Source organism: Lutra lutra, chromosome 6 (assembly GCF_902655055.1).
Source record: "Lutra lutra chromosome 6, mLutLut1.2, whole genome shotgun sequence".
NCBI lineage: Eukaryota > Metazoa > Chordata > Mammalia > Carnivora > Mustelidae > Lutra > Lutra lutra.
In genome coordinates, this window is record NC_062283.1 from 32,897,802 (window position 1) to 33,036,586 (window position 138,785).

A 138,785-nucleotide genomic window follows, 5' to 3' on the forward strand; every position below is an offset into this window, starting at 1 on the left:
AACCCCAGCCAACTGACTCCAGAGCCTACACTCTCACCCCCGCCATCAGGATGCCCTTTCAGTATTATCACAGGAGCTGCATGCATGGTGTCTTTCGGGATGCATTATAGTTTCCTAAGGGGCTCTAGGGTCCTCTCCAGTCTTGTGTTACCTGTGCCCCCCCGCCTTCTCATGTGTGTGGGTGTTTGGAGCCAGAGTCCGGGCCCACTGGCTTGTCAGTCACCCAGCGCCCTTCTGGACACATTAATAGGCACCGCCTGGAATATGACTTGGCAGGGCCAGTCCCCAGGGAGTTGATGACCATTTAACACCCACCTGCTGACTGTCACTCATTCTACACTGAATGCAAGCTCCCCCGGCTTCTTGAAAACCCCCACTAGGGCTGTACCTCCGGATCCATTTGGAACGGGGCGGGTATTTCAGCTCTGCGGAGTCCTCTGGTAGCTCTTTATAGAAACAGGCACCTCGGGGAGGGAGCACGGCTTCAGTGTTTCAAGTTCTAATGATCCCAGTAATTGAGACACTGAATTGCACATTTAAATCATTGCACATTGAAAGTAAAAATACCGTTTTGTAATGCTGGTGTTAATAATGTAAACATTCAAAACGAATTAAATACTTAGCTGTATTGTGGGGCACGACTGCCTGATTTTTCTTCTTTCAACGTATTCAACTGGAGGAAATGATCGGCTGCCCATCCCAGCTATGTTACCATAAAAAGTGGGCCTGGACTTGCAAGGGAGAAGTTAGGTTCATGCCCCCGCATAAAGTTGAACTGGAAGGAGCAGGCCAGTGGGAGATAGCTGCCTTTGTCTGGAGGGGAGCTGTTTTTCAAGACTTACAGGTGTTCACGGTATCCCAGGGTAGGCTCACAGTGGCCTAAAGCTTAGCCCAGCGTACCCAAAGCCCCGACACTTGTTGGGAGACATCTGTCATCTGCCTTAGGCCCTGCCTCGCTCCTTTCACTCTAGTGGATGTCCCTTCAGAGAGGCCTTCCCTGTCACCCATTTCAAGGAGTGGCCCTGCCACTCTGGGTCCCTGTAGAACACTAGCCACTCTCTGACAACAGGCCCTGACAGAGGCTCTCCCACTAAATGCCTCTGAAGAGAACAGGTCATGTTAGAGTCTGGACCCGGGTCTCCCCACTTGCCCCTGTGAGACACTCCTCTCTAGAGGTCTGAGGGAGAAAGGTGAAGGGCCATCAGGAGCAGGTAGATATCTGGATTTGGTCCCAGGATTAGCTCTCGAAGCTCCTGTCCCATTTTACGGCAGCCTAGTAACAGAAGGGAGACATTCTGAGCGATGCATAATGAAAAGGACCCAACCTGGCTGCAAGTCAGCCCGCCTGGCTGGCACTCAACTTGGTATTGTCCCAGGGCTGTCTATGCCTCCCTCCCTCCCCTCTAGTTCTTGGCACCCAAGCCTTCATTCTAGTTCTTTCTCTCATCTTCTCTTTTATGTTTTTGGCCACAGTGGATGCAGATTTAAATCAAAAGTCAGAAGTTTAGATCATTTTGAAGAGCTGCTGATGAGTGGTCCTGCCTTGCCATTTGTTTTATGAGTCCGCTTCCTGCCCTTTCCAGCATGGGCTACAAGGCTCCGTGCAGCTGGGAAGAGTGATGGGACCTGCCAGGGTGCTGCCCAGAGGCCCAGGGCTTCCTGATGACATTGCGTCATGGAAAAGCTGTAATAACATTCTGCTCTTCAGCCTCCTCTTCCATCGCACTGGGAGCACCAGAGGGAGGAGGCAGACCTGGGTGACTATCTCCCTGGCTGTCCTTGGCCTCCCTGCTGGGGAGGTCAGGAGCGGTTGCCACTCTTCAGCACCTGTCTTAGGGACCAAGTGAGAGTTCCTGGGGGGCAGATGGGGCAACTGAGGTGGGGAGACGGGAAGAAGTCTGTCAGCTCTCTGGACTCACACGGACCATCGGAGGACACAGCTGAAGGGGAAGGATCTGCCTCAGAGCCCACAGCCCTGGCACTGGCAGGCCCCTGCTTCTGCCCCTCCACGTCCCCACTCACTCTTTATGTCTCTCCTTCTCCCTCCTTAAATCAGGTATCGATTCGACTTGAGGATTTAGGAGGTTATAACAGACTGGCTAGCTTCTCATCAAACCCATTTCCTTTTCCAGGCATATGGTTAAACGACATCTCAGCATGCTGGCATCTGGGCAGGGCCCATGGCTGGTTCTTGCCTCTGGAATGGGGGTGTGCCTCCTGAGTGCCGTCTGACTTTCAGGCCTCGTGGTCGACTGGAGGTGCTGGAGTCACAAGATGGAAGGTCCGTGGGTGACCGTGCAGAGTTGAGGCTCTTTCTCTGCTGACCAAACCCGACTGGAATGCAAAGCTACTGTTGCTTGGGGATTGTTTGTTGTAACAGTTAGCCCATCCTGACTAACACCCTTGTGTTTCTTAGTTCAGAAGAGAGCTCCCCAGTTTGGGGGAGGGAAGGCCAGGCGGGAGGAGGCCCTTCCAGGCTTCCAGACAAGAGGGAGTGGTAGAAGCGGAAGGTTCGGAGGTCCCTGACAGTCCTCAGTGCTGGGCGTTCTCCATTTTCATCTTAATCTCTCCTGGTGCCTCTTCACATCAACCCCTGAGGCCAGTCCCGACCCCGCTGTTCCCTGAGCAAAATACTTGATTCCTTTTGCTGTGCTTGTCCCTAATGCTCGCCTTCTTGATCACCTCTCAGTCTTGCTTCCCTTTCAAGGCACAGCTCAGACACCGCCTCTGTGATCTCCCCATGTGACACTGAGCCCTCACTGTCTCTCCTGGCCAGCACTCTGGATGGCTGAGCAAATGGCCCCCAGGCCTTGTAGACGCACCTCTGATATATTTTCACATGAGGGTCTTCATCTTCTCATTAAGTCATAAGGTTTTTTCAGGATAATGACCTGACCCTCACCCTTCCTTGTTTCTTGCCTAGGTCCCAGCACTGGGCCATATGTACCACGCGGTCGGAGAATATTCCTTGGTTGGATGAATGGAGGGAAGGAAGGACAGATTAATGTAATCACAAACACATGAGCTCCTCGGCCAGATTTTCAAGTGTCTCCACCCTCTGGGCTCACTCCGTTTCTCTCTTCTTTGCTCTACTACTCCCAGCCACCAAACCCCCGTTCTGGATGGGTTGGTCTGTCTACAGACTCCTGAGCAGGCTGGGCTTCTCCTTCCCTCCACTCAGCCAGCCCCTTCTCCATTCTTGTCACTGTTCAGGGCCTAAGTGAAGTCTCACCTCCTCCGACAGTTTCTGTGATGAGGGTTGGCTGTCAGGCGATGTGCATTTCTCTGTTGGCTGTGGGCCGACCTCTTCTGCGTGTAGGACTGATCCTCTGTACCACACAGATGAGTCCTCTGTATCCCAGGGTACTGTCTCTGTGTGGTTTGTTATCAGATCATGTGTGGAACCTTTGCCTCCTTGCCTAGAATCTTCACTCCCAAGTGCTGGATCTTCGCCAGTGCTTGGCAAAAAGATCAGCAGGGGAGAGCTGCCTAGTTCGGTGTATACTTGCCGGGTACTGGATATTTAGGGCCCCCTCACCTCTTTTGCCATTTGAACCTGAACTCTCTCTGAAGATCAAATACACCCATGCCTGCCATCTTCTCTTCTTCTCGTACCTCTCTGTTCTTCCCCCTCGGCCTGGGTTTGCAGTGCTTGGGTGGACTCATTCAGCTGAGTCAGGAAAACCTTGAACACATTTCCAGACAGCAGCAACCCCTCTGAGCCTGGAGGTCTAGGAAGCACAGCCTGGAACTAGCTTTGCGCCTTGTAGCAAACTGCACTTTTGTTGGCAACATCCTCTGGGGCATGTGGGGGTTTGGTCTGGGCCTGGAGGGATTAGAAGAGTGGGGAGAAGGGCTCCTGTGAAGGGCGTTGTTGGATAAAGGAGGGGCTGAGCGAAGATGGGTCACATGGATGGGGCCAGGAGAGTGAGTGTGGCACAGTTAGGGACATGGGCCAGCCAGCCCTAAAAGACTTCCATTCTAGCTGAAGCTCGTCCCTGCTCCCCGCTGCCCCCCACCCCCATCCTCAGGTAGGTCCCACAGCGCACAGGGCTGAGAACGGGGCCAGGAAGCAGAAGCTTTGGACTTAGTTGAAGCAGATTTTCAAGCAAGGAAGTGGCCTAGTAAAAGCAATATTTAGGGCTCCATTTTGTCATTAGCAAATATTTAGTTTTCGGCTGACTTCCTTTTTGCCACCCAATGTACTTTGACTCAATTCTCCCATCATGGGTGCAGAACATACAAATTAATCATGTCGTTACCTCAGCCAAACATAATTAGGGAAGTTAACTTGCTTCGAAATCCATATAATGTATCCTACAATTAAACAAAAAAAAATTTTTTTTTAAATTCAGGACTCTTTCCTTCTGTAAGTGTGGCTTTTTCGAAGGTTGATTGTAATTAGCCAGGAGAATATAAAAATTATTTGACTTTGCATTGTAGAAAGTTCAGATAAAAAGACAACTTATGAGGTCTGGTACCTGCCTTGTAGATACATGGAAATATTGGATTAGCTCCCATTTCCCCCCGGGATCCCCAAAGGATTGCAGGAGATTGGTGAACTGTTTTAGTCACCCATAAAGTGGAAATGCCATACAGTGTGATGATTAGAATAAACAAACAGAAAGGGTAATAAGGTACACCAAATAATCACTGGTGACCTCAGCAATTTTATTAACAAATTTATTTCCCTAATTGGGTAACGTATCTTTGTGCTCGACTCAAGGGCATTGTAATAGGTTTCCACGCTGCAGAAGAAGGAATTAATTAGAACTGTTTGCTCTTTGTTCCATATTTAAACTTGTCCACCAGTCTTGTAAACATTGTGCCTGGATTGCTTGGCCCTTCAGGCTTCTCTCTCCCGACTCCCCACCCCGCCCCCAAAATAAATAAATAGAAAGCGGACAGTGTGGATTTAACAGCATGGCTCATCCTTTCGGCAGCCCCCCCCCCGCCCACCAGAACTGCGGTTTATGGTTAGAGCCGGTTTGTGGCCAGAATTGGACAGAGGCATCACTTCCAGTAGGTACCTGGAAGTCTAGAAAGAGACCCTCATCTCCTTGGGCAGAAATGGAGAACCCAGGGGCTTGATTTGCCAGGACTGTGTGTGGTTTGCCCTTGCCCATTCAGACCCTGGGTAGGAAGCTGGCGAGACGGGCAGATCAGTCCCATGTGTTCCTGCCCCACCAAAATGCCTCCTAGGAAGATAAGAAACAGTCATTCATGAGCTCTGTCTGCTCTTGGGGTGGGCTGCCTGTTTGAGCAGAAAAAACCATACACTTGTGACCTCACTCTTCTGGTCTTCTTTAAGTAGAGTTTTTTGCCTCACGGCTTGCCAAGACGTCAGTGCAACAACAAAAAAGCATTTTTCAACACAAATTCTCTAGAATCTTACTGTAACGCTGGCTTCTCCCTCATGCCACAGCCCTCCAGTGTACTCCACGATGGTGCCATTTCACTCAGGCTGTCCAGCCTTGGATGACCGACATTAGCAGAAGATGCCAGAGGATGTGAAATTACCTCCAGAGCTGGTTTCTGTAGCAGCCATTAATATCCTCTGCCCTGTGTGGCTCTTGAATGTGGCTAGCATTATCACAAAAAGACATCTGACTGTGTCTGGAGTACCCTGGCTACCAGTAGGTCCCTTGTGAGAACTATACTCTAGAAAAATCCAGATAGGCCCAACAAGCCTCATTCTCCCTCTTGAATATCCTGCAGGATCTGGATGAGGTTCTCTAGGCCAAAAATATAGCCTGGATCTGGTCCGTCGTAAGAGGTGTGCTCGTCCCAGGAGCCTTTGTATGTTGTGTGGGCAAAGTCGATCATCCGGATGTCAACTTTGCTGACACCTCCAGAAGAGCTGCCATGGGCCGTCCTTTCTGGCGGCTCCTGCCCATCATAGATGATGAGGAGAGAGCTGGAGTAGAACCGGTAGGAACTCTGGCTCCTAATGACCGAGAGGAGGGCACGGAGCTGGCACTGGATGGGCTCCAGGAGCTCCGTCCGGAGGCGGGTTCCATCATGCAGGAACTGATGGAGGGCCTGTCGGAAGCCCTCGACAGAGAGTTTTCTTCCGTAGTACTTGTCTTTGCAGAGAAAGTGCTTCTTATCAACTTGATAAACCTGATAATAAAAAAAGAAAGAAAACGTGAAGAATTGCCAACTCAAAAGAAAGCTTGCCACTGCTGTGGTTGCAGAGTTACAAGCTAGCGTGATATATAAACAGATTTCCGGGAGATGCAGGGCAGGAATGGCTGAAATGAATGGAAGGATGATCTTCCATCAAGCGCCAGGGGAACTTTCACATTTTAAAATGCTTTCTCTGCAAGCCCTTAATAGGAATCCAAGGTCTACATATCCTTCACCCCATGAAGGTGACCCTCCACCCGTAACGAAAAGCTCTGGATCGCCTTTGCTGTGAATTTCCAGTGTCATCCTCCAAATCGTGATTTAAACCCTGGCTCCTGGCCTTCTTCAATTCAAATATTAGCAAACCCAAGCTAGAACGCTTTAGCAGGAATCTGAGATCGCAGCCAGTGGCCTTGGAAAGCCAACTAGATTCAGTTTTCCCCACTAAAGTTTGTAAAGTCCATTCTCTGCAAATTCTAAGGAAACCGTCATGGCTTTTGGGGTAGAGCAGGGTTGACTGAAGATAAAACAATAAGAAGATAGGCTGGATGAGGAAGGGATGGGGTTTTCCAGCAGCCAGTGCCACTGAGGGGAGCCTGGATGGAACGGGGAGGAGGTTCGCAGCAGCTCTGTGGGGCTGGTGGCTCCTACTTGACACCAGCTCCTCTCCCCCCCACTCCCCTGTCATGTCTTGGCCACCAGAAAGAAGCAGATGGAGAAGATGCTGATGGGGGGACAGTGGCAGCTGCTCCCATTCATTCAGAGGCTGTACTGAGGCCAGTGGCTGGCGTGGCCATGACTTGGCTTACTTCTGTCTGGCACACCTGGGAAGGGCAGCCCATACGTGGCCAAGACAGTTTCTCAAGTCTTTCCCCCCTTCAGATTACGTGGTATGTGTATGGAAAACCAGTGCAGGAAAAAAAAATCAGAAAGCTATGATAGACTTGCTTTGTAGGGCGGGAGATGGGCTGTTAAATTAGCCATCATAAACACATGACAGTTGTCACTGTCTAAATAAATCAGATCGTTTTCAGAAGATTGGAGGTCCGGAGAGAGATTCCGTTTACACCCCGAATCATCACACTCCATTCTCTTGAGGACTGCATTCCAAGCCTTCCGAGGGACATCTGTGCAACAAATTTATAGACTCCACTTCCAGCTTCAAGGGGTGGCAGTTTCAATTAAGGAAAGCCTCAACGTGTACCATCAAATCAGTGTCTGGTTTTGCTTTGAGGAGATAGACGGTAAGAGTGAACGAGTGGGGGAAAGTTGATTTCTTCCGGTTCTGCAGCCCCTGCCATGAGCCACGTCAGCTGCAAAAATGGGGTAGAGTCTGGGCAATAAAAAAAATTAACTGTTCCTTTGCCTCAGCTGAGCAGGCTACGACCTTCCCACTTCTTTAACCAGAACAGACAGCAAAAAAACCCCAGAAGACATGGAGTAGGAATTCGAAGAGCAGAGTGCCTTATGGCCCCTGAGAAGGAGAGTGTTCAGCTCTACCCTTCCAGAGACCAAGGAAGCCACGGAGTGCACAGAGAAGCTCTTTTTCTGTTCTCTCCCCAGCCCCCTGCTCACACACTGTCACTAGAGGTCTGCTCTACACGTGGACAGGCCCCACGTGGCCCCTGGGAAATTCCACCTACCGCAAACCCTCCTGTGTGGCTGGCTTTGTGGGCGGCGGTGTCCGCAGTGGACACGCCAGGACCCCCAGCCCCACGACGGGCCCTCTGCCGCCTACCTGCATCCCACAGATGCGCACACCCAGGCAGGCCGAGGTGCTCTGTGCACACTTGTGCATGTGACGGGCCTTCTTCTCCTCGGATGCGTCATCTCCATGCTGCCGGGTCCCCATCTTTAGGTCCAGGATACAGGGATGCTTGTACTGTGACACGACATTTTCCAGCAGCAGAAACCCTGGTCAGGCTAAGTTCAGGAAGGCTCTGTGGACTGGGAGGCTGCGGCCCCCATGGAGGCAGATTGCACGGCCCCATGACTGCCCGGGACCCCCTTTCCGGAGTGCCGTTCCTTCTACCCTGCTCTGCACGGACAAGCCCATCTCCCCTCTTAAGAATGCAAAGTATTAGCCTAGCAGGCTGCTTTAAGAAGTCCATTTATTTAGGGGGTTTATGACTCTGGGAGCTTCTTTTCCTTTCTGCTCCGAGGTTGAAATTTAAATGCAGGCGTGAAATCCCTGGCAGGCCATGCCCAATTTACATTTTACGGCAGAAAATCATAAGGCTAAAACCTCGAGTCACTGAATGGGCCAATACCTTTTGGGAGAAGTGGGTTGATGTTAGCTTTGGAGATGAGTTGCAGGAATATTAATTTCAGCGGAGTAATTATCCTGCAAAAGCTTCTTAGGGATTAGGGTTGCAGATGTGTCTTAGTAAATACTGTGGAACCAGTCACCCGTTTGCAGGAAGGAGCCCAGCATTGACAAAGGGGTATTTCAAGCCTAAATGTACTCACTGAGAACATGGCAGCCTGAGGTGGTAGGGGGGAGTGCCTCCCCTAAGAGTCTCCCTCTCGGGCACTGCCCTGAGGGAGCACTGCACCCCCGCACCCCTTCAGCTCCACAGGGAGACATCTGCGGGGAGAATTTGGAGGGCTAGAAGGGAGGCTGGGGTGTAGGGAACCCACCCGGCCCTCTGAGCCCCCTGCCACCCCCACCCAGCATGGCTGTCATCATTCCTGTCTGCCAACAGACACCCTCAGCCCAGCCCCTCTGCCCAGGTGGGAGCAGCGACATAGCCAGCGGCCTGGCCATGGGCACTGTGTTCAGCTTAATTCCCAGTCCGACTTCCCCCATAATCTCTGATTTTCTTTTTCTTTTTTCTTTCTTTTTTTATTTTTTGGAGGGATCAGATGTCTTCTAGGTCCCAGATTTGAGGGCTTGTGCCTTGACGTCTCCCTTGCACTGGTCTCTCCCTGCCCACCCCTGTCCTGGCACCCATGTCTGTGTCTCCCCCTCCCGCCCCTGCTCCCCTGTCTGCCTGTCTTTGTCACCCCTTTCCCCCCGCTGCCCTGGCCTCTGACAGGCAGCAGGGAGTGCCAGCAAGGATACGGTGCCGCTGGTTCTCCGGGTATTCGGTGCATAGGCGGGTCAGGTGGGCCTGATGGCACTGCAGTCCCCACGGGTTAAAGCTCCTCCTCTCGGCCTGGTTCCCTTTAGCGTCTTCCACGAGCGTGGAGACTGGGGCATTGAGATGGAACTCGGACCTAGAGAGCGACGTGGCCAGGCAGTGGGAGAGGGAAGCACACGGCAGTCAGAGCAGCCATGGCCAGCAGCCGTGGCCGGAGGGCTGGGGGTAGGTGCCCGTCCCTCAGACAGGGCTCTCCTGGACTGGGCTCTGATGGGGACAGCCCCTGGCTGCTCTCCACGCTGCCTACAGGGCCTCAGAGTGCCCTTGCTGCCCCATTCAGGCCTTGGGCACCAGATCGGGCCACACTGCAGCCCTGGCAGGGTGTCTCTCCAAACCCCAGAAGAATTCATTAGAGCCTGGCGCCTCCTCAGAGGGCTGAGGTGGTTTAAGTTCACTTGTAAGTGATCTGGATTCCTCTTGCACTCTCGAGGCGATGCAGTGTGGGGACCGCAACCCTGTCTGGAATCAGAAGGCTGGGGTTTTAGGCTGTGAGTGTGTTGTGGCACTATTTCCTTGAGACCTCAAAATGCCCTTAGGGCCGGGAATCCTGGATCTTTGGTCTGCCCTCTCTCCAGTCCTCTGCATCTCGGCTTCCCCATCTGTGAAACAGAGATAATACGTACCTGCTTCCTGATGCAGAACCAAGAGACGTAGTTAGATCTGCTGTGCTCCTTGGGGAAAGGAGGCACTTTCATTGTATTAGCTCCCTTTTGTTTCCTATAAATGTTTTATAAGTCCCCAGGGGTCCTTTTCATCTGAGGAAGGTCAGCTAACATTATCAGAGAGGTTCTGGAGACCTCTTTGGGAACTTGGGTGCCCTGAGCTGCCTGGTCTCTGAGATCCCACGGTGGGGGTGGGGGGTGCAGGGGGATTGTGTTGACCTCTCTCCTCGTCCCTTCCTGACTGCTGGGGAAAGGTGACTTCGGACTGCCATTAGCCATTTCTCCCTTGTGTCAACTTTTCTGGGTTTCTGTATTCCCCCACCCCCACCCAGAGACACTGCACTGTCTCCATAAAATAAGTATTTAATTAAACAAGTATGTGCTGAAATGCCTGTTCGCTATAGGACCCTGCATATGTTTCAGCTTCTGAGACATTGTGGAATCCTCCCTCTGAAACCGCATAAAGGAAAACTCATGCCTTCCTTTGGTCACCTGGATGTTTCTAGAAGGAGACTTCCTGGGAATGTGTCACGTCCTCGGCCCTGTCGGGAAGCTGTGGGCCTTGGCGCAGGTGGAAGCAGAGCTGGTCCCTGCTAGGTTAGCTGTCATCTTACCATGCGGCCCTCACCTCTCCTCGAGCGAGTGAGCCAGCTGCCACTGGACGAGGGGGTGGACGCCACCACTGCTGCCGGTGGTCTGCTGGAGCGTCTGCCATATTGCCACCGCCGCCGATTCCGTGGAGACCTTGAAGGGCCCCCGGTTCTCCTTCAGCGGGGTGGCCACCAGGCTGAGATGGCCTCGGCTGTCTTTTTGGAGGTGCACTGTGATGGTGCCTGCAGAGCACACGGGGGGAGTGTAAGGGGGAAAACCAGATGGAATTTACCTGGTGGACATGTTGCAAGGGGTGACATCCTTCTGAATTGCAGTTTAAGGGCACTGATCAACCCCCCCGCCTTCCCTAACTGCTCTCTCAAGGAAGAGCTACGGGGACTGTTCTAAAATGAGCCCAGGGCCGCGGAGCCTGCAGAAAATAGCCTTGGGCTGGTCAGGGCGTTAGCTCTCCTTCCCTGAATCTCTCTGCCCTTTTGAGCTTTGAACAAAGCCAGCCCCATACATTTTGTTCTCACCTTCTGGTTCCTTGGTGCACACTGGCACCTTCCCAGGCACAACAGAGCTGTTCCAGTGGGGCCCAACCTGGGGTCATCGGAGCCGGTCTTTCGCAGGGAGGCCGTGAGGGAAGTTGGGGTCCATCCCATAACTTCCCTGTGCCTCCTTCATCATCCTTTCTCTCCCTTCCCGTTCTGTCTGACCAGCTTCTTCCAGGAAGCCTGCCTCATACAGCCTTCCTGGGCTCGGCCTCTCTGTCCCCATCCTTTAGACCTCTCCCCTACCCACCATCCTGGCTTCAACACGGATGCCCGCCATCTCCTTCAGTTAGACCCACAGCCCATGAATATTACTGACGGAACATGGTTCTCTGATAGAAAACAGGAGGCTGGTGGGATTTCTCCAGCTATGGTAACTCCTGCCCATCGTGTTTGTAATCAAGGCACAGCAGCCTGCTCCGGTCGCTGCTTGTGAGCGTGGAGAGTGTGAGGAGACCCAGTGAACAAACATGCTAATTGGCTTCTCCGGGACAGGGGCCAGGTTGGGTAATTAGGTCTGGCACGCCTGTCAGCGGCTCCGTGGTCACCCCTGTTGGATTTCTTGCTCTGGCGGCACAGTCCGGGCCTTCCCCCATGGGGCTCAGCATCCGCCCTAAATGGGTGCCCGGCCTCACCCAAGTTCTGCTGGAGGTGGAGCTATGCTCTTGGCGGTGGCAGGGGAGATAGCCCCGCAGGTGGCTTTGGAGTCCTCGGTTCCCTGTTCTTCCTGCAGCTGATCCCTGACTGTTCCAGTGGCTCCTTCTCTCTCCAGGCCACCCTGCACCTGTCTCCACCCTGCTTTGTGCCTGCCAGGCTGACCCTGTGAAGTGCACCAGTGGCTTCTGCACCCCTGATTTCCCAGGGGCTGGGCCAACGAAGGATGTCGGCAGGAGATGGGCTGGGGCCAGAGAAAGATTGAGGTGTTTATCCCACTGGTTTCCTCCCTGCCACATCATGGTCCTGTCCCTCTGTGGCCTCGCTCTCACTGGGTCTGTGACCCCATTCCCTTCAGGCCTAGGAGTGGTCACAGCCTTTCAGGGGCACTGGTCCCTGCGTGCCTCATCGCCCCCATTTCCCTTAATCCCACGTGCCTGTCTACGAGCCGTCCTTTTGAAAACTCTCTTCATTTAAAGCCCGTTCGGCACACCGCTCATTGCCTGCTGGGACTCTGACCTGGGTGGGCTGCATGTGATCAGGTCCCCCTTAGGTATTTATTTTCTCCCCTGCCACTTGGTCACTTTCTCAGCGCGAGTGGTAATTTTTGCTGAACCCACGCTCAAGGCAGCTGATTTCCCTGCTTGCGTCCCTGCCCAGGCTGGTCAGTGCAGACGCTCATTTCCAGGGCTGCTCTCTAATTCAGCAAGTCGCTCTTCAGGGCCATCTGTGCCTAGCTCAGCGGCCTCTCTAGGCTAGTCCTGTCATCTCAGATTCCCGGTGCCCTAATTTCACAACCCGAGAGTGACATTCAGTTCTTTCCAGTTCCTTAAAAAAATTCTGCGTTGCCTCAGCTCATCTCAGGCCCCTGAATCTTGTGAATTAATAATGATACGACTAATAATACTATCCTTGAACCAGGCATTTTGTCGTTTACCTGAACCCAGGGGTTCCGCCTGGGAGAATGGGGGGCTGATGGCAGATCGGGGGAGGAACTGCAGTCGTGCTAATCAGTGTCATGTTCGTCTGTTACCACTGAGTGACAGCAAGCCTGCGAGGCCCTTGCCCATGGTCACGGGGACTTGGGGAGATGGAATGACTTGCCCAAGGTCCCACAGTAAGGGGCGGAGCTCTGAGAAAGGCCACAGCAGATATGGCTATGGAAGAGGGAACAAGCTGTAACACGGAGCCAGGGACTTAATGGGAAACTCCAGTGTTGTCGTGCTGTGTTTACTTGTGTGTGGATGAGGAACGCTCCTGCTGTGTCCTCATCACATTTGGTTCGGCCCTTCTGTTCCGTGGGAGTGAACAGAGAAACCTGTTTTGAGAGGGTCATTGGTTCAGAGGGGTGGGAGTGCCAAGAAGCCCAAGGACGCGGCGTTTCCCTTGCCGTTCCTCTTTCCTCAGGCAGGAGGGCCGCTCTGCTTGCTCCGGGGAGGGCCAACCTGGAAGCCGGCACTGGCCCCAGAGTCCACCCCTCCACCGTGGGGAAAGGAGAGCACACTAGCCTCTGTGCTTGTCCTTGGGGAGCTTGGAGCCTCGTGGCTGCTGGGGAGCCCAGGACGGTGCGCCAGCCAAGGGCATGACCCTTTTCGGTCTTTTGTAAAGTTCGGCTCACTCTCTGGCCTCTTCTGCTATGGGACTGTGGGATTGGGACACGCTCACCAGAAACCACTGTCTTGGGGAGCCCCGGCCCCAGGAGGCCTCCCTGGAAGGACAAGAAACGTGACCTTCTCCTGCTTCTCTAGGCTCCAGCTCTTGTCTGATCTCATCAGATCTGACTGTCTCAATAAATGGAGGCGAGGAGAGGTGCAAAATAACCAAAAACCAATAAAATCCAAAAATCATTTCTATTTCTCATATTGTCAGAGCTACCCAGCCAGACTTCGTGTCCCTGCCTCTTGTCTTCCTTCACGCCTCTGGTTCTGTGTCTCCACCTATCTGTCTTCCTCCCTCTCCCACATCTCTCTCCAGCTCAGCCCAGACTTTGCTCTGAAGCCCAAGACGCATAGCAGATCTCTGCCTTGCAGATGATCTCAGGTTGTCTTCTCTAAACCGAAGCAGCCGGTCAGTGGAATCCAGACGCCTTGGGGCTTGCTTGGCTTGGTTTTTAGTCAAGATTGTGTTGGCCCCAGCCTGGCTTCCGGCTTGCTTTGTGTGTCCATGGGAGCTAGGCCTGGAGGGACATGGGCCCCCCACACTCTGTCGCCTCTGCCTGGCTGGGGGTAGCGGGGGACAGCCAGAGCTTTGCCTGCAGTCACGCCAGCCGGGCAGACAAGAGTGCTTACTGCCACAATTGCCATGCCCAGAGCATCTCAGCAATTTCAGCTTGGCCAAGCAGCTTCCCCAGCCTCTGGGAATGTTCTGTCATGTATTTATTTTTAAGCTCATGAGAGCATTTATTTGCCGGCGTGTATAAGATGAATCTGGCTCTTCTGTTAACCAGCCAGACTTAGAAGTATGTCTTTGCTCACCCAAAGCTGACAGGTACACTGGGAGGCAGAGAGATGCAGGTCCAAAATGTTGTCCTGCCTGAGGAGCCCAGCAAAAGGTCCGGGCAAGCTCCTGGCATGGGGAAGCTAGCCTTGGGAGTGACGTCCCTGCCCAGCGCTCTCTGATTTCATCACAGTGCAGGGCAGTGAGAAGGGAGAGGCTGTGCTCCATGGCACACAGTGGCCACTACAGAAACAGCTCTTCTCTGGGGGAAAACCCCAGTGGCAGCCTTGTGGGCATTCAAGTCCCCCTGACCTGAGGTCACTCATTGAGTGACTCTGGGCAAGGCACATCCCCTCCTTATTGGGCTAGATGACCCCCTGACCTAGCCTGGGAGGCAGGCTAGAGTAGGGGTCCGGACAGTAGACTAGTGCCCAAGAGTGCCCAGGAGGGGTGCTGTTCTCCCCCTCCTCCCGCAGAGGAATGGGCACTTGTAGACCGGACCCAGGGAGGGCGTCGGGATGGGGTCCTGGAGACCAAGCAGCCTCTTTCACTTTCCTGCTCTGCCTGTGGCCGCCCCGGCCATCTGTCTCAGCTCCAGAGCCATGTCCAACAGGTGTGAAATGCTGCGGGCAAGAGGCCCCCCCATGCAGGGTCCTGCCACCCCTTTGCTAGGTTGAGTTCCATTGTGAAAGGACAGACATTCATTCCAGTGGGTGCTCTGACGACATGGACAGTGACCCACAACGGATGGGCAACCCCGGCCTGCGGCCCCAGAGGCCCCAGGGGAGGCCTGCACAGGCCGCACACCAGCTACCCGCCCCCCTCTCTCCCAGCGTGTGGTGCTCACAGTCCTCATCTCAGACTCTCAGAAGGTCTTGGCAAGCCGGCACTGAAGCGGTGCTTGGGGCTCAAGTCCTTGGCCCCCAGCAGTGGGTCTCAGTCTGAATGCTGGATACAGATTCTTGGGCCCTGCCCCCAGGGTTTCTGGTTCACAGGGATAGAAGGGAGCCTGGGAATCTGCATGTGAACCCCTACACCAGCCTTGGTCAGTCCCAGAGCACCCTCTAAGAAACACCCACAGAGCTAGGCCCCATTTTTCCTGGTTATTTTGATCACTGAAATGCGAGTAAGTTTTTGACTGACTTACTTGGATATTATCATTACTTTTACTGCAGATGCATATTCGAGGGCAGAAGCTTGTAGTCACAACATTTAAAAACCTTTAAAAGAGATCTTTTCTCTGGGGACTTGTCCCATTGAGGGATTCGCGGCCGGCAGTCTTGCCCTGAGCCCTGTGAGCCGCATTTACTGAAGGCTGGGTGTGGACAAAAGGCCTGCCTCATGGATGCTGGCCAGCTGCCCAGAGGGCCCCACAGATGGCGGCCCTCCCCAGCCAGCCTTCACCCCCCTGAACCCACCTTGTACTCAGATCTGGAACACACACGGCTCCGTGCCCCGCTTCCCCAGCTCTACCTGGAGGGCAGCCCATGGCCCTGGCTTGGCCATTAGGTGAGAATGAGGAATTCTCGTTTCCTAAACATGTCAGGTCCCTGCTCCTTCATGCCCTGACCCAGGCCTGAGGCTCCACTCATCCACCTGGGTCTCCAGATGGAGGGTCAAGAGGCCTTGGCCCGCCCTGTCTTCCCCAGCCCCAGTCACAGGACCCAGCCATGGCACCCCTGAAGCACAGAGCAGACTCCCTAGCAGAGCAGGGTGGGGCCGGCCTATCATTTCACTCCACGCTCAATTCCTCGAAGCCTAGTGGCTTGAGCTCGTTTTTAGGGATGCCAAATGGTATTAGACTCCAGGCCTGGAGGCTTGAAGAGTTCAGAGAAACTAGGACATTGAGGGCCAGCCAGGCTGTGGGGAGGGGGCCTGTCTCCATGGCAACCTGGGGAGGCGGTGGGGGATGTGGGGGGTGTCCAGGAGCCTGGCCTGCGACGGCGGCACGGTGGCGCACAGAGCCGCAGCTGGCCGCCGGGGACACTCACCTTTGTACTGCGGGGTGAAGCCCTTCATGGCCAGAGGCAGAGACTCGTAGAACCTCTGCTCCCGGGAGATGAGGGGCTTGCACACGGTGTGCTCATCGTACTTCATCAAGCTCAGGTGCCCCCCGACCTGGTGCAGGAAGGGCTCTAGCCGCACGCCCACTCTGGCCTCCCCAGCATCTGTGCTGTCCTGCACAACCATGTGTCCACGAGAGGAAGGCCTGGGCAGCTCCCGGACAGGGGGCGGGGCTGTCAGTGGGGCTCAGCTGTCTCCTTAGTGGCCTTGATCCCCGTCATAGCACAACTGTCCCTCTGTCTGTTGGCCTGGGAAGGGGGCCCTGGAAAGCAGAGGAGGAAGGTAGAAAATGGTGTGAGGGAGACAAGGTCCTGGGAGGAGTGGAAGGACCCGCAGTTCCCAGCCACGACCCACTGGTAGTTGAACAAGACTGTACAGACGCTTCCATCACTTCTAGAGTAATCCATTACAAGAAACTGGTACTGTGGTTGCTCTGGGGAGCCAGGTTGAGAGAGAGACTTCTCTGAATCCCGTCCTGTTTAACATTTTTGAAAAATCAACACACACAACTGTAGGCTTCCAGAGTGCCAAGATTGTGTTTAACTCCTCATATCGTGTTTCCTGCCTGCTTTTGGGAACGTTGGTCGCAGGCCCAAGGAGAGGTGTCAGGGTGTCAGGGTGTCAGGGTGCTTGGCCTCTCGCAGGGGCCTGGGGGGCACAGCAAAGCTTGGGTTTTGTCAGCATAGCTGTGCACACCTGTCTGCGTCACATCTTCACGACATAATTGCCATGTGACTCTGAGAAGTTACCAAACCTCTTTGGGCCTCAGTTTCCCCATCTGTAAAGTGAAATAGTAAGGATACTTTATGGACATAGGACAACATTGAGATAAAGCCCATGAAAAGGTTGGCTGAGGGCCCAGAGCTAAGTCCTCAATAAATGTGATTTGTCGTAATTATTTCTAGTCTTATTGCCTTGGTGGTCATATTTTCCCAACAGCTCTGGGTTGGAAGGAAGGCCGTGTTTCTCACTGCCACTTTGCACAAGAGGGAAGTGGGGCCTGCAGTGCCTTGACTGGGCTCTGGTGCAGGCCAGGGGCAAGGCAGGAGGAAAGTGGGGACTGCTGGTCTTGGGGCCTCATTCCTTATGACCTGCTGCTCCCTTTTCCTCCCTAAGGGCAGGCTTGCTGGAACTCTGGGTTGGGAATACATCCCCGAAAGACACCCTGACTTTGTCTCAGGAGAGTGCCCAAGGAGACACTGTGAGGGGAGGCTCTTCTGGCCACATTCGTCCTGTCCCGTCTGAGAGGACATTCCCACAGGGGTGCCCATCACCGCCAAGTTATTAATACTCTCTCCTCTGCTGGACTCCCGGTCAAAGATGCCTCCAAGCTAGGCAGCCCTGGACATGATTAACTCTCTAAACGACCTTCAGTGCAGACCATGAGCATGGCCAGCCGGCTCCATGCTTGGAGTGCCTATCAGTTTGTTCAGGACCCCAGCTCAGAGAGACCCTTTGCTGCCCCCCAGGGGTTTCTCTCTCTCTCTCACTGGCTACTGTTTTTCAGGCCACAGAGTGCCCCTCTAGGAAGGGGAGGTATTTTGCCTGGTGTGTGCATTTGCTCTGCTGGGTGCAGGATGAGGCTTCTGAGAGCTGCATGTGTGGCCAGAGCAGGACTGGGGAGGTTAGGGTGGCCGGGCCAGGCAGCCAGGGGGTGGGGAGCCTGAGGCCTAATGGCGAGGGGCTGTCCTGACGCAGTAGGCTCGGCCTCACCCCAAGTCTGCTCCCAGATAGCACGGAGGGAGCCCCACTTGGAGCCTGTTCCACGAGCTGAGAAGTCAGTAGGAGGCATCTAGATGCAGAGGCAAATCTGAAATCAGTACAGGGACAAGCTGATACAGGATAAGGTAGCCCAGTGGCTTGGCACACCAAGTCGTGCTTGGCAAACCAAGTCATACTTGGCAGATGTGGTGAAGGCAAGAAGGAAGGTAGGAGAGAAAAACCCAGGTGGCCCAGCACCAACCAACCAGGCGTGGCCTTGCCAGGACTGCCTAGCCGAGCTGACGCCTCCAGGCGGCGTCCCAGGCGAGCCCTCCTGCGTACCCTTCTTCCCCATGCTCCTGTCTCCCTAATGCAAACTTAGGGTGGGTCGGTAGTGATAGGATGTCTGCTGGGTAATTAGCCTGTACTTCTAAAAAAAAATCTAGATTTGGGGCACCTGGCTGGCTCATTCGGTAGAACATGTGACCCTTGATCTTGCGGTCGCGAGTCTAAGTCCCATGTTGCGCAAAGAACTTCCTTAAAAAAAAAAGTGTATACCCAGCTGGTCAGGAAACTGAGGCTATTTCTCTCAGGGCTCACCTTAGGGTACAGATGAGGTGATCTCTGAGGGTCGTCCTGCTCCTGAGCTCTGTGGTCTGTGGTTCTGACATGGGTCAGCGGGAAGGGGCAGGGGGAGCAGAAGCGTCAGTACCTGAGCTAGGCAGGTGGGCTCTGCTGCCGCTCACGTAGGCACTCTGTGGCTTCCCCTCGGCACTGATGCTGACCTTCTGTTCCCAAGGTTGTCTCTCTGTCACTGGGTACAGTCTTCTGCTCTATAGGAATGAGCTAGGGAAGACCTCCATTTTTCTCAGTCCTCCCCCTTAAGTTCCATATAAATAATTCAAGCTGACAGATCTTTCTCAACCCAGACCTTCCTTTTGCCACACACAGGTACATCTGTCATCGGTGTGGGCCTTGGCCTTTGGTCAGTGCCCTATTTCCTTAGAGCACTGAGCAGGGAGTCAGGAACCGATCTTTCCCAAGTGTTCCCACTAGCTTGCTCGAGGCCCCTGGGATGAACTTGGTAATGTTCGTCTGAGTCTTGGTTTCCCACCCACTGCCACAGCCTTGTCACGATGCTCAGATGACAGAACGCATAGCATTCCTTTGTGGAGTCCTTTTCCCAAGCATCCCCACCCCTTGAGGCTTGTCACTGCGTGGGTTATTCTCAGGACTGACTCAGCTCTGGTGCTGGGAAGGCAGGTGAGGCGCCTGCCTGAGACGGGACCTTACGCCCCCTCTGACACCCTCGCTAAATACACTGGTCTCCCTTCAGTGCGTCAGAGGGAGACAAATGTCCTCTCTCCAGCCCACACTTCCCTCCATAGCCCCACAGCTGGACCCTCACTCAGCATCCTGCCCTGGTGTTCCATGGGAGGGAGAAGAGGGAGAGAGCGAGGGAGGGAGGGGAGAGAGTGAGATGCCCCCAGCCAGAAGAGCTCAGCCAGAAGCCCCCTTCCCCAGGAGTCATGGACAAATGGCCCAGGTCCCCGCATCCTATCCTGTCACTGGCTTGTATCCTGAATGAAATAACTCTGGGCTCACTCCAGGAGACTCAAGTGCTGAAATTTCTGATGGGCCCCATTGTCCAGCTGGTGGTTGAATGAGGCCCCATGGGGCTGTCTGTGTCTGTGCAGCCCCACAGGGCCCGGGTGACAGCCAGCCTGCCCCCTGTCTGAAAGGAAGGTCGCGGACAGCAGGGCCTGCAGTTGTGTTTGGCTTCCAGAGTGGGGACAGATGATGGTATCAGTGATGCCAGACACAGGGACAGAGGCCACCAGGCCGAAGTGGATGAATGCCTCCAGCTTATCACTAGCAGCTGGCACCTTTTCTTCCCCGAGAATCTGTGTGTATGTCATCTTTTGCCCCAGGCTGAACCCGAGTTCATTAGAAATTACAGAAGATAAGCCCCTGTTCTAGCTTGCTGCTCGCATTTTAGGCAAGATGGCAGATGAGGCCACCAATCAGACTTCTACCAGCTCCACTTAGACTAAGTTCGTCATGAACCTGGTCTTACGAAATCCTGTCAGCTCCCTGTAATCTGGAAACAAGCTGGCTGACCGTGGTCCTTGTCGGGGCTGTTTATAAACACTGGGGTTTTCCTTAGGGGATGTGGTGTGATTGCATTTCCCTTGCCCTTGGAAGGTAGGCGCGGCCCCATGACTTGCTTCTGCTGACATAATGCGGATGGGAGCGCCCTGTGCCACTGCCGGTGGGAGCCTGGAGGGCAAGCCTGGAGGGCAAGCCGTTGCCGCGTCCTCTCTCCCTGGCCTGCCTTGGATCGTGCTGGATATGTATGTAGCCTGACAGAGAGGTACATCTCTGCTCTCAGAGGCCGCTGCGACTCGGGGCTGGTTTGTGAGGCTGGCAGCCTCGTGCCCATAGCCGGATGCCCAGCAGGGAGCCTGGAAGTTGCAAGGGACCCCACTGGAACCAGGCACTCAAAGACTTCCTGCAGAAATGGGCCGTATGACACGAGCTGCTCTTCTGAAGCATATCCTGGGGTCACAGGCTCTGCAGTCCCCATCTCCATTTCTGAAGTCCCCATCTCTGGTGGAGAAACTGAGGGGCTGAGATGGCAAAGGCCACGGGCACACTTGGGAGCTAGAGAACATTCTCTCTCCTCTAAAGGCCTCAGGGCCAGGGTCCCATCCCAGGCCTTCTCCACTCTTTGTGCCGCTGTGGCCTGCCTCCCTGGAGCTCACACCTGGTGGACAGGGTCCACAGGGCCACTCAGCAGTGTGGGTTCACAGAGCCAAGGGTGAAGGGCTCCCACCCGCGGGCCCCTCACGACCTTCCTAACGCTATACCACCACAAGCGTCATCCTCAGACCAGAGCAGTAGGACCCTCAGAGCGTGATAGCCTCTCACATGTACAGGAACACATCTGTGATTACCAAAATACAAATTCATTTCAAGGTGCTGTTGAGCTTCTAGTAGTTTTAATCTTCATCCATTTTCTCAATCAGCGGATACTAAAAGTATAATGAGTATCACAGGGGGATGCGTAGGGAACAAATTATGCTGAAATGGAGTCCTAGCTAAAAAGTTTAGCAGAGGTACTGCTGTCTCCTAAGGTGGGCGTAGTGTCACGGGTTCTGGATGGAGTCTTGGCCCGGGGGTAGGCCATTAGGGCCTGAGGAGGGGCTGTCTCCGGTGGGGGTGGAGCAGGAGAAAGTGGCCTGGGCCAGCCAGGAGACCAGAGGGAAGGCTGTGAGCGGGGGTAAGCCTGGCCTGCTTCACTCATGGGCCAAGAGGGGGCCTGGCCACATAGACCGGGGGTGCCTAGAGGGGGCCTGGCCACATAGACCCGGGGTGCCCAGCTTGTCTGGCTCCTGTTCAGGCCAGGGAGGAGAGGGTTGCCTGAGAGGGTGAGGTGTGGAAGGAAGCCTTCAGCATCGCATCCCAGTAAATCTGATGGGGTGAGGGGGGTGCTGGGAAGTGTTCTGGGGAAGAGATCATTAAGAAGCAACTTGTATCAAAGAAGACTGCCGTATAGGCAGGGTCAGCTGCGATTCAAAGGCCGCATGGTTTATAGCCTGCCCTCTCGCCTCTGAAGTCCTATCGTGCATTTTGCAGGCCTGCTGGAGCCAAGATGTTTGGAACAAGTACCATTCAATGTCTGCGATGCCCGAGGGAGCATTTTTTTAGATCTGTTCGAGAAGAGAGGACCCAAAAACCATTTAAAACTGCTTAGGTCGTAATGGGCAGGAGGATTTTGGAGTTTCTCATGTGGCAGAGGTCTGTGTATCATCTGGGGCAATCCAGGCTGGGAAAGCACGAGATTATTTCCTGGGGGGGCGGGGAGCCATGTTTTAAAATCCATTCTAAAAATGACTCAAGGGCCGTGGAATGGTGGGCCCTCTGTGTGTGTGGCCACTCCCCGCCCCCGCCCCCCCCCCCCCCCCCCCCCCGCAGCCCAACAGGATCAATACTGAGCCCTGGCGGACGTCACAGCTCACCTTCTCAGCCGTGGCTGAGATATGTGGCTTGGCAAAGTGTCTGTTCCCCAGGGAAGGCTTGATCCCCAACCCCAGAGCAATGCTTCATATTCCTCCATCACACAGACTTCTTTTGGGGCTGATTTTATCCTTTGAGAGATTTCTTTTGTCTCTCTCCTTTTCTCTTAACATTTAAAATCTCCCAATGTTCCTCCAGTTTGAGGACCAAATGCGATTTTAATACAGCGATTATTAGTTTAGAAGCCCTTCAGCCACTGACAAATGTCCTTAGCGGCGGCAGCAGCAGCAGCAGCAGCAATGTTCTGAGCTTGCTGTCAGGGCGGGAGACGCATGGGGCAAAGATGACTCCAGAATCCTAGCACCACTGGAAGGGCTGCTCCAGGTGAGGCAGAGGCTGGAGACTTCTCCCTCCCTGACCCTTACCTTGTCTTGACCTCATAACAGCACCCCAGGTCCTTGGGGACCTTGGGCATGGCTAATAATGGCTCCAGCAGCATTGCCCAACTCCCTCAGGACCTCACCCCCTTGAAGCAGCATCCAGGATCTTGGATACCGCTAACCATCCAGATGTGCACATTTCCCAACCTCTGACCCCCTTCCCCGCACCTCCCCACCTTTCTCTAAACACTGCGGTCAGCAGCCACCTGCCTTACGTAAGAGGTCTTTGAGCCAGAGACAGAAGGTTTTGGCAGTGGTTAGCATGGCAACTTCATGGCTGCAGGAAGAAACAGCCTTTTAAGGTCAAAATGCAGTCATGGGTGGAGCAGACGTGTGAGCATGCAGATGAGTGCGTGCGTGCGTGCGTGTGAGCGTGTGGTCCTGGTCCTTCACACCACGGGCTGCAACTGGCCAACTCCGAGGAGCCCGTCTGTTCAGGGAGAAGGCGAGCGGGCCTTCCCCCAGCAGAGGGCAGCAGCAGACGGGCCAGAACTGCCCTGAGCAGGAGTCCCTGGCCCAAACTCCACAGCCGGCCAGCCCTGGTCCGGACAGGGAACACATCCGGGACCTGGCTTGGCCAGGCCTGCCCTCATAGAGCCCAGGACGGTGGCTTGGGGGACGCTGCCTTTCCAAGGGGCAGTTTTTCAAGAGCTCAGAAGTTACCATTGCGAGGTGCCTGGGTGGCTTAGTGGCTTAAAGCCTCTGCCTTCGGCTCAGGTCATGATCCCAGGGTGCTGGGATCAAGCCCCGCATCGGGCTCTCTGCTCGGCAGGGAGCCTGTTTCCTCCTCTCTCTCTCTCTCTGCCTGCGTCTTGCCTACTTGTGATCTCTGTCTGTCAAATAAATAAATAAATAAATAAAATCTTTAAAAAAAAAAAAAGAAGTTACCGTCGAGGTTGATGTCCCTCTCTCTTCTCCTCTTACCACGCCCTACTTTTTCTGAGGAGTGTCTGGCTGGCGTCAAGGGGAGGCATGTTCTGAGGAGTGGGGTGCCTGGCTCCATTCACAGTGTGAGGGACCCCAAAGCCAGGGACAGGTCTTGCCAAAGAGGGGACAAGGCGTATGAGCTGGAGGGCACATCCGAGCTGAGGGGAACATGGTTTTCCACAACCCGACTCAATCACTCCCTCCCTGGGGCAGCTGGACCCCACAGTCCCAGCCCTGCTGGATAGGGAAGAGTAATGGCTTTCGGTGATGCCCTGCGTTCCCCATTCCTGGACTCCTCCCGGCCTCTCATCTCACTTCCCAGAACAACCCAATGCTCATAAAGGTGATTGCTGTTCCCTGTGGCTGCTGGTGAACAAGATAGCAACCATACATAAAGAATTTATTCAGGTGCCCTGCTCAGGGCAGAAGAACACAGGGGGAGACACGGGATGGCTCAGCCTGGCCTGCCACCCCAGAGCACACTGGCAGGGTCCCAGGGGCCATAGGCCCTTTGCAATGGACGAGCTTTTCAGATCCCTGATAAGGAACTGGCTCTGGGGGAGCACAGCACAGGAGGGGACCAGGAGACCTGGTTCTGCCTCAGATTCCCTGTCCCTTTCTCTCTGGGCCTCAGTTTCCCTTTCTGTACTGAGAGCTGTCTGACCCAGCCATATTCTCACCCTCCTGTGGGACAGCTGGCCCTTTAATTCAGGAAGTCAATGTGGTGGGCGGGGGTATGGAGAGAGGTGGTTGGAAGAGACCCTTTTGGATTGAAAGGGACTTAAAAGACATACTGACCCATATACCTTGATTGGATCCTGGTCTAAACAAAGCGATAAAAAACATCCAGGGGGCCACTGGGGAAATTTGAATATGAACTCCATGTGGCCATTCTTCAGGAGCTGTTAGTTTTGTTAGTGGGATAATGGCATTGGGGTTATGTAAGAGCTTCCTGAGGTACTTTGGGGGGGAAACGCTATGATGTCCCAAAATTACTTCAAATACTTTAGCATTAGAGCAGTCAATGAAGCATATGGCAGAGGTCAAACAACCATGTAAGTCCTGGGGTAGGATATTCAAGGGTTCGTGATATCACTCCCTCTACTTTTTCCTGTGGGCTTAACATTTTTCATAGTAAAAAAGGTTCAGATATAAACTGGTAGCTTTTAAAAAACGCAGAAGCCTGGGTCCTGGCCCACTGGATCTGAATCTCTGGGGAAGGAATCTGGCATGGAGGTTTTTAGATTCCCAGAGGTCCCAAGGACCATGCCAGGCTCAGACAGGTTTGGGTCTCAGGTTTACTGAGGGCCAAGAAGAGCCCAGAGAGAGGAGGCCCCCCAAAACTCTGCCGCTGCTCAGGGCACTTGGTAGTGACCGTGGTCTACCAGCCCTGCATGGGGGCGCCCTGTACCCAGGCCATGGACGGCTGGTCACAGGAGCTGACGTCACCCCAGCCTGGTGCACCCCTCCCCCTGGCGGAAGGGTGGGGCTGCTAGGACAGGACACTCTGTTCCTGGACCCCAGGGTTGCTGTCCACGTCTCCTGGGACAGCTGCCCCTATGAAGGGTTAAACAGTGCGAATCACTGGCTCCAGCCCCTGTACACAGCTTCCTCTGCAGTCCCAGCTCCCCAGAACCCGCCCTGCCTCCGTGCAGGAGCCGAGGTTAGAGACCCGGGGACGCCCTAGGAAGGGTTGGAATCACTCCAGGGGTAGGGGGTAGAGATGGGAGACAAGTGAATGACAGAATCTCTGTGTTCCTGAGCTAACCCAGCAGCACCCCCAGACACATAGGTGCACACAGAGGTACGGACACCCCCAGAAAGACTGGCCCCTCCGCAGGGTGTGCCCCTTGTTGAGGATTGGGGTCATCCCATCCTGGGTGGACCCTCACTCCAGCACCATGAAGGGCTCAGCAAGGCCCTCCCTGCCCTATGCCCCCTGGGGCAGCACTCACCAGGGTCTTCTTCCTGGAAGGATGGCAGGGAGCGTGTGGAAGGGAAGGTCCAGGGGGAAGTGATCTCCTTGTTCTGTGCCTGCTGATGGCAGGCTCTTCCCAGCGTCCCAGCACCGAGAACTCACTGTCTACTGCAGCGCCGCTGGAGAGGTCTGCCTAGACTCCGGTCTGCCCACGGGCCTGGATAGGGAGGTCACCTGACCCTGGGGAAGGGCTGGCAGGGGCTGGCACGTCCAGCTGTCAGCTGGTGTATGGCTGCCCTGAGCAGGGCCTGAGGGCCTAGGAGGGAGGGGAATGAAGAGGAGGCAGAGGAGGAGAGGTCTGAAGGGGAGAAGTGGTCAGCTCCGCTGCCTGGGTGGATGTCAGGCCCAGCGCACCCAGGGCCCAGTGTGTCAGGCCCCTGGTGGGTTTTTGATGCCTTGAGGTAAGGGTAGGCTAGGGAGTCTTGTTCTCCCTCCCCCCACCCTGTTCCCCCATAATTTTTTTTTTTTAAAGATTTTATTTATTTATTTGACAGAGAGAAATCACAAGTAGGCAGAGAGGCAGGCAGAGAGGAGGAAGCAGGCTCCCTGCTGAGCAGAAAGCCCGATGTGGGGCTCGAACCCAGGACCTGGGATCATGACCTGAGCCGAAGGCAGCGGCTTAACCCACTGAGCCACCCAGGTGCCCCAATTCCCCCATAATTTTACTGTCAGTTTGCCCCAAGCTGTTGTCGCCAGAGAGAAAGTCATGCAAGAAGACAGCCAGTCAACAATCAGCTTAAAGACAGTCAAGTAGTTTTTGAGACCCTTATGTGTTCTGGACTTGCTCCTTGCTCAGCTGAGCTGACCCAGGAACCTGTCTGACCAGTGATGGTTGTTAGGGAATTACGGTGAGGGCGGAGGAAGGGGTGTTTATCAAGTCAAAGGGCAATCCCAGTGTATTTCGTGGGCAAACATGGAGCTTGGGGCAGGGGACACCTTGCCCAGCCTGGGGGGAGCAGAGAAGGCATCCTGGAGGAAGCAGCCATCAGAGACCTGAAGGACAAACAGGATCATCCAGGTTGGGGTGGGGAGAGAGGGTGGTGGGAAGAGCATGCTAGCTAAGGGAAGAGCAGGTGCAAAGGCCCAGAGACAGCGGGGAAGAGGGTAGTCCAGGAGGTGGAGCCACTCAGAGTGCCCAGAGCATTCGAGAGGTGGGGAATGATGACAGAAGAGCCTGAGGTAGGAGATGCAGGCCTCAAAAGTCTCTTGGCTTCTCAGGAAAAACCGAAGGGCTTTATATCAGGAAGGGCCAGGCCCAGATTGGCATTTTGAGCACATCCACTCTGTTTTGGGGAGAGTAGATCAGGTCAAAGATGGGCAGGCAGGTTAGGAGGCTGCCAGGTGCTGTCCTCCAGGTGAGCCCAGCCTGGTGGCAGGGCTGAGGCAGTGGAGTGGAAGGGAATGGTGAGTTCCTGAGATGTTGAGACAGGCTCGACAAGGTCTGGGGACATGTAAATGGGGAGAGATGTGGTGTGGGCAAAAGATAGAGGCTCATTAATGCCAGGCTTCAGGTCTCAGCAACTCTGGACCAAGTATTAGGTCTGAAGTCTGCTGCCCCAGACTTCTGATTGTAGTTCCCTTGGGCCCTGGATGCCCCACTAGCCTGAGGCCCCAGCCTGCCCCTTCCCGGGCTTCTCCAAATGTGGGCACTCGGCCCCTGAGGCTACAGTTTGGCTCTGGGGCTCAGCCTTCTCTCTGGCCACAGGCTCTTCCCCGGGCCCCTTGGTCTGGTCCAGCCTTCTTCTGACTCTGGGCCACTTCCCCCAGATCCCTGCCTCCCTCAGGGTGCCCTCACCTGTCTCCTGGTTTTAACAGGGCTCCCCCAGATTTACTGCTGCAGCACTGAGAGCCACGATGGCTTTTCCATCCCCTCACCCCACCGTTTCTATGTGTCTGTGGAGAACTCCTTCCGCACAGACAGCCTGTCCGCCCTCACTGCTCACGCACAGAGCGCATGAGCCCGGGGCTTTGATAGGAGCCGAAGTGGGAGGTGAGACAGGACTGGAACGCAGGTCTCCTGGCCCTTGTCCCAGAGGTCCCATGGTCACTGTGTGCTCTGGGTGCTCTGCGCGCACTCTGGGGTCTGGCTTACCAGCTGCCCGACAGATGTGTTAGCAGCAGAAAACAGTGTCACGGCAAGGCCACGGCAGCCTTGGGGGCTGTCAGCAGCTGCCCTTCCTGTGGCCAGCCTCCTTTCCAGTCCCCACCCTGAGTCCTCCCCACACCCAGACAGAGTAGAGCCCTGCAGGCATGACAGGGATTCCTGGGCACCCTGAGGCTGTTGGTTTAATGGGCTGAGGATCCCATGCCCCTGCTTGCTCCCCAGGGCAGGGGATCGCATTTCACTGGGACAGGCGGATGCTCAGGCTGTTCCGGGAGCCTCCTGCGTCCTTGGTCTCTCATGCTGCCCAGCTATGTGCTGGGCTCTGGTTACCAGGCCATGGAAGAGAGGGTGTGACCTCCTTTCCCCCCAGCCCTCCCCCACCTCCTCATTCCCACCTGCTGGACTCAAAGCCTGGTTCTGGGAAACCTTGAATCAACACAGGGCTGAGCCCAGGCTCTTGAGGGCGGAGGAGAAGGGACCTCCCATCAGAGCCATTTGGCCTGTGAGTGGCTGAACCCAGGGCCTCAGGAGGGTGGAACCACATTCCAGTACTTGCTTTCTGGTGTCCTTTTGTTGTTGTAAAGAGCAAAGTTGCATACTGACTTCTGACACATCTATTTATTGAACGTCATTTTTGAGCCCCTACTATGTGATCCTTTCGAGACGCACAGCAGTAAACAAAACACGCAGGGCCCTGTGGTCACAGAGTCAGTGATCTGGTGCTTTCTATTATGCAATCACATGAGCCACTTTGTTTCCCCACTGTGGCCAAGTTCTCTTCCTGGTCATTTTTCCAAAGCTCAGCTTTCCCTGCCAGATACCTGCAGCTAAGCCTCCTTCTACAGCCATGGCTGGGACCAGCTCTGCCCCAACTCCCAACTCGCTCTCCCTCTGGACCTGATCCTGCCTCTCCTCTAGGCAATCAGCCCTGATCCATGAGTCTTGTCTATGGACATGCCATTCCGGGCCAGCTCCTGGATGCCACCATTTGGAGACAGAAAATGCCTGGGGCTCATAAGCACACAGCTACCTATTTGGGGGCCAGCCTGCTGGCTCAAGGCACAGGGGTGTTCCCCCTTCAGCCCTCCCCACCCAACTGAACTTTTAGGACCCCCCGACCTTCATTGCTGCATTCCCGGGCAATTTACCCATCACCACATCCTGTGAATTTCAAGTCCCAAACTGGACTCCTTTACTCCATCTCCACGGCCACCAGCCTGGCCCACCACCCTGCCATCTCCCACATGGATGGCTTCAGTGGGTCCTCATGGCATCTTCCCTTCTCATCACACCTCTGCTCCTACAGTCCAGCCTCCCCAGAGCAATGCTTTGAGACAATTCAGGTCATGTCACTTACCTGCTTAATTCTCTTCAGGGGCTCCCTGTCCTTAGAATAAAGTCCAAAGCCCTCCCTAGGGCCCAGCCCTGCCCACCTTCCCAGCCTGATCTCCAGGGGTGCCTCTTCACCTTCTGTGGTCTGCCACACCTTGTGGGGGGCCTTTGTACCTGCTGTTCCTTCTGCTTAGGACATCCTTACCTCACCTCTCTGCATGGCTAATTCCTCTTCACACTTCAAACACTAGCTCAAGTGTCACCTCCAAGAAGCCCTCCCTGACCTCTTGGACATGGTCTGCTACCCAAGACCTTTCTTTAGAAGCACTGATCTCAGACAGAGTTGAGTTTGTACTTGTATGACTATTTGCTCCCTGCCTGTTTTCCTTCCATGAGGGCGGTGACCTGGATCATTGTGCTTAACACTGGGTCCCTGGGCGCATAGCGTAGCGCCAACTGCCTGGTACCTGTTTGGTGGCTAAACGAAGGAATAAATGTATGAACTCATTCTGGGTCTACAGCTTCCCTTTCTAGCCTCTTGATGCCCCTGACTTTCACATCTGGGGGTGTGTGGGGTCATGAGCTGGTCTCCAGGGGTTCCTTTTCTCTTCCTGGCCTCAGGTGTGGAGGCCCTGCCTGGTCACTGTGACCTGGGACACCCTTCCCCCTCTGCCTCCCCCTCTACTGCTCCCATGACCCAGTTTTCCTGCTCTGGAGACAACAACATGTTCCAGGACATGTCGTCACCTCCTTCTCGAGGCATAAACATCGTGGCTGTCGTGGTTGCTACTGACCCACCTGGGCTCCCACAGAAATCCTGCCCTGTGCTGGGCCCCTCTTGCTGCACCCCAGCTTGGCATGCCGCCCTCCCCTCCCTTCCCCTCTTCTGCTCTCTGGCTGGGTGGGGCCCTCTAAGCCCAGTGTGTCCACCGCCCCCTTCACGGCCCTCCCGCATGTCCACTCTGTGTGAGGAGCCCCATTTTATAGGCCAGCATGTTGAGGCTCAGAGAGGGAAAGTACCTCAATCTTGCAATTCCCTCCACCATCTCCTTTCTTCCTCCTTTTGCCTTTCTGTGGGTTATTTCCTGTGCTGTCCTGGCCTTTTCTGTCTCTGGTTTTCCTTTTTTCTCTCACATTGTCTTGTCACCTTTTCTGTTTCTGCTGGTACTTCCTGTTCTACTCTGCTGTGTTCAGGCCTCATGTGGGTGCGTGAGGGTCTCGAGGTGGTAGAGCGCATTGGGCTGAACAAGTATGTCCTCGTTAGTGGGCTTTTGGGAATGGGAGCCCTGGGGAGGGCAGGGCTATGAGCTTCTGCCCAGAAACCTGGGCGCCGGGGGGCCTCACCCAGGCCCTGGGTGCCTTGAAGGGAATCCCAGAGCAAGGCGGCTGGCATGGAGGCCCTTAGCTTCTTTCGTGGTTGACACGTTGGTCTCACCTGCCCACCAGTCATCCAGAGCCTCCCCAGATGACGGTGAACTGGGCCCCCCACATCAGCGGCCACCCCATTCCCTGGAAAGCCCAGGATACAGCACACATAGAGCGAGGCCCCTTGGCATCGGTGGAGGGCTCAAGGCTGGCGTCTGGCCACTCGCAGAGGATTGCTTGCGAGCTGGCCCAACCCAGCGCCCAGCAAGTGGCCCCACCTGGGAACTTCTAGCCTGGGCATTAGGATCCCGTCCCAGAGCCTGCCTGGACCTGTGCTGGACTCCCAAATGGCTGATGCTCAGAGACCCCTCTGGGGGGGAGGGGCGCCGGCCATGGCAGCCACTTCCCCCTTACTGACCTCCTCCTGCCTCCTGGAAGCCCGGAATCTGAGGAGACAGTACACAGTTGGGCAGGCAGGACACCCTCTGTATGTCCAGTGGACTCCCTTGTCTAAGAAGCAGTGGGCGTGTCATCAACCAGCTCGGGAGAAGCATCAGGAGCCCCCAAGACGCCAGCCAGGACCTGGGGGGTCAGGGTGCTGGCTCAGCATCGTGGGGGGCTCCAAGGGAGCCGCCACAGATCCCCACAGCGTTATCATTCCATGGGGGCAGTTAATATTGACGTATTTTGTGGCCCCCTGTTCTTTATACACACACACACACACACACACACACACACACACACACACACACACACACAAGATTCTCACAAGAGCCCTGTGAGGGAGGGGCCTCTATTACTCTCTCTCTACAGGGGAGAAACGGAGGCTCAGAGAGGCCTCTGGTCACACAGCTATTCAGTGGCAGAGCAGAGACTTGAACCCAAGGTCCCCATTCCTAACGACTATTTCACTCCCCAGACAGCCCCCCAGACACATGCTGATGCAAGGACACAGCCCCACACCCTAGGGGAAAGCCGAAGGTGATCCCTCCACTTGCCCAGTCAAGCCCACGGGCCAGCCCTGGGCATGGGAGGTGGCAGAAGTGAGGTGTTGGCTCTTCTGGGCGCATGTGTGGACACATCTGGGGACCCCGGCCTGGGACTGGATTTCCCTGCGGCCTGGGCTTACTGGCCGAGTACCCCAGCTCATGTCTGGCTGAGGCGCGGAGAGGGCGCCTTCCCCAGACAGCTCCCAGGAGAAGCCGCCGACGTGTGTCACAGAGAGCCTGGTTCCAGCTGTCAGTACCACAGTGCGAGGCTCCTCTGTCCCCACACAGTCACGGTAACAGTAGCCACCATCAGAGGCCACCAGAGGAAGGACCCTGCCCTGCTCACAAATGCCCAGAAGACTTTGCTCCCACCACTAGACTCAGGAGCTGCCGTCCTTGACAGAACAGGCTGCCACCTGCCTTCCCGGCCCACGGGCAGGGCCACTGGCAGGGCTCTGCTCCAGAACATTCCCCAGGAGACGAACCCACCATTCCAGCTTTGTGGGTCCCGCTAGTCTGAGCCGTGCTTTACAGAAAGAAACAGAATTCCAGAACATCGGAGCTGGAGGGTCCCTCAGAAGCCACCTGTTACCATCTTTTCATTTCACAGCAGGGAAGAGTTAGAGGGAGGCCTGGAGCCGTGTGGAGGCCAGTGGAAGAGCCACACTTGAACCCACGTCCTGAGACTGCTAGTTCTCCCTCCCCCACCAGGGAGAGGCGGGCACAGAGCCTGGCTTGTGGGTGTGGAGTCCCCACCCTGCTGTTACGCGGTGATGTGATGTTGGACCAGCATCTTACCCTTACTGAGCCTCCATTTCCTCCTCTTTAAAGCCGGATTAATTTTCTTAGGGTGAATATAATACTGTAATGACAAAATGCCAGTGAAAACCATTTAGCACAGTGTGTGACCCCAGGCCTCCGCGATACTGGCTATTTGTGCCATTATAAGTGGCCAGCAAGGCCTCACGCAGATGGGACTGTCAGGGAGGGACACCACAGTGGCTACCCTTCCCAAATTAAGATTCATGCCCTGACATGGTTATGGGGACGGTGGCCCAGGATATTTGATCCTGGGACTGTCTCCCAAATGTAGAACCTATAGGAACCACAGAGGCACGTAGCATGCTGTGGGAGCCTGAGGAGGGAGACGTCAACACGCTAGCCGTGGGGGGACAGACCTCCGGCCCGCCGGGGATGTGGCATCTGAGCTGGACCTTAAAGGGGGCCGAGAGTCCCCAGGCCGGAAAGTGAAGGAAGGGAACAGCAAGGGCGGTAGCATCCACAAAGGCCTGCAGACTAGAAGAGCAGGGAATTTCTGGAAGCCTGGAGTGGAGGTGAGGGTGAGGCAGGTAGGGAAGACACCTTGTCTCACCCTCGACCCTGCCTTGACCCTGCACACGTTCTGACCGCGAAGCCAAGTCCACAGCTTTTTGCAAGGGCAACACTCCCAGCTCCCACAGAATGTTCTGTCATTTCACAGATGAGGAGCCAGAGGCCTGCCAGAGGATGCGGCCCCCCAGAGGTGCACAGCTGGGCAGCCAGAGCCACGAGGGACCAGATCTCCCAGCTCTGCGGCCAGGGCTCGCTTCCAGATGCGGGTGGGGCAGCTGAGGAGGACTGACTCAGGGGACAGGGCTGCGCACAGTGATGGCCCTGTGCTCCCAGGCAAGTCCGGCCCAGGCAGGTAACTGACGCGCAGGGATGACGGCCTGGGGGGGCAGCTGATGCGGGTTATTTACGGCTGTTTCTCTGTGAGTCCTTCAGGGCCGCGGAGGTAATTGAATAAGTGAGCGTGAGCAAACTCGAGCGATCATTTAATTGTGACAGAAAATGAAGTTGGTTGCAGCCGGGGGCCGCCAGCCCATTACCACCGGCCCGGCTTTCTGCTGAGTCGGGCAAGCAGGGCTGGAACGGCAATCTGTCCTTGGTCTGCCCCCGCCCCATCCCCTGGCAGCCGTCCCCAGGTCCCTATACAGGCAGGGCCCAGGGGCGTTGGCAGTCAGGGAGTTTGTCCTCTGGGCAGGCCACTCCCTGTGTCCCCTTCTCTGCCCCGGGAGAAAACCCCAGAAGCTGGTGCAGACATTGAGGGGGCCTGGAAGGACCTGGGAGCTCCGGGGGAGGCTGGTGGTCTGGTGGGGGAGGGAAGGGGCTCAAATCATGAGGTCTGGAACAGCAACTTCAGCGGGTACGTGGGAAGCCCTTGTTAGGTTCCAGGCACTGTTGTAGACACGAATTCTCTCAACTTAGTTAAGCCTCCAGTCACGCTGAGAAGGAAGCACCATTATATCCCCATTTCAGGGATGAGGAGACTGAGGCCCTGGCTCATGACTCAGGGCACTTCTCCTTGCTCCTGGGAGGCACTGGGGTTCTGGGGGTACAGCGATGATCCAGGTGAGATGCAGTGAGGACCTGGCCAGATGGCTCCTGCAGGGCCCAGCAAGCATTCTCTCTCACCTCCTTTTCAGCCGGTCGGCCCCCCACTGCCTGCCCCCTCTAGGGAAGACCAGGTTAGAAGCCTGGCCCTCAAGTTCTGGGGCTAAAGGAGGCCCTTGCAGCCCTGGACCAGCCTAGCCACCAGAGCTCTGGCCCTCTGGCCTTGCGTCCTCTGGCGCCTGGTCCGGCCCTTCTGAAGAAGCGGATAAAATTAGACCTGCAATGTGAGAAGCCAGTCCACCTTCCCAGGCTGGGCGGCCACAGGGGCCCTAGGGCAAGGCCGGGGAAGGCAGCCCCGGGCCCACTGGCAGCCAGAGCAGGGGTGGGCTTGGGTCTAGACCCAAACTGAATTGGACCTTAGGCAAATCCCCGGGGTGCTGCATTTTATCCAACAAGATTCAGGGCAGCCCGGGCCTCAGTTTCCTTCCCTGTGAAGCAAGATGTGACTGCTCCCTGCCACTTTCTCTGGGTGACCCTGTCATAAGGAGCTGGAGAGATATCAGGAGGGGCTCCTTATTCATTCATTCAATTCATTCATTCATTCATTCATTCATTTATTCATTCATGGGACACATGTTATGTACTATATCTGTGAAACACTATTTGACTTAAAAAATGATTCCCCTGGGTTATTTTTGTAAAAATTGAACTTACTTTAAAGGAAGGGGAGGATGTTTCACCACAATTAAAAAAGAAAAAAGAAGGAAAAGGAGTCCAGTATATTGGCCCAGTGCACTAAAGTTGGCCCTCCCCCTGCCCCACTCCCTTCCCTCCTCCCCACTTCCCTGCTGAAGCCCACAAAGAAATAGCCATGGGGCAGGAGTTTCAGTGCAGGGGAATCTGGCTGAGCTTGGAGAGGGCAGGGAGGACCGGAGGGGCACCGAGGGAGGTCCCAGGGCCCTGTGATTGTGGAAAACTCACCCTTGGTAATGGGTTCCTCGAATGGGTTCTTCGCTGCGCCTCTCAGATGTCACAAGCATATTTCCGCAGCTTCCTGCAAACTCTCCGTAAATATTCACTGGCTGAGAGCTTTGAGCCCAAACCAGAAAGTAACTCCAGGTGGGGATACAGCTCCCCGTGACCACCCTGGAGAGGTGCTGGGCAGGGAGTGGGGGTGGGTGGGGAGTGGTCTGGGCCCAGAGTCTTCTTGGTTTCTGGATTCCAAGTCAGGTACAGAACCTGGAGGGTGGGAGTGGTGATGGGAGTCGGGGTCATGTTTGCCTGTGGAGTCTCTCAGAAGTGCCCAAGTACACATGTTTCCACGTACCGGGGTGAGGGCGGGGTGCATGTGTGAATGGTGTCTTTGGTTGGCGTGTTGGGAGTCTGTTCTGTCCAGTCTCACTCCCTGAACACAGGAACAGCACCAGGAGACTCAGCTTCCTTCCCATGCAGGTGCCTTTAGAGCTGGCCCTTGGCCAAAGCTGTGTAGCAGGTGAAGTAAATCCTGAGAAATCTGCCCCGGCTGCTGCCATCTCCACTGACCTCCTCACAGTGTCCCCCACTGCTGCTCTCCCCGCTGGCCTCCTCACGGTGTTTCTTCATAGGGGATACTCTGCATTTTCCCTTTTCTTTCCTCTGACAAACCTGCTTGTAGGTGAGGCTCTGATAGGTCTGCATTTTTAAAAAAGACAAAGTGTTAAGCTAAAGGAATGAATCTTTAATGGTGGAATTTCAGACCTCTTCCTCTTAGGAGAGGTTTTATTTGTTTTAGCTTTGGTTTGATTTTGTCAGGGAAGCTTCCCTGTGTCCCCAGAACCACCCTGCTGCCCCAGGCTCCCTCCTAGACACCTTTGGTCAAGTCACTTTCTCCATCACTTGCCAGAGCATTTGGGGGTGGGGGTGGGGATTAGTAGCTCCCTCTGGCTCTGAATGGCCCCCACCAGGGGAAAATCCACTTTCTGCTCCTGCCTTCAGCCTGTCCCTTTCCCACGTGCCCTGGCACACCCTCCCTGCCACTCTGGGAGTCAGGAGTGGGAAGAGGGAGAAGTGCCATCTTTTTTTTTTTCTTTTAAAAGCTGTATTTACGCAGACCTGTACCCCTGGGGATAAAAATATATGTTTATAAAGCTGTAAAAAAAAAAAAAAAAAAAAAAAAAAAAAAGGATGAATACCCAAGTTTTGTAGCAACATGGACGGGACTGGAAGAGATTATGCTGAGTGAAATAAGTCAAACAGAGAGAGTCAATTATCATATGGTTTCACTTATTTGTGGAGCATAACAAATAGCATGGAGGACAAGGGGAGATGGAGAGGAGAAGGGAGTTGAGGGAAATTGGAAGGGGAGGTGAACCATGAGAGACTATGGACTCTGAAAAACGATCTGAGAATTTTGAAGGGGTGGGGGGTGGGAGGTTGGGGGCACCAGGTGGTGGGTATTGTAGAGGGCACGGATTGCATGGAGCACTGGGTGTGGTGCAAAAATAATGAATACTGTTATGCTGAAAAAAATAAAAAAATTTAAAAAAAAATAAAATAAAAGCTGTATTTATTTATTTATTTTGGGGAAGGGTTGGAGGAAGAGGGAGAATCCCAAGCAGACTCCCTGCTGAATGTAAGCCAGGGCTCCATCTCACAACCCCAAGATCGTGATATGAGCCAAAATCCAGAATTCAGACACTTAACCCACTGAGCCACCCAGGTGCCCCAAGCAGCACCATCTGTAGGGATCTCTGGCTGTACCAGTTGGGGCAGGGTCTGGGGACACGGCTGAGTCCCTGGCCCTCCCGGCCCATCTCCTCATCCTCAGTCTCCTGGTCCTGGGAGGCCCCTGGTGGAGCTAAGGGAGGGCTCAGTACGGACCCTGTCAGCCCTTGCTGTGGAGATCAGAAGGGAAGAAGGCCCCAGCTCTGACCACCCGAGGGACCCTTCTGAAGGCCTGTACTTAGAGTTTCAGATCCTGGGGTGCCAGCACTGTGTTCTGACCTCCCCAATCGGCTCAGACCTCAGCTGCAGGGCCCCTCACTGGCAGTCTCAGAGCTTGCCTTTCCCATCACCCCAGCCCAGCCCCGCTGGGTGTCAGGACTCTGGCCTGACCCTGCAGGACACGCCACAGCCTGGGCCAGGTCCTGTGGATCCTGTCTGCCTGGAAGCAAGGCAGCCTGAGCCAGTTGTCACTACTATCCCCAGAGAGCTGGGGGTGTGGGGGGGTAGGGAAGTTTACTGGCCATACCTCCCTCTGTCCTGCTGTGTTGCTGACCCCTGCTGGCCATCTCCACACACCCCTCCCTGCACAGGTATCCCTCCACAGAGCCCTAGTGTTTGAATGCTCCCAGAGACAGGGGGCTCACCACCTCATGCAGGAGCCTGTTCCAGGCAGAGGTGCTTTGTTTCTTAGGAAAGTTCTTTGTGTTAGCCGAAGTCTGAATACTTGGTGGCAGCCATCTGTTTACTTATAGTAACATGCCGTGGGTAAATTCTCATCATCATGCACTATCCGCATCCAGGCTCAGTGCAACATGTCATTTAACCCATCCAACACCTGTGAGGTTGGTACCTGTGTCATCCCCATTATATAGATAGGAAACCTGAGGTCCAGAGGAAGCATGTCTCCTAAGTGGGTCACAAAGCCAAGCAGTTACAGAACCTGGGTTTCAAATCCAGAGCCCATGCCCTTGCCAGCCAGGGATCTCCCCAGCTCACCCCACCTCCCACTTGGCTCCATCTTGTTGTTGTTTTTCCACAAAGCCCTGCTCTCCCACATAAGCTCCCTCCTTCCCCCAAGAACCTGAAGTAGATTCACTCCTCCTCCAGAAGCCCTCCTGGACAGCAAAGGAGTAAGGAAGGAGACTTCTTCCCTAGGCATCTTCTCACAGTGAGAGGAGGGGAGGGGAGGGAAGGAGATAGGGAGCCCGTGTCTATGATGTGGGTGAGTCTGTGGTGACATAGTCAGGGGTCTGTTCCTACAGCTCCTCTCCCCTCTAGGCCAGATTTAGTCAAGGACCTACTTGGTGCCTGGCCGGACCTCAGGAGTACACATTTGGGAGGCCTGCCTGGGCCTGGTCTCATATGGACCCTTGGCAGGACGGCAGGGTTGGTGGCAATGGGGATGGCCTCTCCCTGCCTGGTACATGAGGTTCTGTTGGGGTCAGTGCTTCAGGGCAGGGCTGGGGGTGCAGAATTCCTGGCCCCTCAAAGGACAAGGAGCTGGGAGGGGGCATGGAGAGGCTTCCTCAGTTTAGCCAGCCCTTGCAGGGTGAGAAGCTGCACAGGTGTGGGAGTGGGACACAGGACACTCTAGTTACCAAGGGTCTGGATTCTCCCCCTTCCTTTGACGACCTCTGGCCATCTTCCATGGCCTCAGTGCCCTCGATCATGCTCAGGCACTCTCCTCTCTGGCTGCTACCTTAAGCTCCTTCCATTTTCCAGTCTCACTGTTGAGACCACAAGGAACAGCCCTGCTTTCAGAAGGATTCCCATGGGTGAAAAACTCATCAAACTTTAACCAAAAGCATCTCAAGATAGGACAACACTTTCAGAATACTCTAGTTCCATCCATTCATTCCATGCTAGCATATCTGCTGAGTGCTAAGGCAGCCTCTGCTTACATACCTCCAGTGACATGAGGCTCACTACCTTTCCAGGCAGCCCAAGGCTCAAAATAGTGAGGACCTTCTTTCTCCTACAGAGCTGAGCTTTGTCTCTCTGAGGCTTCCACTCTCAAAGCCTCAGAATCCCCCTAACCCTTCCCCTGATGATGTTTGGAGTGAGACCATTTTATTTGCTGAAGAGTTTGAAGGAAGAGGCTGCCCTAGGGGTGTCCTGGCCATAGGAAAGGAAAGACAGGGGTGCCTGGGTGGCTCAGTCGGTTGAGTGTCTGCCTTCAGCTCAGATCATGATCCCCGGGTTTTGGGATCGAGCCCCATGTCAGGTTCCCTACTTCTCCTTCTCCCTCTGCCCCTCCCATCCACTCATGCTCTCTCTCAAATAAATTAAAAAAACTTTTTTTTTATTTTAAAGAGAGGTGGATGTGGGGACCTGATCCCAGGTGGATGGCGTGGAAGGAGGCTGGGTTTGAGCTGCCTGAAAGGCCCCTGCCCAACAGGACAGCCTGACCATCCCGGACTTCAGACTCAAGCTCCCCAGTCCTCACTACTCTCCTCAACCTGGATGCTATGCCTTTATTGATGCAGCCACAGACCCACGGCCCCCATTGCTGACTGTGGAACTGACCATCAATCCTGGACCCCCAAGCCCACACTGGAGTTCGGTCCCCACCCCCTTCCCCCGGGGCCCCCAGGTCTGTGCAGTCAGCTCTGTGGCCCTGCGTGCCATAGTTACACTTCCCTCCTCCCATGAGCCACTGTCCCTCCCCCATTCCTCTGCGCATGGAGGCAGGGCACAAATAGATAAATAAAACAAAATAAACACGTTCGTTCCTGTTAAGTTTCATCTTGTTAGATCCACCCCATCGCTCCGGCCTGTCAACTTCCCTTTAGATCCCAGCTCTGTCATCTGGTGTATTTGCCATCATCCCCCCCAGCTGTGTGGCATCTGCAGATTTGATAAAGTACATGGAGCGTGTTTGTCTCAGAGGAAGCCCCCTCCCCTGCATTGGGTGGCTGGAGCACAGGCGTGCGCAGGCACGTGTGTACACACACACACACACACACACACAGATGCGCTTTCCCCTTTCTTTTCTGGCTGAGGCTTGTCAGCCCTGTCCAGTCACCTGGATCCCGGTGGGGATCCTGGGCACCTGTATCCCATAGAGGGTTTGTCACTCGCAGCCACTTGCTATGCACGTGTCCCTGCGGTGGATGGGATGCTCTGGGGACGTCCACATGTCCTCGCCTCCATCAGCAGCTGTTTAAAGAGCCTTTGCCACGGCAAGACCCCACTGGCCCCTTCCTTCAAGCTTAAGGCGAGGCTGGTGAGCCAGCATGGACCTTGGCTCTCCCGGCCAGCTGTGCATCCCTCCCATTGCCGCTAGACACACCAGACGCAGCGTCTGGATGTGTAGCTCTTCCCCCTCTTGGCTGCGGCTGCTGATGGTGAAGTCAGCACGACTGCTTGGGGTGAGAGCTCTTTCTTGCCAGTGTACCTGCTGCGCGCTGTTTCTCTGATCCTTCTCTTCGGGGGACCCCAGACCTTCTCTTTGAGGAAATCGCATAGCAGGGATAGCCAGCTTGGAAATATCCAGATCTTCCCTGCAGAACCTGGCAGACATTGCCTAAATGGAATGAAAAAGATCGCAGGGCCTAGACAGACCTTCCAGAATCTTCTAGGCCATGCCCCAGCCTCCAGGCACTGCATGTTAGACCACGGAAGACTCAGGAATATTCCTCTAGCTCCCCTCCTGCGATGGGAGCTGTTCGTTCTTCCTGCATCGAAGGTGGTAGAAGATGGTTACCTGGGTCAGGGAGCTGAGGTTGGTAATAAACCAGCCCAGGTTCTTGGTAGCGGCTTCTACCAACGTGCATTGATTTCTTGCTCACATCGCTGCATTGCAGGTCAGCTGGGGATTCGGTCCAGGCCACCATGGCTTTGGGTCCCAGGCCTTGGGAGTGGGAGCACCACACTCCGGCAAAAGGAAAGAGATCACAGATCACGTGCTAGCTCGTAGGCTTTCCGCCTCCACGCGCCATTTGTCACTTCCATTCAACATATCACTGACCAAAGCAAGTCATGTGGCTGTGCCTCATTGCAAAGGGACTGAGGCAGTTCTGAGCTTTTCTAGTGCCAGGAATTCTGGCAAACGGCCTTCGTGATGTCTCTGCATACTGGCTGCTCCTATCCCACAGACCCGTCGTGAGTTCCTGTCATACCACTCGGATGCTCATTCTGAGTCTAGTGTGGGATGTTCTTCTACTTCCCACCTGAGGTACTGTGTCATACACACTCCTGGGAGGTTTTGTCCATGCCTGGATTAGTTATCCATTACTTTTCACATACCACCCCAAAACTTAGTGGTTCTGTGTGACAAAATTTCATAAACTACACACACACACACACACACACACACAGTGCCTAAATCAGGTCTGTGCATGAGTTAGTATTATGGGATCAAGGTCAACATCCTGGTTTTGACAATCGGGCACAATTATGTGGGACATTATCACTGGGGGGAGCTGGGTGAAGGGTACCCGAGAAGTCTCTGTACTCTTTTTGCATCTTCTTGTGGATCTTCAACTATTTCAAATTAAAAAGTTATAATGGTAATAATATGGACTTAGTGGCTTAACACAGCAACCATGTATGCATTCATGACTCTGCCATGTGGGCAGTGCTGGGTGGGAACAGCTTATCCCTGCTCTCGTGGGACACACTCACGCGTCCAGGGTGCCAGCCAGGGACGCTGGAACAGCTGGGGGCAGGCGGGCAGCTGTCCCCCACAAGCTCTGTCCAGCAGGACAGCTGGGCCACTTTATGTGGTGGCTCTGGGCCCCAGGGATGAAAGCGGAAGTGGTCAGGCCTTGGGCTGGCCCTGGCCAGTGTCCCCCTAACCATTTCCCTTCCGTTAAAGCCGTCGCAGACCCCACCTGGATTCAAGAAGAGGTAGATGCCCCCTCTTGATGATGGGAGGGGCGGCGTGTTCAGTTCATTGCCATCACCAGCTGGGTCAGAGGCTTCTCAATCACCCCACCACCACTCAGGCTCCAGTCTAGCTCCCTCACCTGTGATATGGGGGCTGGAGAAGGCAATGGCAGCAGCCACGCAGAGAGTGTCACCGATGCGGGGGTGGAGCTGGACTCACACCCCAGGACTTAGCCCACCTTACCGCTTGAAGCCCGGGCTGGTGGCAGGGCCCACCTCGCCAGCCTGCCACTGCTGGGGAGTCTGTTTTGCACATGCTGGTGTTTGCAATCAGAAAGTTCAGCGGCCCTTCCAGTGTGCTTAAATTAGTCCCCATGAAAACCAAATCATTTCATTTGCAGAGAAGGGCTTAATTGCAAGGGGAAGGAGGCAAAGGGAATTCTGTTGCCTGTTTTCATTGAAGAAAATTGCTGTACTTTCCCTTGTCTCCTTCCTAAACAGAAGTGGCTCAGAAATTGGGCTGTAATCACCAGCGATACCTCTGTTCCCCTCGCTTCTCAGAGCTTGTTCAGGTCCTCTGCTCCCAAGTCCCTGCTCTGGATTGTCCCCACCTGCAGCCTGGTACCTGCAGGAGGCAATCCCTCCACGGTAGCTAACAGTCTCAGCACACTGCTGCTGCCGGGTTGAGGGGTTCGCCCTTGAGGTTCTGAGGCCTCAGCCCTGGATGCCCCAACTCTTGGCAGGAGAAAACATCCTGTCACTTCCTTTAGAAATCTTGGCCCATCTGCTCCAAGCCCCCACTCCAGGAGAGGAGGAGAGAGCCGCCTGGCGCCCTGGAGGAAGAGCAGACTGGGTGGAACAGCAAATGTGGAGGCTTGGCGGCAGCCGTGGGCCCCCAGGCAGGGCCAGGGCAGCAAGCTGTGTGGCCAGAAAGCATAATGGGGGCAGGCATGTGGGCACGTCGGAGGAGCCTCCCAGAGCCTTTCTGAGGTACTAGCATAGTTTTACTGTTCTGGCAAACCCAGTACAGCTCAAAAAATTGTGAGTGGCTCCCATTGCTTTCTTTGGAGAAGGGAAGAGAGCAGGGCTGAGGACACAGGCTCTGGGCTGGTGTGCCTGGATTCAAACTGCAGCTCTGCTACTTGCCCGTCCAACCCGTGCCTCAGTTTCCCCCAGCCCCTATAAAGGGGATAATAATAGCAACTACCGTGTGGGGTGTCATGGCCCCACAGTGGGCTATGGCTCACTAGGAGCATGTCATGATGCTATCATGTATTGGCTAATTTTACCATTTCTTTCTCAATGACGTCCCTTGGTACAGGGATAAAGTGATTGATCTGCCTGAGGTCCCAGCCAATAAGGGACAGAGCCGTTCCTGAGGATGCTTAGTGCCAGCCTGCCCCCCACTGTTCAAGCCCCAGGTGGCATGCTCCCCCCCTCCCCCACTCATCCCCTCTGTCTCTTTTCCCTGGTGCACCACAAGCCCCTCTGTCCAGATTCTCTCCTTGTCTCTAGAGCTTTCTCTGGGGACAGGGTGGAGAAGCTGGCCTGACTGCCCCAGGAGGCCTGTTTGGAGCTGAGTTACTGTCTGACCACCCCTTCCCTTTGGTGGAGGCCAACAGGATAATAGATTTGAAGTCCATAGGCCTGCCTCAACGCAGGGATTTGTGTGTGTGTGTGTGTGTGTGTGAGAGAGAGAGAGAGAGAGAGAGAGAGACTCAAAGTCAATGGTGTATTAATTAAGGGGAACAGCTGCTACCGCAGTTCTTATGATAAGTCAGTGACAAATGGCCGTGTTTACCTTTCTTCTGAGCGGAGGCTCCGGAAGATGGCCTGAAGCTTCTGGGTGGATGTCCACGGCCGAGATTTGTGGGGTACAGCCTCTCCCTCCTTCACCACCCACAAGCTTCTTTATCCGTGCCACCAAGCCCAAGGGGGCTGTTTGTCACTGAGGAAAGACAGGTCTGCGGCCTGGGGAGGCTTAGAAGGGATTGGCAGAGCCAGGGAAGCTTCTCAGCAATGGTTCCCACTAAAAAAGAGGCCCCTGGACCCCATCCTCAGGCAAATCCCTCCACCCTGCCCTGTCCCTTGTGCAGTAAGAGCTACTTGAAAGAGATGCTTGGCCCTTCAAAGCAGAGGAGGGCTGCAGGGCCAGATCTGAGGCTGAGCGGCAGAGGACGCACCTCCAGGTCTTTGTGCCTGTGCGCAGTGCTCCAGAAAGCCAGGGGCCGGCTGGCGGGGGCCTTTTGTTATCTGGCTTATTTTGATCTCGCTGCCGCTCTCCAAACAACCTCACAGAAATAGAGCCGTGCATTAACTTCCTTCTCAGCTTAAGACGAAACAGGGCAGAGGGAAAAAAAATCTTTCCCTGAAAAACAGAAACGGGAAAGGTGGGCTTGTTTCTGTCTGGTTGTGTTTCTGGGTGCTTTGACAGTCAGTTTCTCCACCGAATTTCCCGCAGATGGTGCTCCCGCACCAGCCACCATCCAGAAGTGGAGCGGTGTGGAGGGTGCAGCAGGGCCGGCAGAGAAGGATGCCAACCCCCATGCCTGCAGCTCTTCCCCACACCCCACCCTGCCCTCTGGGTAGGGACTGTCCTGGCGGAGGGCGATGGGACCCCGGAAGCTCCGTGAACCCTTGCGCTGCAGACCCCCATAGGCCCTGTGCCCTCCCTCCCAGACTGCCCCTGGGGCTTCCAGAGCAATGGGGGCCCAGACACTGGTCTGTGGCAGACATTCATCTCTGCCTCCTCAGAGGACACTGTCAGCAGACAAGGAGCCCCATCCAGCCTCACTCTGCTTTCCTTCCTCCCTCTCCCAGGGATGAAAGGGGCTGAGCACCCCCTGGGAGCGTCTGGGGCCCTGCGGGGAGGCAGAAATGGGGCCGAGGATGAAAGGTTCTACTGACCCCTGCCCCTTGCTCACACTCACTGGGACCAGGTGGGCATGTTTTGAACCCACCCCGCTGAGTATGGAGGCCACACAGAGTGATAATGGGGAAACTGAGGCTCTGGAAGGTTTGGGGGCTTGCCGGAGAGCCTGTTGGTGGAAAGGCTGGGGCTCACAGCGGGGTGAAGTCAGCCAGCCGTAGGAGAAGGCTCAGGGCCCCTGGTCAGCCCGCCCTACCCTCCTCTTCTGCTGACCTCTCGACAAGCTGCCATCCTTTACAACATCACTCTAGGGGGAGAACCATGGACGAGAAACACATCCATTTTTAATAAATAGTTTATTTATCCAATAGTTTCAACCCTGATATTGAAGCAGGGTTATTTTTCTGGCTGGAGCCTGATTACGACCGTTTCTTTGTCATGGGGCTGGCACTCAGATTCCAGCCCCGCCGATCATCCAGATATCAGAGGAAATGAGAGAGTATTGCTCAAATGAGGGAGACTGGAGCTTTATTAGAGAAACAAAAAATACCAGAAAGACTGAAAGGGGGTGGTTGATGCCTTCTGGAGGCAGCTGTTTCGGCCCACTTGCCCCTCTCCCGCCTGCTGCGGCTGAGAACATATGGGAACGCGGCTCTGCCGGAGAGGCTCCCCGCACTTAACTAATAAGGCCCCCCGCCAGGGCGGTTCTGGAGCCGGGCTCCGCGCTGCAGGCTGGCGGGCTGTGATGGGGGGGCCGTGACGAAGGTCTGCAGGGGCGCACGCACGATCCCCGGCGGCCAGCAGGGGGCAGCTGTGCGGCCGCCGCGCCCTGCGCCCCCGGAGTCAGTGCCGCCAAGTTCTGGCTCCGCTGCCTCCCCGTGGGGTGGCTGCGGTCGCCCTAAGACAAGGTGACCGTCGCACACCGGAGGCGCGGCACTCCCAAAGTCCCGGAATGCGCATCGTGGACCCACACAGTGCCGTGGCTGCGGGCCTGGTCTAGAACCAACACTCCGTGAGAAGAACCGCTCAAGAGTCCCGGAGGCCCGGCCCTGGGAGGCTACCTCCCGCGGCCAGAGATGGTGGAGGCGGGCAGCCCTACCCTCCTGTCTGCTCTCAGGCCCCTGTGCCTGCTCCAGGTTCTCTCAGGAGGCCACCCTGGCAGCTCACTCCTCCTGACCTGAGGGTTCTGTGTGCCAGGACCTGGCATTTCTAGAGAGTTCTTCTACAGTACGTGTTCTAATTTCTAGCACCTTACCCCTTCGGGATAAAACAGGCCCCACCCAGCTAGAGGACAGGCTTTCTCCCCTCACCCTTGAGCTCCCAGGTAACACCCTCTGAAGGCACATGGACCCAACTGCTCCCCAACCCCTGCAGCCCCAGCCTGCTGTCCCGACCCGCCTCCCACAGGCACGATGCCCACCCTGCTGAGTGCTCCCCAGCGGTGGGAGAGCTGTAGCCCACCTAACTGCACACTTGCTCTGCAGGGTCTCACGGCTGCTCTTTCATCTTTTCCCTGCATCAAAAACAAACTCTTCTCCCTTTTTCTGCCAGCAATCAGGGCAGAGAGGATCGGACCAACACAGAGGACAAGCTAGGCGCTTGGCCTCTGGCTCTTCCCCACCGCTGCCCTTCAAGGAAGCCCATGCTTTCCTAAAAGCTGATCTCTGAAGAGTCTTATAGACAGACCTTTGGAACCAGAGTCGGGAGGAGGGTGAAAGTCAAGGCAAGTGTGAATTCAGCACTGGCAGGTCTGGTGGCCTTCTTGCGCCCCTGGAGGGGACTGGCCTGGGACAGGCCGACTGGGAACAAGCCCCCCTCCCCGCCCGGGATTTATCGCTCGGAGTCGGAGAAGGAAGAGGGCTTAGTCCATCTCCACACCAGCATATCTTCTCCAGCCACGCGGTGGGACTCTGTCTGGATCCGGGATTCGTTGGACGCCAGGAACTCCACAGCCCGGTCCCAGACCCGCTTCATGCGCCTCCTGCAAAGAGAGGAGCCAGGCTCAGCAGGCCAGCGCCCCGGGAGCTCCGTCTGGCACTGATCAGAGAAGTGAGTGAGCCTGTGCAAACCCTTTGTACAAACCAGGGCCAAAAATCCAGGAGCCCGGGTGGAATTTATCTGTGGGAGGAAAAGGCGTCAGGTACTAACAGAATTCCTGCAGAGGAGAGAAATTTCTTGAGCCACAGAGAAATGATTCCTCAACCTTCTCTGCTCTAAAAGCATTCAATTAAAGGGAGCTGAAGGGAGCCAGAGGTGGCCAGAGTACCCCCAGGTGTCCGAGTGGGAAGGGGCTGTGCTGGCCTTGGCCAGCTCTTGCTGGGGCCTGTTCCTGCAGCAGCCCCGGCCAGGCGGCCCCCCACCAGTGCTGGCTGCATTTTAATGCCCCATGTGGGCCAATTAAAGAGTGGCCACTGGGCTGCTGAGCCCAAACTCCACAGTACTTTGGAGCATGGGAATGAGCTCAGCATCTAACTGGGGAGGCCAAGAAGCCGGAGCTACTCCTGGAACCAGAGCTACCAGGCAGGGCCCCTTCTCTGTTGGCTCCCCGGGGCCTTGCAATCCCTTGGACAGCCCCCTATAAACTCTTTCCCCTCAAGGCTAGACAGGAAGTTTCCAAGGCGGTCAGGGAGGGTTGCTTTGACATCTTCTCTTTGAGGAGTCCCTGTGTTTTGTCAGTTCTGCACACTACCTCCTTGTGCCCCCCTGCGTGGAGAGGGGCTGGGGGTATGTCCGTGTGGGAGAAGGAGAGGTTCAGCCTGGGGGCGGACAAAGGAGCCCGAGGCGGCCTGTGGGTAGGGAGTTAGAGTGAGGGTGCCAGGGCTTTCTACCTCGGGGGGTTAGTCCTGCCACCAACGACTCCTCAGACAGTTCAGCAGTCCCCACTTGGCTGGTCTCACACCAGCCCTCCTTCTCAGGCTGCCCACGAACAGGTACTGATCAACGCCCTGCTAGCCAGCTGCTCTCAGCTCCCCTGCCTTCCTCGCCAGCCAGGCTCCCCAGCCCTCCTTCGGCCCCAAGGGCAGGCGCTCCTCTGCAGGGCAGACCTGCACGGGGCCGAGGACAGTGGAGGGCTTGGCTGTGATGGCAGTGAGGGCGTGGCTACACAAATCAGGGGCCCTGGGAGATAAATTGAGGGGCTGAGAGCCAACAATGGGTGAGTCTCCTGGGGTTCACTGCCAGGCTCAGTCCCCATGGACTGCCGTTGCACCTGCGGTCTCTGCATGGAGGCTGGGCACTCATGCCCAAGATGAGCAGCAGTGGTGCTCTTGCTCTTACTCCTGCTGGTGTGCAGGCCCCACCGAACCGAAGGAAGCCCGAGAGCGTCAGGGCTGCCCTCAGAGGAGCGCTCTTGCTAGGTGCTGACTTAATGAGCTGTGAGGCCCTCTCCTGACACCCCCGCTCCCCACTTCCCGAGGACCCATCGCTACCCCACAGCAGTTTCCTTATTCCCTCCCGGGAAGCAAGGCCAGGGACTTGGGCTTCTTCCTCTTCCCACCACCTCCTGGTGACCCAGAGGTGTGTGACCCACAGCAGGAGCTCAGTAAACAGTTGTTGAGTAAATAAGGGGCTTCCATGTAGCCCTTTGCAAGGCAGTGTTGTCATCTCCATTTCGGACGAGGAAACAGGCTCAGAGGGGCCACTACCCATGGCCACATGACGACACTGGGCAAGCCAGAAATTTGGTAGCAGCATGAAGGCACCAAGTGACATCGCCCCAGAGGGTCATGTGGCTACCTTGTGCTCACATCAACAGCAAGCACTGGCCACTGCCGGGATCCAGCTGCCCCCGCTCAGCTCCTGCCTGCACCTTCCCAAGGAGGATGGGGGGCCTGAAAGTTCTTAAGCATCTTCACCTTTAAAAGGGGTCTTCAATGTTTTACTCTACCAATTCCTCTTGGGTTGCACAGAAACACCACCAGCAGTGGACCTTGAGCAAGTTCTTAGACTCCGGGTGCCTCAGTTCCCTCCTCTGTAAGATGGGACACTCGCTGCCGTCACCTCCCATGGCTGTAGCGAGGACTGAGTGAGCAGGGTGGTGTCTCTGGAGGGCCCAGGGCAGTGCTGGCTCCCAGTGAGAGCTCAGCCAGTGAGGGCTCGGCACCCCCTGAGGGGATGGCGTCTGGTCCGACACCACAGCAAGCTTTGAGGAGGGCCCACAGTCTGGGCTAATGTCGTGGCAGGCGCTGGGACCCCATCCTCCAAAGCTACCCCCGCTGGGTTTTGTCAGGCTCCATCCAGCATCTGCAGCCCAGGCGTGACCGTGGCCTGCTCCCCTTTCCCGTGTAGCTGTGCATCCTGGAAACTGACCCCAGCCACCACTGCGGAACCCTGCTCTCCGCTACAGGCACGCACATGTATGTGTGCACGTGTCTGTGGGAAGCGCGCCACGGTATTTTAAGTAACGGGTCATGGTTCAAAATGTTTGCAAAACAATCTCCTCCTGGCTAGTGACTGATTCAAGAATATACAAGTCACCGGTTCTGGCCAGCAGGGCCTCAAGGAGCGTGTCACTGGCAGCTTCTGGGAATGTCTTCTGCCTGTGAGAGTGACCCGTCTCTCCCCTGCTGCCGTGACAAGGGAGATGCTGCTCCCCACTGCGGCAGGCTACCATCTTGTGGCCAGGGGGATCTCTACACCAGCTCACAGCATCTGCAGAGGCGGGGACCATAAGCATCACAGAGAAACGGAACCAGAGACCCGACTCTTCTGTGCCCAGTGTCCACAGGACTCTGGACCTCCGCTTGCAGAAATCCAGCTTGAGCCACCGCAGAGAGGAGGGTGCCAGCCACCCCGAGTCAGCCACCCAGAGTCAGTACAGACGCTCACAGGGGCTTGTTTCTTCCAGAAGCTTCTTTCAGAGCTGCGCTTGAGCAGTGGCCAGAGGCGGGCGCAGCCCCCTCCCCAGTGCCCCTCGGGGCTGCACCACCGCCCCCAATAATTGATGCTCTGGGCCTCCTCCCGTGGCACTCACCGGCTCTGTGGAGGGATGAGGGTGTCGCGCACGTGCAGGATGCCCACGTATGGGTAGCGCTCCATGTCCTGTTCCCAGTCCACATAATGGTCCTGGACCACATCTGCAGGGCAGGACAGAGGGCAGGACTAAGGGCAAGGACCTTCTGGCAGGTGCCAGGAGTCCTCTCCCTGGGGGCCACGCACCTATAATCTTCTTCACCATCTCATACATGGCTTGTTCCTCTTCTTCCAGCTTCCGCCACCGGTATTTCAGGAGGATCAGGAGCCCCCATAGGAAGGCCAAACCTATGAGGGAACATGGGCCCCATGACTCTGTCACATCCCTCTGGGCGGCTGGGCCATTGGCTGGGTCTCAGGGTGGGCCGGCCGCCATGCCAGTGGCGGTGGGGGAGCAGCACCAGGGTTCTGCCTGCCTGCCTGCGGCGTGTCAGGCCCAGGCCGGCCCGCAGCGGATGCGGGCTGTGGAGGTGCAGGGGGTAGGCAGGCTATGAAGTGATCATGCTCCTCCCGCCGGCTGTCACCACAGAGGCCTCCCCAGCTGTCCAGATTGCGGCTCCTCCCAACCTCATTCCGGGCCTTTCATTTCCTCCCTTGTGAACTGGAACATGGCATTTCATACATATATACATGCGGGGCCCTTTGTATTCGGAGACGCTGCTGCAGATAATGATGTCTGCACCCGGCAGCCTTGGGGAGGGAGCCGTGTGCACGCCCAGATAGCCTGTGACTGTACTCTGCCAGAGTCCTGTAACTCGGCCTTTGGCCTTCAGAGACGCCCCGAGGTCTCTGCTCAAAGGCAGCCCCTGATGTCAGGCAACAGGACCTGCGTTCGGCTTTGTAGCTCAGCCCCCTGGGCCCTTCCCGCTTTCATTGGGTACCTAGAGCTCCCAAGGAGATGTTTACATTGTTCAGGGAATAAAATTAGGCCAAGGTCCTGCTGCGCCTTCTCCTCCTTTGAGAGGCTAGCCCTCTGGGGCCCCGGGGGCTTGGGGGAGATGATGCTGGGCTCCCGCTCGGGGCCAGGCTTCCCCCCCACCACCCTGACCCCGGGGACACTGATCGTCCTGACCCTGATCAAGGATATTTTCCAGTTACCCTCATGCTCCTGCCACCAATCTCTAAAGATTACCTACGGCAGAGGCTGACTTGTTCATCTCCTCTGTTTTATTACACAGACCTCAGGTTCACTAGGTAGAAATGAACTCTCAGGGCTTGGGTTTTTAGAACTCATCACTCATGCCTGGGAGCGTCCCTGAGCTGGGTTCCGGGGAGGTGCTGTGAGCAGTCCCCACAGCAAGGATGGGCTGGGGTGGGGGAAGAAGGGCAGCCGAGGACTTACACCAGAAGAAGATGAGCACGTTGGTGACCGCGGTGAACAGGGCGCGGCTCAGGCGGCAGCCCACACCCATTCGGGGGCGGGCGGACTCCAGGCAGACCACTTTGTCCACAGTCGTCACCAACTCCGATGGGTCTTCCCCCTTCAACCTGAAATAGGACATGGGGCTGCAAAGCCGTTTCCAAGCACCCAAGAGCCGTGGGATCAGCCCCACTTTAGAGCAGAAAGAGAAGAAAGGAGGAGCTTCGAGGCCTCTACAAGCTTATAAAATTGACTTAGTATCCTGGTTGCATGCTTTCCAGAAATTTCCCACGTTGGCTACTTAGAAAGAATAAAGCTTTAAAAAAGGCAGCAGGCTTGAACCCCTACCGCTAAAGTGAAGTCCCCCTCTGTCGGGGTCTTTTGACAGCCCCTCTCAGCATGTGGAAGATTAAACTGTAAATTGGATTCCCACCTCCCAGCACAGAGAAATGGAAATGTTTACTGAATCGCTGGCTTTGCACTGCATGGCAGGAACTGAGAGTCTAGGAGGGTGTGCTTTTCCTCGGTGATGGGGACAAGGAGGCACGTAGTTTGTTTAAGAGTAAAGATCGGGGTGCTGTGAGGCTCAGGGAAGGACAAGCAATGGGCTCTCCAAGGCCAGGCCCCGGCCCCAGCACCTCCAGCCTTGGCCCCTAAGAGGTGGTGTCGGGACATGTGGGGATGCCCACACCTGCACCTTCTTCCAGCTAGGTGCCCATCCCGTGCTCTAGATCGCACAAGGGAATGCCCAGTCTCTGAAGCGGCCCAGTATCTCACGACCCACTCTGAGCACCGGTCATCTGAGCTGGGCTCGGCCACCCTCCCGACGGCCTTCCCCCAATGTGAAAGGGCGAGTGCCATCATTCTTCTGTGCTGGCGGCTTTGGTGAGTGCTGTGGAGGATAAAATCCATATTCTCTCCTCCCCTGTTCCTAACACACAGGAAAATCGCTCAGCCACTCAGGGAAGCTTTATTTTTTTTTTTTTAAGCCAACGAATTTTAATCGTGCCCTGCATCCAGTGAGCAAGCTTTAGGTTGAGCTGCCCAAGGGGCTTCTGGTGGAGGCGAGGCCGATGGAATTAGTAGTCCGGGTGGGTTAGAGCAGAAGGGAACAAAACCCTAGAGTGTATTTGAATATCAGGAGCTGTGGCCTGAACAGAGACTCCTACAAACCTTGGGAAGCGAGAGGGAGCCGGATGGGGGTAGTGTGGCTGGTGCGCCCCTCCCCCACAGGCTGACCAGCCAGCTGGGGCTTCTCAGGAGGAAGAGGGGGCTCACCATCTCTGCTAACAGAGCTCCCTAGAGACAGAAATGAGGTCGAACTGCCCAGTCAGAATAAAATTCAGTATTTCTTTTTGCAATGTCCATGCTGAGTAAAAACCAACAGACAGAAATGTTTCATCTAGGAAGGAAAACTAGCAGCGGACAAAAGGAAGTGCAGAAAAATGCCTTCTCCAGCAACCCTGTGGGACCGGTAAATACAAGGGGCGCAGGGTGAGTTACTTGAAACGCTTAGCTAGAACACTTGGCTCACGTCCCAACACCTGGATTTTGTGTCTTATCTTGAAACAGCTCCTTATGCTGCCTGCCTCTGCCCCCCTCCCCCGCCGCTGCCTGGGCCCCGAGTGCTGCTTCTTTCCATTGCCCGGCTGCAGGCTTAGCCCACAAGGACTCAGCAGGGAGACCTGCCTCCAACTTCAGCCCTGAGACACATCTGTGAGCGCTCAGCAGCCGGCCAATGGGTAAGGACCACGGCCTCAGGGGCCCGTGGCAGTGTCGCCACCCTGTGAGGCCCCGCCCACACTCACCAGATGCCCACGTCCTTGTTACTGCTCAGTATCCAGGTCAGTGCGGCTTCAAACTTGGCGGAGGAGTTGCCAGTCACATTCTGTGGGAGGGGACGGGAGATTAGTGCTGCGTCTGGGCGGACCAGCTGGAACATTGTTCTCCTGCTGGATTAAGGAGGCCTTCTCCCGTGTCCTCTGCAGGCCCCAAAGCCCCGTTCTGCTAAATGCACAATAAAGTGGCAGGTGGAAATCTTGGCTGATGAGAGCCAAGAAAGAGCTCTACTGGGAGGAGTTGATGCAGAAGCACACAAGAAAGCAATGCAGGCCTGAGGTAGCCAAGACCACAGCATCTTCTCAAGGACCAAAGCGTGAGGCCAGAGAATTGGCAGCTCATCTTGGGGAAAATGAAAAAAAGGGGAAGGGGGGTGGGGGCGGGGCAGGGTGGGAGGCCAGTGGCCAGTCCCTGCCCCTCTCTGGGCCTCAGTTTCCTCATCTGGGAAATGACAAGGAGCTAGGTGACCCCTAAAGTTTCTGCTGGCTCCCAAGTTCCAGAATTCTATCAAACTGGGGCTAGGCCAACAGTCCAACAGACCCTGAGCAAACTACACAGTGAACATAAAGGAAAGAGCGGACAGGCAGAGTGCAGCTCCGTAAAGCTGCTGGGAAGGAGAGAAAAGTGGGGAGCAAGTAACAGGGTCTCTGGAAAAAGAGGCAGCAGGCCGGGCTCCGGCTCATAGCCCACCTTGGACCAGCCACCCCTGCTGCTGCCTAAACTGAAAGTAGCCTAACACTCAGAACTAACTTTTAAGAAAAAAAAAAGGGAAAACAAAAAAGCCAAAAAGCAAACACAAAATGAAAAGGGGAAAAAAAAGCAGGGCTTGCAAGATCAGTACAAAAGCACCAGGACCTCTCGGGAATGGGTAAGCACCGCAGCCTACTTACTGCTAGGTACTCCTGGGCTTCCATTACAGGAATGCATTTGCTTTTTAGCTTCTCTGGATTTCCACATTCAAAATTACCTAGGAGGAAAAAACACACATTCAAACACAAAGAAGAGGTGGAAAAAAAATTACTCGGAAACGGTCTAAAAAAAACTGCAGTGAGAATCAAGCCATCAGCTCTGATGGGGAGCACGTGGCCCCGCGACTCCAGCTTCCGTGGGGCATCTTCACTCCGCAGCAAGATCAAAAGCCACTTAGCTTGGATCGATTCCAGATCATTAAAACCTGACCTGCAAAGCAGTGCAGTGATTTGCATTAAATGACTAAAAAGCTGCCCAATCCTAAGGTCTGTTTGCAACTGATCCCTAAAAGGATCAGACAGATAGCTTTGGAAGGTACCAGAATGGCACTATAAATAAACGCAACCTGGGAGAAAAGAAAGGCAGGGAAGCCGTAGGCACTGCAGGGATTCTGACCGTGACACAGGCAGGTGACCTGGTTGAGGGGTTCTGGGGACGTTATGTCCAAATCCCCCACAGAGAAAAAGGGCGTCTCTGTGCTGGGCAGCGGGGCCTCAGTGTGGAGCCCCATGGTACTATTCCCATCTGAGCACCCTGGATGACCAGCTCCTACCTAGGAGGAAGCCCACCCAGGGACATCTCCTTGGAAAAAATCTCTGGTCTGTAGGGGAATCCTGTTGAACCAAATTACTCTGGACTTGGGGGACTGCCACAGCCTTTGGCTCTCGATAACCCACTATGGCCCACCCACCACATGCTGCGTCCCGTGGGTCACCAGGCTCCTTGAGAGCAGGGACAGCACAGGGTGCACCTGCACAAGACCCTGAAGCCACAAATTCTAACCTGGTGCCGCCTAGGGGCCATGGAGGGCCAGTCTGTGTGCTGGGGGAGGGAGTGGCTGAGGATTCTCAAAAATCTTGAGAATGAACTACAGCTTATCCCTCTAATGCCGAAGTTGATCTTGACCTTAGGGGACCCCTAAGATCAAGTTGGCTTCTCCTACCCTGCCCTGATCGCCCTGCCCCACTTAAGCCTGCCTGGATCATGGCCATGGTCTCCTGATTGGTTTCCTCCTCTCCCCTTTCCCATCCACGTCTTATCAACAGAAGTTTAAAATGATTCTGCTTAAATGGCACTACTAAACCCGAGCTGCTGTTGCCTTGGCATTCCTGGCTCCTGGCCCCCAGCACCTCGCTCCCCTGCTTGAAGGCCTCCCTGGCGTTCACTGCCTACAGGGATCAAGCACCTGTGGCCTGCCGTCCACGACTGGGCCCAGCTGACCTTTCCAAACTCCATCCCTTCTGTTTCTCCTTCCCCTGTGAGGCCAGCTGCTTCCATCCCTGCCCCTGTCATTTCCTGCCTCTCTGGCTCTGCCTTGCCCCCCACATACATAGAATCAACCTTCCTTGGGCTTCAGGGCCTGGTACAGACACCACCTCCCCTGTGCTGCTTCCCTGACTGCTCTGACTAAAAGGCAACACGCCTCCTGGAACTTCTGGCCTCTCGGTTCTCATCCAGTCATGCCTCATAACAGCCAGTGGTCAGGGATGTAGGTGGTGTGTCTCTTCTACTAGACCAGAAGCAGCCTGTTAGCTGCAAAGGCCAGCACAAGGCTCTGCCTACAGGTGATCTGTGGGGGTGGTGGGGTGGGTATAGCCTGGTAGAGCCCTCATTCCCCAGCAATGAGACCCTAGGGTTGCCCCTGACTTGTCAGAGGACAGAGGGCTTGTCAGAGGACAGGAGGCACTAGGCCTCCTGACGGCATAAGCCAGGACCACAGTCGGAGGGCAGGAAGGAGAAATATCTACCAGCATCCACGGCTTAAGACAGAGCTTCTCTACTTTATACCCTGGAGGTCTTTTGAAAATGCAGACTTTGATTCATAGGTTTGGGATGGGTCCTCAGAGTCTGCATTTCCATCCAGTAACCTCCTGGGTGATTTGACTGGCCCCCGGACCACAACTGAGTCACAAAGGTCTACAACACCCTCTTGGGCCAGAATTTATACTCCAAGCACTTGGGCCGCAGAGAAAGGCCCCTGAGGCCCATGGTGCTGTGAGCTCCCACTCCTACTGCTCCTCCGAGGAGCTCCCAGATGCCTCTCTGCCCATCACCAGTCTCCTGCCGTTCAGGAGGGAGGTAGTGGCAGAGCTGGGGCCAATAAGACTGGCCCCAAGGGCTGAGGGCCCAGTACAGGCCCATCTAGCCTCGATTCCCTAGCAACAACTTTAGACAAGGCCCCACAGGTCAGAGGTGTCTCTGGAACATCTCATAAGACTGAATAGCTCCATCTGGTTCTTGTGCCAAATATATTTCACTGGGGGCATAAGCTTTGGTCATTACCTATGGTTTTAGCAAGTGATTCTGAGAGGTGTGGGGACAGGTTATCTCTGACCTCAGAGAACAGTTTTCTAAATAAAAAAGTAGGCGAGCCTTCCAGATAGATGACTATCTATCATGGGGGTGCTGAAAATGCCCTCTCCTAGAGTACAGGACTTCCTTTTCATTTTGTTTAAAAAAAAAAAAAAAAAGACCCAAGACCACTTGGTGGGATAGGGAGATGGTTTCTGAGACGATAAGGGACTTATCCAAGGTCCTCCAGCCAGATGGAGTAAATGGGACCAGAAGTGACCCCGGGGCCCTGGCAAGCTGGATGGACCTGAGTGTGACTAGCCTACCGTGCCGACCCCTGGCCCCTGCACAGGCCTCTCCTCCTGGCCTGGCCAGCCACCTGGTACAGGGAGGCCCTCCAAGTCAGAAGACCTGCACTGAGGAGACCTGGGGCCTGCCACACCCCCTCCAAGGCAACATGAATGCCCCAGACCTCAGGTGGCGGGCATCCGGAGAAAGCAGAATGGCTTGGGGCCAGGAGCCCTGGGACCCTTCCAAGGGATATGAGAACCAACTGTAGGCTGAAAGGAGATGTGACTGAGTGGAAAAGTGGGGAAGGCAAGGCATGGTTTTGCAGGATGTCTTCCGGGAGACATCTGGCATCTCAGCCGCCTGCCAGCCAGCCCCCGCTCAGCTGCTGAGGGTGAGAGCCCACCACCCTGGGGCCCCGAGAGAGGCACTCACCGGCTTGGATGGCCAGAAAATTGTAGAGCTCATGCAGCAGCTCCAGCAAGGCCGCCTTCTGCTTGGCCTGACAGAACTGGAAGAGCACAGGACAAGCAGTCAGCAGAGGGGCGGTGGCCGGGGGGCTCTGTCTATCTGGCTAGACCTCCTCGGCTGCACTGTCAAGGGCTGAGCAGCCCGGAACCCCTCAAAACCCACATTCTCCAAAGGATGGGTAAGTATCTGGTTAACCATAAAAGCTGAGGGAGAGCTAAAAGCAGCCCCGGTCACTGTCTAAGAGGCACCCCTCGGCCTCTGTCCCGTGACTCTCCTCAGAATGAAGGCCATGAGGTTGCGGGAAGATGTGGTCGGGCCTCCACGGTGGGCCAGGCAAATGCCACACTACCACTGTCTCGTCCCTCCTTGGGCCATTCCCGTCTGTGTTTGGAGAGCCAGGTGTCTTCATTCCGCCCATAAATTGTCTGCTGTGCGCATGAGCTGCAGCAAAGGCCTCATCCTAGACATCCAGATTCTAGACTGGAACTGCGATATCTCTAGGCATCTTGAAACAGGGGACGAAAGTCACCCGTATGAAGACATGGGCACGGGAATACAGGCACACCTAGCTCTCCTGCATCCGCAGCTGAACTGAACCCATTTTGCTAGGCTGCTAGCTTGAGAATATTTAAACGGAAGGCTGCTGTCCTCGAGAGTGAATGACAGGCCACGGGCTGTCAAGAGTCCGCACTGACTCCTCACCACAATCCTGACCTCACCCCAATTTCTCAGATGAAGAGCTCGAGGTTTAGAGACCTGCTAGGACCCCAAGATCCCACAGCTAACAAGTGCTGCAGCCAGTCCCCTCTAAGCCTGCCGCCCCCGGCAGACCTCCTCTGGGGTGTCATTGGGCAGGGCGCCCGACCGACACCGAGGGCCAGGGCTTGGGGCCTGGCATGACAACTGCCAGAGGAACCACAGTCCCCTTCCTTCTTGGGCTCACTTGCGGCCCTCATCTGCAATGTGTGGGACTTGGTTTCTCATATTCTCAGAGGCCAAGATATGTACCCTCGTGTTGCCTAAAGACCCAAAAGCCTTTACAGGGCACAAAATGGCAATACCAAGATTTACATGTATGACCATGAACATTCTGAGACAACTCCCAAGTCTGTAAGTAGAATCAGGTACCCAAACTACCTTTTAAAGACGAATGAGATGGGAAATGTTGATGATAGAAAATGTAACTGAATATACACGGAGATTCCAATTCTATAAACACACGTACGCAGACAGGTGAGAGGGGGAAGGAAACGCCCCCAAAATGTCAAAGGCGATTGATTATCTCTTGGTGGCAGATTCATGGCTGATTTTGTCACACTTTTCAAATTTTCTACACTAAACATCTCTTACTGTCACAACCAGAAAGAAAAAAAAAACCCACAAAAGGACAACAAACGTGGTCACAACGAGCTCTGTTCCAAACTCACCGACATTTAGGCAAAGCAGGGCTCACACCACCTAAAGGGAACAGAAGGACAGAAGGCACCAGACCACGAGACGGCCTGCCTGAGACAGCACACCCACTCCCAGCCTGTCCACACGTTTTCAGCAGCACAAAGGCAGAAAGAAAAACGCTAAGTGTCATCGTTGGCTGAGAAGGGAAAGAACATGTATATCTATAACTCCAGTGCCCATCTGGGTTCTGGGGGAGCCTGAGAGTCGCACAAAGAATGAAACTTTCAGCAAGAGCCTCACCAAAGCCAAGAAGCGCCTCCCAGCCTGCCTGTTCCTGTGTCTGCCCTTCACGAAGACCCAGAGCATCCTGTGAAATCTCAGCTCAGGGGCACCTGCCGACGATGCCAGACCCTGCCCTCGGACGCTCAGAGGTGTCTGCTCACCAGGCACGTTTTTAGCAAGGCCCCAGATTGTGCCTGTCGGGGCTCACTCAACTGGGGTGAAGAACCAAGAGATAGAAACCAGAGAAATCTTACAGACTTGTTGCCCATTTTTTGCTTTCGAGGTTCAGAATTCTAGTGTTCCCTCTGGCCACTACCTATTTTTCCAGGCCACTTCCTGTAATTGCCAACTGTGGTTTGCACAACAGGAGGCAGCTGAAACTTAAGACGAATATGTTTTCCCAAAACAATGGAGAGGAAAAGATACTTGGTGGACGAACACAATAAATGAATGTAACAAAACAACCCATAATACACAGCAGAAGCCAAAGAAGAGATGAAACCTATTATCTGCCCCAGGCCACCCCTTCAGTGACATGGGTAAGAGAGTGAACACGTGACCCTGTGTTGTTTCTTTCCCAGCTGCTGGGCAGCTAGACGTGGAGACTGAGGCCTCCAGAGAGGCCTGGCACTGCACACTTAATAATTAGACTACTAAGTCATGCCCTCTGGCAGCAAAAGGTTCCTCCTGGTAGGATTTATGACCTGAAAATTTACTGCCTCGTATCTTCCCTAGACTATCGCCGGTACCAGCATCCCAGCTCCCGGCTAATGCTATGGGCATGAGTCATAAATGGATGGGGCTGCTCGCCTTCCCCAAATATTATTCGTAGGGAACATTAAAGCTTCATAAAACAAATCTATAGACTGGGAGGGCTCATTCTACTTCAGATATATTTAAAACAACCTCCCCCCATCCCATGATGTTTCAAATCCGAACGGCACCCGTCAGCCACAGACGCACTACCAGAGGGCATGTGGACCTGAGAAGCCAGCCTCTGGGTGCTGAAAACCGTCAGCCCCTCCTGGGGAAGCCAGGGAGCTTGAGCAGTCCTTCAGCCCCCACCTTCTGCATCCCCCTAGATTGACTCAGGCAGAAGATCAAAGTCCCCAGCACCGTGATTGATGGGAGAGCTTCCATAACAAGCCCAGGGTTGGATCCTGGGAGTTCAATTCTCTCTGTTTCAAGTACTCCTTCGCCTGCCACAATTGAGTCTGACACAAACACCACAGAACACGATGTGATTCTGGTACATTACAGGAAGCACTCCTGAAAATGAGCCTATTATGATCTTTTTCGGGGCCAGCTTACCTCCTGGCGGAGGCTAACATCCTTGGGAGGAATAACAAAAGCTTAGAGGAATGCAGACTCACCTTATCTGTTTTGCTCTCACAGTCCACTGGCAATAATTTCACTGAGACCAAGAAAAGAAACACAGAGGAAATTAAACGTGTGGGTGGAGGAAAAGACTGCAAAAAAGGGACCAGTCTCAAAATTCAGGGGAAGTAAAACATTACCAACATAAGGGTGGGGTTCGGGAAGGTATCATCTAAGTGGTGGCATTTTTAAAACGCAGACAGTAACACATAAGAGTTTCCCAGTCCTGGATTAGGAATGAGGATGAAGGCAGCTGGGTCCAAGTCCTAGCCGGAAATGATTAGCCACGGGCTCTTGGGTAACTCAACCACTCTGAATCTCCGTTTCATTTGTAAAACGGGATCGATAAAGCTTCCCCTGCTTAACTCAGGGAGTTAACCTCCAACAAGTCAATATACATGATGGTTTTGTAAACTGCCAACAGTGATATGTTGAACAGGGATTAGTACCATCATGGGAGGGGCACTCCAGGTAAATCCCAGTATATATCCAAGAGCTGTGGTCTTAAAGCCTCTCCAGCAGTGAATATGACAGTAGACTGACTTGTGGTAACGGTACAGTCCCACGACACTCCCGGGTCTGCTTAATTTCTTTAGCAGGTGGATAAACTGCTCTCAGAGCCAAGAAATTATTTGGGTGTGTGCACAAGTCCGGGATCCGTGCACCCACAGACTCGTTCGTATACCCAAACACCCATCTGCTGCAAGAGCTAAGACACAATTTAGCTTCTCCCTCCATCTTGGCTGTTCCTACTAGGCGTGGAGAGATGTGGCCTTGGCCTGAGGCTGGGAGCAGGATCAATCACGATGCTTTCCAAAGAATATAAAAAACTGGTGAACTCACAATGTCACTTTATACTTAGACTTTAAATTTATACACTTTACCCTTTAAATTTATAAAGAAATGATTTCTATGTTGTTTTCTGTTAGACTAAAGCCCAACGTTACCCAAGAGGCAAATTTCCCTTTTAAGAAACATACCAATCCTCAACTCTTCAGGAAGCATACTGTATCCTGCAGACCACTTATTGGCATGTCTAGTCACTGAAGTGTGGACAGAAGCATGGCTGGGAATGTCCTTGACTCACAGAACCCTCTCTGCACACACTCCAGGAGGATAATGCAAGCAAGGATAAACGCCTCCATTTATATCAGTTTAAACTCTTCTGGTGCTGCAAAGCTGGGAACCCAACCAGATCTGATCTGTGGGCAGTAAAACCTGGGGTGCCTTCAAATGGGCACTAATGTGTGAATGAGCAAGAGATCCAAGTTAAGAAAGAACTAAAAACGAATGGGGGTGGACCTGTCTGTTGGATAGGGGTGTGGTTTTCTCTAGATGGGGGAAAACCAGAGGTTGGGGTGGAAGTGACTAGGAATGAAGACTGCTTCCAGCACGTGGTTGAAAGGGAGGTTGGCAGGGAGGGTTAAGGCAGAAAATGAGAACAGCAGAGAGTGAAGACAGAAATTACTGCGGGAACTCCAGCCCTCTTCTCCCACAGCGGGAGGAAGGAGAGTCAGGGTCTGGAGGTAAGAAGACAGCCAGAAGCATCCGACAAGGCCAGGGAATGTGCAGCCTGGCGCTGGGAGGACTGGGTAGCCGTTCTGGTGGACACTCCGCGAGCCCGGGGCCCTCCCCTGCGCCGGCCCGGGACGTACTGTTGTCCTCCGCCTCCTGCGGAGCGGAGGGCTTGCCCATCTTCACCCAGAGGATGCCCAGGAAGACGAGCAGCAGCCCCAGGCTAGCCCAGAACAGGAGCCGGGACAGGTAGCGCTCCAGCCGCCGCCCCGCTTCGGGCCGGGCCCGCGCCGCTCCGGCCGGGCCAGTTCGCGCCGCCCGCGGGCCCGGGCGCGGGTCCGCGCCTAGGAGGGCTGAGGGCGGCCGTGCTGGGGTCGGGGTCGGGGTCGAGGCCCACCAGCGACGAACTCCGTGGCCCGGCGCAGCCCTGTCGAGCGGCCGGGCGTCCTCGTCCTCCTCGGAGCTGCCCCGGACAGAGGTGCGGCGCCTGAGCGGCGCAGGGCGGGCGGGGTAGGCGAGGCCGCGACTCCCAGACCAGGGAGCCGCGGAGGCCCCAACATCGCCGTAGGCCCCGGAGGTCGCGTAGGCCGAGCCCGAGACCGACGAAGAGAGCCAGGGCTCCGCTCGCAGGGAGGCCGCGGCGGGCCGTGCTCGTAGCGGCGCCTCCTCCCGCAGCCGGGCCTCCTCCCGCTGCCGCTCCTCGCCCCGCAGCCGGGCCTCCTCCCGCTGCCGCTCCTCGCCCCGCAGCCGGGCCTCCTCCCGCAGCCGCTCCTCGCCGCGCAGCCGGGCCTCGCCCCGCAGGCGGCGCAGCTTGTTGCGGTAGACGTCCCGGGTGGTGTCGGTGATGGGTCCTGGCTGGAAGCCCAGGGCCTGCAGCTCCCGCCGCAGCTCCAGGTCCGACAGGCCGGCCATGGCCAGGACGCCGCCCCCCACCCGCCTCCCGCGCGCACCGCACCCGGAACTGCTCCCGCCGCGGCCGCGGCGGAGCGGGCGGGGCCCCGCGCCATGATGGGAAGGTCTGTATGGGCCGCCATGTTGAGAAGGTACGCGTCTGCCTGATTGCCGGCCATGATGAGGGGGTCAGAGTCGGCCTTTTAGGCCGCCATGTTGGGGAGGTCCGAGGATTCTCCACCCCCCCCCCCCCCCGCCCCTCCTCTTTCTTCCTTTTTTCTTTCCCCTACTTGCTCAGCCCGTATCCTCCGGAAGACCGATCGGGGTTTCTTTCCGAATATTCCGCCCCATGCGCGGTCCCTTGCCCTTGGTAGGCATTCAGTAAAGTGTTGATGAATTGCCTAATGGTGAAATAGTGGATGAATTGCTTAATGGTGATAAACAAGCGCCAGTGGAGAATGGGGAGATGGGATCCTTTGCCTCTGTCTGTGCTTGGGGAAGGGCTTTGTTTGGCCGTGAGCTAGATGCCGGAAATGTTCTGAGACCCGGTCCGACTTCAGGTCGAGGGCGGTAGGCCTCTGTGGTGTTTTCCTAGGAGTTCGCTCTGGGGTGGAGCTCCGAGGGGATGTAGGCCTGTCCCAGGTCCCCTGCCCCAGGCCCATTGCCACGGGCCTTAAGGAGGCAGAAGACCCAAATGCCCTTGGGCTTGAGTGGGCAGTACAGGCTTCTGGGAGGAACCCGTATGTGTGGGTAGTGGGATTTTTCATGAGAGATGGGTAGAGAAAGACCCCGGAGACACAGTCTTGTGTCACTTGCGAGTTTAGGTTGGGGACTCCCAAATCCCACCTGCGCCACTTTCAGATGTGTGATCACATCCAATTAACATTTATAGCCCGCTGGCCAGTAAAGTTGGTAGGGCAGCTATGAGGATTAGAACAGGTAATTTGTATGAGGGGTTCAAAACAGTGCCTGATAGGTCTCCTAAGTGTCTATACTTAATCCCTCTCTCTGCAGGGGCAGCGCAGGGGTGGCGAGGGCCGTCTTAGAACCTCCCATAGGGCATCCTATTTGATTACACGAAGTGAGAGGCCCCTAAGGGAAGCATGGGGGAGTGGTGGTAAATGGAAACTGGAGCTATGGCTCATAGCCTCCTATTTGTCTTCCTCCCCTCTTTGTAAGCCTTCCACATCCTTCTCCAGCTTCCTGTCCCAGACGTTTGTGGCTGCCCTTGGCCTCAGGTATCATGCCACTGCTACCCTTCCAATGAGGTTCCCCCCTTCCCCACCCATCACCCAGCCCCCGCCTTGTGTGTCCCTATTCCTTTCCTGGGTCGTGGGCAAGGCCCCTCCGCCAGTGGTTTGCATCTCTGCCACTGCCACTTGCTGTCCCACGGGGGTAGTCCTACACTGGCCACAGTTGCTGGGAAAATTACAGCCTCTGCTGTCGGGCTTCCATTGTTAGCCTCCCCATCTCCCCCAACTTAGCTGTTTCCATGTGGTGCAATTTTTCTCACCAAGTGTTGTTTTCCTTTTCTCTGCCTGTGTTTGCACGGACTGCCATGAATTTGATATAGTGATTGCCTAACACATACACCACATAATAGTATTTTATTTCTTTCTGAAGCACTGTTTGCATGACAAATGAGTTGGTAACATTTGTGCAGCTCCTTGCAGCTGTGCAGTTCAATATATAAGGAACGAGCCTTTCGGCATCAATACTGGCCCCGTGTATTCTAAGAGGGCTTGAATCTGATGCTTAACAAAGTGAACATTCTGGCACTTTGCAGAGTTACGGTCTGTTTCATCACAATGGATCCCAGGACAATTTAAAAATATGTCCTGAACCGGAGCTGCCCCCAGCAGTGGTCCCCCGTGTGGGCTTTGTCAAGCCGGGCTTGGGTTTGGGGCTGCTGCTGTTGCTGTACCCACCTACGGCCCAGTGACCCCCATCGGCCAAGCCTGTTGTCTTCCCTCTAGCCTGGAACCCATCATGTCCGCAGGTGTGGCTTTCTGCCCCCCTGCAATCCATCCTCTGTCTCCGTGGGGCTTCTAGAAGTTGCTGGATATCTCGCTGTGTCCAACCGGCCTTTGGGCTCATGTGCCCCCCCACCACAGGGTGTTTGCCAATCAGTGCTCCCCTGCAATGCCTGCCTCCCCCCGCCCCCTGCCCCCGGAAGAAGCCTCACGGTCGGATGGAGAAAAGTCAATCAGAAAAACCCTCACAAGGCAATCGTCCCTCTCAGGTCTGGGGCCTTTCCATGTACCCTGCCCTGGAAAGGCCCGGTTCCAGTCTGTTCCAGTCCTGGCCCTTCTGTGGATTGGTAGCCCCTCCGATGCCCTCCACCCACATCGTCTGCCAGGACGCCTTCATCTACTCCTTGCTGCACCCCCACACTTTCTTCACTGCCCCTCTCGTCTTCCCGCCTCGGGCTCAGCCGTCGTCCTCTTCCAGCACCACTGCCTTGTGTTGGGAGCCGCCCTGGAGGCTCATGCGAGCTTTCTCAGAGTTTGCCTCTTGGGTCGAGTATGGGAACGCATATTTTAAAGCAAAGGGCAATATTGCAAAGTCAGCGGCTGCCCTGCATGCCCCCCTTTCTCCTCACTTTCTTGTGTGTGTGTATGTGTGGTTTTTTTTTTTTTTTTAAGGTGAGCAGCTCAGGCTGCGGGCGGTCTTCCTGATTTATTAAAGGCAGAAGAGGAAAAGCAGACTCCAGTGTCCAAAATCTACTTAGTAACCACATCCACACATTTAGCAGAGGTGAGGGGCCTCTAGGAGAAGGCTCTGGATTCCCAGAGGGCCAGCACACTGCCTGCCATCCTGCTGACCTCTCTCTGTCTCAGCAGAGCCTTAGAATAACAACAGCCATAAATCTTTTAGTGGGTTCCATTCGCCTTCTCCTCCTGCAAAGAGCCTTGCACACATTTATCAGGTCCTTAGAGACCCTGGGGGACCATGGCCTCATCCTTGACGTATCCCCTTGCCAGCCTTGTGCATTTCTCTGGGCTTCCTTGGAACCGCATCATGGGTGGTATCACACCGTGGGACGGTGGGGTGCTGGCAGAGTGTGATTGAAAAGTGGGGGACAAAGTGGGTGCCCTCTGGGCTCAGGTCTTGGCTGGAATGGTCCCAGCACAGCCCAGCTTCTGGCTGCCTTATCTCAGTGCCCCCCCGGGGAAGAAGAGAGCTACCTTTCATCCCTCCAGGTCAGTGAGGGGGCAAATAGAGTTACAGAGAAACTCCAGAACAGGTATAATGGGCAGTCCGGTTGGCTGCTTTTCACAATCGGCTGAAAATATAACAAAACTCTCATTCTTTTGGCCACACTTTGATACCTGTGGTAAGAGTTCCTTTAGCGGCATGGAATACGTTCCCCGATGTCAATAACAAATTGTGTATGAAGGAAAATGTAATGCTTTCAGAACATTTTCTTTTGGGCTTTGTCCATGATTAGATTATACAAAATTACAGAGTACAGATATCAGGCAATTACTCTTTGCTTTTAACTATTCAATTTCATGGCAAATCCACGTAGCTCGGTAATTATAAAATCATACCGATGTGGTTACCGAGAAAATACCTCATCATCTCCATCTTGTGAAGCGAGGCTCAGGTTGCCCTATAATTACCCGTGGTCCTGTTAAGTGTAAAGTACATTCTAGACGAGGAGGGATAATCTGTAACTCTCCGTAATTGCCAGTTTTCTGGAGAGATTCTTGCAGAATTCGTGGGATGAACCTCAGTTAAGATGTGAGAAAGATCGCAGCCCTCTCCTGACTGGTTCCTCGGGGCACTTTCCCCTTTCCCATCCCTGCTCCTGGCTGTGGAGAGCTTTAACCAAAAGCGGATCCCTTTTTCTCTTTTGTGAAAATATGGTCATTTTTGTCTCCGCTCAGCTCACACTATCCTCCCCTATCCCTCCCTCCCCACCCCCCATTTTAATTTCTTCCAGGGCTCTGCATGTCCAGTAAGCAATCGAGTCTGCTGTCCTGGAAACTGGGGGAACTCGTTGGAGAAAAAGAATTATTTGAACCGATTGTGAGAAATTGAACAGCGGCAGGAGGAGAAGGAGAGAAGAAAGGAGCAGACACATCCAACCAGGCGGCTGGGGCACTGTGCATACAGATGGAGGTGGTGGCTGGGTCTCTGTTGCGGCTCATTACTGAGAAGCACATCAGAGGCCACTGGGTGAGGGTCAGGGAGAACCTGGCTGCCGCGCTGAGCTTTGAACAGGGCTGTTCTGCAGAAGGAACTCCACCCTCGGGCCACTTAAGTGCTGTAGCTGCGGAAGCAATTCCGTTTTCAGAAATGCAGATCGCCATTGGCGCAGTCACCTAGAGCTCTCCTTTCCTTCTTGTCACCTATTTCAACGCTGCTCTCCAACCCCAGGATCTTAAGGAAAATTCCCCCCACGTGGGCTGGTGGGCGTGGGGGCGTGGGGGCTCCGAGACTGGTGCAGGGGGAGTGGGCGTGGTGAGCGCCCCCATCTGGTGATGGGGAAGGTAATCTCATATAGCAACAGATCTGAGCAGAGAGGAAAAGACACAAAAGCTGTGTTTTCTGCCTTGGAAAGAGACAGTTAGCATTTGGTCTGCTTTTTGGAGTGGCTTCCGTGGAATGATGTGAATGGCACGGCGGAGCTCCGAAGGGCCAGGAGGGGTCTTGGATCCAGTACTTCCCAATGGCATGCTTTGTAGATTTCCCTGCCTTTCTTCCTCCTTTTCCTCCCCTGCCCTGTGCAGCCCTCTCCCCATTTATTACAGGGTGTCTTGGCAGCATTTCCCATGAACCTGCAGCTGCACTTGGGCTGATCAGTACATGAGTGGGAAATTGTGGGACTGGGTGGTGTAAAGGGTCTGGGTCCCCTGGAAGGTTCAGGTGTCCCTCAGAAGCAGTCGGAGCCCACCAAAGGAGTGTCCATTCTAAGGGTTGGGGTTGTCTGGTTCCGCTAACTACCAACTGTGGCTAAGCTCCTGCGATGTCTGTGGTGGGTGGAAATGCCAAAGGGGCAGCATGTCTAATTGCTGGTAACCTATGGATAGCGGGAGCTGTGGTTCCTATATAGCCCTGGTTTATAAATAAATGAACATTCATTAATGCAAAATGAAATCAGAATGGTATTTCCCATCCAGTTTTGTTTAGAAGGCAGAAATAAGTGTGTTGACGGTGGAATTTTGCTGTGGAGTGTAGAGTCCAAGATGATAGTAATAATAGTGATTTGCTGGTGCCTGTCCCCTGATCTCAAGGCACATATTACCACCTTGCATTTGCAAAGGCTCATTGAGGTTAGAGGGCTAGCTGGAAGTTACACAGCAAGGGGTTGAGTGCAGAAGTCTCACAACTCTCTGGCCCATTAGACCTTGAGCTTGCCCATACACAGAAAGTAGACCAACAAGGGTTCAGGAGACCTGAATTCTGGTCCTTGCTCTGCCGCTGGCTGGTGTGTGTGGGCAAAAAATGCCATCTTTTCTCAGCGGCACAGATCTTCCAGTTCCGTGGGTCTGACTTCATATTTGAACGTAGAATTTATCAAAGGCACACATTTTGCTCCTGTACGTACCACCACTTACGGCCCACTCCAAGCTTTATCCCCCCACCCCCTATATGGAATGACCTGAGTTTAACCTTTCAAAATTAAAATATTAAATAAAAGAGTCGTTTCTGTGTATTTCCCTCTTTATTTGCCAGATGGGGGGCTTGCCTGGGAGAGAGCATTTTCCTTCGGAGCCCCGCTGTTGGGCATGCAGATTTTGGGGCCTCCTTTGGGTGGGAGGAGGGCTCCACCTTCTCCCCAGAGCGGGCTGTCACTTGTCTGCTGGGGAAAAGCAGGGTTTGCGCTCAGGAACATTCGCAGGTCCACTTATGAAACTGACTTCTAAACCTGCCTGCAGAGCCAGGAAGGAGGGGGCACCCCCCCCACCCCGGGGTGCAGGGCGGACTGGCCAGGTATCTGGCAGCTCAGCCTCTAGCTTTCTCTGTACCCTGGGGCAAGTCCTTTAACCTCTGGTTCTTCCCACTCCAACGCTTTCTCTCCACCTCTCTCCTCTCCTCCTGGGGAGGATGAGAAGTCATTAGTAGCGGTTTGTCAGGTAAGTCCTAGCTTCGCATAAGTTACTCTGGCAGACCTTGAACGGGGCAAGGCCAAGTGCAGCTCAGCACTTCGATTTGTAGAACAGATTTAAAAAAAAAAAATGCAGGCTTTGGGGGCCAGACTGTTCCAGAGTTCCCTTCAGAGGAAGACCCCAGCGCTGGTGGTGTTTTGGGGGAGGGAATGAACGTATCTGGAGCAGGGGGAGGGGTGGGTGTGTGGTCGTGGTCTACTCTGCCAGGAGGGGATTTGGGAAAGGGGCCTGAGCCATGGGGCAGAGCCTTGAGATGCCCCTGGCTGGGGATTGGGCCTCAGTGGTCCCCAGGAGCTCTCAGAGCCTGCCCTGCTCTGTGATGAGGCTCCCCTCAGGGACAGGGGCACCCTTTCCCCCAAGAAGGCAGTTTCCTGTTCTCAAGTGCAAGGCAGCAAAACAAATCGCCGTCCCCAGATCGCGCTCAGACGCGCCCCTGGAATATTAACATGGGGTGGATGAGGCCAGGCCCAGCCGCAGAGGCGCCTGCCTTCCCTTACCGTTCTGGGTGGACAGCAGCGCCTCACCCAGCAACTCTTCCAGGGCAGCCCAGTACTTTTCCAGCTGCCTGGAGTTCATCTTCATTCCAATTTCCACAGGAGCAGTCAGCTGTGAAATAAGGCAGAGTTAACAAGAAGGAAGAGACACGGAGCGTGCCATTAACCCCCGGGTGCCTCGCAGGTGGCAGGAGGGACGGCCAGTAGCCACACAGCTCTGCGGCGGCCCCACTTTTCCTGATCCATTCTCCGGGGAAGCCTCCGGCCTTCCAGGGCCAGCCAGAGAATTCTGGCAGGAACCGCCCCCTGCCCCAAACTCCAAACAGGGGGCTGAATCCTGGAAGTCACCCCAGTCTTGCTGGGAGGAGGATCAACAAATCTCCCCTGGCTGGGAAGCTGGGACAGGAGGGGAGGGGTCCGCAGGAAACCCCCTGGCTCTTCCTGTGGGAGGAAACTCTCCGTCCCTCTTCTCCTGTATAAGGAGAGCTGGCACCTGGATCCTTGCAGCACAGGCGTCACTCCAAACGCTTTGCGTGTATGAAGCCTCTCAATAGCCCTACAGGTAGACATGACTAGTGGCGCGCCCATTTCACAGATAAGGAACCTGAGGGCAAAGAGGTAGAGTAACTTGATCAAAGCCACACAGGTACTAAGTCGTGGAGGGAGAGGGTGTGTGACACCCAGGGGGTCTGACTCCAGGGTCTGTGCCACCAGGCGAGACTTTCTCTGGACCATGGGGACACAGGTGAGACCCCAAAGGATCTGTCTGGAGGCTCGCTACCAGGAGAAGTTGTTGTGGCCGAGCTGGGGGGTGAGGGGTGGGGGCCTGACTGATCTTGCCACCACCCCCAGAGCTTCCTGGTTCAGTGGTCTTGGTTCACAGGCCAGCTGATCTTCCCTGCTATCTAGAGAGCTGTGATGGAGGAGTCCCAGGGGCTCCCTGGCAGTGGGAAACGGGCTGGGGCTGCCTGAAGGGCCACGCAGAGAGTCTCCGGCCCTGCCCATGCCATCCTCTTGCTGAGCTATGCTTTTCTCTATGCATCAGCGTCCTCACCTTAAAATGAGGCGGCTGGATGGAATGATCTGGAAAGGACCTCCTGACCCATATATCCTGTTCTAGGGAGATGGAACAGCCTCCCCAAGACATTCTTTAGGATGTAACACGTGCTTTACCACTGCCCAGGGTGCAGGTAGCGGGCAGTTCCGAGTGAGCTCCCCTTTGCCAGCTAGACCAGTCCCTTCCAGTTCCTCCCAGGGAGCCCAAGGAGCATGTGGGAAGGGAAAGCACACTCCCCTAACCCTGCCACCCAGTGTGATGACTGCACCGAAGTCCCTCTCTGGGCCACAACTGACCTCCCTGTTTGTGGACAGTGTGCTATGGCGACCCGAGGGGGTAGAAGGATCCCTGGCTGGTGTCTGGCAGGAGGCAGAAGCCTGGAGTCCAGCTCAGTTTTGCTCTGATGACTGTGTCACCCTGGCAAGGCCCTCACTCTCTATACTATCAGTCATCTCGCCTCCCATGCCCCTGTACAGGGAAGTGTCCCTCACTCAGACCCAGGACCCTCTTCATTCTCCATCCACGCCTACCCTCTCCAGGATCTCACCCGGTCCTGGCTTGAAATTCCAGCTAATTGCTGATGCCTCCCACAGGGATGTCTCCAGCCCTAAGCGCTCCTGAAGTCCAGTCATCTATATCTGCCTGCCTGGGCAACGCCTCCTCCTGGGCGCCCACCAGGCAACTTAAAGTTCACAGGTCCTGTCTGACCTCCTTACCTTCCTCCTGCCGTCCTACAGCTAACCATAGGCTTCACCGTCTCCATGAGTCATGAACCCATCCTTCTAGGTCCTCTGGCCCGAACACGGGGCTTGAACTCACTACTCTGAGATCAAGACCTGAGCTGAGATCAAGAGTCAGACGCTTAACAGACTAAGCCACCCAGGTTCCCCTGGGAAGACGCTTTTAAAATGTAATCTGATCTTCTCCCTGCTCTGCTCCAAAGCCCCTAGTGGCTCCCATCTCAGCAGAGTGAAAGCAAAGTCCAAACTGCAGAGTCTGCTTTCACCTCCCACTTTCTCTTTGACTCCCTCTGCCCCAGCCACTCCAGCTTCCTCCCTGTTCCCACAATGCGCCAGGTCTACTTCTGCCTCAGGGCCTTTGCACTGATTACTTGTGCTGCTTGGAATGCTCTTCCCCCAGACATTTTAGCGGTTCAGTGCCTCACTGTCTCCAGGTCTGTGTACTAATACCATGTACTGACGAAGCCTGCTCTGATCGCCCTATTTAAATTGCAACTCATCCATCTCCCCTCTCTGCTTTATTTTCCTCCATGGCACCTGCCACCACAGGCCACACTAGGAAGGTTGTTTGTTTATCCTGGTTGTAGTCCATTGTTGGTCCTTTTGGTATCTCATTTCTGGCCCCTGCCACTGGAGTGTGAGCTCCACGAGCTCAGAGGATGTATCTGTTTTGTTCACCACACTATCCCCAGGGCCCAGAACCCTGCTTCGCACTTAGGGCTCGGTAAATACTTACTGCCTGGACAAAGGAGTTTGTGAAATTAAAGAGCTGCGCTGGACAAACCCAAGGCTGGCTCTGGCCATGACAGTCTGTGCATCCAAACTCAGCACCGACCCAGGGGGGTTCACACTGTAGCTGTCCCCAAGGTTCCTTGCTAGGGGAAGAACCGGCACCCTTGTCATCTGTCCCCTGAGGACCACACCTGCCTCCTGACTGTTCTCCTGCATTCACTTGTGCTGCCCCAGATCGTCCTAAGTCAGATCAGGTCACTACCCTGCTTTGAACCCCCAGTGACCTAGACATCTCGCCTGGACCACCAGGCCCTGCCAACCTCTTTTCCTCTCCCGGTGTGCCCTGGCCTTGAGGACCTCACACCTACTATGTGCTTCCTGAGCAAGGTTTTTGCACTTTTCCTTCTGAAATGTTCTCACTCTAGCGCTTTGCATGAGAGGCTCCTTCTCATCATTCTGGTTTCAAAGAAAATAAATGTCACCTCCTCCAAGAGGCCTTCCCTGACCCCTCCTCTGGCAAAGGAGTGCCCCCAAGCCCCACCCTGTCATTCTCTATCCTGCCTCCTTTATTTGGTGCCTGAAATGGTTTACTGTCTCCTCGTTGGTGTCTGTCTCCCTTTCTCCTAGAAGGGAGCTGGTTGCCTAAATGTCTGGTTCGCTGCTGTATCCTAGCACAATCGGTGGCTAGCAGGGGAGCCATTCCCTGCCCCCACCCACTAAGTTTCTCTGTATTGTCGCCCTGTCTGCTCACCTTGATAGCCTGGTTTTCTTCTTCTTCTGTGGGCTCCACAAGGTCCAGAGGCCCCACTTCCTCAGACCTCTTTTGTAAAACCAGGGACTTCTTCTGACCTTTGTTGCGCTCCTTTTCCTAAGGGCAGAGCACAAAATCGCACAAAACCCAAAACCGGGGTCTGTCCACTGCCCAGAAGGCACCTGCCTGTCTCTGTCCAGGGTGCTAAGTGGCCTGAGCTTCCCACAGGGACGGAAGCATTCCTTCTCCCCAGGTGCCTCTACAGCAAGTCCCAGCAACGCGATGGCCACAGAAGCCTCTCTGAGTTGTCCACCAACAGGTCAACTTGCAGAAGAATCCCTTCCTTTCTCGTTCCAGCACCGCACCCAGGTTGTTACTGTTAATTAAGTTAAAATGCTGAAAATAATGGCTGCCCTTCATGCATATTAAGCGTGAAAATGGGTTTTTCTTAGCAGAGAGCCTATAAAAAAGGTGGCAAGACAGCCCAGCCTGCGAGGGCACCATGGGGTGGCCCAGAAACTGGAGTCCCTGGGAGGTGATTTATAAGAGGCAAGACAGGGAGATGAATTATGGAGGAAGGAGATTACAGCTTCTTCATAAAAATCCTGGTGCCTGGCAATTATAAGGAGCAAAACCATAGAGCGGATTAATGCAAAGTGTCCTTTGGTTGCCATTTTGCTAGTTTATGTTCTACTGAGTTTGACTGTTTCTGCCCCAAATCTTACGTGGCATCCTGCTTGCTGGGTCCCAGGGCACTGAGATCAGACACACCTCATTCCTTTGGTTTCCCTAATGGCACCCTTGGGATTCGGCTCAGGGCCTTGCCTGAGACATGGTGATTCTAGAACAAAGGGCTGTCTCTTCTGGGGAGGAAGCTGGTGGTGGAGGAAGTGTGTTTAGAGAGACTGCCACATCTCCTCCGTATTTCCATGACTACGCCCCACCCCCACGAAGAAGGGAGGCTGCGGCCAGCCTTGCCTTGGCAGAGGACACTGGTCACTGGGTCTGGGGCAGCCTGCCCTGGACAGAGCACGTGGGTCCAGAGGCCATGCAACCTCCCAGAGAATGGATTCTTGTCTTTGTTCCTAGTGGAGCCTTGGTCTCAGACAGGTGGGACACGAAAGTCCCATTTTTTCACCTCCTCAGGTCAGAGAGAAACAACTATCTGTACAAGATACTCAGAACCCCTGGACATCTAAAGTAAAAGGCACAGGGAGCCAGGTCGGGTGGTCACTTTTTTGGGGGACCTGCCCCCTGAGTTCTGTTAAGTCTGCCTGGTTTACTTCTGGGTTCTCAAGAGGCGGCTCTGGCCGACACTTCAGGGAGCAGCAGCTTCTTCTTTCCCACTCTGGGCATTTGCTCCCACCGAGTGCCCCTCCTTCTCTCTAAAGACCCCCCAGATCCATGCTCACCTCTTCTCTGTAGGCTGCCGACACGCGCCAGCCCATGGAGACCTCTCCCTCCTCTGAGCTTCGCACTTAACATCAGCGTCACTCACTGGGCAATTAATCACGTCCTACCTTGTGACATTTCTCTTGTTCTCTATTGTTAGTGACTTTTTCATGTGTTTGTATCTTGGCCGCTGAGCCTGCTCCTTGAAGACGGAGGCTCTTAGATCTCCTGTGTGCCTGGCCTCTCCCCCAGCGTGGCTGTTTATACCTCGGAGATGCTCAGCAAATACTGATTGGCTCCTTAATGGAAAATCTCCTCTGAAGGATGGGCAGGGGCGGGAAAAGGTGTTGTGTGTAGGAGCTGCAGTCACCTGTGTGTGGTGCTGGGGAGGAGTGAAGGTGGCAGGGAGACAGCTGGAGCTGGGGGCTAGCTCGGGTCTGGGTCCTTAGTGCTGTCCTCAGTGGGGCTAGCTTAGCTGATTAAATAAACATGGGTTTACCAAAGGGACACTTACTTGTGCCTTAGAGAGACTAAGGCCACCTGAGTGCTGAGCAGGGCTCTGCGTCACTTGGGCCACACAGGGGAGGCGGGCATGCCTTGAGGTGTGTGTGTGTGGGGGGGGGGATTTCCTACCCGGATCTTCTGGAGCTCGCTGTGGGTGAAGATGGGAACAAAGGCTTCTGTCTGGGAGGCTAGCATGGCAGCCACGTGCACCACAAGCAGAGCAGCCACAGCCTTTCGGGACACCATCCTGGAGCTGGACAGAAACAAGAAAATCTTGTCACAGGGCTTACGGTGCAGTGCACACATTCCCTACAGCTGTGACCTTGAGCAAGCCACTTAGCCTCTCCTGATGCGGGCCGGGTGTGGGGCTTGACCGGAGGAGCTCAGAGCCGCCTTCTCTGTCACAGAGCCAGGCCTGGGAGAGGTGGCCCGGCCCCTGCCACATGCTGGGGGAGCAGTTGTCCATGTGTCAGCTCCCCTCTTTGTCACAGCTGCAGTCCTCCAGGGTCAGTGGGGCTCATGAAGTGGGAAGGACCCATGTCTCAGAAGAAAGACTAGATAATCAACAGAATTGTGCTCCCCCCTTGAGCCCTCCCTGTGCCCTGAGCTGATGAGGATGACAAAAGGGACAGACCGAGGCCCAGATGACCCCAGGTTTCCCCGAAGAGTGCCAGAGGCACTGGGTCTGGAGAGAAAGGGGCTGGAACACTTTGCCCAGATGGAAGCAGAGCCAGATGGAAAATTTCAGCAGGGAACAGCATCCTAGAGCTGAAGTGGGGTCTCTACCCCTCCGGGGGCCAGCACTGGCTCTGGAACGAGACTCTTCCAGAGCTCCAGCTAGCTGCCTGTTGGTTGTCTAGAAACAACACAGAGTGCTTCTGTTCCTGGCAACCCCCTCCCGACACCTCAGAATGCTACAAGTGCTGGGGGTGCCTGTTTGTACATGTGGGGCCTCTTGTGTCCCAGGAAGAGGGTATGTCTGGATTGGTAGGCCAGAAGGTGGGCCACAGACACCTGCCAGGAAACAGGTAGGTGTGGTGACCCCAGGAGAACAAAGGCTTGAGAAATGGGGTCAGCTGGGCAGACTCTGGGCTGGGTGCGGATGGTCCTATGGTGGGGGTGGGGTAGGGTGCTGCCTGCTGGGTGCCAGCCTCAGTTGATTCCTTACCCTGGTGCACAGTGCCCCCTTCCAAGCCCTCTCCCACACAATCCACACACTCACCTGGGAGCAGGTGCTATCTGGGGAGGGGAGGGGACCTAGACAGGTGAGGAGACTTATTCAGAGGTGGTGGAGGTTGGAAGGCTGGCTTCCTGAGGCCTGCTGCTTGGCCCTGCACACCACTCCATGTTGCCTCTGCTCACAGAAAGTGGAGAAGGGCATCGCAGGGGGCAGCCTGCTGAATGCAATCCAGGCCCCAACATTCCTGCGCTGAGTGAGCTGATGAGTGAAGGGGCCAGGCCCCAGAGCAAGGAGGAGAGACCACGGGCAGCCTCCACAGCAGGCAGAGTTGGGGGCATTATAGGGTTGCAGATAAAGAGTTTCAGGGAGTCAGCTTGGGGCTCTCACAGCCCTTGGACAGCCTGGATTCTGTTGGCAGGAAAGGGTCCAGCCCTGGACTGGTCTCCAAGCTTCCCTGCAGTTCCAACCCCCATTACCCCTTTGAAGAGAATCATCCAAGAATGCAGACTTGCGTCCTGCCTCCCCGTGTCCAGGACCCTTCTCCTCAGGCATCTGAAGCCACCTCTACTAAGCAGGACACTCACTCTGCCTTCTTTGATGCCTCCTGTCCCCGTCCTACTTTCTCTCTCCATCTGGCTAACACTCCATGAGAAAGAACATGAAAGCTCAGGCAGTCAAAGCCTCCCATGCCAGCTACATACAAATTCAGGGTCAGAAGACCACCCACCAACCGACTGCCTTCCCCATCTGTGGGGACAGCTGATATCTGGTCTGGGACCCCAGGAGGACCTGGAGCAGTACAGAGTTTGGGCAGGGATGGAGGGCTCCCAATCACTCTTCTTCCTATCCTCTCCCTTTGGAGGCTGGAGGGCCCTGACTCCCCTCCCACGGTGGAGACGATGCATCACATCGATGGCGTCCCGTTTCCTTCACAGAGATGCTACAGAGCCCTTTTCATTCTGGTGTTCACATTTAATTCCCTCCATAAGAATCAATAAAAACCTTAAATAAAAAAAAGGCAAAATCCAATTGCTGCTCATTTTCTTGATCCAACTGGCAGTTGGCATGTCACCTACATTCATTTGCGTTCCCGGGAGCTCAGAGTGGGAGAGCTTTTCACTGTATGATGAGACACTGACTTCCCTTTTCCATCTCCCAGGATGGGGCTCCAGTCTTCAAGCGATCAGGCTGGAGGAGGGGGTGCCTGTCTGGTCCCTGCCCTCCCATAGGAGCCCCGGCTCTGGCGAGTCTGGCCTCATCACTCAATCTCCCTAGGGACCCACTTCACCTTTATCTTTCCAGAGTGAAGCCTCCATGCCATATGGGGGTCCTGCGTCCACACTGAGCTCTGGTTTGGGTTCCTGGCCTGTAGTTGTAGTCAACGGCACCATGCACCCACACAGCCTCTCTTTTGCCAGGAATGGCACCCACCCACTCCTCCCTCCAGCTTCTCTGCTCCGGGGCAGTCCTGCTTTAACACACACGATGAGTGGCTTTAACCTGCTACTCTGGAAATCGGCTCCGGGGCTTGCAGTCCAAAGCCTAGTGAAGTATTGGAAGGTGTCAGGAGAGACACAGGGGAGATCTCTGGACCAGGCTGGCTCTGCTCACACCACTGTTCTGCCCTGGGGCTCATGCTGAACTCTCCCCATACCCCCCCAACCATGGCTACTCACATCAGCGCGGTGTGAATGGGACTGGCAGAGTCTGTGTCTGTTTGTCCTCTGATATCTGGCTGATCTGACCGGTCTTTATATCTGGTATCTTGCTGGTCTGATGGGCCCTCTGGCCCGCCCTTGGGAGCCCATTAACCTTTGGCCACACCTTGGGGGCTTTGGGTGGGGAGCCCGGATTCTTGAAGCTCATGGAAACAGCAGGCAGGGCCTGCCACCTGTGGACTTCTGGGGCCTTCCTGGAAGGCCTCTGCCTCAGGCAACAGTCAGGATTTGGTGGAGGCCAACTCCCACCCAGATGGCACCCTCTGGCCCACTTAGAACTCAGCTGCTGGGGACACCTGGGGGGCTCAGTCAGTTAAGCGTCTGCCTTCAGCTCAGGTCATGTGGGATGGAGTCCTGCATCGGGCTCCCTGTCCAGCGGGGAGCCTGCTTCTCCCTCTTTCTGCCCCTCCCCTTGCTTGTGCTCACTCTGTCAAATTAATAAATAAAATTAAAAACAAAACAAAGCACTATGGGGCACCTTGGTGGCTCAGTGGGTTAAGCCTCTGCCTTTGGCTCATGTCATGATCTCAGGGTCCTGGGATCGAGTCCTGCATCTGGCTCTCTGGTCAGCGGGGAGCCTGCTTCCCCATCTCTCTCTGCCTGCCTCTCTGCCTACTTGTGATCTCTGTCTGTCAAATTAAGAAAAAAAATAAAAAAAAAAAGAAAAAACCAAACAACTGAGTGTGAGGTCCAGAGGGCCTGGGCTAGTGGAGGCCCTTTCCCCAGTGGAAACTTGCTGGCCAGTAGCACTTTCCAGAGAGGCTGCTGCACACATCCAGATAGGGATTGCTCTTGGTCCAGGAACCCCTCCCCTGTCAGACCACTCTGCTGTGGCTTTTCCCCTCAGAAAGAAACAAATGTTTGTGGAGCTACAAACCCAATCTTATGCTCAGCAAGGCTTCCTGCCCGTGGGGTCTGGGCATTCCACTCCAAGGCCAGGTCAGACACTGGATCACTGGATCGTGGGCTCGCCAACTGCTGTTCAGCCTGTGCCCTGGGTCTCTGCCGTCTCTGAGACTTAGCCCCGAGGAATGAGAGCTTAAAATTGGGGCTTGGAACTGAGATGCCACTGCCCACCCTGCCCCAGGTTGCAAGAATGGCTTTTAAGACAAGGTCACAGATCTCGGCGGCGGCAAGATAGCATGAGCAAGGTGAAGGAGCACCCCCCTCCCCACTTCCCAGGCTCTGGGAGCCTCTGTTAGCACCATGTTCTCCTGGGGGAGGGGAGGAGAGGAAGGGGCTCAGGTCCGTACCTTCATCTCTAACACATGGTGGGGTGGGGGGCAGGCCAACTGTGGTCCGTGGGCCAAAACCAGCTTGTGAGCTAAGAGTAGTTTTTACGTTTTTTTAATAATTCAAAAAATCAGAAGAAAAGGGATTTTTGGTGACATGTGAATTTTTACGAAATTCCAATTCCTGTGCCCATAAGTAAGGTTTTCTTGGAACACGGCCACTCTCATTCATTTGTTTGCTGTCTGTGCCTGCTTTGGGGCTCTAACAAGAGAGTTGAATAGTTGGACAGAGACGTTAAGACCCACAAAGCTGAAGCTATTTATTATTTGGGTCTTCTAGAAAGTTTGCTTATCCTTGGCCTTGACCGTGTCTGGAGTGTGGAAGGTGCTTGATAGATTAAAAAATAACATCCTACGTATCAGCTTTTTAAAATCATACAATACTCTGAGGCTGGTGCGGGTATTGTTCCATTTTACAGGTAGGAAAACTGAGGTGAAACATTGGGCCCAAGATCACACCTATTAAAACGGCAGGGCCGGGATTCAAAGCCTGGCTTCAGAGCCCACTGTGGTTTTTGCCACTTGATATTTGATGAGTGAGCATGTGGATGTTTACAGCTGGGGAAGGCCTTGATAGGGCCCTGTAGAAATTCTACAAACCTGCCACTTTCTCCTAAGCCAGCCCTTGGCAAGGTGCCTTAGCACGACCCAGTCTGAATGGACCAACTGCGACAAATGCAGGTTGTTCTTGTGTGTTCTCGGGTTTGGAGAGGTCAGACCTAGACCCGGGGAGGACTGCATGCGGTGGGCCAGGCTGTCTGCCACACACAAGGGAAAGTTCGAAGCCTCTCCCCATCACCCCTGTACACCAGGCCTCTGAGACCAGCACCCTGCCTCTGCTGGCCCAGTCCGGGCTCTGATCCAGAGACACTCCGTCTGAGAAATGATAGGAACCTGGGAACCGGAGACAGGCCTGTGATGAGAGATGGGGAGAAAGGAGGTGCTGGAAACAGTAAATAATCTGGGATCAATTTTCTGCACGTGAGTAGCATTATCCTGAAGCTCTCCTGTGATTCAGGACTTCTGATCCAAGCACTTTACAGTGTTACATATGATATCTGCAGTTTGGTCTGGAAGAAACACAAATTGGGGTTCCCAGGGAGCTACTCCCTATAATGCAGGGGGGAACGTGGACCAGTGTGGGGCTCTGCTATGGCCTCTGTTCTGGAGTCACAAGCTGTAAGGAGGAAGGGGTCTCTCCTTCCTGCCCGTCTTGGCTGCAGATCGTGAGGGTCCGACCGTTAGGAAGGTTCCCACCAGGAGAATGTCTTCTCTCTCCTCTCTGTCTGGGTCCTGGGTCTCGAGGTGTATTTTCCACTGTCGAGTGTAGTGCTTCCAAAATGGAGAGACGGTAGATAACAAGCCTAATCACAACTACTTTGTCTTTACCATGTACACTGTCTCTCCCTACAAATGCTCAATTAGTGGCTCTCTCTCCTGCTAGAAATTGGACAAAAATAAAAGGAAGGCATAATCTGATGTTCTCCCTTCTCTGACCTGGGACCGCCTCCGATGTACAGCGGCTGAAGCAGAGGGGAGGCAAAAAACCTGACCCATGTCTGGGAAAGGAAGTTCACAAAACTCAGAGGAAGCGACTCAAACCACATTTGGGCCCTTGATTGCCTCTTTCCCCCATGTTGGGCAGAAGTATTAGCAGTTCAGCTCTCCTCTCCTCATGACCTTGAAAATATTGTTTGCTGGGTACTGCATAACATCTTCATTAATGGCCTGGAACAGGGAGGCAACCGCGTGTTAATTAAATTTGCAGAGGATACTAAATTGGGAGATGTAGCAAACATCAGGGAGGACAGATTCCTAATACAAGAAGACGTTGGGAGGTTAGAACTACAAGCTGGAAAAGGCCAGGTGAGCTGCTGGACATAGGTCATCAAGGCCTCGAGGACATGAGATGTGGATGGTGAGGAGAGGCCAGCAAAGAAGAAAAGCTACAACCGGGATGACCTGGGCGGGGGTGGGGCGGGAAGCATGGTGGCAAACACATTGCTCTGTTTTCTAGATGGCACCCTCAAAGAGGCAGAGGACAGTGGCTAGAGGAAGACAAGAGTCCAGATAAGTCAAAATTGCCCAGAGATTGCTAGGAGTGCCAAAGCTTAAGGTATAAAAATGAAAAATGAAAGGTTTCGAAAGACTGGCTTGCCCAGAATGCTGGTAAGAATTAAATGTGCATTGCTGATGTTGAACAAAGGCCAAGGAGAGGCAAAGAACGCAAAGAACGCAGTGTCTCAAGGGCAGAAACAGTGGCGGGGGGGTGGGGGTGGTTGAGGGGTAAGCCGCGGCTCCACCTACAGTTGGCCCTCCTGGAGTTAGAGGGGTGTGACTGGGCTCATGAGCACAAATACTAGTTGACAGTGATGGCATTTAAAACTAGGGTAGGCAGGGACCCCCTGGGTGGCTCAGTCAGTTAGGCATCTGCCTTTGGCTCAGGTCGTGATCCCTCAAGTCATGACCCCAGGGTCCTGGGATAGAGCTCTGTGGGGAGTCTGCTTCTCCTTCTGCCTCTGCCCCTCCCCCGGCTCACATGCTCTTTCTCTCTCTCTCTCAAATAAATAAAATCTTAAAAAAAAAACAAACAAACAAACTAGGGCAAGCAAAGCACTGAAAGATGTATTTTAGGCAACAATAGTGTCCTGGCCCATGGGACACAGGCTTTAGTGACCTGTGGGGTGTTTTTATTCTTTTACTTCCATGGCTCAGGCTCTTTTTTCAGAAGTCACTAATGATTTGTTGAGAAATGATACACAGCAGACACTATACACCAAGAAGAACCCCCTGGTATAGAAATAGTGTGAGTGGAAAGGAAAACACAAACTTGGAGAGCATCCGTCCAGAGTTAATTCCCAATTTGTTGAGCTTCTTATGTGTTACACCTGATACTTGAATTAACATTCCTGCATCTCCAATTTCCTGTTGAGTCCATTCAATGTGTGCCAACAACCCTGGACCCAAAACAATCCAATAAAATGCTTTCCTGTCCAACTCAGCTCTGTGGACTATTGATAGAGTACGCGGAATTTGGGGACTTTGTTGAGTTTTACAATAGCATTCCTGCTGACTTCCCGGTCAATACTTCCCCGGGTGGTTAATATACTCCTAGAAATGTCCCAGTCACTAATGTGCTTCTGGGTTCCCTTTCTATTTATGGGGGTTTATCACAAAAGCTGCTGCTATAAAACTTAAAAAAGAGGTCACATAACTTTTTTTCCAGGGACGATGACGGTGCTTAGAGCTGGGTCTATGGGCTGGACTTTGATGGGATTTATTTTTTCTGTTCTTTCTGTTAATTGAGCTGGTGACACCAAGTCTTCTTGTAATTGAATTTTAAATCTATGTATTTATATTTTTATAGAGATGATGGATGTATGTGAAGGGAAAGCAGATGGCTTTGGAAGTGACGAATTAATTATAAGGGAAGCCAAAGCCTCTCCTTTCTCTTCAACTCCTTCAGGGCAGGGGGCTCCCAGCACCCTGATCGGAGGGAACGAGGCACTAGAACATGGAGGCAGGGACAGCTGACACATTTTCATAAATGATTAAGGAAGTCCGTGGTTGAGAGAAGTTTGTACTTTCATGTTTCAGAAGGAAAGGAGTCTCGGTAGAGGTTTTACGCCATGTGGACAGGAGCCAAAATCATTTCAAATGTCAGCCTAATCCAGGGTAGATTCAGGTAAAAGGAGCTAGCTGTCCAAACTTTTTCTCTTCCATGGCATCAACGAACCTCATTCATTGTCTTCCCCACACCTACTGGGCTGGTGGGTTTTGGATTTTGGGGGCTGCCGGTGGCTGCTGATGGGAACCGTGGGCTACATGTAGCTTCTGCCATTGACACCAGTGGCAGTCACTCAGACCTCATTTCCACCATCCCACTCCGGAGGTGAGGGGCAGGGCCAAGAGGTGATTCTGTTTCCTCTGTGGTCCATGGCTAGGGCTGAGCTGGCAGGTGAGGGATGGGCAAGAGTGGAGGATGGTGAAGGAGGGTGAGTTCACGCAGGATTGAGCAGAAATTGTTGGTGGCGCAGGTCTGGTGCTCAGGAACCATTCACAGCTCCACACCTTCATAGTGTCTGGCTGAGCAGAGACCTGGTCTGCCATCACAGCGAGCATGCTCTTCAGGTCCTTAACCGCTGTGGTTTCCTGTGGGGCACATCTAAGAGAGGCATGTGCCATATGGGCAGGTCCGAAGATCTCAGTTGGGATAATGGGGCGAGCCAGAGGCATCACAGGAGCCAGGATGGAGGCAAGATGAGCTTGGAGCAAGTGCTGTAGATAGTGGCAAGTCTCAGCTACTCCTACTAGGATCTTGAACAAGAACTGACCTGAGCAGCTCTGAAGACAAGGGTGTTAGAGCTCGTCCTCCTCACCTCCTCTCGCAGCGCCTGTTCCTCTTTTTCTTTTTCTACTTCCTAGAATAATATTTCCCTTGGAAGAGCAACCAAGTTACTGGGAAACTGCAGCCAAACAACACTGCGGGATTTTGAGAGAACGCTCCCAGGTTCCAAGCAAGACCCAATCACAGTGGTAATTCATCTAATCATTATTCACCCAGGGCTCATCTCCTGAGTGTTTGACTGTCAGAACTGAATTCCACCCCAAAGAAAAGCTATCCTCAAAGAAGATTTGCAGTTCTTCTTTGTAAAAGGGAGAGAAAAAAGGGGGAATTTATTTAAAATAGGCACGTGTAAGCTCCCAAGGGACAGGAGACATAAATTCCAAGAACAGCTCCAATCAAACTTGAATCCTCCTGGCTTAGGATTTTACTAAGAAGGATGGAATATGAAAGGGAAAGGAGTATCCCCACTCACTTCCAAGTCACATCAAGGCAGCCAGCTTGTGACAGGAAGATTACCTGCAGGAGGGCTTTATTTGATGTGAAAAGGGTTAACGTCATTTTAGCAGATTAGAAATTCTCTGGGTCTCTTAGGAATGAAAAGTAAATTCGAGCTTTTCCATGAAGGAGTGTGCATAAACCCTTTTTAGACACTGGAAACAAAAGGAGGGGAAATGGCCAGACTGACTTGCTTTGTGTTTGACACACAGTTTCATGACGATCTTGAGTTTTATGATTCTCCTTTTATAGATGGCCTTGCTGGGGGGTGGGTAAATAATAGGGGGAATGGTGGGACTATATTAAAAGCCTCAGCCATTGAACCAATCAGTGCATAGTTAATGATCACCTACACAGGGTTCAGCTCTGTGCTAGGCACTAGGTGTGATGGGCAGTGGACACTGATGACATAAGCAAGCCTATCCCTGCAGGGCCATACGCTGTGGTTGAGAAGGAAAGATGACAACAAGGAAGCAACACTGAGTCCCATAAGATGCACTGGAGGACTCCAGAGGAGACAACTTCCTTAAGGCCAGAGTCAGCAGTGGGGCAGGCGAGCAGGGTAGTGGGAAGGCATACGAGCCTCAGAAAACTTCTCCACCGCCATGCCACCATCTATGCCTTTCCCTTCCTTCTCTCCCCTTGTGCTGCATCCCTCTGCCCTCATCACCTCCCCACACCCCACCTTCACCCTCCCCAGAGACTGAAGACACATTTCAGGCCAGCTGTATTATTGGATTTTAAATGATGCTATGGCTTTTTAATTCTTGGTTTAATTGCCTTTCCATGCAGGGCACTGAGAATGGTTGATTACCAGGCAACTGGGCCTGGCGGTGACATTCCTTATCCGATGTCCCTTCAAGCTGCAGTGAAAGGGACATGCTCTCAGGGCCTCAATGTGGACTTTAATAGGGCCTAGCCTTCAGTGTCATCCAGCTGCCAGACTGTGGTGGTCTGGCCCAGGGTGCTGTCCGCGGTGCTGAAGGCTGGCCCACTTAACCAGGCTCTCTGGCCAAACCAGGGCACTACTTCCTGCAGCTATGGAACTTGGAGGGCTGAATAATTTTTTTTAATTTTTAATTTTTGGGGGAGAGAGAGAGAAGCCAGGGGAGAGAGCGAGAGATGGGGGGGCGGGGGGTTGGGGCAGAGGGACAGGGAGAGAGAGAATCCTAGGCAGGCTCCAAGCTCACTATGCAGCCCAGTGTGGGGCTTGATCTCATGACCCTGAGATCATGGCCTAAGCTGAAATCAAGAGGTGGACACTTATCTGAAAGAACCACACAGGTGCCCCTGGAGAGCTGAATAATTTAAACAAGGGGATATATTTCCCCTTCCCCTATGGGTGGCCAAACAGCCCCTGCTGCATCTCTGGAATGATTACCCCTCATTCAGTGGTACTCAGCAACCCTGCTGGGAGCTGGGAGAACAAGAGAGGCGCGTGGGCAGCCTCCACTGTGGTGTTCCTGCTGTGGGTGGAGCCCCCTATTAGAACGCAAGAGAGAGGAGCCCGGAGAAAAAGAGCCAGCCCAGCCCTCCTTCCCTCAGCCTCTGACTTCATCAGGCTCCTATGGGGATAGGAGGTCCAATTTGTCCCCTTATCATTGATGACAGGCCCAGCTCTGTGCCAAGAGGAAGGCCCTACTTTGTCCTAAAACACAGCTGCTTAGTGAGGCCAGACTGTCACAGAGCAGCACAGACCACACAGACCCACACAGGCAGATGCTGCGTGGGGATGAGAGGGCTCATTAGAGGATGAAACAATCTGGGTGTGGTGCTAACCATGCTGCTGGGCATCAGACCTTTTCTTCACCCTCCAACTCACAAGCTGCCTTCCCTGAGGTCCTGTAGGATCCCCTCAGGACTGGGTCCGGCTTGAAGCCATAGTCCATCCTGTCAGTTCAGATGAAAAGAACGACACTAGAGGTCATATCGCCCCCAGGCAGGGCTGGACCAGCCAAAGGACCTATAGGAATGCAACCCCACTAGCTCACAAGTAGTTAATCAACACACTCTAAAGATATAATCACTATATGCCTGATGAACCAGATATACTCCATGAAATCTCTAACATAAACAATACAGATGCATTTCAGCTTCCAAATTTCTTGAGATGGAAAAGACCTCCAGGAAACCTGATGAAGTCAATGGAGTCAGGAGACCCCTGGCCTCCATTTTGCCCTTAAAAACCCTCACTCAGAAGCTACGAGGGGAGTTTGGGACTTTTGAGCGTTAGCTTCCCATTCTCCTGAGTGGCACCACACCAATAAGGAGCCTATGTGTCTTCACTACAAGAGCTCGGTGTCAGGTTTTATTGGCTTGTTGTGCACTGGGTGGGCAAATGCTCACTTGACTCAGTTACAAGCTCGGGTCCCAGGAGGGGTGCCCACGCCCATGCCCCCACTTGGCCCATATTCTATCCTACTGGCTCCTCTCTGGGTTTCTATCTCTTCTCCAAATGTTCTTCGTTTCCTCTCTCATACCCCATCTTACATCTTCTCGTTGAGTAGTATATCTGATGGGGCCCAATCCACAGTTGTCAGCCACCTCTTTCTCCCCGCTTTCTCCCCCCACCCCCAGCTTAATCTACCTGGAAACCTCCTGAAGTCAACTGACCCATGGTCAAGGTCAATGACCAGAGGACTGAATGTCCGTAAGAAACAGGAATGTAGTCCATCTCCTTGGGGGTTCAACTCTTTCTGGGGCAGAGGTCTACAGGAAGACCAGGCCCTGAGAGGGTGGATTCTAGAGAGCCAAGGAAGCCACTATCTCTTTACCAACTTGCTGAGGCCATCTCCAATGTGTGTCTTCTCCAACCACACCAAGCAATTCTGTGATACCAGCTGGTGTCCTTCAGTTTAACTCAATTCTGACACTATCTACCTAGAGGACTCACTCCCACAGGACTGCCCTCATTTCAGATACTAATTAGAAGTCCAGGCTGTGACCTGTGCTTCTGACTGGCTGACTATAAATTGGAGATTCCCCATGAGCCCCTTCTCGGGTTTGACTGATTTGCTCACAGACGTCAACTTCTGTAACAGGTAAGCTTACATTTACCAATTTATTATAAAGGATACAGATAAACAGCCAAATAAAAGAGGTATGCAGGGTGGGGTCTGGAAGGGTCCCAAGCACAGAAGCTTCAGTCTCCATAGAACTGGGGTACATTACCCTCTTGGCATGTAGACATGTTCCCAACTCAGATGCTTGCTGAACCTTGTCCTTTTGCATTTTTTATAGGAGTTTCATTACACTGGCACAATTGATTAAATCCTTGGCCATTGGTGACTAAACTCAATCTGCCTTGGAGGTGGAGGGAAAGGGCTGAACGTTCCAATCCTCTTAGTCAAGTGGCTGGTTCCCCTTGGCAACAAGCTCCCACCCTTAGGTGCTTTCCAAAAGTCACCTCATTAATGTAAACCCAGGGGCAATAGAAAGGGGTTTGTTATGGTAACAAGGCACTCCTTTCATCATCATGGCTCTGGGCTATATCAGGAACCAAAAAACAAACATTAACGAAAGATGCTCCCACTGCTCTACTCAGGAAATTCCAAGGATTCTAGGAGCTCTATGCCAGACATTAAGAAGACCAAATATGTATTTCTTATTCTAAATTCCAATATCACTCCACCATTAGGGAGTGCTCTCCTAAATGATGCATGGGGGTGGAGGACTTAAGGACAATTTGGTGGGGGGGGAGGGGCAGAGGCAAGAGAGCTCCCCCAACCCCAACTCTCCAAGCTGGAGGGGGAGATGGGGAGAGCCCAGGTGCTGGACAAAGCCATAGCAGGAGGGAACTCAGGAGGCAGCAGAGTGGGGGCGCTGCCGTCAAGCCTCACAACCTGACACTGCCTGCGTCCCCCCACCATCTCCACGCTGTCATTACCAGAGCGCGGGTGTGACGAGCTCCACCCGGCAGTCCCACTTTCATCACCAGCATTTTAATTCGCTGATCTAACATTTCCCTAGAACGCAGGGTTGGTTTTTTTCCCCCACTTGATTTCCTAGGGCTTGTCTCTTCATTGTTTTTCTTCTTAAAAGAGCAAAGCTAAAGACAAGCACCTGTCTTTTATGCTTCTGCTGAAATTTTGCAGCTGTTGTTGGTGAAGGGGGTGGGGGTGACAGAAGGAGGTGCGTTTTGGAGAAGGGATGCAGAGGGACCAGATTTCTGCGATCATGCTCTTGAAGAAGCACCCCCTGGAAGATGCTAAGTCTGGGGGAGGGTGTGACTGGGTTTGGAGAGGCCCCTTGGGAAAAGCAGCCCTGTGCCATCAGCTACCTTGACAACACCCTGGTTCTGAGAATGTGCCGGCCCTGAAGGCTGGATTTAGGGTCACCCATCACAACAGACTAGAGCATGGCCTGGGCACCTACTGGACATAGGATTAGCTCCCTCACCCCTCCCTTCCTTCCAGCATGGAAAGTAAAACAAGTAAGAGGACTGCGGGCAGCAGGGATGATGAGACATCGCTCCTCTGTGAGGGTCAGCCCTGACAGACTGTAGAGGCAGGAATGAGCTTGACCATGTTCTAGAAACTGAGAGGTCAGCATGGTGTGGACTGAACCCAGGGGGAGCTGGTGGGATGTGAAAACTGGGGATGAGTGGAATGCAAGAGCTGGATCATGCAGTGCCTGAAGGCTGCCTGTGGGTATGATCATGCTTTGGGTCTACGGCCATACCACCCTGAACGCTCCCGATCTCGTCTGATCATGCTCTGGCCGTCCAGCATCCAACTTTCCACCTTTCTGGGGCAGTGAAAGGACTCTCACCAGAAGGGCCAGATTCTCTCTCTTGGCTGGGTTATGGCACTTGACCTGGCTTGGCCAACTGCTCTCTCCTGCCCTGTACTTTGAATCTCAAGTAGCCAAAGATGTGAAGAAAGTCAGGCTCTCTCTGGGTGGTGATGGGGAGATGTGGGGCCTAGCAGCTTTGAGTATATTCTGTCCCGGCTGTTTCTGCCAAAAGATGTTTCTCACCTGTTTTCCAAACCTAGAGTCTCCTGTTGTCAATTCTAAGGCCTGATATCTGCTAGCAGAGCCTTCTTTTCTTATGCTACACCGAAAAAGATAGTGTTACATATGAATGAGCACATCCTGATTGACCCTGTTTGGGAGTCTGGATTCAAATGGGATGCTACTGAGGAGTTTTAGGCAGGGATAATTCTCTTTTCTTTTTCTTGGGTGGAGTGGGGGAGCCCATGCCTGTATGCACGCACATACAGTGGGCAGAGGGTAAAGGGAGAGAGATAGAGAATCTTAAGCAGGCTCCACACGCAGCACAGTGCCCGACATGTTTCGATCTCACAGGCCTGATATCATGATCTGAACTGAAATCAGGAGTCAGGTGCTTAACCAACTGAGCCACCCAGGGGCACCTAGTCAGAGATCTTTTTATTTATTTATTCATTCATTCATTCATTCATTCATTTATTTTTAAATGATTTATTTATTTGAGAAAGCAAGAGAGCACATGCACACATGAGAGAGCACAAGCCAAGAGAAGGTGCAGAAGGAGAGGGAGAAGCAGGCTCCCTGCTGAGCAGGGAGCTGGACACAAGACACATGGGACTCCATCCCAGGACCCTAGGATCATGACCTGAGCTGAAGACAGACACCTAACAGACTGAGCCACCCAGGCACTCCCCAAGGCAAAGGATCTTTTAAAAGATCCTTCTGGATGCTGTATGGAGAGTGGATTACCGGGAGGCAGGAAAAGAAGCAGGGATACCATCTGGAAGGCTACAGGCCAGGTGGGAGATGATGGCAGGAGGGAAACCAGGAATTCAAGATCTGTACTTGAAAATGGCTTTGGTGATGACGGATAGATGGGAAAAGGAATCAAGGATGATGCTCAGGTTTCTGATTTGGATACTGTGTGGACAGTCCTGAGGAGGACTGAGGACGGAAGAGATCCATGTTGGGGCAGGTGGAAGCAACAGCTCTGTGCTGCACATTTTAAGTGTGAGAGCTTTGTTCAGAGAGGGTCCAAGCAAGCAAACAGATCTTTTTGCCAGGCAGTTTAGTAGAGGGAATACAATATGCAGAACCAGGTGCAGGGGTGCTGGAGAGCTAAAACAGGAAGTGGAGAAACAGGTATCTGCCCCTTCTCCCCCCGACTCCCGCACCCTTCCGTACACCCCGCCCCCTGGAAGGAGGTATAAGAGAAGAGGTGATGGTACCAGCAGCCCAGGATCTGAGGCTGGTTGGTGGGAACGAGGATTTGCGGAAGGGGCTACCCAAGGGATCTCCCAGGCTGGGGAAACTGAGGCCACAGCAGAGATGTAGCCAATGCCCAATAAGCAGCCACTGGCAGAGACACAATGAGTCAGAAAGAGGGAAGAAATACCCTGGCTTCTCCTCTTCTCCCTCCTGCCAGTCTCCAGCCATTGGCAGAATCTGACCAGAAACCCGCAGGCAAGGAGCCTCGGGAAATGTAGTTTTCTGGGGGCAGTTGCAGTAATAGGAGCAGAGGGAGGGCAGGGGAAGCAGGCAGGGGTCAAACAGATGTCCACCAGAAATCGTAGTGACAGTTTAACTAGTCTTCCAGAATTTATCTGTATTCTTAAAGTGCCCTTTTTCAAAGGAATGAATCTCTGAGGAGGGGATTCAGATCTTCGTGACAGGAGGCCTAAGAATCTCTCCTAGTTTCCCTGCAGGGAGACTGAACGTGACCTCGTCCATCTTGGGTGGATCTACCTTGGAAGTCAGAACCAGCCTTGCTCATCTTCTAAGAAAGCTCCCCTGCTCCCCCGCTGCTCCCAGCCTCCCTGTCCAACATCCTGCCTTTTCTCAGTGACAAGGAAACAGCCAACTTGTCAGAAACCGGCCTCTAGGATAAAGAGAAGGAGGAGGAATGTGACCAGGAGAGCCGTGAAGTGGTGATGACAGCTGCTGCTTGATACGGAAAAGGGGATCCTAATTATTGCTTGGACAAGCAGGGAAGCAGGGAAGTCAATCAGCCAACGTGGAGGGCAGCCTGACGAGGCAGGGCCGGCCACCACCCGCTAAGAGCCCTGGATCCCTTTGCAGAGAGGCACAAGCTTCTGGTTGAGAGGTGATGGTGACCGAGGGGACCTGAGCCACTCACTCACTTGGCCTGGAGGGGGACCTCTGGTTCCAAAGAGGAACAGGGTGGAGTAGGGGTAGGGCTGAAGCCCTCAAGTGACATTCTGGATCCAGCTGGAGAGCAGGGCTCTGAGAGCCTGGGACAAGCTGCCTCACCTCTCCGTGGGGTCCTCAGTTTTCTCCTCCCTACTAACCCGATGCCTCCTGCTTCTCCAGTCTACAGAGACTGGACTTCAGCAGCACCCACCCCACCAGGCTCAGAGCCCCTCCTGCTGTGTGCAGGAAGTCAGGTCTGGCCTAGGCTCCTCTCCAAATCCACTGGTGTCTCACTCCAGATGACAGCTGTCCCTGGGGTCCACTGTCTCTGCCCTATGTGGGCATTTTTGGGCCAATTCCTTCCTTCTCAAACTCCTTCCCTCCAAGCTGGGACAAGTCCTGATTCCCATAATTCCCAAAGCCCGGCTCCGTACGAGTCAGGGGTTTAAACAAGTTTTACTTGCGGCTTAGCCAGCGGCAAAGTGAAATGGGTTAGCGGGCGCCCCAAGCTCTCCATGGGCAGCCCTCTACCCCTCTCCCCCCCGGATGGCTCTTGTCTTAGCTTAGACCTGGTGCTATGGCCCCCCCTCACACCCTGAGTGAGAATGCCTTTGTCCAGGGCCCTGTAACCCGGAGCCTGGCACCCACTCTCTGCTGGGCTCAGAGAGAAAGGCCACCCTGCCTTCAGAACCTTGTGCTTATCAGAGCCATCCCCTCTAGTCAAGAAGAGGAGTTTGGCTGCACTTCAACACAAGAAAACCTACCAAATCATTTTGCCCAGAACAAAGGAGCTCTTTCCACAACACAGATCAGAGAACTGTTGATGGCTTTGATTGTAGAAGTTTGTTCCCACTTCTGGACATGGAGACTGCAGAAATATTGGGGTTTGGCCTGGTTAGAGCCCCTTTTCATGTGAATAATGGAGATCATAAGATCTGCCCAGCTAGGGCATCGTATTAAATGGATAATGAATATAAAGAATCCAGTATATACAGTAGGTACTCAATAAATGCTGAGGCATTTCCCCCACTCTTGGCTCAGGTACTTCAACTGTAATATAAGGAGCTGGGGAAAAGAAGGCTGTACTGGAGGGTTTGGGATACCCCTTCCAACTCTCTGAATACTGAAGAGAGAGTGAGGGACACTTTTCTGGGTGATGACAGGTTGTTGGAAGGGGTCAGACCCAGCATGGTGGTTGTGGGGCCAGGTCTCTACTTAGAGTGGTCCCTGGTGGTCAGCTGTGTGGACCACTGAGGGGTGTAAAGAACTGGGTTCACGTCCAGTTTCCTCTCCCTCCTTGCCTTGCTGTGTGTCCCTCAGGCAAGGCACAAACTCTCTGTGTATTCCTTGTATCAACTGTCATCGTTGCTAAGGATGGGCCTGAGTATCTGATTCAGGTCTGGGTGGTCACACCTGGATGTGGGGCAGAGCCAGGCCTCGTGGAGTTGTGTGGACCGAGGGGTTATGGGGCCTGAGCTGCTCGTGGAGGGTCTGGAGAAGCTGCCTATAGTCAGATGTGGGATATGGTCTTGGGCACTGCAACCCTGCTGACCTCCCCTTGGGAGGAGTGACCCCACTTTCTCCTCTCTCTGGCCCTTGAGGGCTTGACCTACACCTAGCACGCAGCAGCGCTTAATTAGAGTTTGCAAAATAAATGGATTTATGGGTGAGAAGCCCTGGTTTTAAAAAATGAGGCAATGAGGAGTGCCTGGGTGGCTCAGTCAGTTAAGTGTTTGCCAGCCTTCTGCTCAGGTTATGATCTCAGAGTCCTGGGATCGAGCCCCAACTTGGGCTCCTCACTCAGTGGGGAGTCTGCTTCTCCCTCTTCCTCTTCTGCTCCCCTTGCTCATGCTCTCTCCGTCTCAAATAAATAAAGTCTTAAAAAGAAAAAATGGATGGGGCGCCTGGGTGGCTCACTTGGTTAAGTGACAGCCTTCGGCTCAGATCATGATCCCAGGGTCCTGGGATCCAGCCCTGCATCAGGTTCCTTGCTCAATGGGGGAGCCTGCTTCTCCCTCTCCTTCTGCCTGCCGCTCTGCCTACTTGTGCTCTCTAGCTGTCTAAATAAATAAAAAAAAGAAAAAAGTGTGAGAGGGAGAAAATGGTTAAAGGGTCGGAAGAATTAGTGAGGGGGGCAGGGAAAAAGAAAATCTCAGGGTAGAAAGATGCTCTGGTATTTCTTGGCTGTGAACAGTCACTTACAGCGGGGCGTAGGGAGACAGACAAGAAACAGCCCTGCCCTTCAGGAGCTTACAGCAAATGAGCCACAGGGAGGGGTGGGCCAGGCAAAGTCTGGAGTCAGGGGGCCTTCAGTGGTAAGTAGGCTCCCAGAGGGCTTCCTGGAGGAGGTGCATTTAGAGGCAGAGTGGAAGCAGGATGCTCAGGGACAGCTTCTCTCAGGGCCTGATAAGCTGCAAGAGGTCAGGAGGATGAGGCCCTTCAGGAAAGTGCCCGGGAATGGGGGCCATGTTCTGGCCACCTAGAGGGGAGGCCGACTGGGTCCTCCCCCAGCTCCTCTCCTGGCAGGTCTTAGATTAACAGTTGTGTTCAGTATAAGGTGTAGCTCACTACAGCTGAATAAATGCTTCCGGAGCCCCCACTGTGGACCCCACAAGTGGTGGTCCTGACCCACTTCTCCCACGGGGGTGAGAAGAGGATTTGGACTAAGTTTCTGGCCTGAGATGGCTCCCATCTGTTGTGTTGGAGAGTGACTTGGGGTGGGGACTAGGAGGGAGGCACAGTTACCATCAAAGGAAAGGGAGACATGAAGGCCCAGACAAGCAGGCTCCCTGACTTTTTCAAGTCTTGGGCTCCACGTTTGACATCAACTTTGAACAGCTTTGAACACTGACAGGATATGACCTAGTGACCAGTAAGTATTAAGTGTGACCATGGTATTTTGATTCCACTTCAAAGTGAAGCATCCTTATCGTTTGGAGAATTGTGGTCAGGTGTGGACAGATGAATCCGTATGACATAGGATGATGGGCTGTGCTTCCCAAGTATGGGGAGGGAGGGGCGCGGCTGGGGCGTGGCCACCAGGCCCGGCCTTGGGCTGCTGGCCGTTTAGGCTGCCTGAGAGGTACCTGCGCCTTCATTAGAACCTTCTCGGCAGTTTTGTCATTTTGCAATTCTCTGTAATGAAGAATCAAAACAAAACAGAAAATGCAGCATTCCTTTGAAAACAGAAGCTTTTGATGGCACATTGCAGTGGTAATGTGTTGCTGGGTGGGAAATTCACAATGGCGAAAATCCACTATGGGGTCAGGGATGCTTTGGATGAATTTGCATTTCATTAGTCACGAGAGCATCTTGAGACAGGTGAAACATGGACAAAACAGGACACCGGAGGAGGCCAATGCTTAAGTCACCAGAATAATCTCCAAGGTGGGGGAGGGAGCGGGAGGAGAAGAGGGTAGGGGTGGGGGTAGGGAGTGAAGCAGGGTTGGTGTGAGACAGATAGTGGGGAGGGCAGAGAACAGAGGGAGAACAGAGTTTGGTACACAGGGAGGCAGGGACCGTGGGGTTGGGGGCTTCCTGCTGCTCTCCAGCTGGGCTGGTGACCAGAGGGGGGTTCCTCCTGGTTTTGGGGGGTGCTTCAGCTCTAGAAGCTACCACACCCTCCTTCTGCTCCTGCTACACAGGTATAACCACCTGATGTCTGAGTGGATTGATCTGTAGGTCAGGCACCCAGTGGCTGTCATTGCTGTCACTCCATTTGGATCCCTACCACGGAGGAGAGCTCTGTGGGCACTCAGCCTGGCACCTGCCTCTTTCACTGCTTCTCCCCTTATCTGCGCGTCTGGCAGCTTGTGGCTAAAGCTCTGGAGGGAGGGTTTAGAGAGCCCCCAGGTTAAATGGGTGGTGGCTAGAATGCGGGGGCAGGGAGGTATGGATCCGAAGGTCCTGAGGTCATAGCACTTGTCACCTCCTGACCTCCCTGAACCCCCCAGATCCAGCTTCCTCTCCTGGGCCTCAAGGACCCTGTGGCTGGAGCGGAAGGGTTTTCTGGGTGTATCTGTGCCAGGTCTGCAGAGCGGCCCAGGCTCCAGGCTCTGAGTCGGTGATTCTGGGCCACTCTTCAGTGTCCCATACAGGCTGGAGGTCTGGCCAGCCCTGACCACCTCCCCAAGGGAAAGAGGCCTGGATCTGGGGTTCGGCAAGGCTACTAACTGGCTATTAGACCTGAGGCATGTCTCTGCTCTCCCTAGGCTCATTTCCTCAGTTGCTGGGAGCCCACACTCCCCACCAGAGCTGTTCTCAGAGACTCTACCCCAGAGGGACCAAGGGGGCAAGGAAGTCAGGGCTCCCTCTGAGCTGCAGGGCTGGAGAGGAGGAGAGCTGGCCTTTTGAAGGACCTGCTTGGCCCTGCGCTCCTGCCATGGCTTCTGCCTATCCAAATCCAACATGTTCCTCCAGGAAGACCTACATGCTTCCAGCCCTTTCCACCTTCCTTTTGAATGAATCCCATGCTGAGTGCCGAGTCCTGTGCTGGGACCAGGAGGGTGGGGGTATAAGGGCTGAGCTCTTCATTGTACATCTGTTGCAAGGAATCCTCTAGAACATGGCTCTGGCAGAATCTCATCCCCAAGGGCCAGTCTTTTCCCCCATCCCCCATCAGATCATGTGCCCGAATGTGGACCAATAGACTGGCTAGGGAAATGAGGCAGGGTCACATGATACAAATCATGGGCCCCCAGAGTCCTAGGGCCAAGCTGGGGACCTCAGAGCAGATCTGCTCCTGCCTCTCCCTTCCTAAGGTCTGGAAAGAACAAGGGGCATTCTCTGTGCCCACTCCCTTTCTGCCCCCCAACCCAGGACCCCATCACCTGCCCTGGTATCCAGCCTCTCTTCTCTGCCTCGTCCCATGCAATCCACCTATATATTGTGCAAAGACGTCCTTCTGGAAGCACAGTGGAGGGTCTCATCTTCCTGCTTCCCAACTTGGAGGGTTCTCTGTGGAGTCACAGCCACTTAACTCCACAGATAAGGGTTTTCATCTGCCTGCCACCTGCTTTTTCTGGCCTGTCTCCAGTATCTTCCATCCCCGCATCCCCCATCCCAGAGTCCTCCCTGCATCCCAGGCTTAGTCCAGTTCCTTAAAAACGCAGGTACCATGCTCTTTCAGGTCTGGGCATACTGCTCCCCTTGGCTGGGGTCCTTCAAGGCTGAATGAAAATGCTCCCTTCTCTCTGGCAGCGTTCCCTGACTCCTCGGGTGGAATTGATGGCCACCTGTGCTCCCAGCATACCTGTAAACACCTCCGGGGCAGTCCCCCCCTTCTTTCCATTACTGCTGCTTTATCTGTCTCACCCCCCATCTGATTCTCTCATCCAGATGAAACTGGGACTGCATCTTATTCATTTCAGATTTTGCCCTGCACACAGCAGGCACATAATAAATGCTTGTTACTTGGGACAGATAATTGCCACTCACATCCCACTCACATCCCACACGAATTGCTTGTTTTCTTTTAAAGCTTTAAAAAACCATTACAGAAATCGTCCCCTTGGCTTTTACATGTTCATCACCACATCGAGATGGATAAGTGAAAAGCTAAAGTCCCTCATACCTTTCTCTCTCCCCATCGAATTCCCCAGGGTGAGCCTGTCAACCACCAGGAGGGCTTTCTCTAGGCCAGTGGTCCTCAAAGTTGGCGCCCTCCCCCCACAACAGCATCAACCTCTGTTAGAAATGCAGATTAGAACCCCATGCCAGCCTGGGGACCAGGCCCAGCATTCTGTCCCCAGGTGAGAGTCCCAGACTGAAAACCAGTTCAAGGAGTGCTGAAGCCCCTGGGGCCAGAGCTCCCCCACAGCCCCCCTGACCCAGCCAGGAGTGGAGGACCTGCAGATGGAGCCCCTATCACAGGCCCATTTTATTTTGGAGCAAAACCCTAAAGTCAGCTAATTTTCTTGTCTTTGGCCTCCTTCCGTCTGAGTCAGTGGCTAGAGAGAGCCAGCGTGGGCTGATGGCTGGTCCCCTTCCCCTGGGGCTGGGGCTGGGGCTGGGACACTAATGGGGTGTGTGATATTTGGCAAGTCACTATACTGCTCTCATCTCAGAAAGGTGCTGCTTCTCTAGATATTCTCCAGGACCTGAACAACAACAACAACAATCTGTGTTTTGAGCTCACTGAGGGCTTGAAGTCCAGATGAGGGAATTTCAAGGGACTTTCCAAAGGGAAAGGGTAAGACCCCAAAATAGTATGAAAGGACCCATTCCTCTCCCGTGCTATCTGCTTTCCCAATGCAGAACAAAGCACGGGCCCGTCAGCTGTGTGGCCTCTGTTTGTAGACCAATTCGAAGAAAGACTCTCTTGAGTACATTCCACCCTGGTAAAGAACGGGATCTAACAAGCATTCATTCAGAACGTACCACATGCCAGGCACTATTCCAGGTGCCAGCTATTCAGCCATGAGGGAAACAAGCAAAACCAGCCTGCCCTGATGAAGTTTACATTCTAGCCAGAGACAATCAACAAAGAAGGACAGTGGGTGGTGGGGGAGGGCCACGGGCTAAGTGGGCGACGCGAGCGGAGCAGCTCGGAGTGCAGAGCCTGCAGGCCTGGGTGTGATCGGGCCCCTTCTGCACCCTGGGGAAAGGGAATTTCCAAACGCTCTTCCCCTGAGCTGGGGCTGGTACCAGGCTCTGCCTTGAAGGGCCTTCTGGTATGTTTCTGGAAAGGGACCAGACTGGCCCCAGGGGTGCAGGCAATTCTTCCTTGGACAGGATTCCACTTGTGAGCTGGCGTGGCGTGGCCGGTCAGGGAAGGCTGGCAGGAGCCCCCTCCCCCAAGTACCTCCCCAACCCACCCCCCACCACCATGCAGGAGGGGATGGGCTGCCCCAGACGTCCCTCCTTCTAACTCAAAGCCCAGTCCCATGCCAAGCCTGAGCTTGGCAGGTGCTTTGAGCACAGAGTCCTTGCTAGTTATACCCTGGACAGATGTCGAGCCCTCCTTGCCCTGGCATCTTTTAGAGGCCTGTGATGCCAGCCTCCTCTTTTGTTTCTTCCAAGGCCTCCCTTTTGCCTCCCCATGCCAGCCTTACCTAACCAAGAACTGTTTCCGGGCAAAAATCCAAAGAGAAAGTTTTTATCTGGGGGGTGGGCTTCAGGAAGGCATAGAAATCCATTTCTTTATTTTTTTTGTAGTTTTTTTTTTTTAAGATTTTATTTATTTATTTGACAGACAGAGATCACAAGCAGGCAGAGAGGCCGGCCGGGGGTGGGGTTGGGGAAGCAGGCTCCCGAGGACCCTGGGATCATGACCCAAGCCGAAGGCAGAGGCTTTAACCCACTGAACCACCCAGGAGCCCCTTCTCTATTTTTTTTTTAAGCTTTTATTTATTTATTTGAGAAAGAGCGTGAATGCGTGCACAAGTCAGGAGGAGGGGCAGAGGGAGAGGGAGAAGCAGGCTCCCCTGCAAAGTAGGGAGCAGGGAGCCTGACTTTGCGAGGCTCGATCCCAGGACACTGGGATCATGATTTGAGCCAAAAGCAGACGCTTAACTGACTGAGCCACCCAGGTGCCCCTCTGTTTCTCTTATTTTTTTAAGGCATTCCCCAAACTGTCATTCCTGAGCCCAAGGACAACTCTGGTCCCTTGCAGACCCCACTGGGTGGGGGAAGCCAGCACAATGATTAAGTCTGGTGGTCCAGAAAGGGGTGGGGGAATATCTGTCCCTCTTTTTCCCTACGGTTGTGTTATGGAATGGGGTAGGACAGTCAAGGCCTCACAAGTTCTGTGTCTTGCATCAGAAGGGCCTGGCTTGCCCACGAGCTGACTGCTGGTGGCATTTTATGCCTGTCCTGTGGCTCATTACAGGATAGCAGGTGAGTCTGGGCTGTGGGGCCCTGGGGTGAAATATGGCCCAGGGAAGGGGGGTCTGTGGGTGGCTAAGCCTGATGAAGGCGGCCAGGCGATTACTTAACCATCCTGGTGGGCTTTACACTCCCAGTGGTGACATTTTTTGCTTCGATTGCTTAAAAAACAGAATGGCATCTCCCCTGGTCATTTTTCTGCTTTTTTCTCATAAATGAAAAGGCAAATGTTTCCCTGAAGATTTCCAGCGAGAATCTTCTTAGCGCCTTGCAGCTCGGGATAAGATGAGAGCTACCGCCTCTCCTTCAAGCCCCACCCCGCCTCTTCCGTCTGAGTTCCCTCCTTGCCCTGGCCCTGCATCTCCCCCTTCAGCTTGCTTTCTCGGTGTTCTCCCCGCTGACTCCTGATCAGGGTTTCTGGGCTTGCTGCCCTCTTTCACTCTGCCTTCCCCTCCCCCTCCCCTTCCATCCTTCCCCTTTGTCTACTGGGGGAATGCTTCTCCATTCCCTCCCCTACTCCTCCCTCAACCTTTCCTCCTCTCTCCTACTGTCCAGGACTCTCCCCCATTTTGCAGATGAACAAACTGAAACTCAGAAGGAATTTGCCCAGGAGCACCTAGCTCGTCCCCTCTGGGTGTTCAGTGCGCTATGGCTGCTGGTCAGGTCACCTGGGGCTGGATAATTGTCCCTCCACCCGGGTTGTCTGTGTTACAGTGTCTACCTGGGAAGCCGTAGTTCTGGCTAGACCAGACCCTTGCTCTGTGGGTGAGCAGCCCTGATGTCAGCTGGGAGCTAGGGAGAGGTGCAGAGCCTTGGCCCCCATGCTGAGCTTTTTTTTTTTTTTTTTTTTTTTTTTTTTTTGACAGATCACAAGTAGGCAGAGAGGACAGGAGGAGGAGGCAGGCTCCCCGCCGAGCAGAGAGCCCGATGCGGGACTCGATCCCAGGACCCCGAGACCACGACCCGAGCCGAAGGCAGAGGCTTTAACCACTGAGCCACCCAGGCGCCCCATGCTGAGCTTTTGAATCAGAGTCAGCATTTTAACGCTCTTGCCCCAGAGACTCACAAGCACACCAGAGTTTTCTGTTGGCGAGCTTTCCGGGGAGGCTCTCCGTGCTGCTGGTCTTGCCTCCAGGAGGGGGCGCTGTATCCCCCTCCGGCGTCCCCGCTGTGTGCCATTGCGCAACCCCGCCCCCTCCACTCCTCTTCTGCCCCCGGGACAGCCTTCTGGGTCCCCAGCCCAGAGTGGAGCAGCAGTGGGCAGCAGCTGCTGATTGCCTCTGGGTCTCTTGCTGTGTAGTTAGGCCTAGATAAATAAGGGCTTGGAAACATCTGGAAACCATAACCTGGCAAAAGCAGGCTGGGCCCTTCCACCTCTTCCCTGAGGGTATAGGCGGCCATAGGCAAGCTGTGACCTGGGCCAGGACCTCTGTGGTGGGGAGGTCTCGCAGAGGCAGGATGTGAAGGGGACAGCTGAGAGCTGGGATCCTGTTGTTTGATGCCTACCAGGTCCAGCTGCTCTGGCTCGAGCCTCAGGCCCACCAGCCGTGGTTCTGAGAGCAGCCCCGGCTAGAGAGGTCATCTGTCTCTGGGAAGCCACAATACAGGGTGTCCCCAGCCCCTGTAGCTAAGGTATCAGGGCTGGAAGGGACGGCCGTCTCCTAATTCAAGCTCCTCATTGGACAGGAAGAAACAGGTCCGGGGAGGAGAAGGGACTTGGCTAAGGTCACACAGCTTTGTCTCTGGGTGTAGATGGCAACCTCAGTCAGGATACATGTGGCCCAGCTCGCGAATCCTGAAGCCATCCTTTGACTCTCCTCTTTCCCTCGCACACCCTGTAGCAGATCAGCAGATCAGCTTCTCCTCCACTGAAGGATGACGGTGGTGGCTACTTGCCCTCCCCTTGAGTCAGGGCTGGCGCTAGAGTGGTTTGAACAATAGAAGGTGGTGGAATGAGAGTCTAGGACCCAGTGCTTGGTCATAAGGGGCTCCCACCTTGGTCTGTTGGAACGCTGGCTGTTCTGTTGTCACCAGCTGCCATGTTGCGAGAAGCCCAGGGAACCTGGGAGAGGCCCATGGGAAGAGGGATAGACCTTGGGCTAACAGCCCGGGCTAAGCTCCCAGCCGCTGCCGGCACACACTTGCTGTGACTGAGCCATCTTGGAAGTGGCTCTGGTAGCTCCTGTCAGACTGGCTCAGCCGATGTCACATGGAACAGATGAGTCTTCCTTGTTGAGCCCTGCCAAACTGCAGACTCATGAGCAAAATGCACGAGTGTGGTTGTTTTCAGCACCAAGTATTGGGGGTGGTTTGTTATGTGGAAACACATAACTGGAAAGCACCCTGAATCCAATCTGTCAGCTATGCCTTCCAAATATAGCTAGAATCCAACCTCCGTAATCTCTTACTTGGAAGATTACAATAGTCTCTTGATGGGGTTTCCTGCCTCTGGTCCCTCACCACCTACAGTCTGCACTCCTACTGAAACAGAAGCCAGACCATGCCTTTCCGCTGGAACCCTCTACAGGCTCCCAGGTTCACTCACAATGAGAGCCAGTCATTTCCAAGGGCCAGCAAGCCCTGCGGGAGGGGATGCTACTTACCTCCCTGCCCTTGCATCCTTGTCTCTCCTTGGCTCCCTCCACTTCAGCCACTGGGCTTTTTAGTTCTTCACCATTCTAAGTTCACGCCTGCCCCAGGGCCTTTGCAACTGTTGCTTTCCTGAGCCTGAAGCGCAGTGTTTGCGGATACCCTGCTGGCCCATTCCCTCATCTCATTTTGATTCCTAGTCAAACTTTCCAGAGGGACTTGCCTGATCACACCAGTAAAAGAACACCCGTATGCCTCCCCAGCTCCCTTATCCTGGTGTCTCTTTCTCCATAGCGCTTAGCACTGGCTGTGTGTTGATTTTATTATCGCTTTCCAACTAGAACACAGACTCCTTAAGAGGGGGCTTTTTAGCCTGTCTGCTTCGCTGCTGGATCCCAAGCACCCCGCTCAGGTATGGCCTGTCATGGGTGCTCAGAACATATTTGTGCAAGTGGAGTAATGCATGAGAGCTGACCTGGGCTGGCAGGAAGCCCCGTGGTCCTGGGGTGGTAAGTGCTCCTGTCTTTCTCCTGCAAAATTCTCTTCCCCGGGTACCCTTGCTGGGAGCTTCTGGTTTCTGGAAGACTACACTGCCCCCTTCCTCCCGCCTCCCAGCTCAGTCCTCCAGCCTCTTTGGCACTGTCTCCCACTGGGTCCCAGTCATACTTGTCCCTGTCCCTGCCCCTGAAATGGCTTCCTTCAGTCTCTACTGCTTTTTGAAACCTCATCTGGCTCTGATCTCCACATCAGCCACCGACCACGTCCTCCAGCAAGGGTCTGCTCAGCTGGCCGTTTGGGAGCTCAGGAGAACAGAGTGAGGGCCTGGCTGCTGAGTGAGGCTATTCCCCTGGGAGCCTGCTCCAGGGGTCTTTGGGCTGCCTGTGGCCAGACATCTTTCTGCCCCCATTGATCTCAGCATCCCTGGCTCCCCCAGACTTGCCTCTCCTCCTCTGAGACATTTTCTTCCTCATGTCCCAGCTTTGGACAGCCAGCACCCTGCAGGGCCGCTCCCTTCACCTGGAGACAGTGCCAGGCCCGTGTACCCCTTTACAAGGCCTCACGTGGCACCTCAGCCCCGAGCTCTCTCCCCCAGCATGTCTGCACCCACATTTACATTCCTGACATCCTCGCGGCTGCATCCAGCTACTTTCATTTCGGCTTGAGAAGGAGGCTTGTAGCCACCAGCAGATGAGGTCTGCGGGGCACCGGAAGCGAACCTCAGCCCTGAGTCTCTAAAAATAATTTTCTATTTGGCTCCAGAACCTGGTTCTGCTCTTCAACTGCCTGCAGGAGGCCTTGGGAGGGCCTGGATCTTGATGCTGCGCCGTGAAAACCTCAGGTAGGGGGTGCTGAGACCCCGCCAGCTCCTGTTCCCTGCCTTCCCCCACCTTCAGGTGGCGAGGCTCGGTCACATCAAATCTAAGATTCCATTCATTTAAAGAGTGACTGTTGTTGCAGGTACAAGAAGGGGGAAAATGAGGCCGATTAAACCGGAGTAAGCCATCAATTACTGGACGTGCTTAGTTTCAGGGATATTAAAATGTGAGAAGCAATGCGCATCTTTGGTAAAATACGGTTGTCGGGAAGGTGAAAGAGGCCTTTCCTCTCCAAGCTGGGCACTCTCTGGCTCACACCTTCCCTGGAAAGGAAGCAGTGACAGGGTTGCCTCCGATCCAAAGGCTTTGGCTCCCACCCTTGCCAGGCCTGTCTGTGAGAAGAACCGGAGATGGGGGTGATATCAACAGAGGGCTAGAGAAACCAAGAAGGGGATCCTGCCAGTAGAAAGTGGAAAGGAATCTACCACCCACAAAGCCTGTTGAAGAATAAAGTCACAAGCCCACGCATTGTCTTGTCAGCCCAGAGCCAAACAGATGGCCTCAGCCCCTGTCCCCCTGATCTCAGTCATGGGGGACTAGCAGGCGGGCAGGGTCTGAACCCCTCCCCCGTTTACTCAGCTCTCCATGCTCAGCAATGATCTTGGCCCCCAGGAAAGGATGGAGAGGGGGTGCTGAAGGGAGCCACGTCCTTGGCTTTCTGGGATGGAAACAGGATCCTGCAACGTGGAGTTGTCAACACCAGTCCAGCGAGATGGGATGATGCGGGAAGGAGGAACAAGGGAGCAGGGCCCAGAAAACCTAAGAGGAACATCTGACTGCAGCAGGGGGGACTGAAGTTTGGCCTGCAGGCGGAAGGGGGTCCCTTGCCCACTGCAGCGGGCACCACCGAGCTGCTCGCATAGCCCCCTTAAGACTCAAGTACCTGCTCTCCCTGCACGGTGGGGAACGCAGGCGATTGGCAGCTCTAAGGGGAGCCCCTCTTGCTTCTTAGTGTACTTGGCTGAAGCAACCCTCCTTCCTCAAGGCTACCCCACTTTCTGGAGGCAGCCTGTATCCAGTGACTGGTAAAGGCATAGCATAAAGGAAGGTCCTCCTTGCCTCCTGGGGTGGGGTGGTGCGCTGCCTGCAGAGCCCTCCCTGTTTGGCAGCTCCTGGGGGTGGCGGCGGGGGTGGCCGAGGCCTTTGCTGTGCCCGCAGCAGGGCCCAGCTCCTCACTCTGCACTGTCCTGCCTCCTTCACTCCCGCAAGGGTCCCATTCCCAGGAAACCTGCCCTTGAATCTCCAGCTCAGGGTCTGTCTCCCAGGAACTGACCTTTCGCAGAGACCTGGAGGAAACAATAGGGGGCCGTGAGTGGCTGTAGGGAGCCCCACTCAGAAGCTGGCAGATGGCCACAGATAATCCCGGAGACTCCTCCCCAGCCTGTGGGTCCTCCGGGCAGAAGGAAGCTCCCCGAGCCCCCCTGGGTGTGTCCTCCCGGTCAGCCCTAGCTCCCCGCCCAGCCACAGCACCAAAGGAGAGGCAGCAGATGGAGGGACCGTGTATCCGGACCGTGGCAGGGGCCGGGGATGGAGATGGAGCTCAAGCAGGGCAGGCAGGTGATACGAGGCTGGGAGACTCAAGTGGGCTGGGGGCCACGAGGGCCCCCTACCTGTGTGCAGAACAGAGTACATTTGAGCTATATGCAAAGCCCTGTTAGCCAGTCTAGCTCTGTAAATGATCGCATGGGTAGACGCGCGCGCGCGCGTATGTGTGTGTGTGTGTGTAGGTATGAGAAAGCTCGTGTGTGCTTACACCTGACACGTAAGTGCGCTGGTATGAGTGTGCACAGCTGAGTATGTGCATTGTGGGCGTGAGTGTATGCACACAGGCCCGTGTGTTTATCGACGTGCCTGTGTGTGGGTACAAACTCACAGAGGCAACTCACCCTCTGTGTCATTTTCCTCTCCAGCTCCAGCCTTTCTGTCTTGCCTCAGCTTCTCTGCCTAAGCTGTCATGAGACCCGTTCTTCCTCCCGAAGTCTGCCTCCTCCAGGAAGCCTTCCATGGTCAAGCCAACACCAATTCCAAGCCATCCATCCATTCTTTCTTTCTTTCTTCTTTCTTTCTTTCCTTCTTTCTTTTGTTTTTAAAGATTTTATTTATTTATTTGACAGACAGAGATCACAAATAGGCAGAGAGGCAGGCAGAGGTGGGGGGGTGCGAAGCAGGCTCCCTGCTGAGCAGAGAGCCTGATGCTGGGCTTGATCCGAGGACCCTGGGATCATGACCTGAGCCGAAGGCAGAGGCTTAATCCACTGAGCCACCCAGGCACCCCTCCAAGCCATCCTTTCTTGCCATCGTGTGTTTCGCTCCATGTATTTATCTGTGTCCCAAGATCAGACCGGGAGGCACCTAAGCCTGAGGACAGCCTCTTTCCCAAATGGTCAGGGTCTCCCCCAAAATGGGGACTGGAATCCTAACTCCATCTTCCAGTTGGAGCTCAGTAAGCCCCACTGCCAAGGCCCTGAGAGAAGGGTGAAGGCTGGTGACCTCTCTCCCTGCACCAAGCACAGTCTCCCTTCTGGATGACCTAGGCTGGTAGTTCAACAGAATGAGCTATGGGCTGGGCATTGGGACCCCGGCATTCTAACCTTGACTCAGGGTGACTCGGGAAAACTTCTGCTTTCAGGTCCCAGGTGCCTCATCTGTAACGTAAGGGGTTAGACAGGTGGTCCCAGGGCAACCCACGGCCCTGCCCCCTGCCAACACAGCTCTGATACTGTACAGACCCACACAGCCTCTTGTCCCTCCCCCTGACCCCAGGCCATCTCTCTGTCTTCATTTTAAGCTTGTCAATTGACCTGGCTGCCGGCGGTACCCACCCCCTCAGCTGTGCAGAGGGAAGGAGGAGGGTCACTGGGCTACATGTCCTGTGTTATTACATTGAATAAGCTGACAAAAGCCATCAGAAGATATATCATTTAAAGGAGATTAAAAACCAACGAGAGCAGCTGGGGTTCTGACCCAGAGACTCTGCGTTTTTAATTTAATTTCTTTTGCTGCTCAAATCACAACATTCGAAAGTGATAAAAGTAGCTGTGTTTGCTCAAGGGTTTTATCATTAATTGATTTGGCTGAAGTTTTCCCATAAGCCTCATCTTTGGGAACACGCTTCTCATTTTAAGCCTCCAGACCTGGTAAGAAGGGGAAGTGCAAGACATGTGGGGACAGGAGTGGGCCCGGAGGGTCTGCTCTTGGCAACCACCTCCCCTCAGGTCAGCCTGGCCCTGGGGCCTATGCAGAAGCCTGGTGGCATTGCTGCTCCAGCATCTAAAGCGGGCTCTTCCTCGGTCCTCGGTCTGAAAGGCCAGAGCCCGTGTTGTCTCCCCTAATGGGGGGCAGCCAGAGGCGGTGGCAGCGGTGGTGGTGGTGGTGGAGGAAATCCCTGTAGGGGCTGCTTTCTGGCCAGGCCTCATCCTCAGTGGAGGTCAGAATCCCAGTCCTTTTTTTTTTTTTTTAAAGATTTTGTTTATTTATTTGACAGACAGAGATCACAAGTAGGCAGAGAGGCAGGCAGAGAGAGAGGAGGAAGCAGGCTCCCCGCTGAGCAGAGAGCCCGATGCGGGGCTCGATCTCAGGACCCTGGGATCATGACCCAAGCTGAAGGTGGAGACTTTAACCCATTGAGCCACCCAGGCGCCTCAAGAATCCCAGTCCTTTGCTCCCTACCCCCCCCATCTCCATGGCGACCCTTTCCTGAGGAGGAGCTCCCTCCTGCCCTTATTTCCCACAGTGCTCAGGGCCAAGCCCCAGGTCTGACAGCCCACAGTCAGGACTTTGGCTACGTGATCAGAACAGCCTTCACGGAAGACAGGCGTTTATATCTAACCTCGAAAGACGAGTGAGAATTAACAATATATGTACTATTGAATTTCTGATTATAAATAGAAACATATGGGCCTATTGTCAAGAACTTAGAAAATGCGGGCAAGTTTTATTATGTTCCTTAGAGCCCCTTGGGTGGCTTGTAAGGAGCCACCAACTGGAGCCCATGCAGGCAGGAAGGAAGCCATTACTTGGTGACCAGGAGGGCTGAGGTGGGCTAGACATGCCCCCCCACCCCCACTCTCCCTCCTGTCTCTTCAGCGTACATGATCCTTGCCCTCAGGCTGCCCATCTCTCTAAGGTTGCAAGACTGGTCTCACTCATTCACACTTTCAAGATGGAGGAGGAGAGAAATGCTCTTTGACCACTCCAGTTCTGAAAAACCCAGGGAAGAGCTCTGATTGGCCTGGCTTGGGTCACATGCCTCACCCTGGGCCAATCACTGTAGTCTGTGAGGCGGGATCAGATCCCATTGGTCCACATGGCTTGTGTGGTGGGGCAGTGTTTCCCAAAGTAGGGAAGTCAGGCAAATGAAGTGCGAGATCAGTATGACATACATTTTCTATTCGCAAGGCAAACATCTCAGCAGAACAGCCGAAGGCATGTAATAGGAGGAAAGCAAATGGGGCCAACATACAGAAAAATGCTGGGCTCTGTCAACAGAGACGTCCAGGTGGAAACCACTGTGAGAGAAAATTTCCTGCCCACTGGATTGACAAAGAAGAAATATCTCTCCCGTGGGAAACGGGAACTCTCCACTCTGGGTATCCCTGCTTAGGAGCATACCGTTGGGGCATCCTGGGAAGGGGAAGGTGGGCCTGCCTTGCCACCTGGCAAATGCACTTTGGGGTTTAAGTCCCAGAGCCCATCTCACTTGCATGCACAAGGAAACCTAAGAGCAGCAGCATGTTTGTTTGTTTTAAGAGAGAGAGAGAGTGGGGTGGGAGGGTAGAGGGAAAGGACAGAGAGAAGCTCATAGGGGCTCCACTCTTAGCATGGAGCGGTATTCGGGGCTTGATCTCCCGACCAGCGATCACACCTGAGCTGAAACCAAGAGTCCGACACTTAACAGACTGAGCCACCTAGACGCCCCAGAGCTGCAGCATTTTATGGGAAAAAATATTGTCCATAATCTCAGCATCTATTAGCCAGAGAAAGGGTAAATAAAGTGTGGGATATTTATTTCTTTCTTTTTTTTTTTTAATTTATTTGACAGAGATCACAAGTAGGCAGAGAGGGAGACAGAGAGAGAGGGAGAAGCAGGCTCCCCGCTGAGCAGAGAGCCCGATGCGGGGCTCGATTCCAGGACCCTGGGATCATGACCTGAGCCGAAGGCAGAGGCTTTAACCCACTGAGCCACCCAGGCGCCCCAAGAGTGGGATACTTCTAAATGGTATTCTTGACAACAGTTAAAATTAATGTTACCTGTTACCAAGATGGATTAACTGCACAAACATGCGGAAAGCAACTTGCAGAAAGTCTCGTGCTATTTAAAAAACTATAAAAACATACAAATATGATGTGTTACTTATGGATAAATACGTAGGTGGTATGTATGTTTAAAATCATGCATGAGAATGACACCAGTTTAGGGTGACTGCCTTTAGAGAGAGAAGGGGCCATGTAAGGACCTGGGGAGAAGTATACAAAGGAATTCCGTTGTGTGTATAATGCTTTATTTCTTAAAAAAATGCTCTAAGACAAAATTTTAAAATGGGGCTCATTCTGTATATTTGTATGTGTGTGCATAGTTTTGATGTCCTGCTGTTCATTTAACATTTTATAATGAGCATGGAAACATGATTTTTAATGTCTGCATAATATCCCCTTAAAGGAATGCACCATAATTTATGAACCCATGTCCTGTGGTTACATATAGAGGGTTTCCACCCCCACCTCCCATTTTTCCACATCATAGTGACTGTCCTTATACAAATTATTTTCTTAGGGCAGAGAGCTGGGATTACTGGGTCAAAGGCTTGAGCTCTTTTTAAGGCTCTTGGTAATTATTGGGTTCTTTACGTTGCAAGTGACAGAAAACCAATTCAAACTGGCTTAAATAAGGAGGAACATGTGTTGGCTTATGTTGCTGAAGAGGCCAGGAGGCCCCCGACTGCCTCAGCTGCTCCTGTTCTCAGAACCCCAGTGAGAATGTAGGGAGAGCTGGGATGGATCTTACTTCCCCGAGGATGCCGTCTGTTCCCTGGACATGAAGACTGCTTTCAGGGGTAACCACCTGCAGGCTCTACCCACCCACTAGTCCCCCTCTTTCCACACTCACCTCTGCTTTCCTCAGAATCAGCTTCGTCTCAGACAGGACCTCCTCCTCTCCCCCCAACAGGTGCTTACTGTCTGTATTCGATCCCTAGGGGGACTGTAACAGATTATAACAAAAAGGGGCCTCAAACAATAGAAATGTATTCTCTCACAGTTCCGGAGCCCAGAAGTCTGAAATCAAGGTGCCAGCAAGGCTTTGCTTCCTCCCTCTGGAGGCTCCAGGGAAAAATCTGTTCCTTGCCTCCTTAGCTTCTGGTGACTGTCAGCATTTTGGTCACCTCTTGCGGTCACCTCTCTCTGTTCAGCTTTCATGTCACCTTCTCCTCTGAGTGTGTCCAATCCCTCTTATAAGGATACTTGTCATAGCAGTTAGAGCCTACGTGGGTGATACAGGCTAAGCTTCTCTCGAGAGCTCTAACTTAATCATATAGTTGGTATATGAGGTAACCTTCATAGGTTCTTGGTGTTGGAAGTGAATATATCTTCAAGTGGGGGATGTGTCTTCAACCTTCCCTCCCACCCTGTGGCTCAGAATCCCAGAGGAGGAGCTCAGACAAAAATCCCAGGGGAGGGCTCTAATTGGCCAGCTTGAGTCATATGCCCAGACCTAAGCCAATCATTGGGGCCAGAGCACAGAGGGCCTCTGATTGGTTAGGTCCAGTTACACTACTAACCTGGCAGGCAGGAGCTTGGGGCCGGCCCCACCTAATCACGTGGACTAAGAGGTATCACTACAGGTTAGACAAAGGAGGAGGCCAGGGGCTGCTCACAGGTCCCTGTTGCCCCAGAGGCTGGAGCACTTCTACAAGGGCATAGGTGGGTGGAGAGAGGATGTCCTGTCTGCCTTGTAGCAGGTTACATTCCTGGGTGGCTTGTCCCTATCCTCCAACAACCTGGGCTCAGCCTCCATGCACCCTCCTTCCTCAGGAGCGGGGGAGGGGGGCTCCCTTCACCTTCCCAAGGAGGAGTGCGGGGCCTCAGATGAGGAATAAGTGCAGGGGACAGAGGGTTCCCACTGAGGGCTCCAGTAGAGGAAGTTCCCAGCCTCGGGGCCACATGGCTCCTGGGTCTGGCCTCTCTGGTCCTCGCAGTTCTGCCCTGGACCACTGTTGTAGGTGGGATGGGGGTGGGGTGAGGAGTCTGAGCCCCTGTGCAGGTGCACCTCACCCCAGCAAAAGTTCCCTCAGGGGACCTGCAGCCCAAGTGTATGTGTCACAACTGCATTTTGAAGGGAGGGACACTCGGGTAGTCTGCTTTTTGAATTCAAGATGACTGGACACCCAACAAATGTAGCTCAGGGAGAGACGGAAGGCTTGCCTTGATCCAAGAGGACTGTAACGACTCAGGCCTATGGGGTGCCCCACCCCCTACCTCTGACGTCCACACTTGACCTTAACTCCCTGGGCTGCTCCTGTTCTCAGAGTCCTAGTGAGAATGTGGAGAGAGCTGGGATGGATCTCCCCGCCCCCAAAATGTCCTCTGCTCCTCTTCCCCAGACATGTGTGTGCATGAGTGCATACGTACACACACACACACACACACACACACACACACACACACACTGACTCATATATGTACCCAGCTCTTCCGTCTCCTGCCCTGACCAGCAGCCCAACAAACCCCTCTGTGTTCACACATCCTCCCCATGGCCAGGCCTCCACCAAGAGCCATCAGCCTGCCCTGGCTGTAAGACCTGGGCTGAGTCAGCACGTGGGGTCTCTGGACAAACTGGTACTCTGCTCTGAGATCCGTGCTCGGGCTCAGCATCTCTTCTATTCCTCCTGGTGCTGCAGAGGCTGCAAAGCTAAAGACGATGTTTCCCAGACTCCCATGCACCCAGGCTAGTAGCTCACATTCGGTCCTGCTGAATCAGTGTACATGCATGAGAGCGGGAAGGGCAGAAGGGAAACACCACAGCTTCCTCTCCTTCAGCTGTTTGCTGATGGCACCCGGGCGTCCCCACTTCCAGTCACTAGCTTTGTAGGAGCCCAGATGCAGGGATGGTGGTGACAGTTGTTTGTAGCCCTGTGTCCCATTGGCTCTGGATTCCCCACCTTTCTGATGGGGCTAGCCCTCCCCAGAGGGACTACTTCAGCACGGTTGCTCTGAGACATTCCTGGAGGCCCAGACTAGAGCTGATACCTACCGCTCTTCCCCTGACTTGTTAAACACCTCATTCCCTGTATGACTTCCCTCTCTGCTTAAAATCCCCTCGCTTCTTCTGTTTCCTGCACTGGACCTTGATCGAAACAGACACAAATGTACTCTGTGCCAACAGTTTGGACATTTAGCAAGAAGCCAATAGGTCGTGAGAGGCCCCAGGACCAGGGCGACCTCGAAGGACAACACGGAAGTGAAATCTGGAGCTGTGTCTGCAGAGAAGGGCCCTCCCTAGCCACGCACAAGCACACATGCACACACCCGCGTGTGCACACACACACACACACACACATACAACCTAGAAGGAGGCAGAAGGGTGCTTTCCCCCAAACACTAACACTCCAGTGTTTGGGGTCTTTGGCCACACATAGCCTTGGACTGCTGGGTCACATGCTGAAATGTCAGTTTGTATTCCATGGTAATCCCCCATCCCCGACCTCGGCCATTCCAGTTCAGTAGCCAGCAGGACAGCTGTCGTCTCAGGGAAGGGATGAGTCAGCATAAAGAGAGAAACAAGCAGTCATGACCCGGCTTTTGAGTTTTCAAAATCGCATCTCTCAAAGGGAAACGGAAATGACTCACGTGGATAACGGTTCAGGAGATGAGCAGGTGGGATGACACAGAACAAGCTTCCCACCCTTCTCCCGTCTACACACACACAGAGTCTTCTGGAGGAAGACTTGGGGGAGAGGCAAGGGGAAAGGAAGCAGGGCAGAGAGAGTTTAGGGCCCTGAGACAGAGGAGTCTTGAGGTCACATGTGACCTTTCAGTTTGGTTCACACAGCTACCTGATTGGGTTGCTGAGTTCCAATTCCAGATTCTTCCAATCTCATTGGCTTAGCTCCTCTTTCTCAGCTGGGCCCCAAGTCAAGGTCACTGACCTGCCTCTGAGGCGACGGCCTTTGGCTCTGTTGACCACCTGTGGTCTAAGCAGCTGTGGCCAGGAAGTGTGTCCCATGGATGGAGGTATGGGGTGCCACGCATAGGAGGTTTAGAGGGAGCTGTGGGTTGGGACAGAATGGACACACCTCATTCTAGAATGTACAGCTCCTCTCACAGATGGCCAGTCCTTCAAGGCGGGGCCCTGGGGTTATAGGGCTTTTGGGGTTCCTTCACCTGATTGGTCCATAAGGGAGCCACGGAGCTGTCACCCCAGGAACTAGGAGTTTTGCCAGATGGAGTGTTCATCTGCTTTTGAGTTGTTCCATGTTGTTGGAAACTTTGTTAAGCTTTGTTAAGAATTCCAGTATTCCTTGGGACGCCTGGGTGGCTCAGTCAGTTAAGCCGCTCCCTACAGCCCAGCGTCCTCGGATTGAGTCCCCACATCGGGGTCCTTGCTTGGCAGGGAGCCTGCTTCTCCTTCTGCCTCTGCCTGCCACTCTGCCTGCCTGTGCTCACTCTCTCTCTCTCTGACAAATAAATAAAGTCTTTAAAAAAAAAAAAAAAGAATTTCAGGTATTCCAGCAGCAAAGTCTATGCCCTTTTCCTCTTGACAGTCAGGGCTGTCACGTGAGTGCACTGTGCCTCAGTTTCCTCTTTTGTAAATATAGACACTTCTTGGGAAACTTACAGAACATTCATCAGCATAGAAATGCTACGGAGAAGAACAAAATAGGTCCCATAAATATAAACCTAGGGGGAATGTTGAACTCAGTCCCCCCTATCTGTCTCTCCCCTAACTAGGCCCCCAGCCCAGACCACCCTCCACAGTCCCCTTCAGACCCAAGGTACAGAGAAGAGGAGCTTCCTTCACCCGTGGGCAGGCTCAGGGAGGGGCTGGGCGCAGCTGGTCTAGGGGCAGCAAGGTGCTGACGGAGCCCTTCTCCCCATGATGGATGATCCGCTGGCTGGAGCCGCAGTTCCAATTTGCTCCCCATTTGGACAGCCGCTCTACCCACAATTCAACTCGTCAGGGCCACAAATCAGTCTGTGCCATCAGACCAAGGAGGCAGTGCGGAAGCCCGGAGGCAGGGGCAGAGTGGTTCCTGGAGAAGCCCAGGCTGGGGTCGGGGTGCTGAGGCTATGAGGCTCAGCTCTATCCCGGGACCTCTGGGCTCCCACACCTGCAAGCTCCAGCTACTCCCACAGTTCCTGATGACAGGCTCTAGATCCACTCCTAAGCCCCATCCTCTTCCCAGTTTCCCCCAAAATAAGTACAACAAACTCTGTGCTTATTGTCTTACTTCCCCAAACAGCCCTGCTAAACAGCCCGGGCTCTACCTGTGCTCAGAAATCCCCAGGGTCTCCTGCTGCCTTCTAGTCCCTCCATGGGACCAATCTGCTCCATTTCCAGGCCATCATGGGAGGTAGGGCTATTCATTCGTTCACTCATTCATTCATTCGTCGTGAAAATATCGATTGAGCATTCATCATGTCTCCATTGTGAGCCAAACTGCGAGCCCACAGCCCAGGTGGCTGATGTTAGTTGAAGAATTAGAGACGTGTACAACTCCAAACTGAGACGACAGCTGAGTGAGGAGGAAAGATCCTGGGACTGACGAGGGCAGGTTGCTGGGGAGTCTGCCAGATCTGCAGTCTCTCTCCATTCCCTTCCTTTAAAGCACTGCTTAAATTCACCTCTTTCAGGAAGCCTTTCCTGATCACCCAACCATCCACTCCATCAATGGGCACCGCGTGATGTATCTCTGGATTCAAGATTTCTGGAGATGTCTTTTCTTTCTGTTAAGCCCCCAAGAGTAAAGGCTCCCTCAACATAGGGGTCTGTCTCCCCATGCATGGTTTGGATAACTCCAACATCTCCTTAGGACTTCACTCAGATGCTTCCTCCTTCCCTGGCATGTGTCTGGGGCCTGTAAGGAGCTCCTCCTGTGGCCCCACCATATCCAGGCCTCAGAGGGCATTGCAGTTGTCCCCCACACTTTCACCAGGCGCCTCTAGGTCATCCAGCTTTTACTCTGTAGACCCAGAGATCCCTCTTCTGGTTCTGCACCTGCCCCTTGGCCTCCCTCTACCTCTGCCCTCTGTTAATGATGATGTAGAGGCAGACAGAGCAGGGTTTGATCTACAGCACCTGCCTCCCTCCTTGATGGATTTCCCAGACTCAGATATTACTTTCCCCAGCCTACCTTAGCGCTCCTGGATTCATCTTGCCAAAGGAACTGGTGCTGTTGTGTTTGGAATGCACCAGAAAGGTGACACTTCCCCATGTCCCTGCTGGGGGACCAGCCAGGATCTGGGAGTGGCTGGTGGTTGAGGGAGTGATGGCTGTGCTGGGCAACCAGCAGGCTCCAATGCTGACCCATCAGTTTACCTCTCTGCAGAATGGGTAGAGGCATACACACTTTCCCTCCTCAGACTAACCAGAAGTTGGAGAGGTGTACAAGAAGGCAACCTTCCTTTAATTCTGGGGTCTGGGAGGCAGAGGCTGCCCATCATGCATCACTGTCCTCCAGAACATCCCCATGATGTAATCTTCTAGAAAGAGCTAGCCCCCTTGCAGCCACTTCAGTGTATGAGTATCTGCTTTTAGACAAAAACCAAGTGGGGAGGGCAACTGTCCTCTGCAGAGAGGAACTCACGGTAGGATCCTCAGGGATGCGTTTTCCTGGTGAATTTCAACGAGTATTCTTTTGCCGGGCATTGATTTATTCTCCAACCTTTCGGGCACTCGCGGCTTGTATAAAGGGAGGACGGTGAACATCAGAGGCAGGTCTGCCGAACTGATCTCAGTGGAGAGCCTTCCGCCCACCAGATATGTGGGAGCCGGCAGGAGTTGGGGGGAGGCCGGGCTCGTCCCTCTGCGGCTGCGCTCACAGGTCTGCCCCCCAGGGCGTGTTGTTTGGGTACCTAGAGATCTGGGGGTTTAAACTCGGTAACCACCCCTTGTTTCTAGGGTGAGCAGAACAAAGCTGCTTCCACCCCTGAGCCTCCCCTCCCCTCTCCTCTTCCTTTTGGTCGGCCCTGCGTTTCATCTCCCCTCCCTCCTCTTCCGCTTCCCACAGGCTGCCCGACTATCACCCCCTCACTCTCTTCCCCACCCAGCGCCCCTGTGTGGTTTGCACAGGCGGCTCCTTGCCCTTGGGGGCCTCTGATTGGGCAGAGTGGAGGCACCCGCAGAAGATCAAAGGGTGGGAGGGTAATGGGGGTGGGTTTTTATGGTCAGAAAAGCCAAGAGTGGGACTTCTGGGGGGTAGCGAGTTTGAGCCCCACCATGGGGGTAGAGATTGCTTAAATCAATAAAATGTTTTTAAAATTTTAAAAAGTACCAAAGCCCCGGCCATTCCTGTGTGGCAGCTCTCTCTGGGCCCACTGTCTCCCTCACCCCTGCAAGTTAGGGGAGCTCATGGGTCCCCATGCTGCCTGCTGGTTTTCTGGAGTCCTGTGGACACCTCTGGCATTGGCACACCATCCCCGTGTGAGGAGTCATCTGCTTCCTGACTTGCCTTCCACTCTGGTCCTGGTTTTTTTCAGTCCTGGTCCTTTTTCCTCTCTAATTGCCCCTCCCTGGGCTCATCGGGGCTGGGAAGGGGATGGCTGGGGAAAACCAGGACCTCCAGGGCTGGGCTCCAGGGGTGCTGGTGGCCTGGAGTAGGGCCTGGAGTCCCAGACGTGGTAAAGCCCATCAACTATTTGGAGAGCTCTGAAATTGAGTTGATCCATCCAGAGTTACACAGTCCTAAGGGAGTTGCTCCAGGTTAGCCCAACCCCCAGGAGGCAGGTTGATAAAATAGATCCCTTCCTTCTGTGTGTGTCTAACAAGGAGTCACATACCCGGAGGGAAAGACGTTTCCAGTTATTTGCCTAGGACGCCCCCTTCCAGGGGGACCACCTTTGGGCCGGGAGGAGGAATTTGATTCCTTGCAGCATTTTCCATAAAACGTAAATCTCATGAAATGCTCCTTACAGGAGGAGTTTTGTGGCCAAATAAGTTCGAGAAATTCTGCATTCTGCACACTCCGGGCATGTTCCTTCTATCAAAGGCTCTGAAATGCTCTGCTATGAAGAAGATCCTACTTAATATGTGTTTGGTTCAGTGTCCCCAAAGCTGCATCAGGGAACCAAAATACCTCCTCCCTCCCCGTTCATTTCCTGAGCCCAGGGTTCTAGAGAACACACTTTGGGAAACTTTGATCACAGGCTCAGTGCGTGCAGCTCCATGCAGGAGAGAAATAATAGGCAGCTTTGACCCAGGCAGGTAAGGCTGGAGTCCTGGCTCTGGTTCTTAGTGGCAGCCAGGTTGGGGGTGGGGGGTTGGGGCGGAGCGGGCGCGTTTACAATCTTTTAAGTCTACATTTCTTCATCTTCTCGCCAAAGGGAAGAATCCACTGTTCCGAGGATTCTAAATGATCTTGTATCTTAGTAAAGACTGTCTTGGTTGCAAGAACAGGATCCACGTTCAACAAAAAGGGGAAGGTAGTGGAAAGATGCTGGGGGTCTTCAGGGACCCCCCCAGGGCAGAAGTGCAGCAGGAGGGCCGAGAACCAGGAGAATTGGTAACCTTGAGAGTGTCCATACCCCATCCTTCATCTCTCCTTCTCTCTGCACACCTGCTTCCTCTGTCTTCCTCTTAGACCGTGTTCTTGGCTTTCAGCCATGACAGCCTCGGCTCCTGAACTCCTGCCACCTCTCCTGCCTCAGTCCCAGCCTGGACTGGGCGTGGTGCCCCTCAGGACAAACTCCAACCCCCCCCCCCCCCCCAGGAGAGAGTGCCTGATTGGCTTGGCATGGTAAGTGTCTGCTCCCGTCCACCCACCCGCGGCCACGGTGCTGGGGGAAGTGCCGACTTGGCCACCGTAGTGTAGCCCATCTGGGTCACAGGCAGCTCTCAGCACACGTGGTCCAAGGACACAGGCAGAGCAGAGGCCCATAAGCCTGTCTGCCATAAAACATAAAGTGCTTGAAAGCAGGGTAAATACTCAGTAAGTGTAGCTCGCATCGCATGAATGAGTGAATTCTGCATCTCGGAGAAGGAAGTAGCATTTAGCAACGACAAGGACTGTTGTCCATCTCGAGGGCCTCCACTCCCATCCCAGAAACTTCCATGTGCCTAAAATTACTGGGTTGCAAGACACAAGAAATGTTGTCCACAAGGTGAAAAAACAAAGTCAGTGATTTGGACTATATTCAAACAAAAAAACCCATGCTCATCAAGAGACATCAGTAAGAGTAAAAAGGCAAGAGGCCACGTCGAAGAAGATAGTTGCAGTGCAGGCGTCCAACGAAGGCCTGGAATCCGGAATATCTACAGAACTCCTCTAAATCGATAAGGAAAAGACAGACAATCGGGTTACAAAATTGGCAAAAGACCTGAATAGGCATTTCATAAAAGAGGAGACCCAAATGGCCGATAAACATGAGGAAATGGGCTTTAACATCATTAGTCACCAGGGAAATGCAAGTTGAGGGATAAAAGGATACAGTTGCACACCCACCTGAATGGCTCAAATGAGCGGAGAAAGGTACCAGCCTTCCCGGAGGTTGTGGATTGAATGGGACTCTGAGATGGCTCTGGCGAAAGTCACATTGGTGAAGCCGTGTTGGAAAATCACCGGGCAGTATCTTTGACACCTGAACACAAGTAAACCCTAGGATGGAATGGTTCTATGCGTGGTAGATAGGGACCCTTTGGAAATTTGTGCACGCGTCCACAGAGATGTGTGCATTGGAACCTTCACAGCAACCCTGTCATAAAGCTGGAAACACCTCGGTGCCGCCGCCCATAGGACACAGACACATCGTGGCACAGGCAGGCTGGCATGCCACTCCGCAGTGAGCGTAAATAAACCACGATGGGCACCTAACAGTATGAGGGAGGCTCCCAGTGTCAGGCGGAGAAGACCAGACACAAGCGTCTGTGTAATTCTATGCATGAGAAGTTCAAAAGCAAGCAAGACGGATCTAAGCTGTTTGAAGTCAAGCTAGTGGCACCCTCTGGGGAAGTTAAGGACAGGAAGGAGGCCTGGGGGATTCCGAGGGCTTCTTTGCGTTCTGTGTTTTGATCTGGTGGCGAGTAAACAGGTGCAATTTGTAAAAACGCATTACTCCATCCTCTTACAGCTGGTCAGTCTTCTGTATTCGTGTATCCGCTAAGAATATGCATGAGAAAACCTCGGAGAGATGATCTGAAATGCAGGTTCCGAGGACCCGCTCCCAGAGACTCTGATTCATTTGGGTCCAGGGTGGGACCTGGGTGTCTGCATTTGAACCAGCTACCCCAGGGGATTCTGGTGCAGGTTGATTCTGAGCAGCGGGCTTTAACCTGGTCCTGGCCGGTGCTGGAGAGCATCAGGTAGAACTGGGACCTGCTTGGTGGCCTTCACAGTCAACCCGAGGTGTTGTGAGAAAGAGTTCAAGGTGCCAAGCAGGAGATGTGGAGGTGGAAGGGGCCGGCTGGAAGGACAGGGAGAGCCTGGGCAGCCCAGGGAGCAACCCCCCCTCCACTGGAGCACTCTCAGTGGAAAAGAATGTGTGGTCTCGTGGGCAAGAGTGGCTGGAGGGTGAGATGTGTGAGGCGACCCCCAGACGGCCAGCCATTCTCAAGTCCAGTGTGGACGCCGGGAGGGATGCATTCGATGTCCCAGTTAAGTGAGTCTCGGGACCTCAGTTTGCCTTGTTCAGTGTGAGGAGGGACTCTCTTGATAGCCTCAGGGATAGGTTCTAGTCTGAGTTCCAGTTCTGGTCCTGCCCTGCAATACCTGTGTGACCTTGGGCCAGTCCTCAGCCCTCTCTGGGCCTCAGCTTTGCACCCATAAAACAAAGGGTGGGACTCTACGACCCTGACTTCTCTGTTTTCCTGGCCACCTTGGAACAGCTCTCCCCCCAGCCCTGAGCTGAGACCCATCCCCTATACCTCGCAGAGGTGGCTGCCATTGACCCCATGGCCGTGGATGCTCTGACCAATGTCCAAGGGTATGTGACGGGTCTATTTCCTCCCCATTTCCTGCTGCATCAGCTGACAGTGAACTCTTAGAGGGCAGGGCTGGGCTCTAGTTCATCTCTGTCCCCAGCAGTGCCAGGCACAGTGTCAGACACAGCAAATGTTGAAAGCTCTGGGGCCTCTCAGCTCGGGCATGCTGGGGCTCTGGTTCCTTCCTTTCTCGGACTAGTACAAGGACACCCGGGTCCCAGAGGCAAGGAAGTCTGCAGTGCCAGCCCCCTCCAGCTGGCCTATAATAAGACTTGACTCCCAGAGGATAAGGGGAACCAGAGAGGTGCCCCATCTTTCCCTCAGGCCCAGAGCCCAGGCAGGGCAGGCAGGCGGCGGGTAGATGGGTGGTTCTGGCTGTCTCCCTGCTGAGTTCATTTGAGGGTGAATTATTAACTCCTGGCTGGGGCAGGGCAGCCAGGGCCCCGGGCGCCCCCTGGAGCCGACAGGGGCAGGCTTGCGCTAATTGAAGGCTTAATGAATTTTCCCAGTGGAGGCTGCAGCCGGTGCCTTCCCTCAGCCATCTGGCCATTTGTCTTCTCCTGGTGGAATTATCCTCTGCCTGTCCAGGACACTCGCTGCCTGCTCCTCCGTCTGGGCCCCAAGCACCGCGGGCTCCCAGCCTGGATCTGCCCCTAGGGGCTCCTTCCTTGGCCCCTCAACCCCTCACCCCTTGGCCAGGCCGCATGCTCTCATCACTCTTCATTCTTTGGCCTTCAAGCTTACTCCAAATTGTGGATGTTTCCACTTAGGCCCTGGAGACTTGCCAGTCGCTCCTGAGTGGTCCACTAGAATGTTCCAGAGGTGGGCAGGGCTGAATACTCTTGGCTAGCCTTCCAGGGGTTCCTGAGGACTCAGGGTATCAGTCTTCACATCCCACCACTGTTTGTGTGAACAAGCCACTCTCTCAGGCCAGGTTTCAGGACTGAGCAAGTGGCCCCGGCGGATTTGCTGGCTACAGAGGCAGGTGGGGAGTGAAGAGCTGCCCAGAGGTGACTCCCCCGAGATGAGGTGCGACGTGCGGCAGACAGAGGGGGGATTTTATGTCAGGGAGCTCCTACAACGAACCAGGCATCCCTCATCTGATCCTACAGATCCTACTACAGAAACATTCTTTTTTTTTTTTTTTTTTTTTTTAAAGACGTATTTATTTTAGATAGAGAGGGGCAGAGAGAATCCTCAGGCAGGCTTGCACTGAGTGTGAATCCTGCCGCAGGGCTCGATCCCAGGACCCTGAGATCATGACCTAAGCCTGAATCAAGAGTTGGGCGCTTAACCAATTGAGCCACCCAGGCGTGCCTACTCAGCAACATCTTGATGTAGCTATAAGGTCCCATTGTACACATGGGGACAGTGGGGTGCAGGGAGGTAGCTCATTTGATTACTATTCCACTGTTGGTACGGGGGGTGGGTCTCTGGGGTTGGCCACTCCGGGGCCCACAGAGCCTCCCAGTTAAAGGCATCTGTATTGGCCATTCGGGGCCAAGGAAGTGTTTCTGGCATGTCTCTGGGTGTAAAGACCTGGTGTTCCACTGTGTGTGACCCTGTGTAGTTTAGCACTTTATTTCTTCCTCTGCACCTGCTGGCTGCCCCATCCCTACAGAGTGGGAGGAGGGCAGGGTGGGACAGTGAGAGAGCCCTGGGCAGTGGGGTGGGGGGAGGGTGCTCCCAGGAGACCTGGGCTCCTGCCCTGCTCTACCACCAACCTGATAAGTGACTTTGGGTTTTCTACTTGGGCCTCAGTCTTCTCATCTCTAAAATGGAGATTAACAATCACTGAGCTGCTGACTTCTCCAGATGCTGTGGGGCTCCCACCATCAGAGCTCTTCCATGGAGGGCTATCACTGTTGCTGGCCTGGGGTGCCCACTGTCCCACCCCCAGCATCTTCCAAGCCATCTGCTACCCACTCACACCAGGATACCCCAGAGCCTCAGGGCCCAGGCTCCAGGCTCACTTCTGCTATTCACTCTGCATGACCGAAGCCAAGTTACCTAATCTTTCGGAACCTCACGCCACCTGCCTCAAAGCAGGAGTGGAGATGGACCCTGCCACTGTTTCAGGCAGGTTTTTGCCATGGGGTCTGAGCAGGACACTCATGCGCCTGGGGCCAGAGCTGGGACTAGAGGGGGCGGGGGTGGGGGGAAGAAGGACTGGGGTTAAGGTTGCTTTAGGGACTGAGGCTCATTTGCAATTGGGATAGAATCCAGATTCTTGTCAATTCCAGTTTAGGAACAAAGCTTCGGACCAGATTTGGGATTGGTGCTCTTGGTTAAGGACTGGGCTGAGGAGTGGGGCTGGGTTGGGGTCTGCCTCTGGGATTGCTATTAAAGGCCAAGATTGGAGGTGCGGAAGCCTGGGGAGGAGTGGAGAGTGGGAGTTGGGACTGGGAACTGCCTTTGCCCTGACCCACTGCTGCACCCTGAGCTCATCATTTTGTGCCCTTGGCCTCAGGCTCCTTCCTGGTCGGCGAATAGGGGGTCGTCACTCTGTCTTGTGTCCCTACAGCTCACACAGAACCATACTAGCCACCATGCCATGAGCAGCTCCTGCCTTAGGTACACAGCTAATGCCCTCTGCGTATCTTCTTTAATTACAACAAGCAAAGGAAAGAAAAGATGGAACACTGTCATGACAGGCTACAAGGCACCATAAATGAGAAAATATGTGAGATACCAGGCCTTGGGTATCCCTTGCTTTCTATAGATCAGTCCCCTCCAGCTGGGTCCCCAAATAACAGCTTGTCCTCACCAATCTGGCTACAGGCTGGGCCTCTCTTTGATTCCTTCTGAGCCCTAGGGTCAGGGAGAGGGAACTAGAGCTGCCTCTGAGTCTCTGGAGGGGCCCTTGGGAGGACACTCCAACCACACCCTGATCCCTTCTCCCCCGGCCCCTCCTAGGGCCTCTAGAGACCATCACAGCCTCCAGCTCAGGTGTCTGGCTCTGACTGCCCCCGAAGTGCTGGGCAGAGTGACTCCAGCCACTCTGCCAAGTCCATCAGAGCATGTTCCAGCCCGGGACCCTGGACCCCAGATCCCTGAGGTGAGGAGGAGAACCAGTCTGGGTACCCATCTCACTCTCTCAGCACCCGGGGTGCTAATAACATGCACTTGTTGCTTGGAGACATGCTGAGCTGTCAGAGCCTGTCAGCCCCTTAAAGTCACTCTTGGGGGCAGGGGACCCTGGGGCTCCACCGACAGAAATCATGAAGAAGGGCAGGTCCTTTCTTTCTGGCCCCGAATCTAAGATCTGCAATGCATCAGGCCTATCCCTCCTCCCGTCCTGCACCAGGCTCTAGACCTCTCTGCTTTCCTGGCAGGGACAGGAGATGGTTCCTGCAGGAATGGTCTTCCTTGTCCCTTTTCTGGAAGCCCCTGAATTGTTTCCATCTGCTAGGGGTATTCAGATAGTCACTCAGAGTGGCAGCTCAGAAAGTCCACTCTTAGGGGCCCATGTCCTTTCCCTGCTCTGGCCTAGAGGTCCCGCTGTGTCCCTGGAATGTGCCCTCACCCTCCTGTTGTAGGGTCTCGGCACTCCCTACTCCAAGCATCCATTCCTATATCAGCTCTCAGGGGACCTAGAGGCAGCTGCAGGCCTCCCTAAATGCAGGCAGCCCCAGCAGGGCCTGGAGCATGGTGCAGGGGTAGGTGGCTGGGAGTATGGGGCAAGTTCAGCCATGGAAGTCACTCGGCACAGAGCTTTTGCAAAGTGGGCGCTGGCTCCTTGGCCAAATGAGCGTTCACCGTGGGCCCAGGAAGAAGACCTTGGGTCCCTATGCCCCTTCTGGCCCTGACATTCTGGGTCAAGACCAGCTGGGGTCCAGCCAGTGAAACTGATGTGCAGAACAGAACAGGAGGGTCTGACTTGGGGAGAGTAGTTGGGTGGAAGGGTTGGGGCTCAGAGGGGGAAGGGTTGTTAAGAGGGCAGCATGAGGTCACAGGATGGGCAGGTGGGGTCAGGAACGTACCCTGTCTTGCCCCCCTCCTGTGTTTGGGACCCTTGAGGTGTCTCTCAGCCTTTTCCCAGGAGCGGGACTGACTCCAGGCCAAGGGAGCCCGGTATAGGACCTGAGCAGACGCTAGGGGGCGCTGGACTCTTTGTGAACTTGGCTGAATTTACACTCTGGGAAGGGGTAGGTGGGGGAGGGGCATGTCCTAGTCCTGCTTTTCAGGGTGGGGTAAGCCTGAGCGGACCAGCCAGGCTGCTGAGGGGGTGGCCAGAGGCAGGGTCCTTGTATCAGGGCCCGTCTCCCCGGGAAGGGCCTTGCTTCATCCCTGCTGCCAGAGGCACGCGCTTCAGGCCATCCCCAGTGGCCTGAAGGATCCTGAGGCTCAAGGGGGTTCAGACAGGGGGAGGGGAGATATGAGGGAAGGCGCAGCCACCCTGGCCAGGAGGTGTCTTGCCCCAGCTTGCTGCTGGGTATGAATATCTTCATGCTACTTTTCCATCCCCCCACGCTGGGCCCGGGCCTCCATGAGACCAAGCTGATGCTCTCTGGTCTTGACCACCTCTCCTCCCAAATCTGGAAGTTTTCAAACCACCAACTGGGACTCATAAATCAAAAAAGGATTTTGGGGGGTGCTCAGTGACTCAGTCGGTGAAGCGTCTGCCTTTGGCTCAGGTCATGGTCTCAGGGTCTTGGGACTGAGCCCCTCGCCAGGCTCTCTGCTCAGTGGGGAGTCTGCTTCTCTCTCTCCCTCTTCTCTCTCTCTCTGCCTCTGCCCCCCCCACCCCGCTCATGCTCGCACGCTCGCTCTCTCTCTCAATCATTTTTGTCCTGTTCTTGGGGTGAAGCAGCATGGGAGACAAAATCTGGGTGCCCAGTGTTGGCATTTCCAAGACATTTCAAGGGTCACAAGGACAAGGGATGGGATACTGAGGACATGACTCTTCCTTGGGGAGGCAGCCATTTGTCAGCTGGATTCTGGCCCCAAGGTCGATGATGGGGAGGTTCTCACAGCTGGGGCCACAGGCTTTACTCTCAAGCTATAGAAGAGAGGGTGGCCCAGGAGGGCCCCCCCGCACTGCCTACAAACATCAGGGTGCAGAGCCCTCCTTGGGGATGCCCCACCGGATGGAGATGAGTCTAAGCCCTAGCCTCCCTCCTCTCCCTTTGAGCCAGTCCTGGCTGGGTGCCTGGGGCCCACTGAGGACGGCTGCCAACAGCTCTGGCATGGTGGCGGGGGGGGGGGGTTGCCCACAGAACCCCCAGAGATTCCTTGCAGCCTTCTTGTTAAACATTGTCTGCTGGCCCTGGTCTGGTGTTTGAGCATCTGGCTTGACCCCCTCTCTGTGTGGCATTCTCCCCTCCTTCCAAGATAGGGTCTGATGATCCATCTGCCTCCCTCTAGCCTTTTCCTGCCATTGGACCTCCTACATGGGGCCTCCAAACACAGAACACTGTCATACTGTGTGGCGGGTACAGACCAGAGTTTCATGCTGCCTGCATGGGAGCCCTTGCCCTGCTTCTGAAAGCTGAGGGTTTACGGGCCTCAATTTCTTCATCTGTAAAATGAATAGAATAAGAGAACCAATCTCCTAGGATTGCTGGGAGGATTCCAGGTAATAAGGCAGGTAAGGCTCCTAGGGGAGTGCCAGGTACAGCCCAAGTACCCAGTACATTTTACTTATTACTTTTTAAAAGATTTTATTTATTTGAGAGTGAGTGAGAGAGAGCAGGAGCATGAGCAGGGGGAGGGGCAGAGGGAGAAGCAGACACCCTGCTGAGCAGGGAGCCCATCCTGGGGCTTGATCTCACGACCCCGAGATCATGACCTGAGCCAAAGGGCAGACAGTTCACCGACTGAGCCACCCAGGCGCCCCTGTCCAGTACATTTTAGATTTTATTTTTAGAGACCTGACGGCGGGGAAGAAAAGAATAGGATGTGAAGTCCGGCAAATCTGGGTTCAGTTCGTGGCTCTGACACTTGCTGGCTATGCAACTTCAGCCACGTCTATTAGGCTCCATTTGTTCATTTGTCAGATGAGGATTAAATAATGACCTACTTGCCTCCCTAGGTTCTTGTGAGCTGAGGGGTCCATCAGCAACTGGGCTCTGGGTTTAGCGCGTAGCTGACACTCATTATCAGTTAACATTTCCTACCCTTCTTCCTTCCTGCCCTCCAATCCCCGGCCCGGAGTCCAAACATAGCCGTACCTGGTCCTTTTTGGCCGCTGTGCCTTGACTCAAGTTGCTGTCTGGTTCCTGCGTCCTGTCACACTTGTTATTCCTGGGCTGTCGCAAGTCAAGGTTGCCCCGACCCCCCCCAGTGGCAATTGCCAGCCTCTGGGGCTGTTTGGAAGTCAGGTGAGACAACAGGTGGGAGAGCCCTTTGCCCGCCCAAGAAGGTTCTTTGTGCATGAGGGGTGAGGTTGTCACCTGTGTGTGACACAAAGAGCTGAGTGCAGTCCCTCCAGAGCCTTCTAGAAGCAGGACGTCCTTGGCCTGCCACCTCCTTCTGAGCAAGCCTGGAGTCTGCTCCCAGCCAGCACTCCTGCTTCTCTGTCCTAAATGCCATTCCCCCTCCCCCCCATCTAAATGCCATTTCCCCTGTCTGGGCCCGAGCCACTGCCTGCTGTCTGGGGCGGCTGGAAATTTCTCAAATGTCGCTTTGATTTATGGCTCTAGTTAATTCTCGAGGAGGCCCGTGAGATGCCCTGAGCTCCGGAGCCTCAATGGGATAAATCATTTAACAGGTGGTTAAATATTCTTTAAGGTCTGAGGAGCACAGGCAGGGTATAGACTGGGGACTGAGGCTGGGGGAAACTTGGCAAATTTCTGAATGGAGAAAGGGAAAACTCTGCAGCCATTTCAGAGCCACAGGGGACAATTGGTCATCAGCTGTGGCCGGAGGTGGCATCCGGGGACCTCTTTGTACCCACGGACCTAGGAGGCCGGGGGCACCAGGGCACTGGAGGGTGTGGGGATGGCAGCATGTGGACCAGAGGCAGAGGCGTGTGTGGTCCCTCTGGGTGGGAGGAACCCATAGGACCCCAGAAGCCTTTGGTTGAGACTGAGGACTCCGATGCCACGGAACTCAGGGCTGGATGCCAAGGCAGCCTGATGATGTGGCTGGCTGGTCTCAAGGAATAGGCAGTAGGGAGGCGTCAGGCAGATTGGACAGTGACCGCCCAACCTGATGGCCTTCAAATAAATGACACGGGACCGGCCAAACCAAACGGAGCTGGGCTGTCACTCTGGAGACCCCAGAATGACGTCATCCCTCTATCGCACCTCTGCAGGGAGCTTTATAGCTTCGAGAGGCACTCCCGTCCTTGGTAAGGTGTAATCCTCACGCAGGCTCCCAAGGCAGCAGGGCGAGGGCTCCTGCTGGTGTCTGAAGGAGCGAACAGGCTCGGAGAGGCTGAAATCTTGCCTGAGGCCACACAGCTGGTCACCAGACCCCAGGGAATCCAGAAGGAGGTAGCTCAGCCAGAGGGAAGAGGCCTCGGGCGCAGGGGCATCAGGAAGGGGACCGGGAGGTCACAGGCCCACAGCACCCATTTAAAAGATGAGGAGACAGGTCCTGAGAGGGGAAGAGATGGACCCAAGGGAAGGATAGTGGCGGAGATGGGGATGGAGTCTTGGGGAGAAGGCCCGAGAGCAATGTCTGCTCCGCACCAAGTGTCCTTTTTTGATGAAGGTTGTATTAGCGTCTTGAGAGGCTGTGAAAATCAGAGTAGCAGTAGTCAGGTGGGAGGGCAGCGGGAACGGGAGGCTCCCTGGGATAGCCTCCCCTCCCTCCCTGGTCCCACATACTGGTCCCGTGCTCACATTTCCCTCCTGGTCCCCCACCCCCCATCTGTCCTGGGGTGCAGGTCTAGGCTGGGGTGAGCCATCTTTGTGTCCCATGGGAGGACAGGTTAGTCCAGGGCTGGGGCTCAGCTCCATGGGTGGGAAGGAGCAGGAGAGGCAAGGGCTGACATCCTGCCTGAGCCTGGCCTGACAGGGAGACAGGTCTGCATCGGGGCATCGGACCTGGTGGGGTGGAAGTGGGGGGCATTCCCAGGAGCGCCTCTTCCCCCAGCTTTCTTTCTTTTTTTCCTTCTTTTTTAAAGAATTATTTATTTGAGAGAGAGAGAGAGTGTGCAGGTGAGTAAGGGGAGGGGCAGAGGGAGACAGAATCCTTTGGCAGACTCCCCGCTGAGTGTGGAGCTGGATGCGGAGCTCGATCCCAGGACCCCAAGATCATGACCTGAGCTGAAACCAAGAGTTGAATGCTTAACCGACTGAACCACCCAGGCACCCCTGCCCCCGGCTTTCTGAGCAAGTTGGAATGCACAGGAACAGCTCAAGGGGGCACAGGGCCCCACACAGGTATATGGCGGCTGCCCTCCCCTGCTTCCTAGCAGGAATCTCCAGGAATCGGCACTTGCTGTGGTGGATGAGCTGGCCCTGTGCCTGACGGGACCTCTGAACCCCTCAGGAGGTCCTAAGGGCTCAGGAGGCAGTCCAGGAAGCTGAAGTTGTAGGACTGACTCTTGTTTTGGGGACAAGGTCAGTCCCCTCTTTCTTGGGCTCTAAGCCCCCAGGGGACCCTGGGGCTGCTGTAGACAGTGCTGGGTCAGGGTCAGGGAATCCCTAGGGCATAGGCCACCCACCCATGTAGCTGCGTGTGTGTGTGTGTGTGTGTGTGCGCGTGCATGCATGTGTGTGTGTAACAGGGAAATGTCACCGCACAGTGCCCACGCCCACATCTCTAGCCCACAGTGGCCAGTGCTCATTGCCTGACTGCTTCTGGCCTGCGGGGAGCCGCTTATGCCGTGATTATTCTCTCTCCCTGGCTAGCACCTCCTGTGGGAGGTGGAGGTCTTGACCGCCAGCAGCAGCACCCCCCACCCCAAAACCCCCGGGGTTACATGGCTCAGGGCTGGGTCCTGGCAGATGCCCCATAGGTAAATATGCAAGTGTTGCCAGGGCTAGAGAGGGGAGGGAAGGGGCCCAGGGCCCCCCAGGGAGCGGCATCTGGGTGTACGCCAGGGCTGGGGTGGGAGTGAGAGGAACACGTCTTTCTGGGTGTGCAATGGCAGCTCCTGGAGCATCTGGGCACCCCCAGCTTCTGAGTCATCCCATCGCCTGTTCTTACAACCACGGAGGATGAATGAATGAATAATTCACAGGTGGCTCTAGCTTTATGAAGTATTCATCCTTCCTTGGTCTCCAGAGTAATTAACTCTCCCGCAGTCGTAGTCGGAGGAACACCATCAAGAGCACATTAACACCCTGTCCCTAGTTCCTCAGTCAGACCCCTGTCTGCACGGGGCTTCCTGGGAAGGAGTGCAGGGTGGTTTGCCCAGGGAGCCCAGGGCGAGTGGGGTCTTGGTTCTAGCTCCTGGGTTCTCAGTCTGAAGCAAACTGTTGCTCATGGATTTTGCAGAGAGCTAGGGGTTGCAATTAGACACTTAGAAGAACTTCCAGAGGTCGAGGTCAAGGTTAAGGAGGATCATTAGCCTCTGGGGCTGGGGGAGGAAGGGGACTTTAGATGGCTTTCTTTTTGTAGCTGAGGGCACAGAGTGAGGGAAATCACTGGCTCCCCATCTCATAGCTTGTGGGTGGCAGACGGGGGGTAGCTCCAGTCCAGTGCTCTCTGCATTAATTAGGCTTTCTTCCTACCCCCTGCTTTAGCTCGAGCCCAACAATGTCTCCAATGGGATGCTGAGAGATAGTAAAGACATTTGTCCAGGAAGGGATGGGTCCTAGGGGGATCTCCTTCACGCTGCCCTGGGCCACCCCCCACCCCAACCCAGGGGCTTGGGAAGGGGGGTCTAAAACCTGGGGGGTGAGGAGCCTGGGGTGCAGAGAGGCATAAATCTCCTTCAGACCTGTGTCCCCTCACCCAGTGTCTATGAGTCCCCTCCCAGGATCTGTGTGGGCACCACTGCTATCCTCTGGAGTTCCGTGGCACAGGAGGACTGGGTAGGCTGGGCAGCTCAGAGGCCCAGAGCGAGTGGAGGGAGCAAGGGGCTTGCAGGTGTCAGAGGTGTCAGAGGGTCAGGACTGAGCTGAGGACCCGCAGTGACCTGGAGTCATTGGCTGTTTGGGGGAAGCCAAATCCTTTCTTGATCCCTCCCTTGCCTTTCTCTGCTCCCAGTCTCAGCCCAGGACCTGGGGATTGGGCCAGGTGTCCCTCTTCTGGGCTCCCCATACATCCTTTGCCCTGAAATGGCTTCAGGGCCTCAGTCATCCAAGCAGCCCTGTCCCAGCACCCAGCACCTGCAGGCAGAGATCAGGAGCTCCAAAATCAGCCACTGAGTCTTCGGGTGGGCTGCCGGCCAGAGGACCTCATGTCACTGCCCTGCCCTCGCACCAGTTTGCTGTGTGACCTTACACAGATCACTTGGCCTCTCTGGGCTGGGGCTGAGCTCCTGTTCTCCACACGTTTTTGAAATGGATTTAACATCAGGACACCATGCAATCATGACATGCTGATTTATGAAACCTAAAACTGAGACCAAATTTTGTAAATTCCGGTTTCTCTTTACTACATGTGTCATACTCTTTTGTGTTCTCTTTCCTCCCCCCACGCCCACCCCCAAAAGGCTGGTTGCAAGCCATTAACTGGTCCTCCCTCTCACGAAAATACTGTTGGAAAATACTGCCTAAGATGGTCCCAAGCTTCTCTGCTGCTCATTCCTCCCGCACTGCCTCCTGCAAAGACTTTTCTGATGTCCCCAAGACCCGGATCCTGCTACCCGGTACTCCAAGGAGCTTCTTTTGTGCCACTGACCATCCTCTGTCCTCCTTGTGCTGGCCTGGAACACCCAGCCCCAAAGGGTTGGCACTGTGTGCCTTGGTGTCAGGAAGGCGGCTTGAGGCTTCATGGGCTGGTCCCCAGCTGTCCCGGGGAGATAATGGCTGAGCTGTGCTTGAGCATTTCAGGACACAGTACATGAACCCCTACTAGGGTCTCAGAGCTGGGTGGGGAACTGAGCCCCAGCCCCCAGCCCCAGGCTCCTTGCCTGGTTGGGAAATTCCAGCAGAGGCACTTCCTGCCCTGGGGCCCACCTAGAGACCTCCCCAGCCACCCCCCCCCCCCACTCTGGTCCTGCAAGGGCCCCAGCATCCATCTTCTGAATCCCTCCAACAGGGAAAGGAGGTGCAATTAGAAAGGACACCGGGAAGACAGGCATAAATCAGGTGTCTGGACAAACCAGGATGAGCGGTGACCCTAAGGGGCCCACGCAGCCCTCCTCCCCTTCCAGGCTCGGAAGCAGGCGCGAGGCTCGCTCTTATTTTGCCTGAGCCTCTTCAATCTCCTTCTTGCTGTGGCCGGCCATGTGGCTCTCCACAAGGTAATCAACCCCCTGAGTAGACCCCGTTGACTGCTGTCCCCCTTCCTCCCTGCCTGCCAATCCCCCATGCTGGGTGAGGTTTAAAGCTCGGGCTTGCCTAGACACGAGGACCAGTGGAGGGGCAGCCATGTGACCCCAGTCCTGGCCAGTGAGATGTGAGGGGAAGGTTTCTCTGGCCACCTGGGTACATGATGGGGAGAAAGTCTGAGCTGCAGTGAGGATGGAGGGGTGTCCCACAACCAGTCCCAGTGCTGTCAGCCAGGAAATATCTAAGAGTAGGCTCAGGGGCAGGGGGTCAGGAGAGCCCTGCTGTGTTGTTGCCAGGTTTTGTGATGCTTAGAACCAGAATAATCTGACCTCCTTCCCCAATCTCACTATTCCAACAGGGAAGGCCTTCTCAGTCGTGCTCGGGCTCCCCCATCAAGACTGTGGTGGGAAGGGCGCCTGGGTGGCTCCGTGGGTTGAGTCTCTGCCTTCGGCTCAGGTCATGATCTCAGGGTCCCGGAATCGAGCCCCACATCAGGCTCTCTGCTCAGCATGGACCCTGCTTCCCACTCTCTCTGCCTGCCTCTCTGCCTACTTGTGATCTCTGTCAAATAAATAAGATCTTAAAAAAAAAAAAGTCTGTGGCAGGTGCCCCACCAGAACCAGATCAAGTATCCAGTGTCTGCAATTCGTTGTGTCATGGGGGTAGCTGGGCTTTTGTAGGGCTGTGCTTTGCTGCTTTGGGGGCGCTGGGGGTGGCTGGGAACCTCTGAGCCGAGGCTCCCCTCCCCACTCCCCAGCCACTGGCTCATCTTTGAGCCTGGGCTAGGACAAAGGGCAGGAAAAGCCAAAAGTGAAGCCTTCCAGCACTTCCTCCTCTACAGAGACCTGGTTGTCTGTGTCTCCTTTTGATTTGTTGTGGAGAGGGGACACAGGGAGGGAGGCAGGAACTGGCAGAAAGAATGCAGAGTAATATCTCAAGCAATCATCCTGTGGCAGGGGACCAAAAGAGCACCTCCCTCCCTGGGCCATGGGGAGCCTCAGAATACTCTGGAACCCATTCCCCATGTGTGGTGCTGCCTTCCTTCCGGCCGTTATAACTGTGCTGCTGTCCTGTCCACACACACCTGCCTCTGCCTGCCCCCTTGCTCTTCTGGAAGCTTCCCCATCTCATTAAATGGTGGCTCCATCCTTGCAGCCAGACCTGATCCACCGCACACCCAGTCCACCGGCTAGCCAGCCAGCTCCGCCTCCAGAAGCTGGCGGGGTCTGATCCCTCCTTACCATCTCACTGCTTCCGTTCCAGTTCAGCTCTTCCTTTTCTCTCTTGGAGGGGAGCCACAGCTCAGGGCCAGGGCTACCGCCCTTGCCCCATCCTCAACCCAGCAGCCAGACTCACCTTGTTAAAACCTAGGCCGGGTGCCTGGTGGCTCAGTGGGCTAAGCACCCGCCTTTGGCTCAGGTCATGATCTCAGGGTCCTGGGATCAAGCCCCACATCAGCTCTCTGCTCTGTGGGGAGCCTGCTTCTCCCTCTGCCTCTGCCCCACCCCCTCCTGTGCGCGCTTGTCTCTCTCACACACACAAATAAATAAAAATTTTTAAAGATTTTTAAATTTATTTGACAGAGATAAAGATAGAGAGATCACAAGTAGGCAGAGAGGCAGGCAGAGAGAGAGAGAGGGAAGCAGGCTCTCCGCCAAGCAGAGAGCCCGACACAGGGTTCGATCTCAGAACCCTGACATCATGACTGAGCCAAAGGCCAAGGCTTAACCCATTGAGCCACCCAAGCCCCCCAGATAAATAAAAAATTAAAAGCAACCAAACACCTAGGCCAGACCATTCCACTCCTGTGCTCTGAACCCCTCCTCCAAGTCAGATCCACAGGGCCCTAAGAATATGCTCCACTACCCCCCTCCTTGCTCCTCAATCACACCAGCATGCTTTGCTCCTAGGCCTTTGAAGGTCTGCTCCTGTCTGGAACATTCTCCCTTCCAGATTTCTCCAGGGCTGGGTCCCATCAGGGCAGGGTGCCTGCTGAGGGACGTGCTCTCTGCATCCTCGATAATGTCATCTCGAGCTCCGTCTCCCTCTCCTTTGCCTCCCCCAAGCACATGGGGCCACCAGCCTTTCACCTCTGTGTTTGACAAGTCATCTGCTCAGTGGCACCTCTCCCCCACCCATCTGGGGGGCAGGGCCACCAAGTCACTCACCTGGCCGAGAGGACATATTCCTGGTGGGCCCAGAAAGGGCTGGCCTGGGACCCTGTTGTGTTCCTTGCTCTGTTCCCAGGGCTGGATCAAAGTGGGGCTGAGAGGAGGTGTGTAGTACATACACATTTGATTAACCATGTGCTGGTCTCGGAACACATTTCCTGTGGTTGCTCTGAAGTGAGTTAATGTGGGGGTGGGCCCACTTTGTACCCATGGGGGTGTGTGTGGCATGGGGGGCTCCTGAGAAGCAGGGAAGGAAGCAGGGCCACTGCCTTCAGGAGCTTCACTCTGCCCAGTGTATCTCACATCCATGAGCCGAGGGGCACCTGGAAATCATGGGCCAGAGTAGGGGTCCCCAGGCCACAGCTCATGGAGGGTATTAGACCCTGTGGGCAGGGGAAGGAAGGATGGGCTGGTGGTACTTCTTATAATTTCCCCAAATTCAGATCCATCTCCTTACCCCTGTCTGTGCCTCCACTGTCCCTGTTCATGTCTTCATTGCCTCCCATCTGGAACATTCCAGCATCCTCCCAGCTGCCAAGCATCTTCCTTTAAATCAGCTATTCTCAAGTTGCCAGAGCCCTGTTTATAAAACACAAAACTGAACCTGCTGTTCTCCTAGTTAGAACCCCTCCACCCGCCAGGGCAGAGCCCCAGATTGGGGCCCTCTGGCCAAACAGCCCGCAGCCGTAATTTGTTGGGAAGCCTTGGCAATGGCCTATATTGCATTTCTGAGAAATTTCTGTTAATTGTTTATGTTTGAAAATCAGAAAATTTCATTCATAAATCTGGGTTTCTGGCTCTCCTTGAAAAAGCAAAACCAGATTGACCCCATTGGGCCCAGATCTCTGCAGACAACCTTCCCAAGGGGCTGGGTAGGGGAGGCTCCTGTCCGAGTCCATGCCCTCCAGCTGGCCACAGTCCTCAGCAACCCTTATTGCCGCTCGGTGCACTGGGCCGTCTCTGCTCCTCTCCCCCGCACACCCTGCTTCCCTCGGGGAGGTCTCATGTTTGATGCTTGGGTTTGTGATCCTTGGTCCAAGGAACGAAGTCCTAGCTCCTTCCAAGGGAACAGTGTCTTCTCTTAGGCTCCTGTGTACCTCTCTGGCTTTAACCCTTGCTTCTCCTGGCTTGCTCCTTCAATTCCAATAATAAGGAACCACTTATCTCTTCCTACAATCACAGTGATGTTATATTCCTCTGTGCCTTTGCCATCTACCTTTTTTAGCTGGGTCCCACTTACCTCTTTTTCTTTTACTCATCTTTTTAATGAATTATTTTTGTGAGGGAGGGGGAGAGAGAAAGAGAGCATGAGCAGGGGGAGGAGCAGAGGGAGAAGGGGGCTCCCTGCCCAAGGGATCCTGGGATCATGACCTGAGCCAAAGGCAGACGCTTAACCAACTGAGCCACCCGGGTGCCTTTCTGCTCATTTTTTAAACTCAGCCCTAGTGGTTGTCTGGTGTGGCGGTGGGGAAATAGGGACTGCAAAGGGATGTGAAGGAACTTTCTGGGGTGATGAAAGTGTTCCAGATCTTGATTAGAGAGGTGGTTACACACTTACACGCACTTTTGTCAAAGTTCATTGAACTGCTCACTTGAGATGGGTGCATTTTGTCATGGCACCCTCCATGACCAGGCTGGGCTAAGTGCCTCCTGTCGCCAGGGCTCCAGGAGGACCCGGGACCACCTCTGCCCTATCACTTACCACTCCGGATTATAAAGTGCTGATTGTTGGGGTCTCCTGTGGGCATCAGCCCATTCCCCTGTGACCACTAGCCCCTAGCCCGTTGCCAGGCATGTCCTAGGCACATTGGTACGGATATCTGGGGGGAAGTGGGCCCAATTTGAGCTCATCGCCTTTCTCTTGGACTTGGGGTTAAGAGCCTCCACAGTCAGACAGATCTGGGTCTAAATCCCGGTTCTGCCAGCCACTAGCTACGTGACCTTGGACAACTCAGGAGAGGCGCTCATAATGATGGAACTCCCCCACAGACATGCGGGAGGCTTTCTGGCTGCAAAGAAGTCTTCCTTGAAAAAGCTATCATCCTCTCGGTGCCCAGCCCTGTCCTAAAGGCTGAACAAATACAAGCCTCACCCACCCTCTGTTAGCCCTATTTTATGGGTGAGGACACTGAGGCACAGGGTAGCTAAGCACCTTGCCTGGGACTGAGCTGGCGGGGGGAGGTGGGTGCAAACTCAGGCGGTCTGACTCCAGCCAGAGCACGTGGCCCCTCCCGTGGATCTGATTGATGGCAGGTGCTAGCTCTGTTATGCTGCTCTTTCTCCCTTGTCCGCTCCCCTTGTGCCCCTTGTCTTTAACCATGTCCCAGAACCATCTCCAGTCCTTAAGGTCATGGTCACGGTTAACAGGAAGCTTGCAAAGGCGAGATTTTCTCATTCCCTGCAGAGTATCTGGATGGAAAACAGGCTGGGCCTCATCACCAGGCAAACAGCCGCGTTGTGTTGACGGGAGCCAGGCGGATTAACTACGCAGACGGCTCAGCTCAATTCAGAAAACATTTAGCCAACACCCATCATGTGCCAGGCAGCAGTCTGGCACCAGGGAGCAGGGGAGAGCTGGGAAGATGGAGGAGGAGGCAGCCCAGCTGGGAGGGGCAGCGGAGTCTCTGAGGGGGCTGGAGGTGGGGGGTGGGGAAAGCTGGGGCAGACCCCTAGCAGCCAAGATTCTTGGTTTAACCTGCATCCGGCCTAGGCTTGGGCAGTTTGGAGGTGATGTCTGTCATTCTTTTTGGCCACCCAGACCCTAAGAAGTTGGGGACTAAGAAGTCCCTGTCTCCCGCTAAGGAATCCCAACACTGGCTTTCCCAGACTCCCTTGCAGCCGGGGCACCAGCCTGTGACCCACATTCTATCAACCAGAAGCTACATCTGCGGAAAGCAAACTAGTGTGGGGAGGGTGGCCACAGGCCGGTCAGCCCAGGGTCCATAGTGGCAGACGTTTAAGTGTCGTATCCTCAGCGACAGTGGGTGCAATGGGGCGCCTGGGTCTGCTGTGACAGCAATGGGGTCCCTGGGATCCAATCCTACAGCGGGATTTGGGATGATCCAATATTCCTTGAACAGGAGCTGCCAAACCTGCTCCCTGGCCCTTCTAGTGACTGACTCACCTCGCGTCCCATGGTTAAGTTGCGTTCTGCCTCAACTCCTTGGAGCTGCTTCTGGATGATAACCCAGAGACTGGGCTCATACATTCAGTCCCCACGGCCCTCATCACCCAACTGCCTTACACGGAGCAACTGCTCAAAGCACAGCTGGGAGCTAGAGATCCTGCGACCTTGCTCCCCACTCCTGAGCCCCTAGGACTGGTGAGGAATGAAGAGGGCGCAGAAATGTGTGTGCACACGATGGGTGGGCTCACTCACCCTCCGTTCCCATGTGCTGCCGTGCTCTCCCTTCTGTAAGGCGAGGCTGGGAGCTACAAGCTTCATTGCCCAGAATGCCCTGGGGTCCTGCCATGCGATGCCCTCACACGAGACTTTGATTGGCAGCTGCATTTTGAGGGGAGGGAGGAAGGGCATGAGGTGTCCACTTTACGAGGGTCGAAGGTAGGGCCAGTCATTTGAGGGTAGTTTCCTGATCTGGCACTTTCTGGAGGCACCAGAGGCAGTCAGCCACGCACTCTGGGCAGCCTTGTTTGGGGATCTGGTGTTGGGATTTGTTCTGGGAAGTTCAGCTTGTCTGTCTCCTCAGATCCTCCAGTGCCTTTGTGAGCTGTCTATATGCCCTCTTGATAAATTCTTTTTGCTGAAACAAGAATCATGGGGAGTCTGCCATCTGCAGCTAGGAGCCTGTCCCACCCTGCCCTTGGGCGAGTCCAGCCCTTCTTCGGTCCTCCCTGTGCTCCGGCGGTGGGGGGGGGGTCCCCATGGCTGCCCCAGCCCGGTCAGCTCATCCCTCCAGCAGTGACTTCCTCCTGGCTGCTGCCAATGGTCAGTCATCTCCCTGGAGACCTTCTAAAGACCATAGCCACGGAAGCTTGGGGTCCCCCCTGCCCAGGGCACTTCTGCTGGGCCCTGGAGCTCTTCCCACTGCCTTAGCCAGGGTCCACGAGCAGGAGGGCACTCTACCTGTGCTCACGACTCCCCATTCCAACCAGTCTGGAGAGAGCAGTCTCCTCCTTAGCTAGGTTAAGCAGAAAGGGATTTAGTACCAAGAGTTCATTTACAGAGTTGTCAGACCTTGTGGGAGGGTTCAGCTTATAGAAGAAGAAAACGAGGCCAGAAAAATAAGATTACTTGGGGCAGTGGGGCTGCATGCCACATCCCGGCGCCTCCCCCCACCCCAGTGCCAGTCCTGTCTTGGCTCTGACCCCCTACACTGATGGTTCTGGCTGCCCAAAAGCCCTTCAGGGGACCCTCTAGTGCAGAGGGGTTTGCTGGCCCTCTGTGGCAGTGACATGGAGCTCCTGCCCCAAAACAGGCTGCCTACAGGAGTGACCAACAAGAAAAAACCTGTTGTGGCTGATTTACGTGTTTGTGAGCCTTTAATGAGCACAAAACCGGGTGCCTCGATGGTCCCTTTAACTGGTTTCTCCTGCAGGGGTTGGTTATGTGGGCCAGCAATTCACAGAGAGAGCTTGTAGACAGCATAAGGTCCGAGTCTCTGCTGGGGTGTGTGTGTGCGCGTGTGCATGCATGTGCCCGCATATGTGTGTGAGTGTGAGTTTGTGTACTGTAACCTGGTTTAACCCTCTTCCCCAGCCCATCCAGGTCCTCAGGAACACATCCTGGAACGGAAATAGAAAATCACAGGGATTAATAGAATTGAACACATCCACTTTTACCCAATCTTCAGAAACAGATACAGAAACAACTAAAATCTGGATGAAACTCTAGAGCAATAAACAGACTTCAAAGTGTTTTGAAAAATAAATATTACACAGGATCCAGACATCCGTGCAGGTAACTCATTTCAGCAAGGTTTGGTAGAAACTGCCCCATCCCTGTGTGCCATGTACTTGGATATATTCTATTTAATTTTTTTTGAGCGGGGGGTAATGCCGGTCATAGCCCATGAAATTGATTTCACTGCTCACCAGTAGGTCCCCATCTTGTGGTTTGAAGTTCATTGTCTTAATGCACCTCTCCCTGCCTCGGGTTTTATAAAGGGGAACAGGAGAGGCCAAACCCTGTGTGGAAAAGCAAGGGCAGAGGGAACAGATGTCAGCCTCTGGAGGATGAGGTGATGAGAAGGGCAAGGGCTCCTGAGAGGAGATAAAGAACTCTGACAAAGCCATCAACGAAGGAGGACAGGGGTGGGGGGGTGTTGCACAGCTCTGTGGTCATAGAAGTGTGGGGGATTTTCCAAGGCAGAGAGGAAGAACTTCCCTCCCTCCCCTTCATCCTTCCCCTCTGCCTTCCTTACTCCTTTCCCCTCTCATCTCTCCTCTCTAACTTCCTTTCTTCCTCCAAGGCCTGGCTGAGCTGGCTTCCTGTCTGGACGCTGTTCCGTCTTGGTTCACGGCCATGGCCGAGCCTCCTCCTCACTCCAGGCCTTGGGGTGCTGTTCTTTGGTGTCCCTCTCAGCTCTGAGAGTTCCTGGGGAGGGCTGATGGCTGGGGACCGAGGCCAAGGGGCCAGAGGTGAAGAGCCTCAGAGGCCTGTCCATGGGTGGCTGGGCAGTAGGGCGTGGGAGTGGTGCAGGAATTTCCAGATGTTGGGTGTTTAATGCTTTCTAGGGCAGAGCCCATCCTGAGCATGGAATATTCATCATATGATACCAACATTTAGCTTCAGCAATGGAAATGTCAACTTTAATTATTTTCAAGGAGTCTTGATGGCTCTGGGAATAAATCAATATAAATAATGTTTTCATAAACTCTGAATCATGCTCCTAATAGCATTATATCTATAATTTTAATACTCAAAACAATTTTTCTTCGCATCTTAGCAATTAATTGTTGCCAAGTGTTCATTTTTTTGTTTTCTATTGCTGTCATCTCAGAGCCAGAGGCTGGGGGTGGGGGTGTGACACATTGGCACAGGGACAATGTCCCTGATCCTGAGACCATTCCTAATTCTACTGCCCAAAAGGCCAGGCTTGGTACAACAGCTCTTCCCCAGAAAACCACCCCCCTTTCCTCCTACCCATTTAGTTTACTCACCCTTCTGGCCCACTGTCTCCAAGAAGCCTATTCTGACCACCAATCCTGGCAGGGATGAGTCCCTCCTTTACTTGAATGTGGCGCTCCCATCCGGTACTCCCCAGGGCAGACAGTGGGGGACCAGGGGTCAGGGGCAGCACTGAGAGCTCTGGACGTGTCCAGGCCGTGCCACCCACCAGCTGTGGGACTCTGGACAACTGACAGGTGACAGTGCCGAAGGGTCATCTAAGAGGCAAGGTTCTTATTTGCAGGTCACAGAGAAGGACGCTGGTGGACATGAGCAGAAATGAAATTTATTAAAGGACACCGGGGAGCTCAAGCTTGGCAAGAGCCAGAGAATGTCACCTGGAGGCATAGACGCAGAGTCGAAGGGCACCCGGAGGTCCCGGCCCTTGTAGTTTGCACAGCAGATAGATAGGCCTGGATGCTGGGGAGATGCTGAACGCTCTTGGAAGAACTTCTGGTTTCAGAAACTGGTTGTGGCCAGGCCACCGCTGGGCCGGAATGGAGAACTCTCCCTTCCGCAGCCTCCCGCTTAAAGGTGGGGAGGTATGAGCCCCCGGTGGGGCCCGGGCCACTGTACAGCCGAGTTGCAAAGGAGGAAGGAAGACTGAGTATCCGCTGGTTGGCATTTTGCCAAAGCGAGGCCAACTTTTGGCTTAATATTTAGGTTTGGATGATGAGCATGTAGGGGCAAACGATCCTACCGGGGCCACCGGCCTCCCTCTGCCTGCTCCCTGAGGACCTTGGGCAGTGGTGTGGTTTGAGACCAGCATCTTCTCAGGGGAGAACCCCACAAATGCAGCCCCCTGGGGCCTACTCTCCAATCTGATTTCTGCCCCAAGCTGCGGGGTAGGATTCACTGTCTCAGGTCGTCGACTCATCTACAGGAAGAAGGCGCTCATGGGCAAACGGGAGACTCCAGTCCCCAGGACGGTTATCGTTCTCAAGGCAAGTATATGGCTCTTAGGTTTTTAGAACCGGGTCCCTCATGAGATTACAACCCACGAACCAGTGTCCGAGGCCCGTCTCTTCTGAGCCACCAGCCACTTAGGGTCCTTTTTTCTAAAGCTGGTGACCTGGCCCTGGTTCCTGGTGATGGGAGGGGGGCTGTCAGGACAGCAGCTGGCCCCTGTCCAGGACCCTGACCTGGCAGCACCTTTCCATTCCCACGAGAATAGGGTGACATCTTCCAACAGCCACCATGCATTTGAGAGCAAAAACACTCAAAGGTTTAAAAAAGATCAAGCTTATTCATGGATTTCTTGCAGTTACCACCCTCACTTCTAAAAATGCGATTTGTTCTGTTGGGACTCTTCGGGAAATTCCAGACCTATCCCTCTTTGGTGCTAACAGGTTGAAAGCTGGACGCCTCCTAGTTCTGCACTGTGGGAGAGACATATGAACGGACAGACGGATGGCTGGAGAGCTGCCCTCCAAGTCCAAGACTGTCTGGGAGAGAGGGTTAGGAATAAATGAGTCTAGACTATGGAGAATCTTTGAGCACAAGATTATTCTTTTTCTGGGATGGCTGGGGAGACAAGCCAGAGTCAAATCAGAGGTAGGGAGATGGGTGGGATAATTTTCCAAGGTCCCTTTCTAGGCATTTTCTCTGAAGATCCCCCAGGAGTCCAGATTGGGTAAAAAGCAATGAGAGAGCAGCTGATGGGACTGTTATCCTCGTGCGCGTTGTCCTAAGGGATCTACTAGGGGCACCAAATCATGTTCCCTTTGTGCATGAAGACAAAGAAGGGAAATTTGAGAGTGTTTCTTTTAAAACCGTGTTCCTTCTAACAAAGAAAG

The 138,785-nt window shown here is 54.3% G+C and overlaps 4 protein-coding genes across 9 annotated transcripts; 1 reads left to right on the top strand and 3 right to left on the bottom strand.

The window, feature by feature from the left end:
- Positions 1 to 4,630: 4,630 nt before the first annotated feature.
- On the bottom strand, positions 4,631 to 25,442 carry IP6K3 (inositol hexakisphosphate kinase 3). Of its 2 annotated transcripts, none has more exons than XM_047734951.1 (6): positions 25,277 to 25,442; positions 16,161 to 16,495; positions 10,563 to 10,767; positions 9,194 to 9,369; positions 7,868 to 8,043; positions 4,631 to 6,123 (listed from the first exon to the last, which is right to left on the bottom strand). In XM_047734951.1, exons 2-6 carry the CDS (start codon positions 16,357 to 16,359, stop codon positions 5,692 to 5,694), a joined length of 1,188 nt encoding a protein of 395 aa, XP_047590907.1. In that variant the 5' UTR covers positions 16,360 to 16,495; positions 25,277 to 25,442; the 3' UTR covers positions 4,631 to 5,691. The 2 variants fall into 2 exon arrangements, with proteins under 2 accessions (XP_047590907.1, XP_047590908.1); XM_047734952.1 differs by having other exon boundaries at positions 9,194 to 9,348; positions 25,277 to 25,441.
- Positions 25,443 to 44,203: 18,761 nt separating this feature from the next.
- Positions 44,204 to 61,580, bottom strand: LEMD2 (LEM domain nuclear envelope protein 2). 3 transcript variants are annotated; one of them, XM_047733442.1, is made up of 10 exons: positions 61,377 to 61,580; positions 60,764 to 61,340; positions 59,105 to 59,145; positions 56,019 to 56,094; positions 52,925 to 53,001; positions 52,004 to 52,083; positions 50,178 to 50,323; positions 49,022 to 49,123; positions 48,837 to 48,939; positions 44,204 to 45,845 (listed from the first exon to the last, which is right to left on the bottom strand). In XM_047733442.1, the coding sequence occupies exons 1-10, from the start codon at positions 61,533 to 61,535 to the stop codon at positions 45,695 to 45,697; spliced, it is 1,512 nt and encodes a 503-aa protein (XP_047589398.1). In that variant the 5' UTR covers positions 61,536 to 61,580; the 3' UTR covers positions 44,204 to 45,694. The 3 variants fall into 3 exon arrangements, with proteins under 3 accessions (XP_047589398.1, XP_047589397.1, XP_047589399.1); XM_047733441.1 differs by having other exon boundaries at positions 60,764 to 61,579; XM_047733443.1 differs by lacking the exons at positions 60,764 to 61,340; positions 61,377 to 61,580 and adding an exon at positions 60,089 to 60,749.
- Positions 60,673 to 64,145, top strand: LOC125101569 (branchpoint-bridging protein-like). Its single transcript, XM_047731976.1, has 5 exons — positions 60,673 to 60,872; positions 60,972 to 61,101; positions 61,299 to 61,666; positions 62,694 to 62,752; positions 63,757 to 64,145. Exons 1-5 carry the CDS (start codon positions 60,673 to 60,675, stop codon positions 64,056 to 64,058), a joined length of 1,059 nt encoding a protein of 352 aa, XP_047587932.1. The 3' UTR covers positions 64,059 to 64,145.
- Positions 64,146 to 67,169: 3,024 nt separating this feature from the next.
- On the bottom strand, positions 67,170 to 76,255 carry MLN (motilin). Of its 3 annotated transcripts, none has more exons than XM_047733446.1 (5): positions 76,160 to 76,255; positions 73,433 to 73,556; positions 71,408 to 71,524; positions 68,131 to 68,239; positions 67,170 to 67,323 (listed from the first exon to the last, which is right to left on the bottom strand). In XM_047733446.1, the coding sequence occupies exons 2-5, from the start codon at positions 73,547 to 73,549 to the stop codon at positions 67,316 to 67,318; spliced, it is 351 nt and encodes a 116-aa protein (XP_047589402.1). In that variant the 5' UTR covers positions 73,550 to 73,556; positions 76,160 to 76,255; the 3' UTR covers positions 67,170 to 67,315. The 3 variants fall into 3 exon arrangements, with proteins under 3 accessions (XP_047589402.1, XP_047589401.1, XP_047589400.1); XM_047733445.1 differs by having other exon boundaries at positions 67,170 to 67,326; XM_047733444.1 differs by having other exon boundaries at positions 67,170 to 67,562.
- Between the last annotated feature and the right edge of the window lie 62,530 nt (positions 76,256 to 138,785).

Coding starts and splice junctions, on each gene's coding strand:
- IP6K3 (XM_047734951.1), bottom strand. CDS start 16,359: ATGGTTGTGCAGGACAGCACAGATGCTGGGGAGGCCAGAGTGGGCGTG. Junction 9,370..10,562: donor GCTCACTCGCTCGAGGAGAG/GTGAGGGCCGCA, acceptor CCTCTCCCACTG/CCTGGCCACGTCGCTCTCTA. Junction 6,124..7,867: donor TGCGCATCTGTGGGATGCAG/GTAGGCGGCAGA, acceptor TTTTATTATCAG/GTTTATCAAGTTGATAAGAA.
- LOC125101569 (XM_047731976.1), top strand. CDS start 60,673: ATGTGCAGCCTGGCGCTGGGAGGACTGGGTAGCCGTTCTGGTGGACAC. Junction 61,102..61,298: donor CGGAGCTGCCCCGGACAGAG/GTGCGGCGCCTG, acceptor CTCCTCCCGCAG/CCGGGCCTCCTCCCGCTGCC. Junction 62,753..63,756: donor GTGGCTGCCCTTGGCCTCAG/GTATCATGCCAC, acceptor CGTCCCTCTCAG/GTCTGGGGCCTTTCCATGTA.
- MLN (XM_047733444.1), bottom strand. CDS start 73,549: ATGGTGTCCCGAAAGGCTGTGGCTGCTCTGCTTGTGGTGCACGTGGCT. Junction 71,525..73,432: donor GCGAGCTCCAGAAGATCCGG/GTAGGAAATCCC, acceptor CTCTGCCCTTAG/GAAAAGGAGCGCAACAAAGG. Junction 68,240..71,407: donor AAGAAAACCAGGCTATCAAG/GTGAGCAGACAG, acceptor CTTATTTCACAG/CTGACTGCTCCTGTGGAAAT.
- LEMD2 (XM_047733441.1), bottom strand. CDS start 61,535: ATGGCCGGCCTGTCGGACCTGGAGCTGCGGCGGGAGCTGCAGGCCCTG. Junction 50,324..52,003: donor AACAAGGACGTGGGCATCTG/GTGAGTGTGGGC, acceptor GTCCTATTTCAG/GTTGAAGGGGGAAGACCCAT. Junction 45,846..48,836: donor CTCATCCCTCCACAGAGCCG/GTGAGTGCCACG, acceptor CTCTCTTTGCAG/GAGGCGCATGAAGCGGGTCT.